The sequence below is a fragment of the Carcharodon carcharias genome, chromosome 1 (assembly GCF_017639515.1).
Source record: "Carcharodon carcharias isolate sCarCar2 chromosome 1, sCarCar2.pri, whole genome shotgun sequence".
Taxonomy (NCBI): domain Eukaryota; kingdom Metazoa; phylum Chordata; class Chondrichthyes; order Lamniformes; family Lamnidae; genus Carcharodon; species Carcharodon carcharias.
Window position 1 is genome coordinate 27,945,545 of NC_054467.1, and position 144,179 is coordinate 28,089,723.

General features: G+C 42.6%; 1 protein-coding gene across 2 annotated transcripts; it reads right to left on the minus strand.

Moving 5' to 3' along the window:
- Positions 1-28,293: 28,293 nt before the first annotated feature.
- pcdh10a (protocadherin 10a) lies at positions 28,294-92,131 on the minus strand. Of its 2 annotated transcripts, none has more exons than XM_041200437.1 (5): positions 89,553-92,131; positions 88,585-88,643; positions 88,380-88,486; positions 65,091-65,390; positions 28,294-29,980 (listed from the first exon to the last, which is right to left on the minus strand). In XM_041200437.1, the coding sequence occupies exons 1-5, from the start codon at positions 92,028-92,030 to the stop codon at positions 29,961-29,963; spliced, it is 2,964 nt and encodes a 987-aa protein (XP_041056371.1). In that variant the 5' UTR covers positions 92,031-92,131; the 3' UTR covers positions 28,294-29,960. The 2 variants fall into 2 exon arrangements, with proteins under 2 accessions (XP_041056371.1, XP_041057258.1); XM_041201324.1 differs by lacking the exon at positions 28,294-29,980 and adding an exon at positions 77,753-77,877 and having other exon boundaries at positions 65,260-65,390.
- Positions 92,132-144,179: the final 52,048 nt, after the last annotated feature.

Below are 144,179 nucleotides of genomic sequence, written 5' to 3' on the forward strand. Positions count from 1 at the left end.
GGACATGGGGGAAGCCAGCAATGGCCGCAAAGCCTCTGCCTCGCTGTGCCTGGCTGGCCTGGTCCCAACGGTAGTGGATGAAGGTCAATGCACACCTGAACAGAGTGTTTGTGACCTGCTTGACACAAGTGTGGACAGTTGATTGGGAGACACCGCAAAGATCACCCACCAACCCCTGGAAAGAGCTGGAGGCATTGAGGTTGAGGGCAAATCTGACCTTTAGAGTCACGGACATGGGGTGTCCACTCACACATTTAACTGAGATCTATGGCCCAATCATCTGACAGATAGTGTTAACTGTCACCCTTGACAATCGGAGCCTCCTTCGGCACTGCACCTCATTCATACTGAGTTAGCTGCTTCGCCACCTGTTTACACTAGCAGCAGGATAGTGGTGTCTTCTGCAACCCCTTCTGCCTTGCACTACCTCTTGGCCCTGCATCCCTTGTGCCTGTGACTGTCCTCCCGAAGGTGGCTCCCCTGGAGGCTGAATATGTACGCCTGGCCTCCTTCCCCCTTCTAGCCCTCCCTTCCTCAGAGGAGGAGGTGCCTTCAGTGGCGAGGTCATCTCCCATTTCCAGGCTCAGGGAGGCTTCCTGAAATCTGCAGGCCCCAAAACAAATCCTCACTGCAAAGTGCTGACCTGATGCTTATGAGTCCAGTCCAAGCAGCTGGTATGTGTTTTCAACTTTTCCAGCTCACACAGGCAAGTTTCAGTAACTTTTGTACAATAAGTTTAAAATCTGTAAAATCACGACCCCACTGAGCCCTTGTCTCCCGCTCGTGGATGAGGTTCATACAAATTTCTGCTACCCGCCTGCTCGTTGTGCCTGTGCAATGAGCCGAAGATCGCACGGGCGCTGTAAAATCCCCGTCAATTGGAACCTTAAGGGCCTTAAGTGGCCCGTTAATTAATGGTGGCCATGCAACGGAGATCGTTGAGGGCCCGCCCACCAAAATATCACGGTGGTGCGTGGTGACGTCAGGACACTCGCCCAATGTCACCGCGCCCCCACCCCACACACGTCAAATGGAAAATTCTGCCCTAGGTCTTTGTCCTTTTTACATTGCCCTGGGAATTCTCTGGCTTCCTCAAAGAAAGGGATCTGTTGCTGCACTTGCGTTAGGCACTAGGCAAGCAGTCTAATAGGAATAAGATGGAGGGGGTGTTTCTAGCCCTCCTGCCTTCTTTTCCTTTTCCTGCAATTAAAGGGAGACTAAAAGAAGGCTTCCTGAGCAAGCTGACAGGCACAAGGTCAAAGGAGTTGAGGGGTACTTACAGCTAGAAAAGAAATGCAAAAAGGTGGATAGATATTTGGTATGCTAAATCTTTGGAATTGGTTGTCCTTACTGTGTTCTCTCAGAACATTTAGAAGACTCCTAGCCTGACAGTTGAAGTCCAGGAGGCTTGAGACCTGCAACCATGCCTGAGTTCCTTTCCATTATTAACCAGTATAACATCCCTCCAAGGAGTAGGTTTGCCTCAGATGTGAGACTGAGGCATGCTGATGACCTGGTCCATCAATTTTGGATCCTGTGAGGCCTGGACAGGGGAAGCATACTTTGAATACATACTGCATATGAAGCACCCAGGCAAATGTAGAGAAAAGAATATTGAGCTACCCTGTATCATCAGTACTTCTGTTTCTATAAAGGACTTCGGGCCAGTTGTATGTGAATTCCATACCGCTATCAACACAGTGCCTTGCATCTTATTAGTTAAACATGATGTCAATCAGGTTAATAAAGTACTTATTAAGTTCTTCATCTCTTCATCCCCTTCTCTGGGTCAGTGAATCTTATGCATAATGACAGATATTAGTTTATGAAGGAAAGGCAATTAATGCTTTGATGCCTCTTATCAGTATCTGTAGGAAAAGTTAAGAGTTGGGGAACATAGGGTTGGGGAATACATAACCTATCATTCACGCATGTATTTGGCAACAGCCACATTGCAGTATAAGCACTTTATCCTGTGGCTGTGTGTTTGCTAAGCAGGGGAGGCTTTTGTTGCAATCTGCACCACTTGCTCTCATGTTATTACTTAAATGCTGTAATGTAAGTCTATTAGTGTCTATATTGCAAATGACGATGTGAATTTTTAAGTCCCTTGCTGCCATACTATATTGCATGAAATCATAAAAGCAAACTAAATTACTGAACATTTCTTACATACATAAAACAAAGTTAAATGAAAAGCTGCCTCTTATGTGATTATAAACCATTGAATTCTATCGCCTATGCAATTCCGATTAGCACTGTTATGTAAATTTATATCTACTGTGCCTTCCTGTTAATGAACAGTTTAACTGAATAGGCTTGCTCAAAGGACTTCGTAGCCAGATTAAATGAAAAGAACAAAGATTATATTTATAGCTGGGCTTTGTTCTATAAAATTAAAATCATTATTGGAATATGCAATGACAAGATCACATCCGTTTGTATCATAAGTTACCAATAATCTAATTTTAGCCACCTAAAAAACAAATATAAACGAAATAGATAATATTGCAAATTTATGGTTTTGTTCATCCAGAAAATGGAAAAATCAAATTTTCTGAAAGATTGACTATCAGTTTGAATATTAAGCCAACACAAAAACCTCTTGACATTGAAATTAGCAGGTATTTGCTGACAATAATATAATTTTTAATATCATTTTAAAGGTTTTTGAAAGTAAACAGTGCTGTCACAAATGTTTCCACGATGTCAAGTCGGTGGCAAAAATAAAACACAGCAATAATAAGCACCTGTAACAAAGTACTCAAGAGTTATTTTGGGGAAAGAGTAGCTGGAATTTTCTGGGTCCTTTGGGAATAGGCTGGAAGAAAAGGAATGGGAAGGCTGGAAAAATAACACAGAAAGGCATTGGGGGCAGAGCTCCAAGTCTTCCTGCTGCCATGCCATTTTACCAGCAACAGAAAAGAAGAGGAGGAGGAGACAAGGAAGCCGGCACTCAGCCAGACTCCAAACCTGTCACAAACACAGAGATAGGCATCATGGGTAACTTAGAGGCAACTGTGGTGGAGGGATCCTCACAGCAGAGTGCACCGGCCAATAGTGGGCAGTAGCCATGCCAGATGGAAGGGGCACAATTGGTGTTCCCTTGCTGGGGGGCATGGTTGCATATTAGTTCTGCTAGTCAGATGATGAACTTGCAGGTCTGAGCTTCAGAAGACAGCTGTTGGGATTGGAAAAGCAAATGCTTGGTGCAGCAGATAGATTGCCTGAAAGTTTACTGGTCATCGCCAGGAGAATGGAAGAGTCTGCCTGCTGTTTGACCCATGACTTAATTCAGAGCCTAAAACTCATCATCTTCAACATGGGCAGCGCTGGTCAATTCAATCCTGTGGCTGTGGAGGCCAACGTCATTCAGTGGCTGGTGGTTAAGGTCAAAGCTTCTAGGGCAGCTTCCATGCAATGGCAAACAGCTTCCCAACAGTTCCCCTTTAAACTGCTCCTTCGGTCTTTTGTCCACATGTATCTCTAGCTCTAAAGACAAGATTGGAAATCTAAGGGCAGTCTGGAAATGATGCTTAACCTGATAAATGGGGGATTGAAAACAAATATGGAAGCTAACACCTACAACAGAATAGAGAGGAGTGTCAGCTGAAGATAATGTATCATGTATACTGCCATTACACCAATTCTACCATTCCCTAGAGGGGATGCAGTCAGGAAAGTGATTTACCACTCTCTTACACATATACTGGTCATGTGCAAAACATCTGAAAGCAAAAACAACAGTCAGGGAATATCCCTAAAGGCCCAGGCCTGTGATTGTTGGGCCTACCTGCTGAAGAATAAGTGCAATTGGAAACTGATACAGCTGTCACTGTGAATCACAAACAGATGTATTTTCCCTTGCAGTGAAGTGCAATTCTTTCTGCACAAACATGTCAGGCACACGTCAATCAAAATGGCTAAAATACGCAACAGGCAGTCTGGAGCCCTTTCCTGGCAACAGCGACACTCAAAACCCTTGACTACCCCACAGGAAAATAAGATTAGGTCACCTTAGATCATGGTCACAAGCTCTCTAGCATGTCCTTTCATTTAACTGATTCATGAAACCTCACACATGGAGACAACCTATTCTTGTAAGAGCAGTCATAACAGATTGTCTTTGTCAACAGGAATATGAAGTATGGATGTTAAGTTCCTTGCCAGAATAAGATCTAAGGACTTTCCTTCGGTCATCATCAACAATTGAAACACAAGAGTGTGGATGATACAACATCTCCTTCAATCCCTATTCCCCACGTTGGCCTGGTGCATATTATTCACCAGAGGAGACATAACTGATAATAATGCTGAGAAACTAAGAAATTTGTCCAATGTCATGTGTTCCACATTGACTCACTGACTGAAAACTTACACCAGTGACTCATTCAAGTACAATCCTGTTTGGCTGTTGGAAATTGTTTTGCTGTTTAATCCCAAATATGTTTTACAGCGAAAAAAAAAATCAAACACATTAAAGCATTAAGGTCAACCAGATCCCAGTGGGACCATGATCCATTTAAAATTTTATCTTGCCCTGAAGATGTAATCTTGCTGAAACACGCTTTTATCCTCATTATAAGTGCAGATTAGAAAATTACATTTTAGGCTAACTTTTGTTCACTAGAGATTCTGAAAGCAAATACATTTCCAAAAGTGAAAAGGAAACTCAGTATTGCACATATCTCTGCCACGCTATGTTAACTCAACATTATTACAGTTAGGCAACTCATCCTTGAGGCTTTCCCATGCTCCGTTGATGCTCTATAATTACAAAGCTGGAAAAAGAAATCCTTTTATTGAGAGCTTCCATCTCACTGAGGAGCCTTCAATCCAACACACATCCACACACACCAAACAACCTGCTTTGAAAACTCTGCTTACATTTTGACAGCTTTGATAAATTCCACCACAACTGCCGAGACAATCCACAACATTCTAAAAAAAATGTCAATTTGAACTTACTCCAAATGTTAATGGATTCTTTTAAAAAGTCCAGGGTCTGGACACACATCTTGACCAAAAACTAATCAGTTCTTCCTTGGGCTATACTCTATCTGTGTACCACATGTCACTGAAATTCATCCATTAGTTTATAAAATATCTTTGGAGGCATGGCAATCACCTTTGGATTGCCACTCCACTCCTATTTACTTACCTTACACTGGTTACACTGGAGCTCCATGTTGCTCACCTGGACTTCTGAACCAGACCTCCTGAGAAATGTGGAGCATACCTGCCCCTGGAGTCCTTCCTTTGTAGTCTAGGGACATTGGGGGAAACCAAGACATGCTTCCTTTTTACGGCACTAGCTATCGTATTCCAGTAAGTTTAAATGTCCCTTTGTTTAAATGCCATTTTGCCAAGCTATGGAGAGAAGGTAAATGTGTAAGGTAAGTGTGTGAGGGGATAGGGTGGGTTGGGGGTGGGGGGGGTGGGGGGGGGGGGGGGGCTGCGGTGGTGGTGGGGGGTCAGTGGGTAGTTGGGGCTAGTGGGGGCTGGGGTTTAGTCGGAGGTAGGGGTGGGGGATAATTGGGGTGTAGGGGCTGGGGTGCTGATTGGGGATAGAGAGTTGGGGGTGTAGTGGGGTATAGGGGAGATGTCAGGGTTGGGGTTTGGTTAGGGATGGTAGGGGGCGTAGTCGGATCGTGGTGGGGATAGTTGGGATGGCAGGAGGATAGTCAGCAGGTGTGATCATAGTCAGATGGTGTATTGTTGGAGGGTCAGGGGGTAGTAGGATATGGGAGAGTGGGGATGTAGTCGGGGGGTCGGGAGGTAGTTGGGGGATGGAGGGTTAGTCAGTGGTGGCAGGGTAGTCAGGGGAATGGGGGCCAGTTAGGGGGATGGGAGGGTAGTCGGGAGATGGGGCCATAGTCAGGGGGGCTCAGCATGATAGACAGGGTTGTGGGGGAACAGTCAGATGGTTGCGGTTGGTTAGTCAGTTCAGGAGGGATGTAGTCAGTTGGTCGGTGGGGGGTAGTCAGGGGTTTGGGGGCGTGGTCAGTGGGGCTGGGGTGTAATCAGTGGGGTGGAGGGTAGGCAGATGATCAGAGAGGGTAGTTGAGGGTTTCGTTGGGAATTTTGCGGGTCAGTGCTATAGGTACTCAGGAGTTAGAACTGGTTTAAATTCTTCTAACATTTCCTGGGTAACTATTCTGCTAAGTGGGTCGAAACCATCTGAAGTCTCCAACTTTAAACTAGAGTTTTGGAGAATTCCAGACACAGGGGATTCCTCAACGAAAGTTGAAACTTCCCAGGTATATTTCCACATAGTAAGTGCTTGGGGACTTCGGAGGTGGTCCACCAACACACCTTGCAGTGTATCTTCGGGTTATGACTATCCGGAGACCAGACGATCTGGGCCATTGTTTATAGACAAACAGACCAGTGAGCAGGAGTGAAAACATTCCCTCCGCTAATCTTTAGTAGCAGAGGTAATGAAAGATTGTTTGATGTCTTGGCTGCATGTTTTTTGTCTTTCAAGGAAGGTTTAATATTTTCTCCACATTTATTTAAGTTTTGTCACACTTTCATTAACTAATGCTTCCATAGTTGGAAACAAGGAGACCAATGAACCACTAAGGTATTTTATTCTCCTATTTCATAATATTGAGTGAAGCATTTATTTATTGTTCAGATTTCCCAAGGAAATTCATGATGTCACAACTGATGCTATTATAGTTGTTGTTTAGCTTTTACACCTTGTCTATAATAGTGTGGCTTATCTTATAAATATTAATGACTCAAGGGGTTATTCCAACACCATTAATCATTTATTCGCGGTTTAACAACGTCTAATCATGTGAAATGAGGTTTAGCCATTACCTGTGACCACAAAACAGAAAGTGACATCCCTTACCACTGTTCACGCTCTTCATATGATAAAATTCTTGAATTTGCAGTTTTATAGTAATAATAGAGATTGTAGTTATTATCCATTGAAGAAACTATTTTACACAGCAAACGTAATTGCCACTGGGCCTTTGAGTAAATTTTCTGTTAATATTTGTTCCTCAGACAGAAGTAAAGCTTGTCTTCTGAAGTTTCCTCATTGTTTCATACAATGATGCATGAATATACGTGGAAGAATCTTCACTCCACCAATGTAGGGGCAAGTACAGTGGTTGACGGGGGCAAAAATTTGGGCCTTTGGCCGGCCTGCCGGTTTGCCAGCAGGGTCCTGCTCCCCAAGCCATTTTGCCAGAGATGGGATCAGGGTTGGAGTGGGCTACATGCAAGCAGGGTACTGAGATAAGGAAAATACCTATTAAGGCTCACTGTCAGAGGGTGATTGGAAAATTCCTGTTGGCCTACAGGCCGCCCAAAGTGTTGGGAACTCGGCCAACTGTCTGGTGGCAGCCTCCCAGCAGCAGGCCAGGGGACCAGCACTCCAAGCAGGCTTTGAGGTCGTTGCTGCCTGCCTGGTCACAGCTTTGGCTGTTGGCTGCCCTGTGGATCAGTTCCCCCTCCAAAATAATGGTCCAGCAGCCATTGCCATTTTATATTTAAACATTTTTAAAGTTGCTGAGAGGCACCTCTCTCTCTTATCTGAAGCAGCTGGCTGCTGCTTTTTCTGAGCTGGAGAACCTCCTGTTGGCCCTCTGGCTTTGAGAGCCTGCCTCTGTCCTTCATTGGATGGTGAGCCTGGTCTCTGGCCACTAATTGGCCAATTCATGGAAAATCATTGCCAAATGACTGCATCCCATAGAGTGCAGGGTTATGACCTCCATTTGACCCTAAAGTCAGAGTCCCCACCCAAAACTCCAAATCCTGCCCCACGGTTGCAACTTTGTAAAACAGGTGATAATGCATCAGCAGCCAATTTCTCCCTTTTCAAATTTCCTTTAAAGCCATTACAACTGAACTTATGTCATCTAATGTAACATCCCCACATACTTTTCAGCAAGAGTCACTGGATAGCGGTCACAAGTAGGAAATCTCCTTGGTTTAGTGACCTTATGTTGCTGAAAGAAATTGTAACATCCTGACTGTTGCCTTACCCGAAACCTGATATGAAACCATCTTGGACTAGGTGCTTCAGTGCCGTAATGGGCTGTGCATTTACTAGCTCAGCTATTTTGCTCATCCCGGTAGAGACATTTGTTTGTGTTGTGCTACTGCTGGGTGTCTTCATTGATATCATACGGACATGAGAACATAAGAAGTAGGAATAGGGGTTGACGATTCATCTGGTGTCATAAAAAGTAGGCATGACTTCACTTCCCTGAAGCTGCTGCCCTACACTGGAAGGACTCGGGAAATAGGTACACTGCACATTTCTCACCAGGCCTGGGACAGAAGTCCGGCCAAGAAATGTGCAGTTCCCAACCTGGGCAAGTGAAATGGAGCAGAGTGGCATTCCGACAGTGATTACCACTCCTCAAAAGTTCTGGGCATTCTAGAAAAGTGCAGACAGTGCATCTACCATTTTAACACGTGGACTTTAACATGTGGGCAAGTTTCCTCGCTGCCAACGGATACTTAGAATATGAACCTATGATCAAATTAGAAAGCTTTAGAGTTAGGTCTTATTCAGTATTTCATATTTACTGCTATTAGAAAAAAACAAATTCCTCTTTGGGAAACTGAATTCTGACCCCATTAAACTGGAACCAGATCCACCCTCTTTCTCTTCTTTTGTGCTATTTCTGTGCGTGTGGGAAACCTACTGTCTAAAACCAAGTGGTCATCTGCATATTACGACTCCACCTGGAGGCATTCCTAATTGGCATGGAATAAAACATGAAAAACAAAGACATGCAATGAGCAAGGATTCATTTAAATGCGGCTTATGTTCTTCACCTGAACTCAAAGGGTAAGCCTGGAAAGGACTGTGAGCAAAGGCATTGTGCAAACTTAACACTTTCATATCAAATTACACAACCACCACACCCCCATGCCGAAACTTTGCTATTTTGAAAAGAAATACGTTAATAACTCTTGCCAAATTAGAAGAAATCTGAGATCTTGAGATCCAAAATTAACATAAGAACATAAGTAATAAAAGCAAGAGTAGCCTACATGTTTCACTTGTCAGCATTAGAGGATATTTTCCACTCCTGTTTAATGGCAACAATGCAAGACATGGGCATTAAAATTGCTGGGATACAAAGAGAAAAGGTGAAACTGCACCAACATACCCCATATAAAAAAGGTGAAATTCGTAACAGTTATTGATTTGAAAAATCACTCTTTTTGCACGATAAAGCCAGTTAAAGGCTCTGTTAATGAACTTTGAGAGAAACAAAGGGATCTCGGAGGACAAATACATCAATCACTGAAAATTGCATCACAGTTTAGCAAGTAAAAAAGCAAATCAAGCACTGGGCTTTATTGCTTGAGGAATAGAATTGAAATGTAGGGAAGTTACACTAAACCTGTATTAAACATTGCTTAGACCATATTGAGAGTACTGTGTGCGTTTTTGCTCTCCATTTTATAAAAATTATATAGAGGTACGGGAGAGGGTGCAGGGAAGATTTACAAGGATGATACTAGAAAGGTGTGGCCAAGCATATCAGGAAAGGATTTAGAGGGTTGTCCTCTTGAAAAGAAGGTTGATGGGTGACCGAATTGAGGTTTTAAAAGTTATGAAAAGTTTGGACAGAGTGAATGCTGGGAGAACGTTTCCTCTTTTCAAAAAGAGCATAACTACAGGCCATCAATACAAGATAGTTCCTATGATGACCTTTGACTTGGAAGCAGTACAGGAAGGAAAACTTGTAATTTATTTAAAATGTCTGTGGAATCGGTAAATGTTTGAAAAGGGCTTTTAAGAGTTTTCACCAATTATAAAGGGGTCAATTATAATGTGCTTGGATAATATGAAATACTGGTCCATGTGATCTGACAACCCTTAACCTGGAAACAGTACCAATCGGACGGAAGTTAAGATCCGAAACCATATGGCTGGTAAACACAAAGGAGAGCTAGAGGCAGGAAGTAATCAGCGTGTAAATGCAGACACAAAGAAGTGCTGCAGCAGGACACAGTTATCAAACACCTTAGGAGAAAGCTGTGCTCTCAAAAAAAGGTTAGTTTTCTGGTTGGCAGTAAGAAGCAAAATAGAATTCCAGAAGCTCTTGCGGAACTGATGGGCTAAAATGAACTGAATCCTAAAAGCGGTGTGAATAGCTCAGGCATGTGAAAGAGCTGAGAGTTTGTGTCAGAAAACTAGATCATGTACCCGATTGGTTGGTTGACTGAAAAATAACTCTGGAAAGCTCTGCCATCAGGACCGATACAACCTGAGTCAGAAGGGTCCATAGATGTGTGTCTTGATATTAACACTCTCTGGAGACCTTGGATAAAATACAGCTGACGGTGAATGTGACTTGATGATTGAATCAATTGAGTGGGAAAGCGAGAGATCCAACATACCAGAGACTGAGTTGGAAAGATGGGGATTGCACATAGTGCCACATTTGTGCAGGGGGTGATGTGGGTGCTTATGGTTGAGAAAGCAGTATCTTTGTTCTATCAGCTACTACTTAAAGTGAAATTTACCGTTTTATTTAAACCATCATTTGCCAGTTGATTCATCTGTAATTTGCGTTGGTTCTGAATCATGTCAAAATAAAAGATATAACAAGTGGAATTTTGTTGTAATTTCTTCATTTGGGGGTCATTCAGTAAATTTGGTTATTTTGGTTTACCATTTTCCCCACAGGGATTGTAACAGTTACCAAAAAAACCTAATAGAGAATTCAGAAGAAACTTCTTTACCCAAAGAATGTTAGGAATGTGGAACCCGCTACCACAGGAGGTGGTTGAAGCAAATAGAACAGGTTCATTTTGGGGGAGACCAGGCAAGCATATGAAGGAGGAGGGAATAGATGATTACAATGGTGGATTTAGATGACAGAAGATGGGAAAAGAGAGAAAAGGCTCAAGTGGAGCATAAAAACTAGCATGAAGTGGTTGGGCTGAAGGGCCTTTTTCTGTGCTGTATATCTTATGTAATCCATTGTAAAAAGGCACCAGTTTCCATTGAAGGGATTTAAATTGACTAGCTAATGACTGGCTCATTTAGTCAGCTGAACTTATTTCAATATGGGAACAGCTAAATTCTTGGAACTGTTTTGGCTCTTTTCTGTTGCATTTTTCACATTAACTGGTTTAATGCCATGGTGGCAGTGATCAAGCTTGAAGGGAGGTCATCAGACTTTTAACCTTCACCATTTACAACTATTACTGAGCCTAGCAGCATTCAGCTTTAAGGAAATTAAACTAATGAGCAATAAACTATTGGAAAATCGTAGTGCACTCAAAGTATATTTCATTATGCCCTCATGAGAAATCGAAAAAATCAAGCCTTCGATGTTTAAATAAATGATACCAGCATCAAGAAGGCTGAGGAACTAAGCAAGAAATTAATTCAAATATAAAATGCAGAAGCAGACAATTCACGGAATTTTTAACATTTTAATTGTCATTTACTTTGAGTTTGATTCCAAAGCTTAGAGGTTACACACATCTGAGCAATTACTTGTGTCCCAATACCTGTGAATTAAAGAAATTAATCTTCTAAAATCAACTCTCCTGATTACCCATTAACCATGCAGCAGGACTAGAACTTCCCAAGTTCTAGGGAACCTAGGTTATCCTCCTGATGGAGGATTATCATGGGTCATACACAGTATGTTTGGCATGAGATGGTAACCCACATGGATGCGAGTGTTTCGGCTTGGTCCTGTGACACTGAACTTACATCGACTTATTTCAACTCTAATTTTTGGCACCTGGTCCACCTACTCACCTACGTCTGCAACTTTGCTGGCACCTTCAGCCAGTTTTTGCTCCAGTTTTTTTTTCGCTGTTTCCAACTCCTCTAGATGATGGCCACTGAATCCTTGCGCACCTCCAACCCTCACCAAATTGGACTGTTGACACTTCTTCCTTGAAAGCAGTCCAAGCAGTTCCCATCTGCCACAACTACTTTCACTTCTTCCAGATAAAACGTGTTGCTATGAAAACCTGTGTGGGCTCTAGCTATAGCTAACTATTTGTATGATGTATGACACTCCTTATTTTCATTCTAGTCAGCTCACTTCCTGATCTCTTGTTCCAGTACATTGATGACTGTGTTGATACTGTCTCCTGTTCTTGCTTTGATCTAGAGAACTTTGCTAATTTTTCTTTAAATTTGATGCCCTCCCTTAGCTTTATATGGTCAATCACTCACTCTTTCCTTCCCTTCCTGTTCTTCTCTATCTGCATCTCTAGCCACAATTTCAAAGGTGGGCCTGAGGTCCCTCCACCAGGACTGGAAATGGGTGCTGCTGCTTGCAAATCTATTCCCCAATGGAACGCAATCTCCTGTTGGCCAGTTGGTTAACTGCTGGCAGGAGGGGTGGGGGAGGGGGGGGGGGGGGGTGGTTCTGAACCAGTCCTGGAATGGAGGCAGCCAGAGAGGTGCTAGCTGTTCCCCAGATGCTGACCTGAGGTTGCCAACACTCTATGAAGATACCTGCTGCCCTGGCTGGAGCCACCACCTTGATTGAAGCCGCTGAACCCAGTCAGCCCTGCCAGTGTGAGAAGTCCTATTAGTGACTCAAGCAGACGTTCTGAAGGCCTGAGGAATGAGGCACTTGTAAGAATGACAAAAGGAAGATCCCAGGTGGTCCCACTGTTCAATGATGACTCGCTGCAGATTCCCCTCCAGGCTAACTGGGCAAGACAGAAGGCACTCTTCCCCTGGGGCAGAAGGGGAGAATTCCTCGCCTAACCAAGCAACCCAGATGAGGTCAGCAGCCATGGCGCCATCCAGAGAACCTGGCTGCAGTGCCACACGCGTATGAGTGACTTTATATATTTTGCCAAAGAGTGTACTCCACATCATGATTTCACCCCTTCCTATCTCCATAATTCTCTGCCATACAACAGTCTGAGATTTCTGCACTCCTCTAATTCTGGCGTCTTGTGCATCCCCAATTTTAATTGCTCCAATGTTTGCAGCTTTGCCTTCAGTTGCCTCGGCCCCAAACTCTGGAATACACTCTTAGCATCCTGATCTTGCTTTCTTCCTTGAGATACTCTTTAAAACCTACCTCTTTGACCAAGTTTTTGGTCATCTGATCTAATATCCCCTTTATGCGGCCGGTGTCATATTTTGTTTTATAATGCCCCTGTGAAGCACCTTGGGATGTTTCATTTTGTTATATAAATATATCTAGCTCTTCTTGTTAGTGTAGACACATTTATGTTCAAAAAAGTCTGCTGTAGATGGATTATTATGATGGCATATTTCTGGTGAGAGCTTTCAGCAGAACTGCAAGATGCTATCCTTACCAAAAACATGTGTGAGATGCAAAATAAGCAGAGATCCATCAAGATCAATCATCACCCAGTTTTACAATATGCCATGCATTCCTTTATGGAGAGTAATGTAGGCTACAATTGGTCCTGATGTGTATAACAAATGAATCAGTTGAGCATTCAGTTTAAAAGTGTAGATGAAAGCCCTCATACTGGAATCACAATTCTGGTTCTATAACCATGGATACCATGTAGCTATGAACCTGTCGTGGGAAGGGAGCAAACATGATCCTAGATTAGTAACTGGAGTTTACTTTTGATCTCCACTGCTCTCCACACAACAGGAGATGCCAATGTGAAAACATGACATCACTGCCATCTGCCTTTCACACCTGGTTTCTAAACAACAAAAATTCCATTTGCATAAAACCTATAGAATTACTCAGTGATTCCCATGGGTGATAACAGAACACAATCCATCTGGAAAGAAGCACAAATAGAGCTTAGACCAATTTGCATTCTTGGCAGTACAGCAAAACAGTAGTTGCTCTTAACCCTCATCTAAATTAACATCAGTACACCTTGCTTTTGCCACTTGTTCAGCTTCTGGAACAAAATACCATTGAAGACCATGACCTTGGAGGAGTAGGCAAGTTATTTGTCTGATAGTTCCTACTGTTCTAGTGTATATTATTGTGAGCTCCATTACATTTGGTCAATATTTTCTTCATATTATTAACACAATGGCAGAAGGGATGAGAGCTTTAATACAAAGTTTTCGACTGGATGATCTCGATGGCAGAATATACATGGACCTTCAGAGAAACAATATTTCACATAAAAGGCTATTAGTTAAGTTCAAATTTGTTGGAATCAGAGTAAATCTGGAAATGAATAAAAACCAGTTGAATGGTAACTGTTTGAGGCATTATATTGAGGTGGCAGGGGTGGTTGAGGGCATTGGGAAGTACTGAATGGGGTGCTCCAGGGGTTGTTGTTGGGAACATTGCTGTTTCTAATTTGCATCAATGAATTGCACTCAGAAGCTCAAAGCAAATTGGTGAAATTTTCAAATGATATCAAAACTAAACAGATAGCAAAATTATAGCAGATATTATCGAAATTACAGAACGAGTTGGCACAAATAGATAGAACGGTGGCATTTGGCATTTAATGCATATTTAGGAAGGAAAAGAAGGATGAGATATGCCCCATGAGAATGGTGGAAAAGATAAATACCTAGGCTCTTCTTAGGTTAGCAGTAGACAAAGTCTGGAGGATGCATTTGATTTGAGGGGCAGACATATTATTCATGTCATTAAAAAAATATGTAAAGGCTGAATGTTGGGAGTGGAAAAGCAAGTCTGTAGCAATGGTACTGTTGCATGCTGTCCTTGCAGAGAACACTGTCCTATTGGCTAAAGCTGATGACAAGTCCGTAGGCTCTCCTGTGCTATTGATGGAATAAATCAGAGTGCAGAAAGTTACATATATTTTCTGTTTACGAGTGAAGTGTCCCCATTTTTGTCTGCTGAGGCAGGCAAGTCAGTTGTTATCCTTTGGGAGATGCAGGACCAGCATTGTCACTGATGGTGGCAGGTGATATTAAGCTCTTTCTAAAACATTTGCGGAATAAAGAAGTATTGATACTGGGTATTTATGGAAGTTGTTTATCCATTCCTTGTATAAGGTTAGCTTAAAATTTGGCTTTGTCACTGGTTTTGTTACTGTGGGGGTCACTCCTAAATTATCTGTTGAAGGTGTGGATTTCTTATTCAGAATTGACTTGGCTGGAGAAAAAGTATTACCATCCCCGGTTTTCGGGAAAGCTAATGAAGCTTTTGCACTCTGATTTATTCCATCAACAGCACAGGAGAGCCTACCGACTTGTCATCAGCTTTAGCCAATAGGACAGTGTTCTCTGAAAGGACAGCGTGCAATAGTACCAATGCTACAGACTTGCTTTTCCACTTCCAACATTCAGCCTTTACATTTTTTTTTAATGACTTGGATAATGTGTCTGGCCCCTCAAATCAAATGCATCCTCCAGACTTTGTCAATTACTAACCTAAGTGCAGCCTAGGTCTTTACCTTTTCCACCATTCTCACGCGGCATGACCTCTTATTAATTATCTTGCTCTCATTCCAGTTTGGCTTGAAGGTTCCAAAGTGGGGCTGGTTAGTAAAGAACTTGAGTTATTTTATAATTGTCTGCTATTACCAAGGTTTTTCTTATTTTAGAAACATTGTGGTCTTCAAGGTGAGACCTTAATACAAAAGGGACACTACTTTTGAATTCCTCCACCAACATCATCTCCCTAAGATTACCAAAGTTCTGTTCCACCTTCACCAACCTGCACCACCTATCAAGTGCCATTCCCTTTTCACTGGCAATTTCTGTTCTCTGTCTCAAGTTTCTAATTTTTTGCCTGTAGATCTCTGGCACTAACTCGTACATGTTGAGTACAGCTGGTTTTACATCCTTGTAATCACACGAGTGCTCTGCTGAAAGAAATGAGTACACCATCAAAGCCTCCAATATCAACACAATGTCATAGCTTTGTTCACTGTTGTTTTCACCAATTCAGATTTGTAGCAATTTTCTAAAATGACATAAAGTACATCTCAAATTACACCTCACTAAATTTAGGGACTAAACAAAATTGCTTTGCAAATCAAAACTAAAGGAGTTCTCTCCAAGTCAGCCTTACTTTTCCTCATCAACTTAGGTTCATATAATGGAAACTCGTGCTCTATTTTGAGTTGTTTTCATCTCTCTCTCTCTTTTTATCTCTTTTCCTATCTCTTTCATTGTCTCTTTCCTCTCTTGTTAATATCTCTCTTCCTAAGTTAATCTTTCTTAGTTTTCCTTTTTTTTCCAATTCTGGTCAATTGTACTTGATCAGTAACAGAATGGGTCCTTTCTTCTTCAAACCCCAGATGCCTCACCAATCCTTCAGAGATCCTTCCTTCTCTTAGCTCCTGACCTTACATCCATCCACATGTGCTGTGCTATAGCCTAGAAATCATCGTTTTTCAATTTTTCAAGTCTCAGAGTCTGGTCTTCTCGCTCAACAAAGGCTGAATCTTAAAGGTACTCCTGTTGATTTCCCAATAAAATATAGTAAAAGAAAATGTGAAATTATGTTTGTTTAAATGCTGAAAAGTTCCAACATACCCTTTGTACAGTGGTTAGAATTTATGCTGCAAGAGCCCCCAACTTTGTTATGATCCCTGTGAAGTTCCATATAATAAAATATCCAAATTTATCAAATGGTCCTCAAACAAAGAAATTGCTGAACAAGGTTTTACTTTTTGTAACTTACTTTAACCCAAATCAGAATCAATGTAAATTAAACATAAATTAACAGGCAAATCACGATCTATACTGTTAATTCGTTGAGAAGCCAAATGGTGAAGTAGGAAACCAGAAGTCAATCTTCTTAATTAAAACTAGATTTATTTACAGATTGCAACATTAGACATGTTTACCTCCTCCCTAACCAACCCCAATTTCCCAGAAGACTTTCTTTATTTGTATTCAAAGTACTTAATCAATCAATACCCTCTATCTGTTGGTATGACCATAGCTGGTGTTAATTGCTGCGCAAACCAAATCCCATTGGGAACCTTGGCTGAGAAGCCACAATCTTTCTTTTCTTATATTCTGAAACCGAGAAGAAGGTGTACTGATCTCAGCAGCAAGAGGTCGGGTAACATTTTCAGGATTTTAAAAATTAAAAGTAAAATTTTATTAACGAAAATAGAGAAAACTTAAGCACATAAGATTACAATTAAACAATTAAGGTCAGTCTTACAAAACATTCCCACAAAACTCTCTACTTGGTCAAACCCACAAGTAAACACCTTCCAGGCAACACTCCTTTATAGATGTCTATTATGAAATTCAATAATATTACATAAGGCAAACTGTTGTAGCTTCAGTAGATATGTACCACATGACCTTTATCCACTTCCACTTTGTGATGGAATTCACTTCAGAATGAAACTGCTTGCTGCAGCCCAATACCTTTCTGGCTTGACTGGATGGGTGATTCAAACTGCATCCTCTCCCAGCCCAGAGCTGCAACTATCTCAACAGCTCAAATAGCTCCAGCAATTTCCAGCCATTTCTAGCTCAAAAGATATCCACAGTAACTCTCATATACCTTTTCCCCCTTTCATCTCTGTCCCATTGTCCTCACACTCCTCTTTGAAACTCAAGCCATTCCAAATATAAGATCTTTCATGTTTCCATTTTGTGTTTGCTTTGGGGTCAATAAAATATAATATCCCCACTACTGATTACCTATGGACTCCTACAAATTGAAAACATATTTCTTGCTACCTCTGACTCCCCTTTGATACACAAAGAAATTCTCGACTTATCTAAAAAGACAAATGTCAGATCTAATCTATTTACTTGTGCCTCAACTTAACACCGCTATCCTTTTTATGTTTCCAAACTCCCAGACACCTTGAGTCCTATCAGATTCTTGCCCAGCCTAATTAACTCATGCACACACAAACACAGACACCCAGCCTTCTTTACAGAATAACACAATATTCCACCCAAATATTTTTTTAAAAAATCCATTCTCACATTGTATATCCTTAACTTTAGTGGACAATTAACATGTAATTAACATGTATGAAATATGAATTAAACATAAAATTGAAGATACAATGCAGAGAGATCTCACAAACCTTCTAGGCAATCCACTCCACCCGAATGGCACTAATTTCAGCCATACAGTTCTTCCAAGCTTGGATGTTCCTCAGGAAAAATTCCAGATAAAATGATAAAAGCAAACAATTTACGCTGGATGGCAGGAAGGACTTTGTTTTTTTTTTGGGACGAATGAATAAAGATGGACCAACTGAATGGCCCTCCTCACGCATGACCTTTTTTGTGATGTTGAGAGTTCCAGTTTAAATTCCGCAAACCATCCTATGTTTTCATGTGGCTGAGGCTGCAGCGCTGTCAGTCCCCTGTGTCAGCAACTTGGAAAGAAGATGGCTGCTATCCTTAATTGGACAGCAGTTCTGCCAGCAGCCTCTTAATGGGCCACCACTGGTAAAATTGCTGCCACAGTCCCACCGTTCACCCACCTGGGCTTGGAACCATTTTGTCCCAGTGGTGGGTCCCATGGCACGACAGTAGAATTCTGAACGTAAACCCTGTTTCTCTCTCCACAGATGCAACCTGATCTGGTGAGCATTTTTAGCATTTCCTGTATTTATTAAGTGTCCAGACTTTGATCATTGGTAATGGAGAAGGTGAAAGAGGAAGTGTTGCATCCCTTGTGCTTGCATGGGAAGGTGCCGAGGGACAAGTGCAGGCATTGTGGCTGATAGAAGAGTGACCCAGGATGTCACATTGGCAATGCCCTTTCCTTGCGAGAGGGAGAGAGGGGGAGGATACATTTGTTGATGCGATTGTGCTGGAGATGATGAAAATGGCAGTGAAAGATTCTTCAAATGTGAAAGAACATTACAGCATAAAACATTAGCGTGAGAGTAGGTCATATATCCCCTCGAGCCTGGTCCACATTTCAATAAGCTCATGGCTGAACTTCATCAACTCCCCTTTCTCTCACTGTCGTAGAGAACTTGATTCCCTTAACACCTAAAAACCTATCAGATTCAGTCTTAAATATAATCATTGGCAGAGCATCCAAAGGGGTAGAGAATTCCAAAGGTTCACAAACCTCTGAGTGAAGAAATTTCTCCTCCTGTCAGGTTTAAATGGAGGATCTCTCATCCTGGGACTATAGACAAGATTTGTCAGATGGTGGGGTGCCCTCCCCACCACCCAAAGAGTTGGCAGGAAATGCCCCTCAACAATACCAGCTGTCCCACAGCCATTTAATCTTCCGCAGGGCATTAATTGGCTAAGGGGGAGACATATGCCCCATCTGGGGGTAAATCCCATCTTACAGAGCTACTGTCCAATCCGATTGGCTGGTAGCTCTGTGGTCCCAGCAGTGCCAGGTTCAAGCAGTGGTCACAGCTGGGACTACAGGCAGTTCCAGAAGAAAGGGAATTCATGGCTGCCTAATTCCAGATAAGGCCTGGTTGCTGGTAGGTCCTGGCAGGTACGCCCCAGCAAGGTGGGGCGAGGGGTGGGGGGGAGGGGGGATTTGAGAGAGTGGGGGATGGGTTAAAGTGGGGGTATGGCCTTGTGGGGAGGGCGCCTCCGCTGGTTTCCCCCCTTGCTGGGTGCCAGCTCGCCCAGTAAAACCTGTCAGGCTATCCACCTGGCCTGGGCCTCCCCCTGCCACAGATAAAATAGTTGGAGCAGGATTAGGTCCTTAAGTAGCCATTGATTGGACATACAAGGGCCTCAATAGGTTCCAGGGTGGACGAGCTAGCCAGTAAAATGGGATACAGGTTGGGGAGGGTGGGTAGGTGGCACTCAGGCCACGTGCTGCATTTTACAATATCCATTGCCTTCCTACTTGCCAGTGGGGTCTGTAAAATTCTGCCCTATTTGTAGGCCAGAATTTTTCGCTCCCCCACCAGCAGGTTTTTAGGTGGGGGGTGGGAGGGGGGTGTTGTGGGGTGGGGGGGGGGGCGTGGTGGGGTGGTGAGGGGAGGGTGTAATTGAAGGAATGGTATTCCCTCTTGGTTCTTGCGCACCCCAAACCACACAGCGGTTTTACACTGGGGCAGGCAAGGCCTTGGATGGAAAGCCCACCCTTGCCCCAATTGAAGCCCCGGCCATTTAAGGCCTGTTTTGAACCCAGCCTCAATTTTGAGGTTGGCAGACCTGGCCTGGGGGATCCCGAAAATCAATGGGCCTAGATCTCAGGTGGGAAGGCAGGGGGAAGGGGGTGGGGGACACCTCCATCAGAAGCCTCCTACTAACTGGGGGCATCTCCCCCTTAAGGTCCAGTGGTCTCTGAAGCTCTCCCTCCCAACCACCCGGCCTCCTCCCCGACATGCTCATTGCCCCCTTTGTGTCCCCCACCCCCGGCCTTCTCTACCCTCCCCCCACATTTGCGTATCCTGGAAGCTACATATATTAACACACAGTGCTCTGTTTTTTGTAGACAGAAAGAAAATGTGCACACATTGTGGCTGTTCCAGCTAAACAAAATAAGTGTCAGCCATTCTCTGACTCATTCCTCAGGGCAACACCTTGACCAATCAGAGCTAAGCTCCCTGGTTTAAATTTCAAATAATGCTTGGCAATTAACTGTCAGTTACCATCACTAGTGCATTCTCCATGGCAACACCTCTACAAATCAGCGTCCTCTTGCCAAGCAACCAGCAGCCTCTTCACATACAGTATAAATTGTTGTTTTCCCCATACATTGATATTCTTGCAAAGTGTCCTGATGAGTGCAAGACAAAAAGCTTCAACATGTCTCCTTTTTCAGCAGTACTGAAGTTCCATACTACCAAGCAACTAAGAGACTATAATTTGGGACAAAATTAATTGTCACATGGTAGGATATGAATGAAATACAAAATGGATTTGTTAAAGACAAATATTGTCTGTCAAAATGTATTGAACTCTGATGAAATAATAGAGAGCGTTGATGTGGGCAGCTTCATTGTGGTTTTATGTTTAAATGATCAAAAGGCATTTGTTAAATTGACACATAATATTAGCAAAATTGAAGACCAAGCTGAAGGGGCAATGGATTTGGAAGTGACAAAGGAACTTCCATGTGTAATCTAAGGCCACAGCCAATGGTTCTGCCACATAGTTTGCCAACTGTACAGTACATGTTAGCAGGCAGTATCCTTAAAGCAAGTAACAGAGCTCTACCGTGACAGCCTTTGACCTCGAAGCAATAACACTGAGGAAAATTTGTAATTATTTTAAAATGTTTGGGAATCTGTAAATGTTTTTATAAATGTTTGAAAATGGCTTTTAAGAGGTAGGCTCAATTGTAAAGGGGATCAATTACAATTTTTGGATAATGAGTACAGGTCCATGTGACCTGGTGACCCTTGACCTGGAAGTAGTACCCGCAAGAAGGAAGTTAAAATATAGAGGCCATGGGCAGATAGACAACGAGGAAACGGGAAAGCAGGAGAGAGAAGGCAGTCAGCAGGCCATGTCAATGAGCTGGATTCCTGAGGGGATGGAAAACACAATTAGGACTGCTGCCACTGCTTCTTTCACTTCAGGTGATTCAATGCCCAGAATCGGCTATGCCATGTGTGAAGGTAAAAATGGTTTTGGTAGATCCATGCTACCATGCCCAATGGGAGCTGACAATTGAGAAGGTTTCAGAAAGAAGTGTGCCATTTTGTAGGGGATTGCATGGACAGAACTCTGCACAATGTGAAAACTGCTGCCTGCAGAGAATTGGCTAAGTCCCTGAAGGAAAGGAATTCTGTCTGAAGAGGATCCGATTTGGGAAGAAGTTTGTGACTGAAATTAGTGTCATATAGATGGAGCGGGCTGCCGAGTAACACCATGAGAAATCTTTGTTGTATCTGCTATTCCATAGGTAATTTATTGCTCATACCAACCATGTTTTCATGATAATTTATGTTTAATTTAGGTGATGAGGTGATGGAATGTTATTTTTTATTTTTAGAAATTTTTTTCAATTTTTTGATGCAAGGTGCTGGCGGGCGGGTGAATGAAAGCCTATTCACCATGGAAACGGTATGTTTCCCAGGAGTGCATAAATAATATGGCAGGTTTGGGATGATACAGCATGAAAACCCACCATCGTGGCCAGCAGGTAAAATGTTGTTTTATCCACCCACTACCGCACTTAGTGAAAAGCTGGGAAAATTCCACCCAGTGATTCTGATTCATGTTAAAGTTACAAAAAGTGAAATACTGTTTGGTAATTTCTTCATTTGGGTATTGTTTGGTTAATTTTGTTCTTTTGGTTTATGGATCATAATGGGTATCACAACCTGCCATCTGGCTTTGAGATCTGGGAAAGCAATACCCCACAGCTTTTGACAGGTAGGTATAATAGTGCCTGTAAGTATGAGGAATGCAGCCAATTGGGCTTCACTGGCTGGTGATCCTCCAGAATGCCAAAACTTACATAGTACCATGGGATGCTTTAGAAGAATCGTCCCGTATAATGTTTAAACATAGTGCCACATATGTCTATGTAAATGGAACTGCTGTCAGATCTAACATTATAAGTAGGGATGCCTGCCTACGTTGATCATGTGCCACAAAGAGAGGTTTAGTCACCACCTCTGTATGCAAAACTAGGTGTGCGGGTATCAAAAGATGGCCTACTCATCATCTTCTCAGCACCACCCATCAGGAGATTCCCTTTGAGCAACCCATCAATGCTAGTTGCTGAAGAACAAAAGACCAATTAATGTAAATACTTGTGTGGATTTGTTGGTACCTGTGAGTGGGCACAAATATCATCTCATGTAAGCCAACCTGACTGGTGTGCCTTCATCAGCCCTATTCTTTTTGCAAAACCCTAAAAAAAAGGAAGATTTCCTTTGGGGAAATCCTTTGTAGCTAGCAATGATGCTGGACAAGAGATAATGGTCTTGGCTTTGCAGTTGTAATGAAAACAAACTGTCAGTGGTCACCATCATTACTCTGAAACTGACATAGGAACGTAGGAAATCTGAGCAGGTGTAGGCCATTTGGCCCCTCGAGCCTGTTATGCCATTAAACAAAATCAGTTCTGATCTTCTACCTCAACACTATTTTCCTGCACTATCCCAAAACCCTTGATGTCTTTACTAGAAATCTATTGATCTTTCTCTTGAACATACGCAATGCTTAAGCCTCCACAGCCCTCTGAGGTACAGAATTCCAAAGTTTCGCCACCCTCTGAGTGAAAAATTCCTCCTCATCCTAGTGCTAAATGGTCTACTCCTTACTCTGAGACTGTGTCTCTTGGTTCTAGACCCTAAGCCAGGGGAAGCATCCTTTTCTCCATCTACCCTGTCGAACCCTGCAAGAATGTTTCATGTTTCAAACAGATCACCTATCATTCTTTTAAACTCTAGAGAATGCAGGCCTGGTCTCCTCACTCTCTCTTTCTGACAGCAACTGCTGGTGTCTGTACACACACAGTATAATAGACAATATGGAAGTTGCTGTCAGGGGGTTCCTGCTCTTCCACTGGATGTGCTGTTGCAGACTTCATAGATGCAATCAGCAGAAAAGTCAGTGACTTGATAGGAAATTCAACCTTTTATGCACTATCCTCATTATGTAAAGCATTGAAAATGTTGCATCTTGTTGAATGAGGTGTACCTGAGTTTATTTCAGTGTACTAAGTAATAATTAAATTGAACAGCTTTTCTGGCTGTGAAAACTAATTTTATAAATCTGGAGTCTCATTCCCTCATTCCATGATTTTAAAAATGCACAGATTTTTAAAATAATCAAAAATATTTTAAAGAAGTTATATTTCAGCTTCTTAGTCACATGTCTAAGTCCCAATATTCAGCTAGCTGTCTGTAAAATTATTCTCAAGTTAATTTTCAGTGCTTTTTACTACTGCATTGCTGTGTGTGAGAACTCTTCAACCTGATTGGCCGCTCAGACTGCTTAATGGCTTCACTGTTCCTGGACAAGTGAAATACTCCATACCTGGAGCCAGAATGAAATTGATATTGTAATAAAGGAAATTGTTGTCATAAAACTTACTAGATCTATGTGCGCAGCTCTCTTTGAGGTCAATAGCATGCTGGTTGCGAAATCTAGGCCATGAATGTATACTTAGTATAAAGGCTGAAAAGAACCCAAACGCAGGCTGTTCTTTCAGTTGCAGGAAATGAGAGCAGAAAATAGAGCAGTGACTAAAATGGGAGGGTGTTCAGCACCATAAATCCCCACCCCATTTCCTTGAAGCTGACTGTCAAATAGTTACTAAAACTGAAAGACTGCCAGTGGAAAATCTGAGCATCTTTTCAGTACCAAAAGTAAAAGGTCTTTTTTGAGCAGGAGGAGAATCAATGTAATAGTGGAACAAAAAGTTACAGGACATTTTACAGAATAAGATCACAAAACCAAAATGACTAACAACTGAAAGGAACAGTTGCAATTGATTGCGAAAGATAGATTCCAGGGCCCAGCCTGCAATCTTCTCTCGACTTTGATTACGATCATCTAAAAAGCTGTTTCAAGGCTTGAATTGGGATCCTGTTGCTTTGGAGATAAGATTGCCAAGTAAAAAACAATCCATAAATTCTTCCATGAGGCATCTGTGTACATTTGACATATGTCAACTTATGAGCATGAAATGGGCATAGAGTTAAACATATTATTTAGAGTTGGGCTCTTATTCCCATAAAAAAAGGCAACCTGCAAAAGTATGGACAAACTTGCTTTCTTCTTTCAGAAGTTTAAACCCTGCATTTTGAAAATACAAATTGTTTCATAGCGGAATCCTATTCTGTATAACATGCTGAGATAACTAAAATTGCTTATAAATCAAACTTTTGTGCATATCAGAAAATAACCTAAGCCAGTACTGACCTTGCCAGGAGCAAACAGGCACTTGAATGGTTTCATTATACACATGTACAGAAGAATTATGCCACAGTGAAAAGATTATATTTCAGTAAAACACATAGTGTCAGCTGATTCTACTATAGTTCCATGCCAGTGTCATAATCTTGCAATTCCCCAACCCTTCCTGTCATGTGATCCAAATCACCATGGCAAGGCCTAATAATCTTAATTTCAGTAAGCAAAAAAATGTCAATAACAAAAATTGTAAATTTTAAATGTAAGCAATGAAAAACTACACAAGTTATACAATTGGAGTTGAAATAATTATAAGAACTTCAAACTGATTGAATGCATTAGATTGTATATTTGCTGTATGCTGGTGCTAGTGTAATTCAGGCCTCACTGGAGAGAGGGTGGGGAGCTGTAGGACCAAAACCTAGCTTAGCATTTTAGGTCTGAGCTAACACAATTAGAGTAGATCACACAAACTTGTAAGTCACAGTTAAGGAGTGCAAAAGGTAATTTTAACTGTAATAGAAGACTTTCACTCAGCAAGCAATCATTCTAGCAGGCCCAAGCTACGCTCAAATTGGAGAGTGTTTTGAGAAACTGTGTCGATATTTTTTCGGATACGCGGGGAAAATAACCAAAATGGTCAGCCCATTATTATGATACTTATCTCTGTTCATGGTTTACTTTGAAGCTCATGTGACCTCACTTTCAAGTTGGTTGTCGCATTGCACACCCAGAACCAAATGTTATTCTCGATCTGATAGAAATGAGATAATGCCTATCATGTTTAAATATTCACAGGAAGGCAGGTGAATTGGAGCGGGTGAATTCAATGTAAAACCAGGTACAGAGAGAAGGACCATAAGATGTAGGAGCAGTAGTAGGCTATTTGGTCTATCGAGCCTGCTCTGCCATTCAATGAGATCATGGCTGATCTGATAACCCTCAATTCCATTTTCTTGCCTCTTCCCCGTAACACTTGATTCCTTTACTGATTAAAAATCTGTCTATCTCCGCCTTGAATATACTTAGCAACCCAGCTTCTACAGCCTCCTGTGGTAAAAAATTCCACAGATTAACTACCCTTTGAGAGAAGAAATTCCTCAAATAAACAGAGGGAAAGAAAAATTGATTAAGTGTAAAAAGGTACAAAAGGAAAAATTAAAAAATGTAAAAAAAATTAAACTTCTACAGTTGTAAAATCTCCTAAAACCCTTCACAATCTGAAGAAATGAGACTCCACAATTATAATTGTTCACTTTCTGGGTAAGAGAAGTTGATTTGCAGTCATTAATAATGATCACATTGTTAAAAGGGTACTTACTCTATGTAATACTTTCTGTGCTGAGTTTAATAAGCAATTAGTGTGAAAATGCAGCAACTTCATGAAATTCACAGGGCAGTTAACCATGAGATCCATTTTCACAAAGCTAATAGTAAGGCAGTGTAAATTGGCCAACAAATTGTGGCAATTTGCAATTCACAGGGTACAGGTTGCTGGCTTATTTGCACTTTAATAATGACATACATTGTTCAGATGCAATTTTTTTAAGGAAAATCTGATGCAAATATAAATAGAGCTACTGCAGTTGTACAGATTGGAATGGATTGCAGCAATATCCTTTTTGAACCAGTGCAAAAGGTTACAGAAACCGAATTTGCATTGGATATAATTTGCACTTGAAGTTCCTCCATCCTTTGTGTTAGTTTAGTCAATCTTGGTCAAATTGCCCTGATAATACTTCTGCAGTCCGATGGAAACTCTAGGCCTTTTTGATCAATTATCAAGTACTAATCTCTCAAATACAAGACTTGATTCATATTATTTTTTATCTTCCAACATCAAAGAACTGTAGTTTAAGGAACAATTCCTGAAATGGAATAGTAACTATTCTCTTCATAATGAAAGCTGCTAACAGTAACATAAGGGTAAATACACAAAATGTGCACGAGTGTTAAACTAAACCTATCAAGGATGAGAGAAAATGTGAATGAAGCAGGGAAAATAAACAGAATATAATATAGTTTCTAACACAGTCACCCCAGCCAGGATTTCAAAGGGTCACAGGGTCAGGAGAGGCCTTTGGAGGTCACATCAGGATCCTGAAGCCTCTAAAATGGTCTTGAATTTTAAATGGGCCGCTAGGGATGCGGGGAGAGCATGGGGAAGGCACTTGCCTCCAAGTAACGGCACCTTAAGCTCCTTAAAGAGCCTGTTAAAGAACCCATTATAAAAGGAATGAGATTTTGAAATATTTTCCTGGCAAGCCCAAACACTTTTGTACACACCGGTGCACAGCTGTTGGGTTAGCTGCATGGTTCATATTACTTGCTAGGCACAATTTTTAAAATCTAATTGGTGGGTCCAATAGGCGCCAGCACAAGCACTGATCTTACCTGTCTCAAGCACAACCACTTGCAACTGTGTTCAACCTTGAGGAACTCATCTTATTGGCAAGACAGCAGCAGCCCATAATATGGCTGGGTCCTGCCTTTGCTGCTAGTGCCGGCAGGCAGCCCCAACCTCTTTGAGAGGTCCAGTGCCTCTAATTGGGCATCCTGACCAATTAGTCTCTTTGCATTTGAAAATTCCTTTGCAATCATGACATAGCTCAGTTACAGGTTCTGAAAGCAGAATTTATCCAGGGGTCAAATTCCCAACTCCGCATTGAAAACTGAGCTCCCCCAACATCACAATCCTTAATATAATCCTTCAACTTAATACAATATATTTAACACAACCCATCTAGCATCATATAATGCCATCACAGTCACCCCAAGATCAAATAATTCTTAATACAATCACTCCAACATCGTTCAATCTTTTAACACAATCATCCCTAGGTTATATAGCCCTAAATACAGCCACTGCAACATCATCCAATGTACAACTTCATCCAATCCTTAACCGGATCATTACATTGTACAATTCTTGACACAGCCGTTAAAACATCACTCCAAGATTATCCAGTCTTAATAACCATTCCAAGATTATACAATCTTAAACAGAATCACTCCAATATAATAATGCCATAGACTTAAAGAATGTTTACACATATTTGTTTATAATGTTGCTAACTCAGGAAAGTGACCTCCTTGGCTGACTCTTACCATTTTACACCCTTTGAGAATCAGTTTTTTTTAAGTGTGTTGGGCTCCTTTGTATGTTCTAACACAGTCACCCCAGCCAGGATTTCAAAGGGTCACAGGGTCAGGAGCCAGTATGAGAGGCCTTTGGAGGTCACATCAGGATCCTGATGCCTCTAAAATGATCTTGAATTTTAAATGGGCTGCTAGGGATGCAGGGAGGTGAGAATGTAAACATTTAGGACCAGAAACTTGTTAGCTCTTTAGAGAAAGCCATAACACAATGGCAAATTCATAGAACACATTTTCACAAATATATACAGATGTCAGTTCCTTAATGTCAGGTTGTTGACGCCATGGACTGCAGCCAATGGAGGAAGCAACATGTCTCTATAATTGGCAACAATTCAAAGATGCAAAAACATTGATAATTATATCAACACCAAACTGCACTTAACACAATTACTCCAGCATTAGACTAACATTATTACAGAGACATAAAAGGCGTTCACGGAACTTTTAATGAATAGCACTTTAAATCCATGATTGTAAACAATTGCATCATTATTCTGTACTGCTTGTTGAATTAACCCAAATGATTGCTGTGTAGCATTATATTTATTTCATGTTTCAAAGTTTTGCTGACTAATTTAAGCACGTATAAACTACTACAGTGTGGATAGAATAATAATGTATTACAGTTTTTATTGACGATAAACTGCTTCAACAATGTGAGAAAAATACAACATCCATTTGTTCATAATATCTTATTTTTTAAAAAAGTCAAGTTTCCCCAATTTTTCACCTTGATCTGCTGTTTTCTTTTTCAGTCTAAAAAAGTTAAATTTGGTAGCTTAAAATAAGAGTTGGTTTAAATAGTTTATCTGACCAAAAATCAAAAAAAGGAGTGATTCTGTATAATATAAAAGAGCTGACTAATAGTAGAATCTCCACTCAAAGATGTGATACGTTCTTGGGATTCGAATGGTACAATTAACCATGGGAGCCTTGCTCTGTAGATTGTTGGATATCCAATAGAACATATTAATATGTTACGGCCGTTAAATACACTACCACTTCTCAGTAGTTTTACTTCAATCATACCAGGAATTGCTAGAAACTTATATCATATTTACATATGTGGGTTTGATGGGATAACTTTATTCCTAAGAAAACATCATCTTCCCGAGTGATCGTGAAAAAAGACATCATGAGAGGGATCCATGGATTATATGAATTAAATAAAGGAAAACAATCTTTTCTGCTGTCTACCAGTGGAATTGCTGGTTCCTCTTGGGATCCAGATCAATTACTCATGTTGAGAAAATACCCAAGAAGTAGCTCAAAATGGTTTGTCTTCTTCGAGGGACAAATACCTGTTAAATGTTTGAATTTACTTTTGACTTTAAGTGTTATAGATCAGTTTTCTCAATTTCTCTTTTGGTGTGGCTTTAATCAGTCATGGAAATGAAAGAAGAGGCTATAGATAAATAGACACTTGGGATTATTGATATTGCAGGTTGCTAAATCATCCCTTTACTGGATACCATCACTTGAGAAAGAAAAAAAAGGAGTACATTTCTTTTTATTTAGAATTTTCGAAAGAGTACAGTAAACACATTTGCAAGTAACACTGTGTATAAACTACAGAACGTTGTTGAACTGAGGAGCTCTGATAACTGTGGGTCTGCGGCTCATCACTAGAAAGACCTAGTAGTGTGCGTGAAGGACACAGTCACAGTCTTGAAAACTTGTCGCAATTTGGGAACACTCCATCACAAAAAAATAGAAAAAACAGTCACATCTAAAACAGTGATATTGCATCTGTAATGCACATCTGATTGGTTTCTGTACAGTTGGCTTCTTTTGGTGCCGATCTGTGGCGGTCGGTGATTAAAGAAAAGAGCTATGAGCTCAGTAAAAGTTTTTGAGTGCTGTAAACAGGCACACACAGGTCTTGGAAGTGACCAGACTAGTCACTACCAAATGGTCTCCAAATCGCATCATTCTCAGACCTGCTGAGAGCATTCGATTCCATTATTAGCACGATTGTCTCCAATATTATAGGAATCGACTACATTATGCACAACGCGATGGCCAGGATGACGGACTGGAAAGTTGATTTTTTTTCTTTTAAGTCGTTGGCTTGTGCAAAATCATGCTGCAACAACAGAAGGGACTAGCAAATTCTCTTCCGTGCTGTGGAGAGAAACAGACAGAAGCAATAAGTTAGCCTTAGAGCTGACAATTATCAACATATCATTGCTGCCACTGCCAAAATGTATCTCACTCTTTATTAATACTCCTACGTTTATGTAATATTTGAATGTCTTGCTATTTTTCCCTCAGTCGCTGTGGCAATTTTATGTCATACCTTCGCCTACTCAGATTTAAACATTTGTTGCTGGCCTCTTCCCTTCAACCCTGCTCAAACTTCACCTATCTTAGAATTCTGCAGTCCATGTCTTCTCCGGCACAAAGTTCCACATACCCATTGCTCCTTTTCTTACCAAGCTGCATGCGCCAGAGTGAACGAACTTTCATGATCCTTATTTTCTAATTCTTCAATGATCTCCCTGCATATGTGTTCCTGTCATAACCTGTGTTCCAGTGACACCTGATGAGTGCCTGTTCACCACTCCAGCTTTGGAGGCCCATATTTCAGTCACTTCACTGTTGTACTGCACCTCCACAACTTTAAAAGTCTCCAAAAAATGTTTCTCTTTGATCTTGCCACACTATACATCCTAGCACTGACCTTTCCACTGAGTTGAGAATTCAGATGTTTATTTTCATAGGAGAACTCTATATAAATCCATAATTATTACCATTGTTATTCTCATCATTCCTTACCCTAACTAATAGTTCCTCAGTTAAGAGGACATGCAATCTACTCTTCAGCCTTTGTTCACAACTCTCTTGTACTGGCCAATAAGAGGTGTGCAAGAGCAATGAGGATTGACTTGTCCTCCAAGTGTCCTTCCCTGAAAGAAAGCATCTCCCAAAAAGTCTGACATCGGATTAGAGAATTCAGACTTTGGCAGAAATGAAATTTGGGGGCCTGTGCTGCGACATGTGATGCACCTAGTGGCACTGTGTCCACAGACCACTTTGTTATCCTTTCTCAGTGTACCAATTTCAGTAAGATACAAACATGATACATTACAGGCAAACATGAAATTGGTGAGAAACAATCAAAGCAAGGAAACATTCTGTGATATGCTTGGTGATTCTGTGAAGATAATTTACTTCAACACGAACACCCAGGTTACTTCAAATGCATTTTGAAATTCATTTATTTCCCTTTTAGTATCAGGTTACAGGGCAGCTTTTGCTAATGATTTGATGAATAACTTCAGTTTTCCATGTTGAAATTAGGATGAATTGATCTGAACAGCATTTTTTGTTTTCTTTCTGTCCCATTACATGATCTTTAAAAACATTGCAAATAATTTAAGCATGTTAGGATTCTATTTTGTTCAATGTTGGGGAAAGAAAATCTTCTTTAAAATGCATAATAAAGTATCATGTATCATGGTATTCTGATCTCATGACATTCAGATTTGCTTCAGAGCAGTAAGATCATTATGAACTACAAAATTGCTAGGCACACATAGAGATGGAAAGGCTGAATGTGCTTGATGCATGCTTAATATGTGTAGCATTCACTGAGACATAAACCTGAGAATTTACACCAATATCTGCAGTTAGTGCCAGCGAGGCAAGTAACCTGATCCAACAACAGATGCACCAAAACATTCCCATTCACTCATACAGAATTTCAATGTGCAAAAACCACAACCACTACCACCTAGAAGGACAAGGGCAGCAGATAAATGGAAACACCACCACCTGGAAGTTCCCCTCCAAGTCACTAACCATCCTGACTTGGAATTATATCGCTGTTCTTTCACTGTCACTGGGTCAAAATCCTGGAACTCCCTTCCTAACAGCACTGTGGCAGCACCTACACCACATGAACTGCATTAGTTCAAAAAGGCAGCTCACCACCACCTTCTCAAGGGAAACTAGGGATAGGCAATAAATGCTGGCCCAACCAGCGAGACCCACATCCCATAAATGAACAGAAAAAGAACTATTTCCATTCATTCAAATGCGCCAACTCATTTCCCATTGACTCCTATTATATAGAATTCCAATGAACAAAGCCACTTCCTATTAAACTTAATTAATTTTTAAAAATTCTCACCAAGTTTTATTATCCAGCCTTCTCTTTTTCTTTCCTCTCTGAAGGGAAAGGAAATTTACATGTATCATCAGAGCACCGGAAATATTGTAAAATATGGCGCATTGGAGTGTGGGGGATAGATGTTGAATTGTATGGCTGTGTAAAATGTATGATAATGTATTGCTAACCCATCTTACATTTCTCCCAAGTATTATTTCCATTGATTTCAGTGGTGATAATAATTGGGAGATGGAAAATGGGCTGTCGACTCGCTAACATTCGTGCTACCCTGTTGCGTGCAATCAAAATGACTGCCCAGGCTTCTAAAGGAACTTGCATCATTTTCCTTTCATTTGAATTAAAGAATGGAAAATTCAAAACGTTCCATTATAGGTGTGCACTCAAACTAGCCTGATCTTCTGATAATCCCTGGAAGCAAACTAAAGAAAAACGAGACCTTTCTTCGGGACATCCTCCAGCACTACTAATGTTTAAGTCTCAACTGCGACTGTCGAAGGTCATTCAACCACAAGGGCTTTCTTAGCTGAACCCAACACTTCCCTCACAGGATATCGTCACACATTTCTGGGGGAGGGATCCTCTCCCACCCCCATAATTTGGGCTGTTAGAACAAATTGTAGCATCTCTCAGCTGAGATGAGCTACCTCTCCACAGAGTCAAGATCAAAGCTGGGATCTTTAGCATATTATACTCCTTTTATTAAATATAGCCAGACCATGTAATTTTCATCACGAGTCATCAATATGTTTCACAGAAATAATTACTTCTGTGAAAAAATATATTTTTGTTCAATGTTTACTGCTTTGCTTTCAAATGATTTATTGGAATGATTGATTAATTGGGCTTTTGGTCCAAATTTGCTGATTAGATTTTTTCATTAACCATTTGTGGAAGTACAAGTCCAAACAAAACGATTTCCCCACCAACCCTCGGAAGCAAACCTGTTTCACAATGGCCCGTCCTGCATACCTAACACACCATGGAAGAAGACCTCGCACTCCGGAGCTGCCGGCCAATCTGATTTCTGCTGCTCCATCAATCCCAGTAGTTAGTGGTCACTGTTGGGGAGTTATAGGTGTGCATATAACTCACAGAAGGAAGAAGACCCGATGGATCCATTGAACTGGTCAGTATGGGGTCTTGGGCAGGGAGGGTCTTGGACAGGGAGGGTTTTAGTTGATCAGGGAGGGCTTGGGGAGGTGGGGGTTTGGGTTCAAGGCTGAGGGGAGTTAGGAAGTGTTCTGGGGAAATTAAAAATCTAAAAGAGAATACAGTAAGAATTTACTGGAAAACCCCCAAACATCTCCAGGCAGACATGGCTACTAAACATATTAAGAGTTGAAGATTACCAGATGAACATTGCACAGCCTTGAGAGCTAGACTGGAGATAAAACATGGCATAAAATTAGGTTAAGTATGCTCAACCCGCAGACAAGGGGAGGACAAATGGTTTTAGCTTAGATATGGGAAGATAAACAATGGACAAAGAGGGGGTTTTGATGAAACACAAACAGTCTTGAGTTGTAAGAACCAAGGTCCTTGTGTACGTGTTTTAATTTTGATTGGATAATATAATTATGTATACATGCTTTAGAATAATTGGTTAGCAAAATCACGTCTCTGTACTCAATAGGATAGAGTTGGCATGGAACTCCTGTGTCGGTTACCGATTGGATGTATTCAAATGTACTCAAATGTATTATGATAAGAAAAAGTACAAAAGTAGTTAAATGTAGTCAATCAGGGAGCCGGGTCTTCATTCTTAGGAATGATTGCGGCTCCCTTGCGTATGCTTGAATAAAATCAGATAAAAGGAAGCCTGAGTATCTGTGGTCGTTGCAGGATCGGAGAGTGTAACTTCTCTTCAGAAGTAAGGTGGGGTTCAATCTTAGGGGGACTGACCCTTCCCCCCCACCACTCCAGATCCGCAAAGGGCAGCACCCGCAGATCAAACGCTCTTTCCTTCCCACCCTTTGAAGAGATTATTTTTTTTAAATTGGGCGCCTCGGCTGCCCACACCAAAGGCAGAATTTTACGAGTCGACGAGTGGGGGTGGGGCCGAGCTCCTGACATCACCGCGCCCCATTTAAATTTTCAGGAAGGCGGGGGGTGCAGCAAAATCAGCTGCGCGCTCGCCGACCTCTCAATAGCCAATTGAGGCTATTGACAGATCAATTAAAATCATTAGTGGATCTGCCCATCCAATCTTAAGGTTGGTGGACAGGCCAGGAGCCCCGCCGGGAAGTAGAGAAAACATGAAACCTCACCCATGGGTGGGATGAGGTTTCATGGAGGGTTTTAAAAATTTTAATAAAGTTTTTTTGGAAATTAAGTACATGTCTCAACTCATGTGACATTGTCACATGAGGGGACATGTAAGGAAAATTTTTTTCTATTTTTAATATTTTTGAATGTCGAGGCAATCTCCCTGAGGCAGCACCTAGCCTTAGGGAGATCTGTGCACTCTTTCGTGCGCATGAACAAAAGAGTGCACTCTCAATTTTAGGTGTTACCCCCCCCCCCCTCCCCCCACCCGCACAGGGATGCATAGCACTTCCCTGTGGACATCACGCTGGGTGGGCCTTAATTGGCCCACCCACGTAAAATTGCGCCATGCCTCCGATCGGGGGTGCCGATAGGAAGCGCACCCACACGCACCCACCCATCAACTTCCCCCCCCCCCCCAATGGGGGGAAAATTCAGCCCCAAATGTTTTATGATGTGGGCAGAGTATTACCGGAGTCAATTCCCTGATTGACCCTTGATTGCCTATTTGAATATGGCGGGTGGGCTGCCGATTTTGGAGTCCACCCCCCCTCATTATTATGAGGGTGAGCTTAGGGGTGGGTGGGAAGGTAGTGGAATGGGCACCCACTCTATTTTGCATGTCCCCCCTGCCGGAAACACGCCCATGGGGGCATGTAAAATGCAACCAGTTCAAGGCAGTAGAGACAATGCTTGAGCAAGGATGACATTTCTCCCTCTCCAAATTATGGTGTGAATAAACCTGGTGAAGAACTTATTAACTTAGAAAGAAAATGGGTGGAATGGGCACTGGCCATATACATGATACTATATGATATAGTTGACACCTTCAGCTGCCTAGACCCTAAGATCTAGATTTCTTTTTGTAAACCTCTCCGACTTGCTATATCCCCTTCCTTGTTTAAAATGCTCCTTTAAATTTGTCTTTTTGACCAAGCTTTTGATCACATCTTCTAATATCTCCTTATGTAGCTCAGTATCATATTTTGTGTGATAATGCTCCTATAAAGCGCATTGGGACATTTTGTAATGTTACAGGCACTATATAAATGCATTGAATGTCATTGTTAACATTATCGGAACAGGTAGAATGAGGAAAGGGTAGCAATGGAAGGAAGAGAGGCAAATAGAAAGAGGAAAATGCCAATGAGAGATGAATGGGAAAGCAAGGGGAAGGGTACATGTGGAAAGGGAAAAAGAGATAAAAAGAAAAAAGTGAAGGAGTGGAGATAATTTTAATCTAACCTGGCCAACCGGAAACTGTCAGGAATACATCAGTTGTCCATTTCACACCCTGCCCTGATTTTACTTTGCATTGACTTCATGTAAAACAGGCAGGCTATGTATCAGTTTTTCCCCCAATTAAGTTAAAATTATCCCCAGTAGGTTAGTGAGGGACCTAAAGGGATGGAACGTTAATGGCTCGGGCATTGAGCTGTCAACCAAGAAGTCATTAGTTCAAATCCCAATATTTTGGGCTATAAAGTTTCAAATTTTGTCTATCTGCCTATTATAGGGCAGAAAGGCAGCTTATAGCTTTATGCATCATCCTCTCTATAAGAAGTTCTAAATATCATTCAACAGTTGCAGTGAATACCAGTGAGGAAATGATCAGTTTATCTATCAACTTCTTAAGGGGGAATCGTCCCAGATTTGCACTATGTTCGGTAGCGGGTGTGACAAAGGGCAGATTACCCACTGGCCGCAATGGCGGGTTTTCATGCCGTATCGTCCCATTCCTGCCTCATAAATCATGCAGTCACGGGAAACATGCCAGATTGCTGGCAGCAAACCTCCGATTGGACTGCCACGCCATTACCTCACCACTTCCTCACGCAGGGTGCCATATTTAAAATGCAGCTGTGTGCACTCTTCTCAATGCTTGCAACAAAGGACTGCTCCACTGAACATGTGGCCCCAAAAGCCAGGAAGATTGCAGCCACCCTGATTCATCCCTGGGACAATTTCTGGATGCCGTGGAAGCCCGCTGTAATGTCCTCTATCCCGGCTCTGGCCACAGCAGGCCCATCAGTCTCACGCTCCGGCTTGGGAGGCGATGGCAGAGGTGGTCAGTGCCAATGCTGCACACCAGAGGTCAGCCATCCAGTGCAGAAAACAGGGGAATGATCTCATCCGTGTCACCAGGGTAAGTCAACCAGCTCATCAATCTCAGCTCACAGGCCATCACACATTCACTGGCATCTCACTCATTGCCAGCTCAAGGGACATCGCCATCACTCTCTCACACACACCCCCACATCTCCATCTGGCCTCATCTCCACCAGAGACTGTCTTCTCATCCTGTCTATGGCTCCACTCAACACACACACACACAGACACACACACACACACCTAGCATCCTTTTCATTTGGCCTAGCATGCACCTTGTTCACACTCTCTCCATCTGTCTTTTTGCAGGGCAAGATCGCGCACAATCACTGGGAGGGGTCCCAGACCAGGGGTCGAGTGCTGGACATCAAGGTCCTCACCCCGTTTGAGAGTTGACCATTGGAGCTGGCCGGAGAGGACATTGACTGTTCCTGCGGTGACGGTAAGGTCAGCAGTGAACAGCCATGTGAGGATCCTGCACCACATCATCCCTCTCTCAATGCTACTCTAAGTCCAGTGCTCTGTAATCAACATGGCTGTCAAGCATGAATAATCTCCACTTTCTGTCCTCAGCACATTTGACATGTCGCCCTCAGTCTACCTTGAGTCCAAACCCAGCACCAAGAGCACCTCAGATGAGGACCCTAAGGACAGCACTGTTGAAGACCCACCATGCTTTTCACCCACACCCTCCACCAGTGCAGCGACACACACCTCACTAGGACCTAGATATAGAGTAGCCTTGGGATCACAATCTGCTGAGTACACCACACAATCTGTTCCACAGAAGGCAGAAGGAGGAACATCCTTGGTAGCCTGGAGGACTGCTGGAGGCAAGGAATCTGCTGAGTCCGAGACAGATGATCAGCCTCTGGACTCAGCACTCAATCAGTTGGTGGAGCTGCAAAGACAATCATGGGAACATCAGGAAGGGATGCCTGGCACACTCATCAGATTGCAAGGGACGATGGAGGAGTCTGTCTGAGGTGATAGCACTGGTGTGCTGACACACCAAGGTCAACACTGGCAGGATGGCGGCCGTCATGGAGACCTTGATCCAGCACATCGATCCTGCACTGCTGCTCGGGCTGAACTCCATTGCTGATGCCATAGTTAGCCTCCAACGTTGTCAATGTAAGAAGGATGTGGGGCAGCTCAATCTTACCCCAGCTTCACCTTTTCCTCAAGGAGTCAGCCAGGGGCTGTTAGGCACCAATAGGAAGGAGGACCTGTAGTTCGACACCTCAGGAACATCCATCCAGGTGACTCCGGGAATATCCAGCCGATCCAAATCCCCTCTTCCTGTGACTCCCGCAGTTCTAGTTTCACGGGCCGAGGAGAGTGCAGCTGGTCCACAGCACAATACCCAAAGCAGGCTGGGGCCCTCTAGGTCTCCGCTCTCCAGGGGGAGGCAATGATGTAGCATTATTGTTGCTGGACTAGTAATTCAGAGATCCAGGGTAATGCTCTGGGGACCCGGGTTCGAATCCTGCCACGGCAGATGGTAGAATTTGAATTTGATAAAAATCTGGAATTTTTAAAAAACGTTTAATGATGACCATGAAACTATTGTCAACTGTTGTAAAAAAAAAATCTGCTTAACAAATGTCCTTTAGGGAAGAAAATCTGCCATCTTTACCTGGTCTGGCCTATATGTCATTCCAGACCCACAGCAATGTGGTTGGCTCTTAAATGCCCTCTAAACAAGGGCAATTAAGGATGGGCAATAAACGTTGGCCTAGTCAGTGATGCCCACATCCCATGAATGAATAAAAAAATGATGTCTGTCAAGGTCATCACAGACAGGGCGTATCAGTCAGCAGCTGCCTCCACATTCACTATGGATGTCGGGGGAAGACTAAGACGTAACAGCAGGGTTAGGAAGGCTAAGAAGATGTAACTCTTTTAGAGTTAAAACAATTAAACTAAATTAACAAAATGCTAAGAAGATGTAACTCTTTCGAGTACAAACCCGTTTCCATCTGTTTCAGATGAAGTTACATTGTTTGCCATTGTGAGATTTGAACACTTGATAATCTTTTAAATGAAAACCAAATCAACAAAATTGGGATAAATCAGGCACAGCCCCTAATTCAGGTCAGCTGTAAAACCAAGAACAAAGTTTAAAGGAAACTTACAAACTTTAAATCAAAATGTGATTAAAGGGGTCAACAAAACACCCCAGTCCCCGCGGTGCCCACCGGGCACGGAAGGCCTACTGCGAAGATGTAATTGCACAGTCTGGGCATGGGTGTTAATCACTTGTACATAATGTTCACTATTGTAAATAAACTCCCAAGAATGTGGCCTTGCCTGTGGCTCCTTGCAGCTATGAGGGCCTCCCAAGTGTGCCTGCCTCATCTGGCCAGTGTGATAGCCTCATCGCCAGCATCCTCACCATTGAGGACCTCATCCTCATCATCCCCTTTGATGTCTTCCTCATCAGAGGAAATGTGCAGCTCTTCCATCTCCTACTCAGCCAGTTCTTTTCTCCCGTTGCTGCAGCAGGATTTATAGTGCGCAGCAGGCTACAACAATGCGCAACACCCTCTGTAGGCTGTATTGCAGTGCTCCACCAAACCTGTCAAGGCATTGGAACCTCATTTTCAAGATGCTTATCATTTGCTCCACCAAAGTCCGTGACACAGCATGAGCCTCGTTATACCATTGCTCTGCTGCAGTCTGAGGCCGCCTCACAGGTGTTATCACCACATCCTCTGTGGGTAACCTTTGTCCCTGAGGTGCCATCCCTGCAGCCTCTGTGGACCCTGGAAGATGTCAGGGATCTGAGACCTGCTAAGGATGCAGGAATTGTGGACACTCCCTGAGAATCGTACACAGAGTGTAGGAGGCGTTTGTGGTGGTCGCGCACCAGCAGAACATTCAGCAAATGGAAGCCCTTGTGGTTGACATAGTGACTGCTTGTTGCCATGGAGATCTCAGTGTCACGTGAGTGCAGTCAATGGCACCCTGCACCTGCGGAAAACCAGAGATCTGCGCAAATCCCAGCACTCTTGCTTCCTCACTTTCCTGATCCCAGTCGAAGTGTATAAAGTTCTGTGCCTGCATGAAGATGGCGTCCATGACCTCCTGGATACATTTGTGGGTGCAGGCTTGTGAGATCCCACATAGGTCACTTTGGCAGCCCTGCAAGGAATCACTGGCGTAAGAATGGAGTGCTGCAATCACTTTCATGGCAATGGCAGTAGATGTTCTCCATGTCCCTATGGTGCCAAACCCTGCAGCAAGTGGCACATATGACCAACCAGTTCCCTAGACATGCGCAGTCTTCAGCGACACTGGTTCTCAGTCAGCTGCAGGAATGACAAGCGCCATCTATAGAACTGGGTCTAGCGAAGCGCCTATGAGCGACAGTTCTCTGTGGATCTTCAGCTGCATGCGCAGCTGTCCCTGCTGCCCCTTCATCAGAAGGGAGGTGTCCTTCTTTTGCCTAGCCAGGCGCCTCCGCCACATTCTTGCTCTTTGCTCCCTTTAAGCCATGAGGCATACCACTAAATAACCAGGCTCCATGATCCTGATGTTCTCCTCCTGCAGGATCAAAGAGAGAGACATGTGGGTTGGCATATGTTTCCTAAGAACCTATCTTGGTTTAGTCTGAAGGCCTCCTCATGCATGCAGGAGAGTGCTGGCCACCACTTGGAGGGCCAGTGTATAGTGTGCTTCATGGCTGCCCGAAATCCCACCTACCTCTATCCCACTCCACTTGACCAATTGGCGACAGCTTCGTCCATTGGACTGCATGCTGTGCTCTCAGCTCAGGCGAAGGCATTCTCCTAACCCGCACTGCAAGGCTGCACTGTTAGCTACAACCATGAGGGATACTGGTCCAAACCTTAATAATGACAGTGCAAGGGGCTGTGAGTGCCTCCACCAGTGACTGCACCATGGCCACCTTTTGCAAGGGGATTCTACAATTTTCCCAGTCGGCCAATTGCTCTTCTGCCCCCTAAAACACATATTAATTTGCAGTCTGAACCTTAGGGGTGAAAATTTCTGGAGCATTTGGTGGCACTTCCATGCTTTTGTGTTGCTTGAGTGGGCAGAAGAGCTTCAGAGGCCCAATTCCAAGCATGTCAATAGAGCTGCAGCTCAATGGTCTCAACTGTGGAAGAAGGCTCACTTTTGACAAGCTTTACCAAGTGCTTGGCCATTTCCCTCACCTCCCAACCACCAACACCCCCCACCCCCCCCCGACCACCCTCCACACACCTGGCATGCGCTTGTGTACTTCCTTCAGTCTGTGCTGCCTTGCCCCCGCCACCACCCCCAGCCTCACCTGCACCGAAGCCCTTGCACCAGCACTGCACTGCAAGCCAGTCGGGAAAAAGCAGCTTGCCTGTGCACCCCCCCCTGCCCCCCCACCCACTAGGCCCCAGTGCGGTGCCTCTTTCTTGATGTCCTATGGATGATGCTTGCGAGGGCTGTGCAAAAATGTGTGCACTCACCTCTGAGTTCCCCTCGAAGTTCAGCTCGCCAGGTTCACGCTTTTTAAAGGCAGTTGTGAAGCACACCGTACTGAAGTCACGCCGACGTGGATGGTAAATTTGACAATGGGGGGATGATTCCGGTAAGTGGGGCTTATAATGAGATGCCAATGTATTGAAGTTATGGTCCTAATGTGCAGCGGTGCAAAGCGCAGCCCGCCATTGACACGTGGAGCGGATGATTGCAAACTAGTTTCATGACGGCCTTCTCACCATGACGCCTGCCGCCAATGGGACTGGACAATTCCGCCCTTAGTTACAGAATTGTACATTACATGAGGGTATCCAAACAAAAAAATGATTAAAATAATTCCAAAGGGAGCCTTCGTTCACAGAATGTGTTTGGGAAAGAAAAGGTTTAATTTCTACCGTAATGGGATTATCAGCAAGTGAAGCTATGAAATCACTCAACATGGTTGCATAATTACATTGTGTTCTGGTACTCAATTGGAAAAAGGTTTTCCTGACTTTTTACACAGATGGTGCCTCTTTTAAATCTGAAAGATGGAGCACAAACAAAGTTTGAAATCAATCATGCAGAATGGAATCAATCTATTTTTACTGCTGAGTGCACTATCTTTAATTCAGTTCGGCAGGGGAAGAGAGAAATGGGAAAACACTAGATGCTGGACACTGGAGAAGAGACTGAAAGAGCAAGTAACGATAAAGAGAGATGGTAGATCAAAAAAAGGGAAACAGGAAAAGAGAAATATTTTAACACTGAGAACTAGAGTAGGAAAACAGAGCACTAAAGATCTTGTAACATTCAGACAAAACCACTTCCACAAAATCACAAAGATAGCTTTCAATGAAGGAAGACCTCAGACTATTTAGAATCACAGAAAACACAATACAAAAGAAACTACACAGTTCATTCCACCTGTGCCAGTACTAGGTGATCAACTCCTCTCTAATAGGTCTTTGCCCTTTTTCTATTCACAAGTTCCTCTTTAAGTCCTTATTCGACTCCCCTTTAAATAATGTGTTAATAGCCATATATGTAAAAGCATTTGACTTCATTTTTCCAGAATACCAACCCTACACTCTCCTTATTGCAGCATTTAGACTCGTGTCCTGTCTCAACCATCTTCTCGATAACCTTCTGCTGTAAAAAAATACTTCCTGACATCTGTCCTAAACTTGACCTCACAACGTTGAATGAATGTCCTCTTGTCCTGCTGCCACGGTTTACCGGAAGATATTGTTTCATGTTTACATTCTCTACTCCATTAAGTATCTTAAATAGCTCTACAAGGTAACTCTGGATGTCTCTTTTTCAAATTTAGCCCAGCTAATCTAATTATTTCTCACAACTTGGGTAGACCACATTTAGAGTACTGTATGCAGTTCTGGTCACTATATTATGAAGAGGATATAGAAGCACTGGAGAGAGCGTAGAGAAGACTTACAATGATGATCCCAGAAATGCATGGGTATACATAGTAGGAAAGAACCGATAGGCTGGGTCTCTTTCTTCTTGATAAAAGAAAGTTAAGGGGTGAGTGAATAGAGGTACTTTAAAATTATGGAAGGTTTTGATAGAATCTATGCGGTGAGAATGTTTCCTCTTGTACAGAAGAACATCACTAGAGGCCACCAACATAAAATAGTCACCAAGAAGTCCAACAGGGAATTCAGAAGAAACTTCTTTAGCCAAAGAATGGTGTGAATGTGGGAACTTGCTATCACAGGGAGTAATCAAAGCAAATAGTATAGGTGCATTTAAGGGGAAGCTAGGCAAGCCCCATACCATAGTATTCTAGTCTCACTGCCTATTGCTGCCTTATACAGTTTGGGCATGATGAGGAGAGAGCCAAATATTACACCTAGATCTCTTTAATTCTATCCGCACAAACTTTACTCAGCTGCTGGAGGAACTGTATTTGACTCTACATAACTTAATTTGCCACTGATCAGCCAGAAGCAAATCTGACAGTAATTTTAAAAGTCTGTATTGTGGATAAAGTGTCTTGGTTGGTGCCAGTGCATACTGGGAAATCAAGTGCAAATTTCACATGATTTTCCATTCATTATTCAGCTGAAAAGCTAATGATTGGAGAATTATAGGCAAGTGTGAAGTGAGCTCAAATTTCCAATATATGTTGTCAGTGGACAAAGTTTCTTACTGGCAGCCCAGACTTGTAAAAGTACCCCTTCTGTCTTTTTAAGGTCTTGACTGTCTCCTCTAAGCATACAAACAAATACCAACCCAGATCGTTTATGTATTACAAGATCAGAAGGTATCCTGCAAAGGCACAAGGCCAGAATTTTTAAATTATTTTTATTAGGGTGTGGAAGTTGCTGACAAGGCCATTATATATTGCTCATCCCTAATTGACCTTGAACTGTGTGGCTTGTGAGGCACTTAAGAGTCAACAATATTGCTATAAGTTTGGAGACACATATAGAACAGGTAAGGATAGCAGATTACCTTCCCTAAAGGGCAAATTGAACCAAATGGGTTTTACAACAATCGATGATACTTTTATGGCACCATTACTGAAATTAGCTTTCAATGCCAGATTTTAAGTGAATTTATTAATTAATTAAATTAATTTTTGCAGTTCAGCCGCTATGTTAGGATTTGAACCCATGTTCTCAGGGCATAGACCTTTAAATTGCTAACATAGTAAAGTTACCACTAAACCACCATCAGCCCTTGCTTTTCCATTTGCCTGAACTCCAGTTACAACTATCCTCTGCTTTCTTTCCCTCAACCAGCTAATTATCTATACGCATGTCCTGTTCTAGACCCACTAATTTGGTTGATAAAGCAGTCTCTTATGCAGTATTTCATTATAAAAAGGCCTTTAGGAAACTTGGGTGCACTATGTCACATGTCTTTCACCATCAGTGTCAGATGTTGCCTCCTGAAAATATCTGGAAGGTTTATTGGAGCTCAACCCCTTTGGGAGCCATGTTGGCTGGCATTTATTTGGTAATTTTCATACAAGTGCACTCCATTTGTTCCTGATTATTGATTTCATTTGTTTTCTGATCATAGATATCAGGCTAATGGATGTTCAATTGCCAAGCATGAATGTTGCCATCTTCTTAAATGTTGGAGCAACAATTGTCTGCTTTCAGTCTGTTTACCTTCCCCTGCATCCCACTTGTTCAGTATCACCCTCAGTACTTTGCCAGAATATAATCCATTCATCCCAGAGAATATATTGGGTTTTCAACTCATTGAAGGTCATTTAACACTTGGCAATACTGCAATATGCACAATATTAGCTCAGCCAGCTTTTAAATACTGTTGCTGTATTTTTGTTTCCATTGTTCAAAGTCAAAATTTTGAGCCTAATAGAATCTCTGTTTCATGATCATCAAAGTCCTGAAACAGGCATATGACACAAAATGTGCTTAATTTTGGATAGTATAATGTTATTGTCATCATTTTATTAAAAAACCTTCCAGAAACAAACTATTCTTTTATTTCTATTTGTTCTTGGGATGTGGACATCATTGGCATGGCCAGCATTTATTGCCCTAATTGTATGCTTATCATATAATATTCATCCTCATGAACAACATCGCACAGTTCCTTCGGGTTTTAACTTATTTTCTCGTTTTCCATTTACCTTATGGCACTGAAAGAATGGTTGTATCTTTCCTTCTCAATTACTTTTAAATCTGCTCCAATATGTTGTCATGTATTTGGTGCAATAGTCAACTGTTTCTTCTATTATAATCTTTGTACCTCTTTATATTTCTTTCTAAATCTCTCTCTTAATTTCACAGATCATATTTTTTAGTTTACTTGTTCACTTTGTCTCATCAGTATCAAAACATTTGAACATCTCATATGCAAACATGTAAGAAAAAGAGAGTGGAGAAGTAGCCAATTTTTTTGAACAATGGCTAGAATCCAGCTTATGCTGATAATGGAAAGTGTTTTATGGATTTCTATCAATGTGCATCTAAAGATTGCATTGCCCATAAGAAGCCGTCAGTTTGGACTTAGAGTTAATAATCAGGCCTCCAAAATCTAGTGGACAATGGCTACAAGCCAAATATAATTTATGTGGATTTTCAGAAAGCAATAATAATGTTCTCTAGGCTAGGCTTTTAAAAAGAGGTGAGTTAAGGGCAAACTAGCTTGCTGTCTTGAACATTTATTTTAGATAGAATTGCATTAAAATTACACCATGGAAACAGAGCATTCAGCCCAACAAGTTTGTGTTAGTGATTTTCATCTTCACATCAACAGTGGTCCAATCCCATGTGCTTGCTCTGTTCCCATATTCCTTTATTCCCCCTTTCCTTCAACTACTTCTCTATACTGCTCTTAACAGGTCTCTGTTTCAGTCACTAATTTTGGTGGTACATTCTACAGCCTCATAACCCTCTGTGTGAAAAGGTTTCTTCTATTCTCAGTCCTAAATATCTTAGATTTTACCTTATTTCTTTGTCCCCTCATTCTAAATCCCTCAGTCACTGGAAACAGTCTGTCTCTATACACTCTATCCTATCACAAAGTAATTAAAACACAGATGCTAGTTGGTGATAATTGGAAGAAGTTCTTACTGAGGAGTAGTCATTTTTGGAGTTCCTTAAAGATCTGTAAGGAATAGTACCCAGGTATGACCTTTGTGGTAATTATTAATAATTACTACCATTTGTATAGCACATTTAAATTTGTAAAATGGCCCAAGCAACTTCATAGGAGCGTTATCATCAACAATATCTAACACTCCATTGAAAGATATCTGGACGAATCAAACAGATTAGCTAAGAAATGACAGATATGTTTTAACAAAATTATAATTACAAATGTAATAAAGAAATTTGCAAACTAACAATGGTACAGAATAAATGAGTATCCAGAACCAAATGGTGGAAAGGAATAGCATTTGCTGTGATTACAGGTCATTTACTGAAATATCCAATACTCAACGATGTATAAGTCAAATTCCATATAACTCCTTGCTAAGACTACACTGGAATGTTACAAAGAAACAATGATGCATTGGAGAGTTTAATAAACAACAAGGCAGATTGTTAAACTCTGATGCTCAACTTGTTTCTATTAGAGAAAAGAACATTGGGGGAAAAATATGATTGAGTTTAAAGTTATAAGAAATAAAGGTCATGTAGACTTGAGCAAGTTATGTAGCCCAGGCTGTGATCACACCAATAAAAAACATGTGCACACTATTAGCAAGCCTCAAATGAAACAAGAGATTAGAAGATTATTTTTCAGTAACTGAACTAGATATCTGGAATAGATACTCATAAAAAGAAGATATGACTGCATGATTAACCCCTTCAAAAGAGTTACATAGATATCTGGTTAACAATGGCATTGAAGATTATAATGATATGTATAGACTTTGTATTAAAGGTTTGGTGGAACACAATGGTCCCTTTGTTGTACTGAGTCATCTTTGGAAAGGAACAGCTCAGAGTTGAATAGTGCAAATTGTAAGAGTGGATTAATATCTTGAAGTTTGATTTGGATTACAAATGGAGCTATGAGAAATTTTAGAGTTTGATAGTCTTCCCCAAGAAACAATGGGAAGAATTTTTAACTAATGGTCCCAGCCAAAGCAGTGGGCCCTGTAGTGGGTTGGGATCTCATTCACAGATCCAACAAATTTTGTTGTGGCTCTTTAACTGAGCCACAGCATTAAGAATCCCACCCAGGCTCATGGAACAATTAGACCAGTTGACACACTGGATTTGTCAAAGGAAGTATTTCTAATTGAAGAGACACCAGCAAGGGTTACAATGTCTGCCCTGCACAAGATTGTCTGAGGCTGCAACAATCACAAGAACAGCTAGGAGATCTGGGAAGTCTGCCCCCAACCCACCAGGTCTCTCATTCGCACCTGGAGGTCCTGCTGCAGGATTGAGGGGCTGCAGTGAGGTGATCTTTCCCTAAGGACATAAAGAAGAGGCCAGCCTTTCTGGGCAATGCATGGAACAAGCCAAGGAAGTCAGCAGCTAGAGGGTCTAACACGGAGACAGTGCACCAAGAGGATCCAGGACCTCAGGAGGGTGGGAAAAGTGAGTGGCATTCCACTTGATGCCAAGCCCAGACTCAGAACATTCCCAATATTTCTTGCACAACACTCCCCAGTGCAACACACCTTGCAGCTGCACTCATTTCCCTCTCTCTAGGCACCTCTTCACATCCCCATCTAAACAGCCAACACTTTCACTCATCCTCATCCAATTGCCCTCTCACACCCATGCCTTACAGTCACCCTCTGCAAATAGAGTTCTTTCCCCACTCCACAAAAAACATTTCTAACACTCGAAACTCCTTGCAGGATAAGAGTGGGCATAACTTCAGGGAGAGGTAAAGATCTGGGTGGGGAGGGGTGGGGTGGTGGTGATGAGTTGGTCCTCTAATGATAGCCACCTTGACGATCACTGGCAATACATGCGCACATGGTCCAGTGGGAAAGAGGTCTTGTTCTCAGAGGACGCAGATGTCAGCAACAACCTGGCCTGAGTATCCTGAAGCAGTGATGCTCTGTCATGTCAAGAGAGCTGATCCTTTGCCTGTAGGCACTTTATTATGGGTCTCCCCTTATTGGAGCTGCATCTCTGTGTCCATCCCCTCTGCCCTGTGGAATGGTATGTGGCTGAGAAGGCAACTGGTGCTGTTGTTGGTGTTGCTCCTCCTGCTGCTGGTACTGTTGATGTTGGTGTTGCTGTTGCTGCTCCTTTTGTGCCTTATCAGAGATCCATGGCAGAGCTGCAAAGGCTGCTCCCATGTCATGGTGAAGGCTGGTAGCAGAAAAATGCAGCTGATGGTGAGTGAGGACCAAGGCAGGTGAACTAACTTCCAAGAATTTGGCAATCACCTGTCAAGCAGCATTTTGATAAGAAGCACTCTGAGCACCATCCTCTCACCTGGCCACAGCTAGAGATCTTTGTTTTCGCTGTTAGAAGACTTACAAGCCTGATGGTTTCACTGAGGAAGCACTCCCCAGAGTACACTCACCTCAGTGACAATAGCAAGTTGCTGGCAGCTCAGGAAATAGGTGCACTGGCTGTTAAAGCCAGAATGGTTGTTTAAAACAGTGGCTAATGACTATTCAAATGTTGTAATGGCTTACCTGATAGCTCCAAAGGGATTCCCCACTTGGTTGCGAACCTGCTCAGGTGAAACCCAAAAATGGGCAGAATGATGTCAAGATCCAAACCTGATGGAACTTGTTGGGTATTTAACTCCCTACACACACCCAACCGCAGCAACGCACCCCCACCTCACTCCCCCCACCTGACCCCCCCACTCCCTCCAACGCCCCCACCCCCCACCACCCCTCCTCTGCCCATAAAAAAATTCCCTAGGAGTGGCTGTGCATATTTCATGACATACTTCTTCTGTGGAGTGAACAGGATTAATCTGCTAAATGCCTATTTCATGTTCCATACTTTCCTTACCCATTTTGGGGGTATCTTGACTTTGGACAATAATGTGAAATGGGTGATATTAATTCAACTGTCTCCAGACTTTCATTTCAATTGAATGCCAAGATTATCTCTTTCTGTTTGTACCAGAAGCAGCACTAATTGCAATCCAAAGGAATACTGGAAGACAATTTTTAAGAAGCGGTTTGGAAAGTGATCGAGTGCTTCAGTGAATTGTAGCACAACTGTTCCTTCACCTCTGAGGCCAGACTTTAAACCTAACCTATGAGTTGATTTCTTTTGTATTTGTAGGAGTTCAACATGAAATTATTTGCCAAGCCTCAATTCAGTTGTGAATAAGACTATGCCAACTGTACAAAAATGCCCAGATTTCAAACTAAATAACCTTTCTCAGAAAGATAAGGTATGGAAGTTGAAAATTTGCATGGCTGCACTTTGGGATGCTTTTCTGAGTTTGTTGGAGCAAAATATAAGGATCTCTATTTAGGCTATAATATTTGTCAATGGAGTTCTTGGTGCAGTCATTTAATCCCTAAAGTGAACAACAATTCCATTCATTACATTAGCAGCCTTAACCCAATGACCAAAAGAAAGAGCAAGGGAGAGAAAGAGAGAGAGAGAGAGAGGGAGGGAGGGAGGGGTGGGGCTGGCGGGAGGAGGAGGTCAGGAAAGAAGGAAGGAATCATAACTACTTAGGGAGAAAATGTTGCCCTGCTGAAAATGTACAGACACTTTGTTTTATAGCTTAGCTTCCATTCTTCACAGAATCGCAGAATTTTTATAATGCAGAAGGCGGCCATTCAGCTCTCCGAATAAACAGTTCACTTGGTGCCATTCTCCTGTCCTCTCCCCATAACCCTGAACATTGTTCCTTTTCAAATAACGGTTCAATTTCCTTTTGAATGCTGCAATTGAACCTGCCTCTGCCACACCCTCAAGCAGTGCATTCTAGATTTTAACCACTCACTGCGAGAAAAAGCTCTTTCTCATATCACTTTTGCTTCCTTTGCGAATAACTTTAAATCTGTGCTCTCTTGTTCTTTATTCTTTCACAAGTGGGAACAGTTTTCCCCTATCTACTCTGTCCAGACTCCTCAGGATTTTAAATACCTCTATCAAATCTCCTCTCAGCCTTCTCTTCTCCAAGGAAAACAGTCCTAACTTCTTCAATCCATCCCATAACTTAAGTTCCTCTTTCCTGGAACCATTCTCATGAATCTTTTCTGCACTCTATCCAATGCCTTCACACCCTTCCTAAAGTGCAACGCCCAGAACTAGACACTATACTCCAGTTGAGGCTGAAATATTATCTTATACAAGTTCAACATAACATCCTTGCTCTTGTACTCTATTCTTAAACAATCTTTCATTCACAAATTTACACACCTCCAAATAAATACCTTGCTGTATTACCAATCACCAAGCCAGTGACTGACTGCACTACTATTTCCAATTTCTCCGAGCATGTACATTTCTGTGTAAGTTTGTTGGAAGATTATAGGATTGCAGGAAGATAGGAACAGGAGTTGGCCATTCAGCCCCTTGAGTCTGTTCTGCCATTCATTTTGATTGTGGCTGATCAATACATCATCTCCATTTTTCTGTTGTTGTTACAGAATCCCTTGACACCCTCACCTAATAAAAACTATCGATCTTAGTATCTCGAGCCTTTTAGCAGTGAGTGTTCAATAGTTGCACTGTCCTTTGTGTGAAAACATGCTCCCAACTTCACTCCTAAATGGCTGAGCTATAATTTTAATATTATGCCCGTTGCTCTTGATTTCTCCATAACAGGAAATAACTTTCTGTACCTACCCAATCAAATCCTTTTATCATTTTAAATAACTAAATTAGATCATCTCTGAACCTTCTAAATTCAAGGGAATATAAACAGAGGGCTGGACTTTACAGAGGGTGGACTGCTCACCCTCTCCCCTCCCCCACCCATTGCAAGAGTCGGCCGGCAGCCAACACACAGAAAAGGAACCTGCCTCGCAGCCACAATGTGCTGCCAGCAGGCTAAACAGACCAGGAGTGGGACTTCCACCCCTCAGAGAGAGGAAGTCACACCCTTGAAAGCTGCCGGCTAATCTGATTCGGGGTTCTGATATCTTGGAGGGGGGTGCCCTTGATGCGCAAAGACTACCCTTCCGCTGATGTGCTCCCCTTTCTTCCCATCTTTATATGTTTTTTTTAAAACAGACTGCCCACTCCCACCTGCCTGCCCAAACCAGTCATTTTTGGCAATAGGCAGCGTATTATAAGTGTTAATTGGTTTGTTAATGTAGTAGTTATGGTCTTATTAAGTGTGTAATGTACCTTTGCAAATAATACTTGTTCAGCAAGATCACATGATTTGTAGTAACCAATAGAAGAGTAGCTCAGACTACCTCATCAGTCAGTGTAGAGATAGAGTTGGAGTTGAAAGCACAAGTGTAGTTGCTGCTCAGTATATTGTAAATAAGCATAATTTCTCTACCCAAGAAGTGTCTGCAAATCAATTCTATCACTAGTAGTGCAACTCGGCCACCCTACAACAAACTGGTAAAGATGATAAAACAGGATTTAACCAAAGAAATCATGTTAGAAAGAAATCAGCACTGTACCTCACCCAGCGATTGTAAGGAACAAGCTCTGTTAGAATTGAGGAAGTTATCCTCTCTCAAAATGCCACAGTTTGGGAGAATTGATCCTTTTGAACCAGAAGATTGATCTCAATACCTAGAACACCTCACGTTCATTTTTCAAGCGAACAAGATTACAGCAGAAGGGAAGAGATGAGCAATCCTCTTGACTACTTATGGGAACAAAGCCTACAGTCTGATTCAAAGTTTGATGGAACCCAGTGCCCCGGATTCGAAGAATGCCAATTAAATGGTGGACCCAAGCCCTCAGTCACGATGCAGAGGTTCAGGTTTAATTCATGAAACAGAGCCCTGGGTGAGAAAATTGCATGCTGTGTGGCAAATTTAAAGCAGCTAATGGAACATTGTGAGTTTGGTATGGCTCTGAATGGCATGCTCAGAGGTTGTTTAGTGTGTGGTATGAAAGAGGATATAATTAGAAAAGATTATTGGCTTAAGTGAATCTGGATTTCAAGGAGGCACTAGAGATAGCACCGGCCATGCAATAAGAGACTCAAAAGCAATACAGGGGCGCAAAATGGCACCATCCTCCACATCGGGCGGGAAACCTCAACTGAAAGAGGCGCGAAAAAGCAGGACTCTGCTGAGAAGCAGGAAACAGTCCCCGCTAGCCAAAGAATAAAGAAAAATAACTTAAACAATCAGCCTTTTAATGATTGGCAGTTTAAAACAATCGACTGCTTCTATTGTCACAGAAATGGACATATGATGAGGCAATGCAGGGAAAGTTTCAAGCAGGTTTGTGTGCAAAAGAAGAAGCCCAATGAAATCTACAATGTAGAAGAGCCTGAAACAACAAATTCAGACATTTACTCATTGTTTAACCTGAAAGTTGGAAAGACAGAACCAATATTTGCCACAGTGAAAGTAAACCTGTTAGAATGGAAATCAACATGGGAGCTTTCACTACAGTAATTGGGGACCATACACTCAGCTATATGAATAATGGTGAACATCAGCTAATTTTAGAAGAAACAGCCGCCAAGCTAAAAACATATATGGTGAAGACATTCAAGCAAAAGGCATAAGCAGAGTAACTGTCCATTATGGAAGCCAATGGGCAGAATTACCAGTGTTAGTATTGAGAGGCAGAGGACCAAGCCTTCTAGGGAAAAATTGGCTAAGGGAAATCAACCTTGATTGACCACTGAGATTTCCAAAAGGAAGCTAGAAGCGTTTGTGTTTTGAAAAAGGACTGTGTAAGGACTCAGTAACCTAAAGAAATGCAAGCAGTCCTGAGCCAAAACCTGGAAGAACAGCAGAAGGAACTCGAAGAGACCATGCTTAATGACAGAGTTCGAGACGAGGTGAGCAACCTTCGAAGGGAAAAAAAAAACCTGTTGAAAGACCTTCACACACTACAAGATTCCCTCAGGTCAAAGTTTGTACCTCTGGAAAAGTATGAAGAGAAACAGAAAGAATTTGTCACCTCTCTGAATAAACTGAAGAATGCTTTGGCAGAGAAGACACAGCAATGCTTAATTTTTCAGCAGGCAGCAAACAAATACTAAAAAGAGGCAGAAGAGCTGAAGAATCAGCTAAATGAAGCCAAAGAAGCTTTGGAATCAAAAGTCGCAGAATTTCCCAAGAAGCAGAGAGATAATGAAATTTTGGGAGACTCAGCCACTGAACTCAGACAAGTTGAGCTTGCATCTGAGTAGTCTAGCCAACAGTGAAGCCAAAAAGAAGGCCGAGATTAAAGTCTGCCAGAAAGATGGAGGCACGTAGAAAGAAGATACAGAAATACTAATAGGGATTTAATTCTCGCAACATACGGATGCACTTTCGTACATAGGGCAGGATTTTACCGTTGGTGAGCGGGCCCTGCCCCCACTTGTCGACGTGTAAAATAACGTACGGTGACGCCGGGCGGAATTCCCAACGTCAGCGCGCCCCATTTAAAATTTTGGGAAGGCAGGAGCACAGCAAAATCAGCTGCGCGCCCGCCGACCTGTCAATGGCCAATTGAGGCCATTGACAGAGTCAATTAAGTAATTAAAGGACCTGCCCGTCCAACCTTAAGATTGGCGGGAAGGCCAAAAGCCCCGGTGGGAAGTAGAAAAAGCATGAAACCTCATCCACGGGCGAGATGAGGTTTCATGTAGGGTTTTAAAAATTTTAATAAAGTTTTTGTATAAATTATGGACATGTCCCAACTCATGTGACAGTGTCACATGAGGGGACATGTTAGGGAAATTTTGTTTTTCTATTTTTAGCTTTTTTACATTTAGAGCTGATCTCCCTGAGGCAGCACTTAGCCTCAGTGAGATGAGTGAGCTGTTTCATGCGCATGTGTGAAAGAGCGCACTCTCGATTTTGGAATTCACCACCTCCCCCCACCGCCCGCACAGGGAGCGCACAGCGCTTCTGTGCAGACATCACATTGGGTGGGCCTTAATTGGCCCGCCCACATAAAAGGGCGCCGATCGGGAGAGAGCCTGTGTGCGCCCACCCTTCAACTTCACTCCCGACAGGGGGAAGATCCTGCCCATTGGCCTGGCAATCAAATTGCAAATGCCAATGCCCTTAGTCATTTGCCTTTACAAGAAAATGATGAGCATGTCCCAGTTCCACAGGAACGTGTTTTACTGTTAATTTTCTTAGATTCCTCACCAGTATGTGCTCGACATATCTGAGATTGGACAAGCCGGGACGCAGTCCTATCTCAAGTACGAGAACAAGTGCAACGTGATTGGTCACAGGAGCCTGTATCTGATTAAATGAAACCGTACTTCAACAGAAGACATGAAATAACCAGCCAGGATGGCATCTTATTGTGGGGAGCACAAGTGACAGTCCCTCCAAGGGGAAAGGAGACATTTTTAATTGAACTACACAGTGCCTATACAGAAATTTCCCAAATGAAGACCATAGCATGCAGCTATCTATGGTGGCCTGGGATGGTGACAAAATAGAGAGTTTAGTAAAGCACTGTGGGCAATGTCAGCAACTGCAAAAGTTGCCAGTGACAGCTCCATTACGCCCATGGGTGTGGCCAGGTAGACCTTGGGTGTGGATACACATTGACTACACTGGACCTTTCCTGGAAACAATGTTTCTGCTCATTGTCACCCATTCAAAATGGTTGGATGTATATGAGGTGATGTCACCAACATCGGCCGCTACAATTGAGAAACTACATCAGAGTTTTGCCATTCACGGACTACCAGAAGTAGTAATTTCTGATAATGGCACATCATTTACAGGTGCTGACTTTCAACAGTTTATTAGCCTCAACGGTATCACTCATGTGAAACCTGCACTGTACCACCCTTCCTTAAATGGACTGGTGAAAGGGTGGTTCAAATGTTCAAGGCAGGCATGACAAAGCTATTTGGAGTTATAGGACTACCCTTCATACAACACGTATCACACCTGTGGATTTATTGTTGAAACACCGTCTCAGGACGCAATTGAGCTAAATAATGCTGGATTTAGAGGGGAATGTGGACAGGAGTCAGGGAAGCCAGGAAACCCGATTCAACTGGCATAGTCGCGAGAAGAAATTTAACAGTGGAAAGCCGGTATATGTGAAAAACTTCAGGGAAGGACCAAAGTGGTTACCGAGCAAAACATGTGCGGTGGCCAGACCTCTATATTACCATGTGCAGGTGGAAGGCCGGATCATCCGTAAACATGTGGACCATTTAAGGAAGAGAGGGACAAATCACTAAGATTTGGTTCTACCAGTGATCATGAATGAGTTTGCGTTTCCTGTTGAGAATACTCAACCCAGAACTGAAATGCCTGATGTCCCTGTAAGAGCGAGGATACAGAACTGCAAGTGCCCACCAAAGTATCTGATGTTCAGGCAACTCTGGAAAAGGATGTTCCTGATGAAGAATCTGAAGTTGTGAAGCTGTGACGTTCCACACGTACCAGGAAACCACCTGAAAGTCTGAACTTGTAAATTCCTTACCCAGTGTCAATATTATGTTGTCTTGAAAATGATGTACTTGTAAATAAAGTATGTATAGCCAAGTTAAAGGGAGAGGATTTTAGTTATTACGGTTTTATTTAGTGTGTAATATACCTTTAAGAATAATACTTGTTAGGCAAGATCACATGATCTATAGTAACCAATAGGAGAGTAGCGTGTGATACATCAGCAGTCAGTGTAGAGATAGAGTTAGAGTTGAAAGCACACATGTAGTTGCTGCTAAGTATATTGTAAGTAAACTTAGGCCAGGATTTTCCTGTCGGCGAGCAGGCCCCGCCCCCGTTCGCCGACACGTAAAATGACGCGCAGTGACACTAGGCAGAACTCCCGACGTCACCCCGCCCCATTTAAATTTTCAGGTAGGCTGGGGCGCAGCAAAATTAGCTGTGTGCCCGCCAACCTGTCAATAGCCAATTGAGGCCATTGACAGAGTCATTAATTAATGGACCTGCCCGTCCAACATTAAGTTGGTGGGCAGGCCAGGAGCCCTGGCGGGATTTAGAAAAAGCATGAAACCTCCTTCACGGTTGGGATGAGGTTTCATGTAGGTTTTTAAAAATGTAATTAAAGTTTTTTTTAAAAATTATGGACATGTACCAACTCACATGACAGTGTCACATGAGGGGACATGTCAGGGAATTTTTTTTTCTTTATATTTAATATTTTTGACAGAAGAGGCGATTTCCCTGAAGCAGCACTTAGCCACAGGGGGATTACTAGTCCAGTAACATTACCACTATGCCGCCATCTTCTTGGTGTAATTCTGATCAATTTGTACTGTATCCTTTCCAACATCAGTACAGTCTTCATGGGGTTCATTTGCCAAAACTGAATGCAGTGCTGTAGGTGGGAGTTGACCAAAGCTCTGTACAAATGAAACACTGCTTCCTTCAATTGTGTATTCTAACTTCTGGAGACAAAAGCCAACCTTTCTTAGCTTTTTTGATTAACTTTTGCGCCTGAATGCTAGCTTTTAGCAACATGTACATTTGGTTACCTACATCCCTTTGCTCCTCCACAGCCCCTAGTCTCTCATCATTAAGGAATTATTCCAATTTTGCTTGTATGTTTGTTTAAACAACAATATAGTGCATCCTTAGGCAATGGGCAGCTGTCTTGTACAATTGAGCCTCAGTGTTCGTGAAAGCACAAAGATCCTGGAGAATTTATGGTAGGGAATCAAATGGGAAGCCCTAAACTTTCCAGTAACCTCATTTCCATTTCAGCTACCTTGATCTAGCAGGTAATGGTTAACTTTGTGTTTAGATTTTTTGTTCCATACAAAGTTCAGTTTCAGACAAAAGCACTGGTCCAGTTTCTAGAGGTAGAAGAAATAATACATAAAACATTTTTTAAAACAATGAGTGAAGATTGTTTTGGATTGTTACAGAATGTTGAGATGGACCTACTGTGTTCCTGACATAAATATGTGTCTCAGGCTTAAGCACAAGTGACTTTTATAGTCATGAATATGTGATTGACAGCCTAGCTACATATTCCATAATTTTTAAATGTAGGAGTCTTCCAATCCACTGGATTTAATGGCTTCAGAATGGTTTAAGTCCAAAAACAAAGAGCATATTTTATTTTGATACTGACAAGGCTATAATACTCTATCACTACCTCAGTATAGCAATTTGACTATTCAAACACAGGTTCTACACCTGCACAACACAGGTGTAACTTGCTGTAACCTATATCCTATTTGCTTGAAAATTCTTATTCTGCAATCAGTTTTACAACTTCATCTGCCCCATTATAAATCAGACTTAATTACTCACATTGCAGAGCTAGGTGGCTGTAATCGAAGAACACTTGGTACTTTACAGAGGACATAATTCTTAACAGAGCCATTGATTTAGTCTTCTCCTCACTGAAGATAACACACCATTTGTCAGCCACTTCTTTTTTCCCCCAACATCTGCCTACAATTGTTCAATCCCCTCTTGTTTACTGATAGCAAATTATGACTCTGTGAAGGGCGGTGTCATCAGCAAAAAGCCTGTTGTGCTTGATGTCATTTCCCAGATAATTGATCAAAATAAAGATTAGAATAGGATCCTGGGGGACTCATGCACAAGTATCCTTTATGACCAGTGAGAAAGTTTGCATGCCTAGTTCAATAGTCACCAAATAAGTCAGTCACTACTCCTTCATAGGTGAACTTAACAATGCCATACTACAATCTCCATTCCTCCACATGTGCATATCACCAACCAACAACCTCCATGTTTATTCTGTATATATTATAAATTTCCATTTTTCCATGTGTCTTCAGGTATTGATAATATCTACATCTCCATCTCATTATTATACCACATATCTTCATTCTAAGCTCCGTTCTTTCATATTTGTATAGTATACTCACAAGTGCAAACACACTTCCAGTTTTATCTGAACTTTGTGCTTATCGAAGTGAAAATTACTAGTGCTGGGAAAGAGAACACTTTCCATTTCAGTTCCCCAGTTTCAACATCAAGCACTTCTAGGCTAGGGAGAGGACAACTGGAAGGAGTATAAAGCAGCCTCTACTCTGCCTCAATAGTGCATCTCGGATCCAACCTCAAGCTCAGAAGAATATCCAGGGTTATATCTTTTTTTACTTTCCCACAACAAGCACCTTAAAGGTGGCTTCTCTGAAAGTGCCTGCCAAATTAGTGCCAAGTTAGCGGCTGTTTTGTGCTGATACCCAAATGACATAGAAACTTTTACGAGGCAGCAAATGCAGGAGAACTTTTATCGCATCATTCTAATCTGATTTCAACCCAGATACCGGAAATCAAATACCAATTTCCATTGCACTGTGCAATCATCTCTCAAATATAAACTAATTTCAACTAATGCGCGCACAATCACAGTAAACGGTTTGAATGAAACTGGCTCTGTTCAATATACCAGGAAGATTCAATTTAAACAACGCTGCCCATGTCCTAACTTGTACCGAGTACCATTCACCTATAAATCCTGTCCTCTCAAACTTACATTGGATTCTAGTAAAGCAGTGGCATGATTTTAAAATCCTCATCCTTGTTTTCAAAACCCTTTCATGGCCCTAACCCTTCCTATTTCTGTAATCTTCTCTGGCCCGCGAACCCTCTGAGATAGCTACATTCCTTTAACTCAGACTTCTTGAGCATCCCTCATCTTAATTGCTGCACCATAAGTGGCCTTGCCTTCAATTGCCTAGACTGTGAGTTCTGAGATTCCCTCCCTGCATCTCTCTACCTTGCTTTCCTCATTTAAGACACACCTTAAAATTACCTTTTTGACTAAACTTTTGGTCAATGTCTCCTTATGTAGTTTCGTGTCATATTTTATTTCATAATGCTCCATGAAGCATCTTGGAATGATTTACTACATAAAAGTGCTATATAAATATAAGTCTGTTCAAAGTTTTTTGTATTTTTATTACTTCCTATTTCTGGTCCACAATTAAAAAATTGTTCTCCCCTATACAACAGCCAAACTAACATTTTTGGTGTGCTGGATTATGCTTTTTCTTATTCATTCATGGTATGTGCGTGTTGCTAGCTAGGCCAGCATTTATTGCCCATTCCTAATCGCCCTTGAGAAGGTGGTGAGCTGCCTTCTTCAACTGCTGCAGTGCCTGTGGTGTAGGTACACCCACAATGCTGTTAGAGAGGGAGTTCCAGGATCTTGACCCAGCGACAGTGAAGGATCTGCGATATATTTCCAAGTCAGGATGGTGAGTAGCTTGGAGGGGTGGTGGTGTTCCCATGTGTCTGCTGGCCTTGTCTTTCTAGATGGTAGTGGTCTTAGGTTTGGAAGGTGTTGTCTAAGGAACTTTGGTGAGTTCCTGCAGTGAGTGCAACCTGTAGATGGTACACACAGCTGCCACTGTGCATTGGTGGTGGAGGAAGTGAATGTTTGTGGATGGGGCGCCAAACAGGCTGCTTTGTCTCAAATGGTGTGAGGCTTCTTGAGTGTTGTTGGAGCTGTACTCATCCAGGCAAATGGAAAGTATTCAATCACGCTTCTGACTTGTGCCTGGTAGATGGTGGACAGGCTTTGGGGAGTCAGAAGGTGAGTTATTCACCGCAGAATTCCTAGTCTCTGACCTGCTCTTGTAGCACCGTATTTATATGGCTAGTTCAGTTCAATTTCTGGTCAATGGTAAGCCCCAGGATGTTGATAGTGGGGGATTCAGTGATGATAATGCCATTGAATGTCAAGGGGCGATGAGTAGATTCTCTCTTGTTGGAGGCGATCATTGCCTGGCATTTGTGTGGTGTGAATGTTACTTGCCACTGCTTAGCCCAAGCTTGGATATTGTCCAGGTCTTGCTATATTTGGACATGGATTGCTTCAGTATCTGAATGCTGTTGAACATTGTGCGATCATCAGCGAACATCCTTTCTGACCTCATGATGGAAGTGAAGCAGCTGAAGATGGTTGGCCCTAGGACACTACCCTGAGGATCTCCTGCAGTGATGTCCTGGAGCTGAGATGATCGAACTCCAAAAACCACAACCATCTTCTTTTCGGCTAAATATGACTCCAACCAGTGGAGAGTTTACCCCTGATTCCCATTGACTCCAGTTTTGCTAGGGCTCCTTGATGTCACGCTCGGTCAACTGCTGCCTTGGTGTCAAGGCCAGTCATTCTCACCTCGCCTCTGGAGTTCAGCTCTTCTGTCCATGTTTGAACCAAGGCTGTAATGAGGTCAGGAGCTGAGTGGACCTGGGGGAACCCAAACTGAACGTCAGTGAGCAGGTTATTGCTAAGCAAGTGCTGCTTGATAGCACTGTTGATGACCCATTCCATCATTTTGCTGATGATGGAGAGTAGACAGATGGGGCGGTAATTGTCCGGGTTGGATTTATCTTGCATTTTGTGTACAGGACATACCTGGGCAATTTTCCACATTGCCGGGTGGATGTGAGTGTTGTAGCTATACTGGAGCAGTTTGGCTAGGGGCGCGGCAAGTTCTGGAACAAAGGTTTTCTGTACTATTGCTGGAATATTGTCAGGGCCCATCACCTTTGCAGTATCCAGTGTCTTCAGCTGTTTCTTGCTATCATGTGGAGTGGATCTAATTAGCTGAACACTGGCATCCATGATGCTGGGGACCTCCAGAAGAGGCCAAGTTGGATCATCCACTCGGCACTCCTGGCAGAAGATTGTTGCAAATGCACTGATGTGCTGGGCTCCTACATCATTGAGGATGGGGATATTTGTGGAGATTCCTGCTCCAGTGAGTTGTTTAATAGTCCACCCACATTCACAATTGGATTTGACAGGGATGCAGAGCTTAGATTTAATCCATTGGTTACAGAATTGTTTAGCTCTGTCTGTCACTTGCTGCTTATACTGTTTGGCACACAAGTAGTCCTGTGTTATAGTTTCACCAGGCTGACACTTCATTTATAGGTATGCCTGGTGCTGCTCCTGGCATGCCCTCCTGCACTCTTTAATGAACCATGGTTGATCCTCTGGCTTGATGGTAATGGTAGAGTGGGGATATGCTGTGCAATGAGGTTACATATTGTCCTTGAATACAATTCTGCTGCTGCTGATGGCCCACAGTGCCTCATGGTTGCCCAGTCTTGAGTTGCTAGATCTGTTTGAAATCTATTCCATTTAGTACTGTGGTAGTGAAACAAAAAACAATGGAGGGTATCCTCAATATGAAGACCAGACTGCGTCTCCACAAGGACTGTGCAGTGGTCATTCCTACCGATACTGTCATGGATAGATGCATCTGCAACAGGCAGGTTGGTGAGGATGAGGTCAAGTATGTTTTTCCCTCTTGTTGGTTCCCTCACCACCTTCCACAGACCCAGTCTAGCAGCTATGTCATTTAATTCTTTTCCAGCTCAGTCTGTAGTGGTGCTACCGAGCCACTCTTGGTGATGGACACTGAAGTCCCCCACCCGGGGTATATTCTCAGTGCTTCCTCCATGTGCGTTCAATATGGAGGAGCACTGATTCATCAGCAGAGCAGTGGGGTGGGGAGGCAGTACATGGTAACCAGCAGGAGGTTTCCTTGCCCATGTTTGACCTGATGCAATAAGACTTCATGAAGTCAATGCATTGAGGACTCCCAGGGCAACTCCCTCCTGACTGTATACCACAGTGCCACCACCTCTGCTGGGTCTGCCTACCATTGGGACAGGGTGGTTGGTAACATTGGTATTTGGGACATTATTTTAAGGTATGATTCCGTAAGTAAAACCATGTCAGGCCACTGCTTGACTAGTCTGTGGGACAGCTCTCCCCATTTTGGCACTAGCCCCTTGATGTTAGTAAGGAGAACTTTGCAAAGTTGACAGTCATTTCCAGTGCCTAGGTCAATGCCAGGTGGTGTATCCAGTTTCATTCTTCGTTGACTTGTTTTTAACAGTTTGACACAACTGAGTGGACCATTTCAGAGGACATGTACAAGTCAATCACATCCCTGTGGGTCTGTAGTCAATTGTAGGCCAGACCAGGTAAGGACAGCAGATTTCCCTCCTAAAGGGCTTAAGTGAACCAGATAGGTTTTTATGAGAATCGACATGGCTATAATCAGACTTCCAATTCCAGATATTTTATGGAATTTAAATTCCACCATCTGCTCTGTGTGAGATTCAAACCCCGGTCTCCCAGAGCATTACCCTGGGATTACTAGTCTATCAATAATACCACTAAACCACCACCTCCCACCAAAGGCTTTTGGACAACCCAAGAAAAAAACAGCTGCGTTTTTGAAGCCAATTGAATGGACATGGTGGTGATAAATGGTTTTAAGAAATGACTAGTGATTGAAATAAGAGTGAGCACTGAGGTACAGTCGTGTTGGACTTGTAATTAATTTAAAATCATTTTGTTAAATATAAACTGTATGAGTGCTTTACAAAATGTACAATTTCAAGAGCCTCCAAAACAAAAGAAAGTCATTTTAATACTTAAATTAATTAACTTCACAGAAGAAAATATTTGCAAAATTAGAGGTCTCACAGATCTAACAGGAATATGGAACTGAAGGCTCATTAGTAAGAGACGGAGCCAAATACATAGGGGAGTACAAACATATATGATGCACCAGTAGAAACATAAAAAATAAATGCAGGTTTTCAAAAATACAACCACACATCACTCTTCAACATGTTAAACACTGCACACAGACATTTAAATGGCACAGTTGTATGCAAATTATAAAGATATAAGAGAAAATATGTTGTTCTTTAAATGGTAAATGGCAAGCATATAAATAGGCTCTAAGCAATAATGTTACTGGAAAAACTATGGTACACCTGTTTTGTTTGCTGACCAAATAATATGATATGGCAATGCAAACTTTATCAAAACACGTCAATGCATTTTTTGCATGTGATGTTTCCTGATGAAAGAATTGCCCAACTCCGACCTATGCTAATGACAGTGGAATAAATTCTTATTTGACTTTTTTCTTCATTCCTCATTATATGTGCCCATGGGACACAAAACTATGCACCAGGAGCACTGAAGATGAAAATCTATCTCAGTGCTTTCTTTAATGTGTGATTACATAGTATAATGTGCATGTTTGAAAGACAGTTATGACTTAGGCTCTACTCCAACAGGAAATGTGCAAGATAACTGAAGCCAAACTTGGCATCAATATAGGTATGAAAAAAAGAAAGACTGACATTTGTATAGAGCCTTTCACAACCACAGAACATAGCAAGATGCTTCACAGTCAATGAAGTACTTTTGAAGAGTCGTCACTGTTTTATTGTAGGAAACATAGCAGCCAATTTGCAAGCAGCAAGCTCCCACAAACAGCAATATGATAACGACCAAATAATGTCTTTCCATGATTGAGAGCTAAATATTGACCAGGACTCCAGGAATAACTCCTTTACTCTTCTTCAAAATAGATCAATGAGAAGCTTTACAGCCACCACCTCAGTTTAACATCCCATCAGAAAGACAACACCTTCGGTAGAGTAGTACTCCAACAGCATTACACTAGAGTCCAAGCCTTGACTTTTACACTCAAGCCTTGGAGTTGATTTTAAATCACAATCTTCTGAGCCACAGGTAAGAGCATTACCAACTGAGCCACAGCTGACCTGAGCATCAGATTACCTCCATGATGAAGTTTCACACCAGCTTCATCTCAAATATAATATATTTGCAACCGTTATAAAGTGAACTTTCTAAGCTTTCATTTTAAGGTTTTAAGGGTAAAATGATTCCCTGCTAGTTGACTGAACTGTCTTTCAGTTCTGTCTTTTTATTTCAGATTATTTCTCTCTTTCCTGATGGCATTGATTCCTTGATGACTATGGTTCATCAATGTGATGTGAGCACCCTGTGATACCGTGCCAAAGTAGTCATTATTTCTATCTGACGCCTAATCGGCAATATCATCTGGGTATTAGACCATGAAATGCGGCAACCCTAAACAGCTCTGCACTCTGTCAGGAATTGCTGGAAAGTGAATCAGAATGGAAGTCCTGATTTATTTCTCTTAGAGCTGTTAAGACGATTGTTGGACCTCATTGGCTGCTCAACTGAGATCTGCTCTATCTGCTTCTGATCAGACCAGGCACTGAATCTGGGACATAACTTGCTCATACAGTTCAGCCACATACTGCCTTTAAAATGGAGAGAGCTCAAATTTCAGTTTGTAATGTCAACAAACAGCCAAGGGGTCCCTCAGCTCATTATAATCTTTAACAATTTCACTAGCATTTGCTCACCAATCAGCAGGTTGTTTAAGTATACACGGCTTGAGCCTGATTTCAAAATGGTGCAGCACTGGTCGTAAAACATTGCTTCCAGTTTTCACTAAAGTGGAGCAAATTCTATGTGAAACTGTAGGACACTTGTAAAAAGCAACTTATTCATGGAATGGTCAATCATAATTAATGCTTGTAAAATTCATGATAAAAATTATTGACTTGCCCACCTTGAGTTAAAAGTGGAATTTCTCATTCTTACAACAGCTGAGAAAATGCTTTGTGCACTTGTATTAATCTCTTCCTGACTGCATAAACAAAAATAAACTATGAAGAAAACCACTAAAGCTGCAGTACAACTCCAGAGCAATGGTTTGATCTAACTATGAGGCACAGCACTCCATGAGGAGGCAGTCTCACTTCGCTCAAATTTGACAACACATAGGGCAGCATATTACAGAGGTGCGGACAGCTCCAAACACATGCGCACACACACACCACCCCACCAGAAGCAATGTCGGTGTGGAGCCGACTAACAGGATGCCAGCCCACCCTGCAGCCATAACGCGCTGCAGGCAGGCTAAATAGGCAGCCAGTGGGATTTCCACCCCTCACTGGGGAGGAAGTCCTGCCCTCGGGACCTGCTGGTCAATTGGATTGGCCAGCAGTACCAGCAGACCCAGCAGTGCCAAGAGCACATTAATGGGTGCTGCTGGGACTGCCAGCAGGCCTAAGAAAAAGGCTCTTGGATTCCGGAGCAAATCCAAGGTCTTGTGGGGAGTGGTGTGTTTTATAGAGCAAGCAGGTAGGAAGAAAAGGAGGGCACTATCTTAAGGGGTTGCCCCAATTCACAAAGGACACCCCCGGAAAGAGTACCCCTCCTTCTTGCCTGCCCTTTTAAGAAGATTTTTTGTGAAAAAACAGCCCACCTACTCCCCCCCCGACTGCCCACACCAACCAAGTTATGGCACGGGCAACATATTATTGGGGTCTATTGGCTTGTTAACAAGCTCAATTGACCCATGATTATTTATTTCAGTTTGGTGGACAGGCTGCCGATTTCAACACCCACCCGCTGCCCCCATTCCCACATTATGGGGATGGGTGGGCAGGTGGTGGGATTCTCGCCAGCCCTATTTTACGTACCTGCGCCTGCCAAAAACACGCCTGGTGGGGGCAGGTAAAATCCAGCCCATAGAGTACAGTTCCAATGCTACATCAAATCTGCTTTGAAAAGTGCCCAATGACCCTTTGCATTTCCTAAGTATGCTCCAGTGTGGACACTTCTATTCCCATTTTCAACACACTTATCAAACTTGGCATCAAATCAACTGCAGAAACCGAGGCGGATTCAAGTACCTGGTTCAACTTGATAATCAACCCTGTACAACACTTCATTAACAATGTTAACTTACTTTTTGTTTAAACTTATAGTGTTAGCATAGCCAGACTACTCAATATATTTTGATATATAATATTATTAAAGATGACTTCAATTTCCCTGCAGGAAATTATTTTTCATCTAAAGCACAAGGAAAATTTATAAGCAACAAATTTTTGAGTTGATAAATACTCACTTAAATATGGCGGCTTGTAAGGCGCACGTGTGTTGGGCAGAAGTGCATCATATTCTTTCTTTTCCAAATTAGATGGATGTGATTTTTCTTTTCCAAATGTAGAGAAGGATTTCTCCCCAGTCTGCTCTGGAGCTTCATAGACCTCGGTGTCAGGCACAGAGTCCATGCCGGGGACATGCAGATTGCTGCGGTAATCAGGACCTTGACGGCCATCTGTGGGTACAAAGGTGGGCATCCAACAACGATCCGAGTGTCCCAGTGCTTTACACTCTTCTGTGCAATTGGAAAAGAGGTCAGCGCCTACAAAAATAAACCAAAATAAACAGCATTAAATTATGATATTAGGAATGTTAACCTTCTACTGAGGGGTGCAGGATACCATTTCTATATTAGTTGAGAAGGTTCTGACAGGTCTTAGGATGCCTGCCGCTAGAGCCTCCAATATATTTGCTCTGACCCAGCACACTCATCCAGTACAAATTTATACAATTTATCTTTAATTCTGTTCTGTACATAGATAAATACCAAACAGTAAGGGCCCACAAAGTGATTTTCCCTTCAGGTCTCACCCCATGGTATCTTGAACAAAGATCATCCAGATACAGCACTATACGCAGAACTGCAGGGCCAAGGACATTTTAAAATTCAAATGAGCCTTTCCTCTGGGTAACAGCACTTATAGATTTTTCTATTGTAAATTTAAACATGCACTTTTTAAAGGGTATGTCTACCCTGCTTGATGATGCAGACAAGTAGAAAGGTCATGTTTGTGTCCTGCTCAGTTGTGATGCTGTTGGAAGAAGACTCTCACTCTGCTTCTCACTTATGCATAAAAACTGATTTGCAGTTATGTCCAGAGTGACTATGATTGTACATACTGCAGGCACCACTTGTAATACACAAACAGTGGTACAGTTCTAATTACAGATAAGGGCTCCATGTTAATACAGCTTTAAGATATATAAGGCACTAATGAACTGATGTCATGCACCAGTGAAAATGCCTCGTTAGCTTAACTGTTACAAGAGAAGCCACAAGGACTGGTGTACTACAACTTCCAAAGTCACTTTAGACAGTGACTTACTGTGTTATACTTGTGTACTATACACAGTTAGAATTTATTTTTTTGAAATTTGTAAATGATTTAATGTTTACCAGGTAATTATTATCAGTTGTAGGAATATTTTCACTTTAAACATTGAGTGCACTACTTCTATTCTACCTCAACAATGTAGCTAAACTCCTTTTTCAGAAGAGTACTAATATGATATTGTTATTATTAAGCAAGTTGCATCTCTACATCCTTGTGCCCTCTCTCACACTGTTGCCCTGGAAATGAGTACAGGAGATTGTGGGGGCTGAAACTTAACTTTTCCTGGGTGCCAAAACAGAAGTAGTGGACTGGCTGCCCATTATACAGTGCCCCCAAATTCCGTTTCTATTTTGGTATATTATGGGCAGCCAATCCCCTTTTGCTAGCTTTGTGCCAATGCCGAGGTTGAATTTCACCCATGTGGCCTCACAACTTGTAATGTTGTCTCGGTTGCCATGTTAGCTCCTCATAATGTACAGGCACCAACACTAAATGAATCCGTGATTTAAGTTGCCATTTTCTCCCAAAGTTCAATATATATAGATTTTTAAAAGTCTTTCATGGGATGTGGCCGTCACTGCCAAGGCCAGCACTGGTTGCCCATCCCTAATTGTCCTTGAACTGGGTAGCTTACTCAGCCATTTCAGAAGGCCGTTAAGAATCAAACCTCATTGCTGTGGGACTGCAGTCACATGTAGGCCAGACCAGGTAAGCATGCCAGCTTTCCTTCCCAAAAGGGCATTAGTGAGCCAGGTGGGTTTTTACAACAATTAACATTGGTTTCATGGGGCTGAATATTTACCTCAGTGTGTGGGTGCGCTCCCAATATGCATGAGTGTGAAATAGCGCGCGATGATGTTAAGCAAGAGTCCTGACCTCATCACGCACTCGCGCAATATTTTGGTTGGCGGGAGCACGCAAGAGACGGCAGCATGCCCACTGACAATTAAGAGGCCTATTAAGGCCTTTACTCAATTAATTAAATTGAAACTTTCACTGCCCGTCCAACTGTTCGGCTGGCAGGCAGGCGAAAACACCAAGCAGCCTTTGCATTTTTAATGAAACCTCATCCACGGGCGGGACAAGGTTTCGGCCAGTAAATAAGAAACCAAAAAACGTTTTTAGGACTCATTTTTAACATGTCCCTGCTCGTGCGACAAAGTCACATGAGGGGAGATGTTTTCCTTATTTTTGAAATCTTTCCTTTGAATGTTAAAATTCTTCAGCTCCCAGAGGCAGTTCTGTGCCTTCAGGGAGCTTTCACTGCGCGCTCCCCTGCGCATACGCACACTTCAGCGCTTACCCTCCTCCCTCCCCGACTCCCCCACCCGCCCCCAATCTTGGCAGCACTGAATGTTTCAGCAGACGATTCACTCTAGCTGCCCGTTGATTGGCCAGCCAACATGAAATCGCAGTCGGGGCCCAATCTTGGGCAGTGGTCGGTTTTGCAGCCATTCCCAGGCCCACCCATCGCACCCACCCGACGAGGGGAAGATCCTCCCCCTATGTTATTTCCCCATTCTATTAGAAACCATTCAGGAAACTTTATTTACGTGAGCAACAAGGTTATAGCAGACATGAAGATCATGTCGTAATTTAGATTGTGGAATCCAAGAAAATCAAGGGATGCAGAAGAAATCTATGGCATTGGTTTTGAAGAAACATGCAGTGACTGCTCTGTACTTTTCAAAAACAATTGAGCTTTCTTCCTGAAATCTTTAACAGTTTGCATATTTTTTTCTCCAATTGAACAGCAATGCACATTTTTATTGAACAAAAATTATGCCAAAGCACTCTTTCGGTCAATACTGCTAAGATCAAATCTCACTTACTGCACAGTGTAAACCACTAATATCCAAGCCATAAAGTCAAAACTCATCAGACTATTGTGAAAATTTAGGCAATTTTCATTGTAAGATTGAAGTGCCACAGTACTCAACCAGATGATAAACAACAGTGTGGCTTCAGGTCAAATTTTGACAGTCTTCAACAACGTAAATGTAAATAGGACCTTAAATCCAGGTAAACATCCCTTGCTGTTTCACAGAGGTGTGAAGAAGAAAAGGTAAATATCAAAATGAGTTATAGTTTCTAAGCTCTTTAGTGACTCAGCTGAGAAATAAAACAAGAAGCTGTGGCATAGAAACTGAAATATTACCGCTTCAATTGCTAAATTGGTTCACCTGAGCCAATATATCAGTATTACAGATGACCTCAGTACTCATTCTCCACAAAGCAGGAAAATCAGCTAGAGTTTCTGTTTACTATTCAATGATCCCTCCTGGAAAATGTGTCTGTGTATGATGACATTGGTGAAGTCAGGATTGAGCTTAGCTCCATAGTCAAATAGACTATCAACAATGTCTAGGTTCATAACTGAAGAACAACCACTTGAGTGAAGTGCCAGAGCTTAACCCAAATTAACCTTGGGCATCCTCCAATGTCTAATGAGAGCTTTCAACAAAGTTTGTTCTCTCTCCATAGTTTCTTCATCGTGCATGAGATTGGTAATTCTTCTTGGGATATTATCTCCCAGGTACTGGCAATTCTCTAGCAACTAGCCCAACTGAACATTCCCCTATGCCAATTCCTCCTCTCCTTTCCTGAGATAGTTACTCATGATGAAGTGTGGTTCAATAGGTGCCATCAGCCCTCCTTTACCTCACACAAGTGCTCATTCTCTATGAAAAATGAATATTGCATTCCATTCAACTCTAAGGCATCAGTCCTGTCTTCATCCAATGTTCACATATGTGCATGTCCCAGCAGGATATTGATCAGAAATGAAAACCATGGCCAGAAGTTTTAGGTCGGCAGGCTGGTGTGATCAGCGGGCCCGGGATAGGCTGGGGAACAGAGTGTCGACCGCAATCTTCCCTCGACCGCGATTTCACGCTAGCTGGCCAACTAACGGCCAGCCAGCATGAAGCGTGTGCTGAGAAGCTCAGCGCTGCTGGAGTGGGGGCGGGAAGAGGGTGGTCGCTGACGTCAATGCAGGAACGGGCCAGCAATGGAGAAAGAACAAACTTTGTTGATAACTCCCATTAGACATTGGAGGACCCCCAAAGTTAATTTGGGTTAAACTCTGGCACTTCACTGACAGAAAGCTCCCTGAAGGCAGAGAGCTGCCTCAGGGAGCTGAAGACCTGAAAAATCAAAAATAAAGGTTTCAGAAGTTGAAAGAAAGTGCCCATGCATCATAATCAATCACCTGAAAATTTAGCTACTGAAAATGCTGTCCACAGAAATTTATTTATATTTTATTTAATCACAGAAACGTCATCCCGCCCATGAATGAGGTTTGATGAAAAATGTAAAGTCCGCCTGGCCAGTTCGCCCATTAGCCAACTGTAAGGTTGGATGGGCAACAAAAAATTGCAGATAATTGCCCCATTAATAGGCCTAATTGCCCTCTTAATTGTCGGCAGGCGCGCTTCTGACTTTTGTGCGCACCCACCGATCGAAATATTATGCTAGTGCAGGATGACGAAAGGATGCTCACCCGATGTCACCTCACGCAATTTCACACTGGATCGGGTGGGCCAAGCTAAAAATTCAGCCCCTTGGCTGATTTTTCACCTCTTCCTAGTCCAGGAGCACTGACGCCAATTGTCGCATCTTCACAACCACTCCAGCTCAGATCAGCTAACCCATTGCTATGAAATGGATTCTGCTGTAGAGTTATGTTCTGATGGTTGGTGTATTATACACTGAGGTCTGATGTTCCGGTATTAAACCTGTGTATGGCTTAGTAACATATTGGATGTCTGTATGTAGCCATTAACTTGTACAACCCTAGCCAACGAGGTAATTTGAAATATCCCAACTCATATCATGGGTGACACCAATCAAAGCGACAGAGCAAAGCTTTAAAACTGGGACAATCTGGACCAGTGAGTGAATGCCGTATCACATGTTGCTTTACACAGTGAACTATCAAAAGAGCCACAAATTGGACTGTGAAAAAGAATTGCTCCTATAGAAAGATCAGTTTTAGCAGTTAATAAATGTGCAAGTTTCAAAAGACAGTCGGTACTCAAAGGTTAATCTGCTCTGTTTCATTTCAGTGATGTGTGCCAGTGGCAAAACACTTTGACCTCCACTGTGGATATCAATTTTCTTCAAATTTGTCTCCATCTATTTTCTTTAGAAAATAGAACACAGCACAGTAAGCTTTAAAAGTAATAGCAAACTTTATTAGTTTAACAGGTTTAAACTTGACAAAAAGGAAGGACGTGATTACCCTCATTTGTTGGGCTGGACTTCTGCTAAAGACTCATGAGAAAAATGGAACAGCTTGCTGTGAAGGGAGGAGTAAATTTGTGGGTACTTTGAAAAGATACATACTTACCTCTTGTATTGGACATGCTTATTTTTCCTTATTTGCTTTAAATGTGTATGTTACCCTCCTTATTGAGTTAATTTGGGCAGTGCATACTGTCTCAGGCACTAGGGAACATAAAATTCCCCAATACATGCTTGGCCCAGTCACCAGGAGATATGCATTAACAACCAGCTGTGATTCACCCTCTGATAACAGCTCCCTCTCAGTCACAGTGGAGCATTTGATTTTTACTTAACAAATCCTTAATTTCATAACTGCAATTTTCTTTACACAGAAGTCCTTGGTTTAAAATAAATGAATTCTCTTTCACACAAGTGCACCATTTCAATGAAAAAGAAGTGCAGTAAAAATGGTCTTATAACATTAGATGGACAAAGAGTATATTTAGAGCACCTATCCACAAGTCAGCACAGACAAAAACATAATTGATCTTGTTGAATATTACTGAAAGCATTTCTAATGAAGTCTAGGTTAAATGTTTTTGCTGGAGACTGTGCGAAGAATGAAAAAAATGAGTGGTGATTAGTTTGCAAACAAACCATCTACATTCAAATAATTGGTAGCTAGTGAACATTGTCCAGATGAGATTACAGCTTTCATCCTTTTCACTGGAATGTCCTTTTCCCAAATTCCAAAAAGTCTTCCACAAAAGATTTCAGCAGAAGAAAAGAAAGCATTTGAAAAATAAATAAGTGGAATGCTTTAATGTCAGGCCATCAAGATCACATGTCAAGTTCTTTACATAAGTGTATGCACACCTACAATTACCTTTTTCCTTAATCCTCAGACATGTGCTCCTACAGTTACTTCCTTCTTTGGTTGCCTTGTGTCTATATGATATTTTGTACGAACATTATTTCACTCAACACTCACCATACACTTTAGGTACTATACATGAAAAACATTTAACCTACTTAGGTACTTTAGAATGGAAATACCAGTTAACCTCCCATCACCTCGTGCACAGAAAAACAAGATCAAGAGGAATTTCTCAGATGGAGCAAGATTCGAAGTTGGGTGATAATTGATCCAAGACATAAAGGATATCATTTAGTTCCCATTTTCAAGTTATATATTCAGTCCTTCTTATTACACATTCCTATATATTTTACATATTATTAATGAAAATCAGCTGTGAAAACTAATCAGTCTTCAATCACACCATCCCACTGTGTTGCAGTGCCTTTACAGGGTAAGAGATGTAACAACAAGAGCAATTCCTGAATCGAGAGATTATACCGAACAGGCTGGCGATCTTTTCTCTAGAAAAGATAAAACTGAGGAGTGACCTGATACAGATGTTTAAGATTGATCATGTAGACATAGAGAGGATGTTTACACTTGTGGGTGAAACCAGAAGCAGGGGCCATAAATGTAAGATAGTCACAAGTAAATCCAATAAGGAATTCAGGAGAAACTTCTTTACTCGGAGGGTGGTTAAAATGTGAAACTCATGAAATTCACTACCAAAAGGAGTGGTTCAGATAAATAGTTTGGTACATTTAAGGGGAAATTAGCTTTACCTGGTATATCAACCCCGTTCCTTGGTGTACCTAGTATATCATTCCCCCTCCTTTGGTGCATCTGGTATATCTCCACCCTCCCCCCAGTGTACCTGTTATATTATCCCCTACCCTGGTGTACCTGGTATATCACCCCTACACGTAGTGTACCTGTTATATCATCCACTTTCCTGGTCTACCTGGTATATCTTCCCCATCCCCCCAGGGTACCAGGTACACCTCCCCTCCTCCCCCCACCGCTCCCCTCCTCCGGTTACCTGGTAACTCACCCTACCCCTGGTGTACTTGGCATAGCACACAACCTTCCCTGTTCTACCTGGTATATTAACCCCCATACCTCAGTGTATCTGGTACATCACGGCCCCTCCCCCTATGTACATGATATATCAACCCCCTTCCCCCCAATGTAACACGTATATCCATCCCCGCCCCTGTGCACTTGCTAAATTTCCCTCATGGATGAAAAGGGACAGTAGCAACATAAGTACAAAATTGGCTGAGTGACAGGAAACCGAGATTAGTGGTAAACAGTTGTTTTTCGGACCAGGGGAAGATTTATACCCAAGTTCCCCTGGGATCAGTGTTAGGACTCCTGTTCTTCCTGATATATACTAATGACTTAGACCTTGGTGTACAGGGCACAATTTCAAAATTTGCAGATGATACAAAACTTGAAATTATTGTGAACCATGGGGAGAATAGTGTAGAACTTCAAAAGTACATAGACAGGTTGGTGAAATGGGTGGACAGGTGACAGATGAAATTTAATGCAGAGAAGTGTGAAGTGATTCATTTTCATAGGACGAATTGAGAGAGACAATATAAAGAGTACAAAGCAGATGCAGGAGCGAAAGGAACCTGGGTATATTTGTGCGTAAATCATTAAAGGTAGCGGAACAGGTTGAGAGAGCAATTAATTAATTATATGGCATCCTATGCTTTATCAATAGGGGCATACAGTGCAAAAGCAAGGAAATTACGTTAAGCCTGTATAAAATACTGGTTCAGCCTTAACTGGAGTACTGCATGCAGTTCTGGGCATCACACTTTAGGAAGGGTGTGAAGGCATCAGAGAAAGAGCAGAAAAGATTCATGAGAACAGTTCCAGGAATGAGGTACTTCAGTTACATAGAAAGATTGGAAAAGTTGGGACTGTTCTCCTTGGAGAAGAGAAGGTTGAAAGGAGATTTGATAGAGAGATTTGAGATCATGAGGGGGCTGGGCAGAGTAGCTACAGATAAACTGTCCCATTGGTGGAAGGATCAAGGTTCTGTTGGGGTGAACAGCCTGAATCTGTGTTTTAAATGTTCTCTAATACTTTGTTATACATCATAAAAAGTTTACATAGGTGATTTCCAATATAAACGTGAACATAGAAATTTAAAATAGAAAAGAAACTATGCACAGACATAATATGATATCATTGACATGTTATCGATTTAACTGAATCTTCACCATCTCTTTCAAATGCTTTATATTGGAAGTTCTTAACCAAACTTCTTCCTTTATCAAAATTTAATCCAGCTGAAGTGAAAAAGGAGAATATCTGTGCATGCAGTAGCCTTCCTAGTAAGCGGAACTTGCTCTCAAGTTACAGCTGCCTAAATTCAAAAATATTGCGATTCAAAATTAACAGCTTTTACCATTTGTTACATCATTGCAGAAATTACATAAACTCACCATAAAAATGCAATTGAATACAAATGGGTAAAACAAATCTGACCTTACTTTTCATGAAACAGCAATGCTAGGATGTAACCTTTTCAGTTATAGGATGGTAATTTTATTATTTAAATATGATTGGCAAGGTATGTATTGACATCTGATTTCATTTTGCTTTAAGTGTTCCAGATTCTTGAACATTAAGCCCACACATACTAGGCAGTGAAATCTTTAAAAGATTTGAAGAGGAATTCTTACATTGAGCTTTCAGTGCATTCACTGTTTGATGGCCACAGCATTAACTGCTACTTGATGTCTGCAATACCCTTTGGAAATAATACATAGCACTGTAATTCCTAAAGGAACTAACACCATCTAGTCATTTGGTAGTACAGAACTTGAGTATTGCTGAAAAGAGAGACATTTGAAGCTTTCCGTCTTGCCTCATCAGGACACTTCAAGAGTGAATTTAATTTAAAGGGAGAAAATTTATACTGCATGTGAAGAGAGTGCTGATTGGTTGACAAGTGGACTCTGATTGGCAGAGGCATTGCCATGGAGAATGCACCAGTGATGGTGACTAATAGTTAACTGTCAAGCATTTTTTGAAATTTAAACCAGGCAGCTTGACTCTGATTGGTCAAGGTATTACCCTGAGGAATGTATTCACTTATTTTGTTTAGCTGAAAGAGGTGCATTGTGTCTATATGTTCTTTCTGTCTGCAAAGAACAGGGCCCTGTGTATATGTAGCTTCCAGTACATGTAAAAGCACCACACTGCAAGCTTGACTGACAATCTTAAATTGGTTATCAGCATAATTCTTAGCACACTGAGGATTATTTAGCAAACATTATCTAATCGTAGAATCACATCTAATGTTGGCCACTGTGTTGAGTTTTGCAAGCACAGGCTGGTTGAGTACAGCCTGTAACTTGCCCATTCCAAACAGCAGCTGGGACATGCTCTTTGATATGATCTGCCAGCCTTTGGGATGTGAAGCCTACATACCTAGCATCACACTGGCATTGAAATTCATATGCCACATTACTCAGTTGTATGATAGGCAGAACGTCTTTTAGGCTTGATGGCAGCATCCTGTTAGTGGTGAATACCACTCATGTTGCTGCTGCATAGAACCAACGTGAAACAGTTGCTCAAACTTTTGAGATACCTTGCCCTTCCAGTGTAATCTGAGGTAGAATGGGCACTTTTTAGATCCAGAAGTGATGGCCTTAGGCCCATTCATGAGTTTGTGTGATATACAGCGTGAAATGATCTGATCAGGGTAGGCATTATCCTGCAGGATACCTCTGATGAGCCCTATTTCAGCATCAACCTTGCATGGTAAGCAAATGGCTTGGGCCTTATTTACAAGGTTGTCGATGAGACCAATCTTATACTGTGTGGAACTGTAAGAATCCCAACGTGTATTTTGACCAGTGAAGGTAGGCTTGCGGTAGACCATGGTAGAAACCCCCTGGCAGATTTCTCAACTAGTACGTCAAGGAAGGAGAGTTAATTTTCTGCTCCATTTCAAAGGTGAATTTGAGCGCAAGATGGAGTCCATTAGGACATGTAAGGAAATTATTACATACAGCTGTGGATTTAAACGTATCATCCACATACGGAAAATATGCGAGGGGTAGGAGGTTAGGTGTCGGTCCATCAAAGACATGTTTCTCATGGAATCCAACAAAGATTCAAGAACTGGGCCTAGAGGGGAACCAATGGCAATGCCATGTATTTGGACATACATGGTGTCATTAAAACAGAACTCAACTGCGCGAGTTGCTGAGTTCATAAATTCAGTGAATACTGATTTGAGCAATGGTGGCGGGTCTAGATCCGCAAGATATAGTGCTGTAGCGCTAATATCTATGGCTCCTTAAGAATTACACTGACAATCAATTTAAGATTGTCAGCCAGGCTTGCAATGTGGCTCATTTGCATGTACTGCAAGCTACATATATTAATACCCAGGGCCCTGCTCTTTGCAGACAGAAAGAACATGTACGTAATGCACCTCTTTCAGCTAAACAAAATAAGTGACAGCCATTTTCTGACTTATTCCTCAGGGCAATGGCTTGACCAATTAGGGGCAGGCTGCCTGGTTTAAATTTCAAACAATGCTTGGCAGTTAACTGTCAGTCACTGGTGCATTCTCCTTGGCAGCACTTCTACCAATCAGAGTCCACTTACCAACCAATCAGCACTATCTTCACATACAGTATAAATTGTTGTTTCCCCCTTATAATGCTATTCTTGCGGAGTGTTCTGATGAGTGTAACAGCATCTAGTTACAGAAATTGTATAGCACCAAAACTTCATTTTAATACTCCAAAGAAATTCTCCAAATTTTGAATACTATTAAAATAGGAGTTAATTCATTCCTGTGTTGGCTTTCAAGTATATTTTAGCAATGTAATTAACACTGTTCGTTATCCATACTGTAACTAATTACGAATTCTCTTTTATTTTACTTTAACAAAGGCAGTTTTTTTTTTAAGTTGATAAATCAAATACTTGTTTTTGTTGCCATTGGGAAGTTCAAGCAACGGATCTTGGTGAATCTTGGAGCAGCTCACTCAGAAAAGTCCACCAAAATGGCACCTTTCAAGAGATGGAGCAATCTGGGCATTGTTAGCAATACTATTTTTTCCTCAGTTTGTAGTTGAATTTTAAAAAGGAATGGGTGATGCAAAGTGTTATTAACTTCTGATAACTTGATTCAAATCCAGACCAGACCCATAAGGTGAAACTCTCCGTTGTCTGTTGCCCTGTGTAAAATAACTTTAAGCAGTTTCAAACAGCTCCAATGGGGCACAGACCCACAGAAGAAAACTGCCCTAACTTGGCAAATTTGCTTACAGAAATGCAGAAAATGATAACAAAATGCCTTTTCAGAATTGGGGCTAAAGTGTACTGTTGATGTAAAACGGAGGAAGTTTTAGTTTGCATCTAACTATATTGAACTTAATTTTGGAATACCCGATAAAATGCCCAACATTGAAGTGTTCCATTCTCAAGTACAAACATTGCTTGCTTTGATGAAGCCAAATACTCACAAAAAATAATGTTAATTCCCTGGTTACAAAGTTTTTAAATTTGCTGCCCAATGTGCAACTGAACCACGCAGACTAAGCAGGTGCCAGGATTGATTCCTGGTCAATGCTGACCATAATAATCCCATCTAAAATAGCAAAATTGGTGGCCCAATTGGCCTCAGGAAAGCTGAGCTAAGAAATAACTAGGGTGCCTTTATTTGATTGCTATCCTGTGACTGTTGTGAGGTATATTTGTGTGGAACTTGGATGAAGATATAATCAAGCCCAGCTGTGATTTCTCCAATGTTTCAATAGTTTCCTGGTATCAATAAATGAAGCTCACACAAAGAATTGCCAGTGTGATGAGGTACCAGATGACAGCTAGCATCTGTACAACACCATAGCAAATGCCGATCAATGGGCAGTGATGAGAAATTCAGAAGTTGACAAACAAAAAGATAAAAAGGATGAAGAAAGAAGCAATTGGTGGCAAATGATGTCACCGCCTCACTGATGATATTGTTCGATATGATTACGGTTACAAACCGAATTGTAAGGTGACAATGTTCTTTTAGAGTTTTATCTTACATGCTGGCAATAGGATTGCCCCGTCAAAGCTTCTCCTGTAATCTCATACTTAAGTTAATAAGTTCTATTGGGTTTTTTTTTCCCACGTAAAATTTGACCTTAAGAGGGCTCCATTGTAAAATGGTAAGCAACCTTTCATCTTAAGTTGGGTGATCCTGTCCTTTAAAGACACCGAGGACAATTGAGGCAGCTCAAGCAGTTTCATATTTCATTCCCAACCAGAATTACACATGTTCCAAGTCCCAGGGCTGCCTGTCACTCAAAATCAGTTGCCTCAGTTGGTTGAACTTCATCAGTTCTCGACCAGACCCCTAGAGGAAGTGCTATGTGGAAGTAAAGGGTTCCATTCCCGGGGAGGGAGTATGGAGGGAGGGGAAAGAGAGAGAAGTGTCATTGTCCAACGCACCCTGCTCAAATCGCACCTCCTGCCAGCCGCTCACAGAGCTGCATTGACGGCAGTCGTGGAGAAGTCTGCATCCTGGACCGTCCTGCTCTCCCCCAGCTGGAGGAGGATGCACCTCGGTGAACGGCCTGCAAGGGGAGAAAGACAGGAAAAAATGGAAAGAACATTTTAAATAACTGGGGGCACCTTATTCGTGGGAGCACTTTACATGTTAAAATCACGGTGGAATTCACTAATCAATGTCCATTAATGTGCATAACAATGGAACACTGACATACAAAGAAAATGTCAGTCTTGAAGCTCACCGTCAAGGCACTTTTAAAAAATATATTGAACAGTTGAGAAGATTATCAATCAACTTAATTATTTTTCTGATTACTTTTGCACATTTCTAATTTGTTTTCAAATATTTAGATTTACAAGGTCCCTGCTGATGACATCATTGATGGAACTTTACAAGGGGAACTACCCTATCTCCTGCTATAAGGACATGCAGTTGTGATTAAATATGCTGATGCTATTCAACTGTTTGATACCATAGGAAAATAATATTATGCAAAGAGAGCGATAAGGATTAAGCAGCCCATTTAAGATACTTCTGTGCATTTTTGCAAATACCAGAATCTTGATCAGTTCAGGCTTTTCAGTGCAAACTGCCAACTTACAAAATGGCAGCAAACAAGTGTAGAAGCAAAAAACATCCATGTGCACATCTTTCCTACCATTTTCGCTGACCCACTGTACATTTTACATTCGTGGCAGAAGCTAAACTGAGGCAGATTTCCAGTATTTCAGGTCTGAGGAAATGCAGCTTACTAAAATTATGAGTCACATCTGCTTAAGAACCAGTATGATGCCCTGAAGCACTCCAACCACTCGTGGAAAATTAAATAAATGTAACAACAAAGATATTTGGAGTTTAAAAATATGAGGCCAGTATCTCCTCAAAAGCAGTCCTACCATTGCTTATCAGTACTTGCCATTCAGAGATATTCCAAAAAAATGATTTGAAATTGAACAGGGAGTCTCCATTTTCAGAAATGAAATTTTCTAAGAAGATTCAATTACCTACAAAAGGTTTGCCTTAAAACAAATGTGATCACATCTCGGGTGTTCATAAAATTGATCCACTTTGTCTGTCAAATTGCGAGTTAGTACAAGCATAGGAAATGAACAGATGTATGTAATATAATTTCATACCAGCTCAAATGGCCCTGTCGCCAACCTACCAGTGTTTGTGCTACTGAAGCGCCTAGAGCCATGTAATTAAAGCTTGCTCTCTATTTACAACCTGCCTCTTCTCTCCCGTGGGACTTCTACTGAGGAGATTTATCAAGCACAATAAAAACTAAAGTCCGTGCCTACAAAGCAGGTAAAACACTTACTCCTCTTACAGGCTTGTTTCAGATATCACAGTCAAGTCACCAAAAAAAGTGTGATGGCACTGAGAAAAAGCATTGTCACAGAAATTAAGCCATGAAAACTGAGCCTCACCACCATATGGTTAATGAGCATAAGGCAAAAAAAAACAGGGGATGACAGCAGGCAATTCTGCACAAATCTAAGAGTTTTCTGTTACTGGGCTGTGCCCTCTCAATGATGAATTTTACACTTTTCGTGTGACTTATAAGTTGTTTATCAAGCAGAGAGATAAGGGTTAAATATCTGTGTGACAGAAAGAGAATTGGCTAGGGAAATAGCTGGGGTATACACTGCAAGGAAAGGGCTGAAAGAGATACTGTGTAGCTTTGTGAGTACTATATTTCATAAAATGTGATCACAAGGTTAAGTGTTTTACACAAAATTTATCATCCAGGGTATATTAGACAGAATGTTTTTATAATATCTATAACAAGCGATGCCAAGTCCACAACAATTCAATGAGGATAATTTCTGTAAGCATTTAAAATGTCAAAAGTCACCAATCAATGAATAATTGTTGAACTCCAGGAGACTGTCAGAGAATAATTCTGCTCTTGGAGAAACATTTACCTAAGATGACCCAATTAGAAACAATTTGTGGGATATTTTGGTGATAGCATAATGTTGCTTAATTTGGACCATTTTGCCCTGAGAGTCAACTGTCCTGTTACAAATGGCTCCTCACATGTGCAGAGAAAAAACAATTCCTCTGATCCTATATTCAGCCACTCTGCATATCCCGCTGTGCATTTTACTTCAATACAGGTGAATGGCAAGTCAATGGGCAGAATTTTGCCTTTGGCATGTGGAATTGGCAGGGGCGGTCAGCACCATCTGCAATTGACAGCACACCGCACTTCCCAGTGTGATACGCGAGCAGCAATGCTGAGCACTGCCAGTGCAGGCAAGGGGAAGAGGATGAGCAGGCCTAGCGTACACTTCACCTGTACACGCAGAAGAGTGCTCAATAATCTCCCTGTGGCATGGAGCTGCCTCAGGGAGATGAAGAATATATTGAAAAAATTATTAAACAGCAGAAAAATTAATAAAACATGTCCCCTCATGTGACTCTGTCACATGAGCAGGGACATGTTTTTAATTAAAAATTAAAGTTTATATCTCATTTGCATTTGCTTTTGGAAACCTCATCCTGCCTGTGGATGAGGTTTCCAAAAAAATGCAAAGGCTGCTTGGCCTTTTCACCTGCCCATCAACTGTTAGGTTGAAAAGGGCAGTGAAAATTTCAGGACAATTGATAACTTAATGGCCTCAATAGGCCTCTTAATAATTGGTGGCCATGGTGCCAGCTGTGGCATGTGCCCATCGCATGAGCTATGGCATGACAATGTGTTGCCGTCAGCACGTTTGGCTGACATCAACGCACATCATTTCATGCTCAGTCGGGTTGGGTGCACACCCGCTGAGCTAAAAATACTGCCCAATGACTGCTCTTTGTTTATGGCAAAAAGTATGTAAAGTACCTGGCAAGAGGCAATCTAATGGTAGGTCTATGAATCCTAGTAAATTCCTCATCAGCTGCCTAGTAATTTAATAGGAGAGCAACAAGATCTATCCTGAAAGCATTTTGGCTTCTGGAAAGTATTTGGTAGGGAGTCAATCCTGTTTGATCCAAAGAATGCAGCTTGAAGTAACATTGTATAATGGGTTCATAATAAGCTTCACGATAATGTTTGAACACTGTATATTCAGAATCCAAATCAGCTCGGGGTAGAATTTTTGGGTTGGTGGGCGGCCGCGATCAGCGGGCGCAGGAGCGGCCGGGAACAAGCCGCCACCCACAATTGGCCCCCAACCGCAATTTCACGCTGGCTGGCCAATTAACGGCCAGCCAGCGTGAAAGGCGCACTGAATGGCTGGGGTAGGGGTGGGAATAGAGCGAGTGCTGAAGTCAGCACGGGCAGGGGGGAGTGCAGAAGGAAAGCTCCCTGAAGGCAGAAAGCTGCCTCAGGGAGCTGGAGAATTTAAAACCAATAAGCACAGAATTTAAAATCTGGAAAAATTGTAAACGCATCCGAATGAGTCACGTGTGCATGGACATTATAAAAATTCTGTGCTTAGACATTTTTTTATAGTTAATTACGGAAACCTCATCCCGCCTTTGGATGAGGTTTCCTGAAATTTGCAACGGCAGCCTGGCCACTTCACTCACCCTGTCTTGTCTGCCTGCCAACCGTAAGGTTGGATGCGCAATGAAAAATCCCTGTTAATTGGTACTTTAATGGCCTTAATAGGCCTCTTAGTTGTGGGTGGGAGCACTGCCAGCTCTCACATGCACCCGCCGACCAAAATATCGTGTGAGTGCACGATGATCTAGGGACGTTCGCCCGACGTCATTGCATGCTCCTTCACGCTCAAGCATGTCGGGCGTGCACCTGCACGCCAAATGGAAAATTCTGCCCTCAAAGTTTGTAGGAAAATGTATTGTTCTTACAGTGGACTTATCTATTGCATCATTCTTTCTGTAACTAAGACACATAACTTCCATGACCTCATATGCATCGTATAATTTGGTCACCTGACAGATCAACATGATATTTAATTACTGTTTGACGAAATTCTATGCAGCCAAAATTATTAATCTCTTTTAAAAGCCCTCCCCTTTCTTATTTAGTTTTGTACATTTATAGCTTTATAAGGAAAGCTTTTTTCTAATGCAATCAGCATACCAATCAAATTCAAAGAGAGATCCAGTATGGCATCATTAGCTCAGCAAGATGGATTGGCCGATTAGAACATTATTTAGCTACATGGAATGGACTGGTATGATATTATCAATTTAGCAATAATGAATGAGATTGTGGCACAATTTGTCTCAGCAAGCAGACAGGATTCACTGTACACTGCCACTAGAGCAGCTTTCTTGTATTCAAAGCATATTTGTCCACTAAGCTTACCATATGTAACTAAGTGCCTCCACTGCAGAAGAATAGAAAAATGAAGGCAGGAGAAAAAGGAAAACTATGATCAAAAAGAATGAAGACAAAAACAAAGCAACAAAGTGGTAAGGGATTAACAATGCGATGGCTGTGTTGGTACTGAAATTGTTATACAAAACCTGCTTTCATTGTTACTAAACTCCCCTGGCTATTGTAACTATTGGAGGCCTGTTTTTAGTCAAGGGATGTGTGTTCAGTCAAAGAAATAAGGTACAGTGCTTTAATGAGAAATAAATAGGCATATAAATCTACACCCCAGCAACATGGATCTTTTAAAATCAATTGAAATTATAATGGTTTCATATATTAAAATTAAGAAAGCAATTCAAATTATGAAATATATTCTTAAGGAAGTTAGCCAACTCTTTGAGATTATTTTACTTTATTTCACACATTTGTAATGACTATTGATAATTATTTAGAGGAAACTAATTTGAAGTCAGAAGTGTGCCAAATAATGCACAGAGTAGAATTTTATATGTCAAGCTCTTTGCACTGATTCATTATTGAATATTTTACACAAGATCCATTTCTTATAAATTACTATTATAAAACACCTCGCTGACTGCTGTTTGCTAATCTGTGCCATCATCACCTGTCAGCATATTAAAGTCACTAAATTCTGCACGAATGTATTACAGTACAACTCTGTGTCACAGGACAGACAACAACTCTCCGTGACGGGTGATCCCCACAGAATAAAGCTATTATATCTTTAAGAAAAACTTAAATAAACTCATGAAATCAGTCAACATGCAGTGCAGATGGGACACACAATGGGATTAGATGGTTTATGGAAAAATAAATCACAAGTGTTTAGGGTTTACTCGTCCTTTGGGTTCTTGAGGCAAATACCTGACATCACTGGATGATTTTCTTTTCACTTTTAGGCATTTCGTCCATTCTATGTCCTCTGCATAAGCCAACTGTTAAAAATATCAAATCTCGGTGGTTGGCCAACTTAAGGTAAAAGCTGACAATTTTTTTTTTTTCATTCGCTGTTACAATCAGTACCAGAAACACAATTTAAAGCATTTCCCGTTCTAAGGAACGGTGTGGGTAATTGATTTAATTTGTGTGGAGAAACACTGCTCGGTTCTGTTTGACACGGAGGCAGATGCTATTGACGTGTGCTTGTTACTGCATGTTCTATTGGCAGCGCTTGTCTATGTAAATACAAAAGTGTTTTCTTACATGCAGTGGGAGCCTAGTGTGTTTTTCACTGACAACTCGATTGACATGGGCTTTATTGGTGGCAAACCGTGAGGGAAAGTCCTGCCAATATCTAGGGAGCTATAAGCCATGTTAAAAAAAACAGTAGTAAAGTGTTGTATCAGACATGTTTAACTGGACACCGCCCCTTTACAGCTTTTACATGTTCCAACTCGCGTGGCATTCGCTTCAGCCGTTTCAATTTGACTCGAGAGTGTCCGACAATTTAGCAGGCAGCAACGACACTGGTGCCACCACGAGAAAAGCAACGGATACCAAATACATATCGGCATTGCACAACTCTCAAATCTAATCCAGCCCATGGCAAACTGTTAGCAAATAGAGTGTTTACTTTGGTCAGCATGGCCTGGCACTTTTGCAGTTGTTCAGTGAGGGAGGAGCTGGATCAATGGCAATAAGACCGCCCTGAAGTCCCGAAGTTAAATAAAAACTGGCACTTGGAATGCAACTCTGGTCTTCAACCAGCTCCTTTCACCTGATGGGCGTTGCGCCAGTTCACATTCTCCAGGAGATACAAGTGTGAGTGAACGGTTAAATAACGCGGCGAGGGAGGAAGGCGATGGTTATTATCTCTGCATTTCATCTCTCTTCAAAATTACTTTATATATATATGTATGCTAAATTAAAGAAGCTCGTGCGATGCAAATGCAAAGGCTTCGATCACAGTCCTCCATCAGTAATTGCTATGCAGAAGTCTGAGAGCAAATTACTGATCAGTGAGCTGTTGCAGACTGCGGACGTGAACTGGAAACGGGATCACGAGGACCAGTTATTTTTTTGGACAAAGATCATCGGTGTGTAGGTTCTCCGCGGCTCCGATTGGTGAATCGCTTGCCGCTTGATTCTGATTTTATTTCGGTGTTGTTCAAACAGTACGGAACATTTCAACATCGGGTTTGATGTTTAAAATGCAATCACACGAGCATGATGACATTCACTAAAACTGTTCCAAGTTGGCCAATGTTTACACTACAAAAGCCCTGCTGCTAGTCCATCGCTGGGGTTCAACCTTTTTTTTACAATCCCGGTCTCTTTGTAAGGCTGGCAAATGTCCACTCTGTGCTAAAATAAACAAACACTTGTTTTTTTGTTCTGAACTCGCAGCGGGGCGCAGGTCCTTGGGGGCTGCCTGTTCTACCGAGTCATGAGCATTGAGACGATACGACTTGTGAGGAGGCGTGTGTGCAGCTTTGAATGAGGTTCCACTGCCTATTTCCACAACCCATTAAGTTAGTCACTGTTGTGATAATCACCCTCGACCATTTCCCTAGATTTAACAAGTGACATCTTTCTGGTTTAATATTCATACCTCATGCACCACCTTAAAACATTTCTTGCTATTCATACCAATTCAAGTTAGAGCGTTCAGACTGGCTGCCATACATCTTCCCCCCTGTTTTCAGGTCAAAGCTGATGTGATTCACTTTCTACTTATCCCCTGAGACTTGCATCCTGGTGTTTTTGCAATATTTAAGTTAACAATCCTTTCAAGTATCTGGCTTCAATTTAAACCTATATATGCTTTCTACTTGTCAGGATGGTCCTTACTCGATTCAAGTGCTTTAGAATAAAGCAGCAATGCTTTCAATGATGAAGTTTTGAAACCCACCGAAATACGTTAATGAAAAAGGAGCAAAGATGAGCCACGTCTGGAGGGTTAAACGTGTCCTCAGCGTTTCTTCCTCCAGGGATATAGAGCTTTGGAGGTTTACGCTTCCATTATACTCCATACTACACCTGATGTCTCTATCTCCATGATTTTCCCCTGCATTTTATTCAGGCAACGTCAGAACTCAGTCAGCACTGAGGGAAGGATGGCATTATAAGTGCCATGCGAAAACACATGTATCAATTTACCTTCCATTTTAAGTTAACATCTTTAAAAGCTATCCAATGACTTGCCAATGTATGAGATACACAGGAAACATTGAGATTTTTGATGCCATCTGTATTCTGCTGATACTATATTCCACCGCACATTGAAACAAAACTGCTTCTTAGACCAGCAATTCGTGAATTTCGACAAAGAGTATAAATCTTGGGAAGTCCAACGTCAGCATTTGCATGCATATATTCGTTATTGACAAGAATATGTAGCAATACTTTGTTGACGGTTTCTCCAAGAACATTTGCTGATTCTGATGTATTGTATGGCATTACTTTTGAGGGGTACGAGCCTATTTTTACACCCCCCACCCCCTCTGTCTCACAAGATCAAGCACATTCTGACCACTTGGGTGGGTGGATGAATTGCACCCAAATGTAACTTTCCACTCAGTGCCAGGGAGAGTTTGGCCAATTTTGAACCTTTCTTCCTGCACTGTGGCTGAAGTCCGTGGCTCAATGGTATGAAAGGATCAAACGTGCATTCCTTTGTTACGGTTGCAAACCTGTGCTTGGAACATGCTAAACCAGCTTGAGCAATTCCAGAACCTCCTTAAATAGGAGATGGACTCTCGACTACTAGGTACAACGCTGTATTGTCAAGGAGCTGACTGGTCAAGGGCTTGTGCTGGATTATCTGCATGTTCTTTGTTTTCCATAAAGTGAGGGATGTTATTGTTGGGGAATTCTCCTTTTCCATGTTGTCACATATTGACAGTGTCATGTCCTCACATGGCAATTGTCCCAGGAATGTTTTCCACGCAATGTGAGCCTTCCCAGCATCAGAGGTTATAGCCCCGTTCATTCTTTTTCTTACATGAGCCATTTTTGAGGGTTTCTAATGTGCGTCTGTCTAAGTATTCGGGTTTAGTTATTTTACACGACAGGCCCAATCTTACTGGGGGCTCAGCTTAGACCACCCAAATGAATTTGACTTGCTCTCTAGTTATATTCCACTTTGGATTGGTTCTCAATTATCGCACAGACTAACTTCTGGTATGTTGCAGGAACCTACCTGAATTATGAGTAATGATGTAACTCAGCTTTGGTCTCTCCCCTCCCGCCCATTCGCCCACCATTAGCGCCTGGGCCTTCTGCTGGTTAGGCTCCAATTCTCTCGAATCTCTCTCGAAACCCCTCTGCCTCACTGCCTCCTATTCTTCTTCTGAGAGACCCCTTCCTTTTTAAAGCCCATTTCTTTGACAAAGCCTCACTTCTCCCTCCTAATTCCTCCGTATTTGCTTGGGCGCTCATTTTGCATCGGTCTCTTCCACGCTGCAATGCAAATACAAACGGTTGTTGTCATTCGGCGAAGGTTTGGCGCCAACATGAATGCAAGCTAACGCGCCTGAAATAATTCGGGTGGCTGTCCTCGTCCTTATTTTTCTGTGAGGCAATCCCATATAACAATACTAGGAATCAATGTAAGTTGAGGGACAAGGGCCGTTAATGATACTTTGTGGAAGTATTTTTTTCAATCCTATCAGACAAACGCACTAACACCAACAGGAGGGGCTGCAATATCTCAAACACATTGCATTAAACTAGGTGGAAATTTGGTGCCAAAGTAACAGCTTATCTAAGCGTACGAGGGAAGATAATGTGCAACCGCTGACGGAGCAGTGTTACAGGCAAACTCGCTACATAGTACCGGATATACTGGTACAACACCATCCCCGGTACCGTTTACATCGGTTGTCTAGTTTGAGGGATGCTGTTGTAAATCTGTGAGTTCAACATTGCACGGAATATAATGCGATTAAATATTTACACAGATAAGCCATTTTTTTTAAAAAAGCACACTTGGAGTTATTAAGAGATCTATATGCACGATCCTAAACTGCTTCATGGTAAAATAAAACAATTTACTAGTCCCTCAATCCGGTTGCAACCAATGTTGATCTGATATCCAGAATTACTTGTTAATCAAACGAATCCACTGGCAGCAGTTCAAGATTGTTCAATCAATGGCGTGCGGTTCACTGACCAAGTTCAGTGACATTGTACGTGTCCTTATTTTGTTGCTAGTTTTACAGTTACTTCAAACTGGCTAAGAGACATTCCATAGATTTGGGAGGTTTGTTATCCTGAACAATAGTTCCCACTTCTGAAATGTGATGCAAAGGCCCTGCCGAGTCTGATAAGTTTTGCATTACTGCCATCTTCTGTGATGTGGGTGTATTTAATAACCCTCCATTTTGAAGGAAAGCAGCAGGATGGTGTACGAAACAGGCATTTCTAATAAAAGCGAGCCTTAAAGATTCAATCCGAAGGGTTTGGGAAATTTGTAAATCAGGGGTTGAGAACTTTATGAAGCAGTAACACGCGAAACTAGTCAATCCCACCCTCCAGTAAAAGATGACTTGGGACGTTTAGCAAAGACCAGTGCTTTGTGTCCTTTCGAATTCCCTAACCCTGCCACTATCACTCTTTCCAAATTCCATCACGTCCAGCAAGAAGCGGGGAATGATGGAGACGAATGCAAGTCCTGGAGGACTCATTTCAGATTGCATATTCATTAACGGCGGAAAAATAAAGAGGCCATTGAGCGGCCGTTAGTGACAGACGTGTTTTCCATAATGAGCAGTAGTCGTCGGGTTGGATAAAAGCAACCCAGGAAACCAAAAAAGAGAGAGGGAAATTAGACTGAGAATAGTTTCTTCTAGGACAGCTTGTACTCAGTATCTATTACAAAGAAACAGGATTTGGTGCGACGCGATGAGCAGTAAATAACAACATGCCCACTTCCTCCATTTCGCTCAACAGCACAGCGCACAATTCTTGCAAAGTCCGTGACTCAACCGTAATATGCATGAAACACACACCAAGGGTGAAATTCGAGAGCCACTGTGTTAACTACACGTTAGTCTTAATTCAATACCCACATCAGCATGCTGTGCTGACATGGCCATTCATTCATTCATACATAAGAGCAGTTTGGTGAATGAGTGAGAAACCCCAGCACAGGCAGAGGAGCCTGAATTCAACACTGCAGCTCTCTGCTGAAATAAAACAGGAAGCTGGGGGAGCTCGCTTGCTATGCTTTCTGTTAAACGCTCTGCAACATGCCGTGTATCACCTCTCCCCACAGACAGGATGGAGAGAACGTTGAAAAAGCCACTCAGCACACTTACCAGAGTTGTGAGCTCGGTTGGTGGCATCGTGGTCACTATCCCCTTGTTCGCTGTCCCCGTGGCCACTGTCCTTCGAGCTCACTATATCCGCTTCCTGGAAAGCAGAACTGGAAGGCAAAAAAAAAAAACAGCGGCCAACGTTAGCGCCCGATATCAAATCCAAATGGGACAGTAGTGAAATCAGGCTGGCTTTCCAGCTGCCTACCTGTTAACTCGACGGGGTCTGTCCACAAGAAAACTGAGTTCGGTCCGCTGGTGTTTTGTCTGGAAAGGAGTAAAACGTCAAGTCAATAATCGTTACTTATGAGGAAAGCAATGTGAAGCGACTGCGCTGTTAGTATCGTTAACAAGCGGAAAGATTCCGGCTAACGCACGCAGTTTTACTTGAAGGCATCACTGTGTTGAGGAAATTTAATTATTGTCCTAATATGACATTGGACCTCGTAATGACTGTAAAGTTATAGAATTGAGGGATAGTTCAAAGCTCCAATTGGCAAAGGATCAAGACACTGAATAACATTTTAAAGACACAAGGTAGTTTTGTTTTTGCAGGACAGATAGTGGGACCCTAGCAGATTTGTTTCTGCTAAGAATGTTTAGTGAATTCTCAGGTCGCGTTACCCTTACACCTCTTCATTTGACCGCAGTACGTCTGAGAATCTCGAAAGATTGAAGGCTGCTGGAGCTCTGAAGGCTGTCACAGTGCAGCGGGGTGTAAACTGCTGTCTGTGCTGACATAGTTAATGGGCAATAACCAAAGTGCCAGCCTGTGCTTCCTGGTGAAGTGGTAAACCGTTTCTTTTCACGCAGAGACCGAGGGACTTTCGTTTTACTCTCCGGTCCGTGCTGCAAATGAGAGATTATTGAATCAAGTCACAACGGTCAATTGGCGCTGTTTGCCGGCACTGGCAGCATTTCAGAATGATGGTAAGCCGCCCTTGCTCTAAAGGCAATAGCTGGGGACCATCCAAAAGCAGCCTCCAGCGGATTTCAAATGGGAGAGAGCAGAGAATGCTGAGTTAATAGACCTAAATATGTGAGGCGGAGAAAGTGAAGATGGCATTCAAAGTATGTAGGAGATGTGTAGGGACAAACTGTGCTGGGTAAAATTAGAGAAAACCTGTGAGTAAGGAAGGAGACAGGATAGGTCTGGGCGCAGTTGCAGTATCTTACCTCGTTTGACAATATACTCCCATTGGAAATGATGTCAGGCTGCTGGTCCGTGTACCCAGTGATGATGGCGCCACAGGGATTGTGGTCAGCGTCCGTACTCCGGGCTGGGCTACAAGGTTTCAAGAACATGAGATCCGTTTTGGCCGATTCCGGGGTCAGGCACACCTGGTAACAGTAATTCTGGCTGTGGTGCCCAAAGGTCCCTTCCTCCACCGAGACCTGAGCCGCGTTGGTGTTGCTGGTCTGCACCAGCATGATGTCCGATTTGCTGAGCTTCTTCTTCCTGTTCCTCGCCTGCCTACAACAGGCGCAGCACTCGCCGGCCAGGCAACTGTAGATGTTCAGCTTCTTGTCCTTCTGGCACCGGATGGCCAACCCAATCATGGCCAGGAGGAAGACGAAGGACACCGAGCCCAGGGCGATGATCAGGATGAGGGTCAAATCCAGCGAGTTGTCCTTGGGATTCCCGGCCCGGTTGCCCCGCTCCCCCTGGCGATCCACGGCGCTGTCCACGGCCAGCACAAGGATGGTGGCGGTGGCGGACAGGGGAGGTTGGCCATGGTCCCTCACCTCAATCAGGAGCTCGTATGGGGCGCTGGGGTCCTTCTTGGTGCTGGGCAAGCGCCTGGCTGTCTTGAGCTCCCCACTCCTCCAGTCCATCCTGAAGAGCCCCAGTTCATTGCCCTTGGCGATGTAGAAAGTGAGGCGGGCGTTATCCCCGTCATCCGCGTCCACCGCCACTAACCTGGCCACCAGGTAGCCCGGCTCGGCCGAGCGGGGCACAATTTCTTTGGCGCTGCCGTTCCTGGCCACGGGCGACACGATGGACGGCGCGTTGTCGTTTTCGTCCACGATGATGATGTTGATGGTGGTGTTGCTGCTCAGGGGAGGACTCCCCGAGTCCTTAGCCTGAACCGTGAAGCTGAACTCTTTAAGCTGCTCGTAATCGAAAGAGCGCAAGGCGTACAGGTAGCCATTCTCCGAGTTTATGGAGACATAGGTGAAAACGGACATCCCCTGAATATCACACTCCAATATGGAGTAAGAGATATAGGCATTCTGCCCTACATCGGGGTCCACAGCAGTCACGGCGTAAATATAAGCCCCGGGAACGTTGTTCTCAGTTACATGCACATCGTAGGAAGGCTGCGAGAAGCTGGGTGCATTGTCGTTCTCATCAGCCACTTGCACCTTGATGGACTTGCTGGAGGCCAGAGGGGGTGAGCCCCTGTCCTTGGCCATGATGGTGATGGTGTAGGAGTCGGTGAGCTCCCGGTCCAGCGGCCCGTCCGTCACGATGGTGTAGTAATTCTTAAAGGACGATTTAAGTTTGAAGGGGACCTGACCCAGGATCTCGCACTGCAGCTGCCCGTTCTCAGCCGAGTCGCGGTCGGTGACACTCAGGAGGGCCACCACGGTGCCCGGGGCTGCGCTCTCGTTCACCGAGTCGGACACGGTGCTGAAGCTGATCTCCGGGGCGTTGTCGTTCACGTCGGTAACTTTGACCAGCACTTTGCAGTGAGCCGGCACCGCGTTGGGCCCCAGATCTTTCGCCTGCACATAGATCTGGTGCAGGCTGCTCTCCTCGTAGTCGATCGCCCCCTTCACCTCGACCCAGCCGGTCCTGGGCTCGATGCTGAACAGCTCCTTGACCCGGGGCGAGACGTGGTTGCTGAACGAGTAGACCACCTCGCCGTTCTTGCCCTGGTCTCGGTCGGTGGCGTTCAGCTGGATGAGCAGGGTGCCCAGGGGCGCGTTCTCCGGCAGGCTCACCGTGTAGACGGACTGCTCGAAGACCGGCACGTTATCGTTGGAGTCCAGGACCCTGATGGTGAGCAGAGCCGTGCCCGTCCGCTGAGGGAGCCCCCCATCCACCGCCGTCAGCACATACCGGTGCACCGCCTGCTGCTCCCGGTCCAGGGCTTTCTCCAGCACCAGCTCGGCGAACTTGTTGCCGTCTCCTTGGGTCTGCACGTCCAGCTGGAAGTAACTGTTGGGGGTGATCTCGTAGGTGCGGAGCGAGTTGCTGCCCACGTCCGGGTCGAAGGCGCTCTCCAGCGGCAGGCGGGTGCCGGCGGACGCGCTCTCGGAGATCTCCACCGTCAGGTCGGACTCCGGGAAGCTGGGCGGGTTGTCGTTGATGTCCACGATCTCGATCTCGACGCGGAAAAGTTCCAGGGGGTTCTCCAGGAAGACCTCGAGGTGCAGCAGGCAGCTCGGGCTCTGGCGGCAGATCTGCTCCCGGTCGATCTTCTCGTTGACGAACAGCACCCCGTTCTCCAGGTTCACCTCCAGGTACGGCGAGCGGGAGCTCGCCACCGTCTGGAAGCGGCGGGCCGCCAGCTTCGTCACGTCCAAGCCCAAATCCTCGGCGATATTCCCCACGAAGGTCCCATGTTCCTGCTCCTCGGGCACCGAGTAGCGGATCTGGCAGGCAACGCGATCGACCAGCATGCAAACCAGGAAAAAGAAGATCATCTCCACAGCGCGCGAACAACCTCTCGCCCTCTCGGAAGTTCAAGCGGTCGCTTTAATTCTCTTTTTTTTTAAATTAGAAAAAAAAAAATCATTGACCTCGCACCCTCTCCTGCTTTGAATTTTTCATCACATTTGTCCGCAGGAGCCAGTTACGTGAAGCAACCACATCGCACACCCGAAGCTGAACAACTTCTGGCTTCTCTTTACTGAGTGAACGGCTCCTTTGATCCCTCACTGTTCAGCAGTGGCCTGGATGAAGAGATTCCCGGGGGTTTTAGCTTCGCATCAACCCCTCTGACATAGCGGCCGGTCATATCTTCGATGTCAACAACGACAGTTGAGGCGAGAGTTTCCCATCAGACACTTTTTGTTTTTGGAGCTCTCCTCCCTAACCTGGGTGTCCCTGGGTCTTTTTTTTTTTGTTGTTGTTTAAAACCTCTCTTTCCTTTCTCTGCAACACAACCCCCCCCCCCCCCACCCCCCCACCACCACCACCACCACCTTCTTCCCTCAGCACTCCCAGCCTGCCACTCTTGAGCTTTCACTTCTGCCCCCCACCCCCCGCTTTCCCCGTTGCAGTGACCGGTTCCTGTGCACTTCCCTCTGCTGACAGATTGCAGCTCGCTGGGCTCCAGCGCTCTGCTTTTGCGTTGCGCCCTCTTCGCGCCAGCCAATGGGAGCCCCGGAAGCCTGGAGCCGCGCTCCGATTGGCTGGCGGCGGGGCACCGAGCGGCAGTGCGTCAGGCCCAGGCCGGCCAATCAGCGGGCAGAGCGGGCGGGTCCGCTCCCCTTCCCCTTGGCCGCGCAGTTAACGTGCCAGTCTCTCGACTTGCCCAGAGTTAGTGGGCTGCACTAGTATAGGTGCCCATACTAATCAGACCATATCACAGCACATCTCCACACGAAGGGACATTCTCGCTGCTATGATTTTAACCCCCACCCCGCCTCTCTCTGCGCCAAATGTACTTCTTGGTGTGCAGGCTGTGTGTGTGTTTCTTCTCCACAGCAACCCCTGTATGATGCACTGAAATAAAATCCCACGCGCATACAGACGAGTGTTAAACACATGATCAAAAGAAATCGGCAACAGTTATTTTACTGGGGGAGGAGGCGTCCAGAATTTTTGGCAAATCTCCCGCCAGCCCAGATTGCTATTTAGCACCCAATAATATCAATATATAGCTGTGCACAAGCAGAAAGCGACACATCACTTTCCATGACAACATTTTATGTAACGGCAGTCGTTTACCCAAACGCATCCTTCAGGGTTGTTGGTTTGTTTGAATGGACGGTAAACCCCGAGTGATATTTTCAGGAATCCCCCACCTCCACGCCCCCACTTAGCCTCTGTGCCTCGTTGACACGTACTACATGTGGTAGGGGCGTCACGAACGGGCAGTCTCTGTTTAACCGGGTGATGCTGCTGGTGTTAGCAACGAACTCGTACGAACACAGCGGAGATGAGCAAAGGCTCTGTGCGCTGCTCGCAGTTCTACACAGTCGGTTTTCTTATCTGGAGGGAGGCGGGCTGCATCTTCCACAGTCTTGTGTCGCGCCTCGACTATTTAATGAGTTGGGATGTTAGGATTGAGGAGGGTTTAACAGTGACACCGAAAATCCACACAATAAAATGTTCGCTCCGAGAAACCAAGGTAGGATATTCCGAAGACATTTGCCAGCTTGCAGTCAGCAATTCACTTCGCAACCAGATTCGTGCCCTGGAGCTTCTGGTGGAATGAAAGCTTTTTTTTTGCCTCATATTGAGCAAGTCTGAATAATAGCCAAACCGTCAAGTGCAATGCGACTTGGAGCAAGCATCCGAAATTACGCTCGGCGTTGGGGCTTGCACGGTCGGAGATGTAAAATGCTCCCAGCCTATCCACATGTCAGCAGGGGAGACGTGAGCTTGTCTGGAATGTGACGGCTGTCTCCGGGAGTCAGATAGCGTGAGGGTTAAATACCAGCAAAGGGCGAGAAATGGGGTTCCTTTCTGAGAAAGCCCGGGTAGCGCTTTGCACGCAACGATTAATATAATATAAATACGTAAAATTAAGTAATGATGCTTTCTCCGGGCTGTGCATTGATTTTGCCGAGAGCATAATAAGCTCTTTCTGGTCGTTCGTCTTATTTCTGCAGCAGATAGAGACCGATTTCTGCGGATTTTTAATCGCAGGTCCGGTGGCGACTGGGGGTGGGGTGCGTGGGGAAGGGCTCCGTAGGCGCAAAAAAAGCTAATTTAATTTCAGTCTCGCATATGAGATGCAGAGAGCTCGGACAGTTTATAAAAGAATGGTTTGATCAATAAAAAGTAGATTATGGTCTATCAGAATATTAATGTATCCATCTAATCAATACGTGCTCCATGGCTCCTTTTACAGACACAGTCGGAAATAGAGTCTGAACATCTTGATCCGAAAATTAATCTTCCTTTCTTGTGTGTGAATATACATAAAGGCAACTGCAATAGCTCTTTAGCTGACATTCTTTTTGAATGAATATATACTAATTGACCTTTATTCTTCGAGTACATCAAAACCCCTCCCATAATGAGTTCTTGTCAACTGCCTTTTATAGAATTAGCTGAAATCATTCATTGGAAAAGATAGTGCTGGAATCAGCATGTCCTCACTGGGGTAGAGACACACGGTGAAATCTCTGCATGTGGCTCAATCTGCTGGGTATTCATGCCTCCTATCTGCGACTTAAATAATAGCACATACTTTTCTGTAGATGTGTGAAATGTAGGACTGTGGAGAGACACGCAGACATATCCGTGCATAATTTGGGTTAACTTTCCACAATGACCTAAATAGTGGACATCCACATGACATACTGCCAAAACTGAAAATCCACACTGATGCTCGCAATTCAGACTTAGTTTGTGAGCAAAATCGATGAAGTTTGTTACTAGTAACAGACTCTGGTGGTGCCAAGCTTGGAGCTTCCCCTCCTTTGTGCATTAGCTACATGCTACAACTGGCGTGTTCAGAATCAAAATAATGCACAAGGGAAAGAGTGTTGTCAGGAGCAGTGCTTATATTCAGACGGCTCTTTTCAGAACCTTCCAGCTGATGTTTGCAACTGGACACTGCCACTGGAACATTACAAAAGAATCGTGGCAAGAATTCTGAGGATCTTCCCTTGCCACTTGAGGAGAAATTGTGGCCTATTATGGATCTATATTGGTTCTCTAAATCTGATTACCAAATTGTGTTAAATGGTTCATTCATTCACCCTTTCTCTATGGAGGCATTCATTTGATCAAATTCTGCGGCCAAAATTTTCTGATCTTGCAAAGTTCTTGCAATATCACAGATCTTGACCCACAGCATGCATCAAAAGTCTATTCCCACAGAGAGGCATCAGGTAGGTGCTGGCAGTATTTATGAGAGGTGAATGATTGAGGAGTGCAGTGGATGATTTTTGTGAGAAAGTGTGCTATTCACGAGTTGGCACCATTTCTTGGATTCTGATATCAAAAACGTGACTGCAAATTTCCAGTATCCCTGCTAATGGTTCACAGAAAACCATCTGTTAAAAACAAATGTATGTGTTTCCCTTTGAATCAATTTTTGTGCTCTTTTGGTGTAAAGCTATAGGATTTCTTGCAGCTCAATGTGAAGGAATAGAAAAATAGTGTACTGTCATCAAGAATATTCAAATTTGGTTTGGACTTCTGGGAGCTGGTCTCAAATCTATCACAGAGAGATAAGATGCACATTCTTGAATTTACAAATCCTGAATTGAATAACTAAAACTTGGACAACTTGCTCCAAATTCTAAGTGGACATTAGTACATAGCACAGAATTGATCACAGGACACTAATTATCATTAAATGACCTTCTAACTCAAACATGCATACAAGAGGTCTACTATGGGAAACAGAAATACTTACTCCACACTTGGCAGTTTAATATATGGTATGATTCTACATACAGTCCACCTTTTATGGGGTATATGGAGAATGGTTATGCTGCTGCATCCTTCAGCAAAAATAATAATAACTTGAGTGTAGAAACAATAATTTGTAATACTTAGAAAGACAGGTCATAACAGCAATTTGGAGGGAGGGAGTGAATGGAAGAAAGGAAGATGGGGAGGGACTGAAGGCAGCAACCAACACAGTGTTATTTAGAGGGGATGGGAGGCACAAAAAAAAAACAGAGACAGATGAATGACAGGTAGCAGGTAATGAAGAAAACAAGAGACGGTTTTGAAGACAATGGCATGATGAAGATCTGGAATAAATTTATCGTGAAAATTGTATTTTCCATGCTATAAGTTCTGTAATATGCAAAATAAAAAGCCACAGAACAGACACAACTGCAAACCATCAAGAACAAATAACCAATTCAAAGAAAAAAAGTCATAATCTTGACAGAATGAACACATGGTCGAAATATACTCATCATTGAGTTTCCTGGTAATCCAATGAAAGCACACCTTGTGATCAATGCACAGCAATCATTAATCCTTTAGTGTGAACTCCACTGCCCATCAATAATATGAAGCAGCAAGTAGTTGCTGTCAACACTGATAGTGACTGTCTGAAAACAATGAACTGAAGAAATATAATACTCCCCGCATATATGTATTATATATATATATAATATATATATATAATATATATATATACACATACAACAATATGGAGTGATTTATAGGTAATAAACTAATCAAGGGTTCAGGTGATCACTATAGACTGGTTGGCCTTCATGCAAACAATTTGGTTAGGTTACTGCATTATGGTCATTCCCACATATCCATTATTATTTATAATCTACCATGTAATTCCATAGATCTGACATTATGCAGGTTAAAAAAATCAAAATCAGTAAAACTGAAGAGCTAATGGTTCCCTAATACTGCAGCTACCATAATTCAATCCTCTGGCCATTATCACATTGATGTGGACTTAGAACCACTTTGCGTCAATGTGAAAATAGCAATACTAATTTTCCTACAAATCATGGTATTCAAGTTGAATACTATATGGGAATCTTTCAAAGTTAAATAGAAGATTTCAAAGCTACTTTTAAATATCTCTATCTTTTGGGAATAATTAAGACTATAGAACCTGAAGTCTGAAAAGAGGGCAGTTGGAATTCATACATAATAAAAAAAATCTGGAAAGGGATTAAATCCAATGTTCTAACCAAGAGGTTAGGAAACATTCAAACACAGCTCAAGTTTTGTTTTCATATTATGTCTATTAACATGTATATACTAGTAATATGTTGGTGAAAAATAAAGCTAATAACAGTTCAATAACTATCATGTTATATACTGGATGTCTTCAGGTCTTGTGTACCATCAATTTTCTTTTAACAAACTGTACAAGAAGTCAACAGCCCTGATACCAGCAGCAAGGAAGGCAAAAGATTTTTTAATCACAGAATTATTGAGTGTCAGCTGACTTTTTTTTCAATAGTTTTTAAATTTTCAAAAAGTCCAAGTTTATCCACAATTTGCAAGATACCTGGGAAAGTGCTTTCAATAGTTCTGTCATAATTGTGACAGGATAGAAGAAAAATCCTGTCATCTAATAGGTGGTCCTTTTTCAGATTTAACCTCCAAGCTTCATCTTCAGCATATGGTCTCTTGTCAGTAAAGTAATTGGTCATTACTCCTCTGAACATTCTTCATTTTCTAACCTCCTGAACTCGACAGTCTTGCATGTATTCCTCAGCCCTCACTGCAGTCAAATCAAGACACATTTCCTACTTATATTCATGCTTTGTCCAGAACTTGGGTAATGTGTTAACTGTGTTGGTCCCTCAGTCACTTTTCATCCTTCAATCTTTTAAACATGAGCTTGGCTTCACATGAAAGCTTGGCTTCACATGAAAGCTTGAGTACCCAATCTTCTCTCCTTTAAAAAAAAACCTTGGTAGGTGTGGTGCACCACAGATCTTGGTCTATCACTTTGGTAGCACAATAATAAATGACTGGCTGAGCCTTTAAGGCTATCTCATGAACTGTGCATCAATTGCTTAGACCTCATCCTTATGTCATATGCTGTCACCTGAACCAATTAATTCAGATACAGTATTGAGACTCACCATCATTTCCTATTGCCTATCTCTTTATTGCCCTTCTTGATATGTAGAGACTTTGGTGTTTTTGTACTTTGTATATAGTTTTCCATGTAAATTTGCAGTAGAGATGTCATAAAAGAATGCCATGGCTTTCAGCAAGCTTCAGGCTAAGGTTCTGAAATTCCTGAACAAATTGTTTACACAAAAGCAAAGATAAACTATTAAGAGCCATACATTGCACGCGTTACACTGTTACATGTTAACGGAGAGTGAATTAAAAATAGAGCATACTCTTGGAGATTTCCATGATCAGTATATTTCAATAAGTCTCCTTGTATGATTTATTATGTCATCTAAATTAGGGTGCACTATTCAATTCACATCCAAAATTGTATATTGTACAGTTTATCTATTTTGACATTTGACATTACCGTAATAATAGATTCTAATAGTAATATAAAGCTACAGTTACAGTACCATTTTCAGGTCGATGCCAAGTGGCCTCAGTTGCTCAATGGCGCAAAAGTGGTACTTTATCTCCCGCTTTAAATGAAATTGCACATTTTTTTCTCAATATTTATATGCAATGTGGCTCATGTTATCGGGGAAGGGACACTCGAGCTGTTTTAACATTAGGAAAAACTGGCGACAGCGGAAGCAAAGCTCATTTGTCACTGACCTCCCTTCAACCTCGACGGATGCGTACAGCTAGTGATATTTGGGCAAAGGCATATCACGATTCACAGTTATTGGCTCTGACGTTGGTATTTCAGCTTAATTGCGGTCGAAAACTTGAATCGCAGAACCGTTCCTTTATCTGCGAGGAGCTTGCAAATGGCCATGTGCGTTATTTGTAATAAAGTTCAACCATCCTGGAACTGTACACTTAAGGGTATTCTATGCTTGAGGTAAACCCCTGATGGTTGCGAGAAGCGCTTTTTAAAAATCTATTGTTTCCCAATATCGCTTCTACTGGGCCTTACGTAGGCGCCTAGTGCAACATAGCAAGCACAATAACAAGTCATCAGCTACCGAACTGTTACATACTTCAACCTGTTCTTGTTCACTGATTTGTACTATTGAACGAATCCGTCGAAACACATTTTGATCGTAGGTTATACTGAATGTTTGGAATTCACAGGTAAACTATCACAAAGTGGTGGGATTGCGAAACTCTAAACAAAAGACACGTCACTTTTACCAACCTTAATATATATATTTAAAAAAGTGAGATACGATCTCTTCACAGATACAGACGGTCCTTCAGATTTCAGTGATCACACTTAACACTACATGTTGAAATTAGCTTGGCAAACGCACCCAGCATTATGTATAGAAGGTGAAACTGACATTGCCATTAACAATAACAGATTGCATTTATGCAGCGTTTTGGGTAAAACGCCTCAAGGCCTTCAAAGAAGGTAATGAAACAAAATTTAGCACTCAGTCAAATCAGGAGATGGTTAAAATGCTGTCCTAAATTGGGTTGTAAAGGAGGTGGAGCCGTTTAGAGAGGCAATTTCCAGGGCCCGGGCAACTGAAGGCACAGCCAACAGTAGAATAATGAAAAACGGGGACATGTAAACAGTTGCCAACTGGGGTTAAATGTATTCCTGAAGATTCCATAACATGGTTTGTGCCTACGCTCCAGCCATTCATCGACCAATACACCCCTCATTGTCGCGCGCTACTTTCCCAGGTTAACTGAAAAGCGAAAAGATTCAATACACAATTGGATGATGCTGTCAGCCAAACGACCTCCCACCCCCTCCATTTTCAATATTTTTACATCTGATAAAGAAAAATGTTGACAGAATTTTTTTTTAAAAAAAACACCATCTTTTTAAATGTCCCGATGTTTTTTTTTCTCCAGGGTTGCACACGACAGTGTCCTGGAGATTGATTTTTCAATTCCTGGAGGCTCCCGGCCAATCCTGGAGGGTTGGCAGCCCTAACCTGAGGCCAGAATGAGGCGAGTGCAGAGATCTCAGAGGGTTGTGGAGCTGGGGGAAATTACAGAGATATGAAGGGTAAAATACTGCAGATGCTGGAAATCTGAAACAAAAGCAGAAAATGCTGGAAATGCTCAGCAGGGTGGGCAGCTTCTGTGGAGAGAGAAACAGAGTTCAGAAATTTTAGCTCTGTTTCTTTCTTCACGGATGCTGCCAGACCTGCTGAGTATTTCCAGCATTTTCTGTTTTTACCAATGGGGGCTTTAAAATAGTATTTGAACAAAGCTGCCTCTCAAATTGCTCTAACATCAAAAAATGTACTGTAATAAATATTTCACTGAGGAATTATGTTAAGTATCAGTAAAGGGTGGTGTACAGCAGCATGCCTTCCGCTGAAATTCCTTGCAAATCTCTAGGTACTTAAAATGTGTTAAACAGCAAAACTGAGATGATTTATTACTTTGCTTTTTAACAACGATCGTCACTGTCCTGGGCGAGATAAGAAAGTGGCTGTTGTCACTTTTAAATGGTGGCGTTCCACTCTGTCCCAAGAAATCAATCAAGCTGTGTTAAGCAGCATCTCCCAAAGGATACCACATGTCTTCTCATTAAATCCGTGAGAAGTGCACTGTTATTGGACACATGTTATTGCGGCACAGGTTAGAGTTCTGTCAGAGGTTGCTTACAAAGGACAAACAACTTGGTCTCAGTTTTAAGACATCACAGGAACCGGTTTAGCTGAGGGGCTTAAAACGATCCGACACTTTCCAAACTTAATCGATGCCAAGCCTGCCCCGCGGGGCACTGAAATGGGCCCTAACAGATTAAGTATACTGCCATTGCAGTTTCGATGCCATCTTGGGGAATTAAGACTATTTACTCCACGTTCGTGTTCCCATCTGACTCCAAAACACAACAGTTTGAACTTCCCCTCGGGAGCAATCAATTTAATTTGACACTCTGCGAGGAATAATTCCAATTCAGTGCCAGTCAGGCTGGTCTGTCTGCACGCTTTACATTAGGCAATGCTTTTTACGACGTCCGGAGGAAGTGTGTGATCGCACCAGCACATGCGAAGCAGGAGCAGAAGCGCTGACAAGTACCCCACCTGGGTGGGGTACATTTCAGCCGAGGTTCGCCGCTCTTCCACCGTAACTTCGACGAAAGAGCCGCGAAAAGACAGCGTAACCTGTGGCGAAGCTCTCAATTCTAGCCCGAAAATTTAAGCTTCTAGTTTCTGACAACCCATAGCAACAAGCTCACTCTAATCGCTAACCCGGACTCAAAACCTATTGACAGGGCTGTTTGCTGATTTTAGGGGTTTGTTCTAATCTAAACCTAAATTACTTTGGTAACTCTAACATCACCCCAGAGACAAGGATGTCCCTTTCCCACTAATACTAATCCTTGTCCCTTTTTAGGAGAGCAATAGTATACAGCACAGTAACAGCAGTGTGTTCCATCTACAAGATGCACTGCAGGAATTCACCAAGGCTGCTTAGGCAGCACCTTCCAAACCCACGACCTCTGCCATTTAGAAGGACAAGGGAAGCAGATAGATGGGAACACCACCTCCTGAAAGTTCCCCTCCAAGTCACTGACCATCCTGACTTGGAAATATAAGCTGTTCCTTCACTGTCGCTGGGTCAAGATTCTAGAACTCCCTTCCTAGCAGCATTGTGGGTGTACCTACACCACGGGCACTGCAGCGGTTAAAGAAGGCAGCTCATCGCCACCTTCTCAAGGGCAATTAGGGACTGGGCACTAAATGCTGGCCTAGCCAGCGAAGCCCACATCACATGAATGAATAAAAAAAAAATTGTTGAGTTTCTGACTTGAGGGGCTGCTGTGTTTCGTCAGCTGGAGAGGGGCTGGTGGAGAGATGTGACGTAATTCAGCACAAATCTGGACGGTTACATGGATGGTTCTTAATGGGGTGGCCCCTGGAACCTCTTGGTAAACAGTGACCGACAGTAGGGGCTGCTTGGAAACAAGCCGTGCGTGCACCGTCTAGTTACAGGCGCCTGTACCAACTATAGCAGCACCTTGTATTAACTTGGCATCGATGATGCAATAAATAACGCAATTTGTTTCCCAACTTAGTGCGTGAATAATGGTGGTTGGTCCAGGAACGGAGAGATTGCGAGCAGCAATCAAAAGCTGGGTCCGGGAGATAGATTTTGAGGTTTGAGAGAAGGAGCGAGCGAGAGAGATGCAGAGGTGAGGGTTAGAAAGGGCGTTCCAAACAAATGAGTTCGGGTTAGCTGAACGCTCTGCCACTAGTGCAGGGTCGAATGGCTGAGTGGAGGCTGCACAGGCGGATGGAATAAAGAGGGAAATGTAGAGTTCTTGTAGAACATTTCGGGGGGGGGGGGGGTGGGGGCAAGGCTGTGGAGGGATTAATGGAGGAGGACAGGCAATTTGAACGAAATACTCTGTTGAGTGAGATACCTGTGAAAATCGACGAGGAAATGAATGGAATGCCAGGGAGAATTAATGGAGGACGGTGGGCGCGTACCCAACCATTTTAATGAAAGTAGTTAAAGAGGTTACCTGTTAATTCCAATTCCAACCCTTCTCCTAACAACACAGCTTCCCAGCTTCCCTACACCCAGAATGACCAGCTGCCATTGCTGCTGACGCTTGTCCCGACTAATGCTCCAGACTATTAAGTGAGGTTCCAATTGAGGCGACAACGATGGAAATTCCCTTCTGTGAACTGGATGAAAACTGTGGTAAAATCTCGACACAATTAATTGGGCGACACATTTAAACTCGGGGGGGTGGCTGGGGAAGCTTTTGGCAAATCAAAGGTACTGACCTATAGATCGAAATCGAGAGTAATCAGATAATAGATCAGACCATAGATATGGCAATGGTAGAAAGTTGATTCCCATGTTTCAACTCTGGCAGAGCAAGACAAGCGGGAAAGCTGAGCCGCCGGTGCTGGTAACTCTTTCGAGTACCAATACATTTCCCTCTGTTCCTCTTCAGATGAAGTTACATTGTTTCATAGTTTGCCATTGTGAGATTTGAACTCTTGATCTTAGGGTTACAAACCCAGTACCATAACCACTTGGCCATTTAGGCCTCCGGTGCTGGTAACCTGGATCCAGGCACAGGTCCCTGTAAATGCTGCTGGGATGCGGACCAGCTGCACAATGTTCCACACTCGCACGCACACTACGGAGCAGCCATTGGCAAGCCACCTGGGATGCGGCCGAATGGTTAAAACAGAAATAACAATAAACAAAATGCACCATTCATCATTCACTAAGTGTAATGCGCCGTTTAAATGAAGGAGCAAAGGGACGCAAGGTCAAAACCCGCCCAGCAAATTCGATCGCCGTTTATTCGCAGAGGGCACATCAGCTCTTATCTCGTAGGGGCTCTGCCAGAGAATTTCTCCCCTCCTCCTTACACAGAAACATTCCCACCCATTACCCTGTGGCGTATTCCCCTGCTATAATAGGTCATTCACCAATACAACAACAGCTTGCATTTATATAGCGCCTTTAACAGCGCAAAACGTCCCAAGGCGCTGTGTAGGAGAGTGATCAGATTTAAAAAATGACCGTTGAAGAGGATCCCAGAAAAGGTGTAGGTTTGTGGTTCAACGTTATTTTCTTGATTGATTCACTTTCATTACTTCTTAAACTGTACACTTTCTCAGCAAAACGGCTCTTTCACGAAAACAACTGGGTTGAATGCCAAAACCAACCTGAAGAATTATTCACTGGAGTGGCGACTTTAGAATCTACTCGCTGGCGGGTCCAGCGAGACGTTTGGCCGATTTCTTCAACCAACCGTTTCCCCCTCAGCACTATCCCCCCGCTTAAGAAGTTTAGCTTTTCCCCATTTAATTGGGCAGCAGCCAGCTCAAGGGCACCGCGTAGTTTGTTCCTAGTTAGGTCAACGCTTCCCATGCCTGTCCTGTACCTGAGTACCACGTCTGCACTAGTTTCTAGGTGAACTTTGCGGGCACATCCTCAAACCACCGGAGTCGTATGAATTAATTTACTATAATTTTATTTTTAAAGACTTTAGCTCTAAGAAAATTAATAACCAATATTAGCGGAGGGTAAAAAACTGAAATAAATAATGTGACCAGGATGGTAAGGAACAATTCCAAGACGCCAGCTCAAGAGCCGTGAAAACAAGAGATATTGAGATCAAAGCATAGACAATGATTTTGGTTAATAGTTGTCCATCCAGTTAGGTTTGCATCAAACTCAAAGGGGATTATTTAAACTGGTGGAAATTTCATATAGAGTTGTAAATGTTTTTCAAACAGATCAAAAAAATCAAAGTGTCTACATTCACCTAGAACCCACAATTCTACATTCACCTAGAAATCCGAGTGTCTACCTTCACCTTGAATGCCCAGTGTCCAGTTTCACCTAGAACGCCCAGTGTCTACTTTCACTTTGAACCCCCAGTGCCTAATTTCATCTAGAACCTCATTCATCCATCAAGACAGTGAAACCTTGCTGAGATAACCAACTTCTGATAACATTAATCCTGCTAAAAGACATTGCTATTTTACTAACGTATGTTACTCCTTGCTTGGGATTGGAATAAGCACATGTTTTATTAAAACAAACTGTTCATTTCATTTTTGTGTTCTCACTGCTTTCCTTAAAGGCACAGACTGAAGATTTTGGAGGGTAGACTTTGGCTCTGAGCTAGCACTCTCACCTCTGACAGGAGTCTGAAGATCCTGGATTCATAAGAACATAAGGAATAGGAGGGGTAGGCCAGATGGATGCTCCTGCCCTCCTCCACCATTCAATAAGATCATGGTTGCTCTGATTGTGACTTTATCTCAACTTCTCTGTATGCCCCCCCATAACCTTTGACTCTCTTGTCAGTCAAAAATCTAACTTAATTTTGAAAATATTAATTGGTCCAGCCTCCATGGCTCTCGGGATAGTGAATTCTGAAGATGTATTTCTTCACATCTCCACCTTAAATGGGAGACATCTCCTCCAGAGTATTGAGCACACAAGGATCATGCTTCTAATGAAATGCTGAAGGAGTACTGGACTGTTGGAGATGCCAACTTTCAGATGAAACATTAAACTGAGGCCATGCATGGTATCTCAAGTGAATGCAAATCATCTCATGACCAAAAGCAACAGGAATTTCTTCCCATTGGTGTGGCCAATATTGATCCCTCAATCAAAATTGCTAAGACAGATTAGACCAAATTTTGTGGTCAGAATTACACTAAATGTGTCTGTTTTCGCCACCACATTTCAATGCAAATGACAGCAAGTTCAAGAGTGTGCAAATGCACAGAATAGCACAGATATCCAGAAATGGCTGTCTGTAACTCTGTGCTCCTCCAGAGGGTGCAGTGTTGAGGTTCCCTCCATCACCCCGCCCCCCCCACCGCCCACCCCCACCCCCACCCCCACAGCACCCACAAGGTGCAATCCTTTAGCAGTCAAGGATTGATGAAAACATCCACTTTTAGGTTATTATCTCACTGTAAGATCTTGAAAGGTGTAGGTGTAACTGCATATGAACAATGTACTAACTTCATAATTACTGTTAATCACTTTCATGAGCCCTGAAAAGCCAATTTTCTATTTGTGGAATGTCAAATGCCTCTATTATGGTAAAAAGTTCTACATATTTAAAAATAATAATTTTAAAATTTTATTTATAATATTTAGCTTCTATCTTAATCCATAATCAAATTAATTTATTTTGCTACCTGTAAATGTAAATTAAATTGAAGGTATTCAGTGCTTTTAACTTTCTGCTTTGCTATTCGTGAGATTACTTCAAAGTGATTGGCTGCTTACCCTCTTTGCTGATATCACTGCTGCTGGATACCTGGAGTTCCCCTTGACTTTTTGTGAGATTTAAAATGTGAAGGGGAAAGTCTACTCCAAAGAAATGGATAAATCTTAGTGGGCAGCTTTCTTCAAAATCACAACTGAGTGCCATTGTTTTTCAGCTGACTATAAAATCTACATTATCATAGTTCTGTTTGTGGGACCTTACTGCACACAGATTGGTGATTGTATTTCTGACATTGCAACAATGACTACACCTTCGAAGTATTTAATTATCTATAAAGCAATTTGGGACATCAATGAAAGTTTTATGTAAATGGAGTTATTTCCTTTGTCATTCAATCTTTCAGAGAGCATGGAAGTTGCTTTGGAAATAATTAACATTCCCAACAGTGAGCAACAGTGTAGGCAGACTAGTGGATTATGGGATAGCATAGCCCAGCCCTATCAGGGTTCCCTATGAAGACTACACAATTGTATTTTTCAGCAGCCAGTTGCTGGTGAATGAGTTCCAGTCGTTCCTAGTTGATTTTGCCCTTCTAAATCCTATTGATTCTGAGACCAAGTGCAGTGCCTTCACAATCGATTGGCCAATTGTTCAGGCAATAGCTCAAATGTAATTTTTCATCCTTGTGCTCACATCCCTCCAAGGCTTTGTCCCTTCTTATCACTGTAACCTTCTTCAGTCCTACAACTCTGATATTTTTGCACTCCATCAATTGTGTTACCCCAATTTCGAACTCTCAGGCATTGGCAGCTGTACCTTCAGATGGCTAGCCAGTGAATTCTGAAGTTCCTTCACTATTGATCTCTTTTCCTTAAAACTGACCATTTTGACCAAGTAGTTTGTTGACAATCCTGAAATCTGTTGATGTGACTCAATGGTGAATTTTGTTTGACAACTCTCCTGTGAAAGCACGTTGGGAAACTATAAAATGCACTGAAAGTTGAAGCACAAGGTTGTTGTTCTTCAATATAAACTCAAGGAACATCTTTATTTTGCTTTATTTTGGCACTTTACAGCCTTCCGGATTCAACAGTGTATTCAACAATTTCAGATCCTAGCCAATGATTCCATTTTATTTTCAGAAAGCCACTGCTGCTAATGATTCTCCTTGATTCTGCTTTTGTAAATCTTCAACACATCTAGGCCCATCTTTTTGCTTCTTCTCTGGTTCCTATCCCCTTTTGCTTTGTACCATCATCCTCTTAATCACTGCTGCCTCTTACCCTTTCACAGGACTTCTCTTCTGTTCGTTCCTGCCCACAAGCTGCTTTCCCTGACTCTGCACTTGCTTAACACTTCCATTTTGCAGTTTGGATGAAAAGCCATCAACCTGAAAGGTTAACCCTGTGGGCGGAATTTTCCGAGCCCGCTGACGGCAGGCGTGATAGGTGGCATGCATGGAAAATATGGCGTGACCTGCTTCAGGACAGCATGAAAGCAGGTTGTGATCGTCTGCTCAGCCCGCTGATGGTGGATCATGTTTCCCACCATCGGTCAGCGGGGAACTAATTGTAATACATCAGCGCATAGTTAAAAGGCCATCCCGCCAGGCTCTTGGAACCCTGCCGTATCGTCCGTCCACATCAGCGGGAAAGCCGCTGATGTGTTTCACAATGTGAAAGCAGGTGATGTGCACTTGGGGGAACTGAGGTGAGTAAGCAGCAGCGTTCTCCACGGCTCGCCTGTTGTTTACAGGCCTCAGCGGCACAGAGGGGTGCGCGGGGGCAACTGATGCCTGGCCCCAGAGATGACTGCTGAAGGTGGAGGGTGGGGGGTGGCGATGTCCAGGGGCAAGTGCTGGCCAGCCTCAGAGGCGACCATTGTTGGTGGGTGGGATAGGGGGAGGTCAAGTGCTGCCCTGGTGGTGCAACCCACACACAGGCAATCGAGGTGGGGGTGCTGGGTAAGCGAGAGAATTGGTCATGCATTAGGGACATCTAATATAAACTGACCATGCCTCTGAAACTGAGACAGATCAGGTGCAGCCACAGTGATATGTTTGGGGTCAGGTTCCTACTCTGTCCACCCATGCAAGCATCGCGGAGGCACCAAAGGACCACCAAGTGGTCCATACCTTACCCATCCCAAGCATCCCCCAAGCACAGACTTCGAATCCACCACCGCTTCATTGGAGCGCGGAGCAGTTGGACTGCACATGTTGTACAATCTCCTCGCCAATGCTGGCCATGTAGCAGGCACTGCTGGAGGTGCTCACAGCCCCTTGTAATCTCAGCCTCCCGGTTTGGACCAGTGTCCCCCATGTCGTGGGTAGACAGGGCAGCCATGCTGCGCACTCATCTCTGGCCATTTGAGGGATGGCCAGCCCTCTCCAGGAAGTGTTAAGGGCCGTTTAAACAGGGCCAAGAAAGGTGCTAAGTATAGCCATGATAACCATGTCTCCCTCTCTTTCATGCTGCAGGAGGACCATGTCAGGATCATGGATCCTAGTGACCTAGCTGTATGCCTGTTGGCCTACAGAGACCATATAAGACAGGAGAGCGACTGAGGCACCTGGCTGCGCAAAGGCAGGAGCAGCAACCTAATGAAGAAGGGGCAGCAGGGGCTCCCGTACATGCTGCCCAGGAGCAACAGTGAGCCGTGGCTGGTCGGTGCATGGCAACACCCAGGGTCTATAGACACCACCTGCCGTTCCTGCAGACAACTGAGAACCAGTGTTGCCAATGACTGTGCACGTCTAGGGACCAGGTAGCTCACATCTGTCACTTACTACAGGACATGGCGCCAAGGGACATGGAGGACATCCAGTGCCAGTGGCTGTGAAGTGACTGCAGCACTCAACTTCAATGCCAGTGGCTCCTTTCAGGACTCCACAGGTGACCTCCACAATCTGCCACCCACAAATGCATCCATGAGGTCATAGATGCCATCTTCTCCATGGCACACAATTTTGTGCATTCCGCCCAGGACAGGGACAGCCAGGATGCAAGGGCCATTGGATTTGCCCTAATTTCAGGATTCCCACCGGTGCAGGGTGCAATTGACTGCACTCATGTGGTGCTCAGGTCTCCGTCGTTACACTCAGTGGACTTCATCAACCACAAGGGCTTCCACTCACTGAGCATGCAGCTGGTATGTGACCACCAGAACTTTATCATGCAGGTATGTGCACAGTTTCCAGGGACTGTGCATGATGCCTACATCCTGAATCACTCGCAGATCCCTGCAGTCTACCAGGGTCACAGAGGCTGCAGTGTTGGCTCATTGTGGACAAGGGCTACCCGCAGAGACCGTGGCTGATTACAACTGTGCGGTGGTCCCAGACTGCAGCAGTGACACTATAATGAGGCTCATGCTGCAGCTCACAACTTGGTGGAGCAGCCCACTGGGATATTGAAGATATGGCTCCGGTGGCTGGACCGGTCTGGTGGAGCCCTGTGATACAGTCTGCAGAGGGTGTTACACATCATCAGTGTTGGCTGTGCTCTTTACACCCTGGCACTGCAACAGGGAGAGGAGCTGACTGAGGAGGAGTTGGAGGAGTTGCACATCTTCTCCAATGAGGAGAACACGGATGGGAATGAGGGTGATCGGGTCCTCGATGATGACAATGATGGGGATGAGGCTCTCACACTGGGTAGATGAGGTGGGTGTGCTCAGGAGGCCCTCATAGCTGCCAATTTGTGGAGGATAATGATGACATGCAGTGAGGTGTCCCCATAAACCCTCACATCACGTTTGTAAATGTTTGACTCCAGCCTGGCTTAACTCAGTGCCAATACCCTCTGAGAGAATGATTCTGTCATGGAAATGTAGTGGTGGCCCTGATAGGGAAGATTATGACAACATGCAGTGAGGACACTCCATAGATCTTCACAAAGTCTCTGAGAATGTCTAACTCCTGTCTGGCTGAGAGCAGCTCGCTTGTGCTCCATGATCAGGGCCATCTCAGAGACGCAGCCATGAAATTTTAGATGCATCTGATGCTGTGTCTGCCTTCAGCACCTCAGACCTTCAGGGGCTGATGCACAGCATCACTGGTCACAGATGCTGAAGAGATGAGGGCCAACACATCTTAAAGATGCTGAGAGCACACAGACAGAATGAGAGAACTCTGTGGTGCATGCTCACTACATTCTGGCAGCAATGACCAGCACGTTGAGGTGCAGATATCAGTAATGTTGACAGGGAGTGTGAGGCTGGACCTTCACTGTGGTCTGAAGGCTGCACAGAGCACAGGGGAGAGACCCTGGACTGAGACACCTGCCTTTTATCTTGTACAGAAAGGTTTCATACCTGAGTGACAAGAACACTGCTCATCAGGACAAGGAGCCATAGGCAGGGAGACATTCTGAGGAGTTTATTGACAATAGTGAACAGCATGTACAAGTGATCAACACCCATGCCCAGGCTGTGCAACTACTATTACCTAATTTTCCTAACCCTGCCGCTGAGTCTTGGTGCTCTCTAGACTTCCACAGCAGAGGTGGAGGCAGCCTGCTGACTGCAACACCCTGTTTGTGATGACTTTAGCGGGCGTCCTCTGGAGAGCCAAAACTTGGTGGGCCCCAGCCTGCTTTCGAAGTCTTGCTGTGTGGCAGTCGCACCCTCCTCGGCCTGTGAAATTGGAGCCGTGGAGGTCACAGGAAGAGGGGATTCAGATGGGTCGGTCACTCCCAGAGTCACCTGGGTAGATGGCCGTGGAGTGTGCACCTGCTGATCTTCCTTGCTGTGGGTGCCCAAGGCTGACTCAGCTAGGCCCCTGGCTGATTGTGAGTGGGAGGGGTAGCTGGAGTGAGATCGAGCTGCCCAGCACCCCTCTCACATTCACACTGTTGGAGGTCAACTATGGCATCAGTGATGGAGTTAAGTCCACACAGCAGTGCAGAGTGACATCCTGGACCAAGTTCTCCATGGTGGCTGCTATCCTGCCAGTGTTGACTTCAGTGCACTGCAATGCCAGTGCTATCACCTCAGCCTGAAGACAGATGGACAGACTCATCCATCATGCCTTGCAATCTGAGGAGTGCAGCAGATATCCATTCCTGTTACCTATCTTGCTTTGCAGCTCCAGCAACTGTGACGTGACCGAGTCCAGAGGCTCATCATCTGACTCATCATCAACGTTCTGGCCTCCAGCTGTACTCCAAGTACCAGGGACCTGGGAAGTCCCTGCCTCCACCTGCTGTGGATCAGAAAGTGCAATATGCTCACCAGATTATGATCCCAAGGCTACTTCAAAGCTAGGTCCTACTGAGGGACCTAACAGAGTGTCTCTGCGCTGATGCGGATGAGCATTGTGACAGGCCTTCAGGGAGGGTGCCTTAAGATTCCTCTTCAGGGGTTTCTTTGGGGCTTGATTGGAGGCCCTGGATCATAGACTCTGTCAGCTATTTGGCAGGTGTGCCTGTGAAAGCAAGGAGAGATAATTAGTCCTTGGCAGTGACCTGTGAAAGAGGACACATCACTCATGGCATGGCTGTCTGATGGAAGGCGCACTGCTGGATCTTCAATTGACAGAGCACCACCAATCTTACCGTCAGCACAGGACCAGTCCCGGTCATCGCTTGCCAGCTGGATGGCTCTGTTTTCGAATTCTGTCAGGACTTTGATCTCCGGCATCCCTTCACCTGTCTGCGACCTTTCCCTCCTGTTGTGAGCCAGTTTGTCCTGCATGGATGGAGATGGGGAGAGTGTATCAAGATGCCTGCCGGGCCACAGATAAGAATGCCTGGCCTGTGTTGGTGGTGAGTGGTCCCAAGGATGGGATGAGGACAATGACGGTGTGTGTAAGAGAGTGAATGGTGATGTCCCTTGCACTGGCAGCGAGTGAGGTCCTGTGGATGTGTGATGGGTTTGTGAGTGTGTGAGTTGGGAGTGATGAAAAGAGTGACTTACCCTGACAGAGTGGTGATCACTCATCCTTTTGCTGCACTGGGTGGCTGTCCTCCTCTGCAGCACAATTGCACTGACCAACGTGGCCACTGCCTCCCAAGCAGTGCTACCCACCCTGCGGCCAGAGCAGGGGTAGAGCAAATCCCCTCAGGCCTTCACAGCATCCAGCAGTCACTCAAGGGACCCATCATTGAAGCAGGGGGCTACAGTCTTTTGACCTGTGCTGGCCATGTCCCCCGGGCAGCGGTGGTGAGCTGGCGGCAATGAGCGCTTTGCTGGCAGCTGCCTTCTGAAGATGGCGGCCAGCATGATGAAACAGCAGGGTGATGGCGAGTGGGCAAATGAGAGCTTGCTTGCCATGGAAACGGCACCTTTCCCGGGAAATAATGAGGCAGACTCGGGAAGATACCGTGCGAAAACCCGTCAATTTCGTCAGCGGATAGGGCTCTATTTTACTTGGCCGCTATCGCACTTAGTGCAAATCTGGGAAAATTGCGCCCTGTTTATTCCTTAACAGATGCCGCTTGACCTGCTGAGTATTTATGGTTCTGTCGAAGGGTCATGAGGACACGAAACGTCAACTCTTTTCTTCTCCGCCGATGCTGCCAGACCTGCTGAGTTTTTCCAGGTAATTGTTATTTTTCTGGATTTCCAGCATCCGCAGTTTTTTGTTTTTGAGTATTTATGGTTGTTTTGTTTTCAGATGTTCTGCCTTCCCATTTATTTTTTTTCCCGGCTATATCTGTCCTTGTTCTTCTGCTGAGCAACGCGCTCCTGCTGAATTCAATACTGAGCAGAGACAGAATTTGAGAGTTTATGGCTCAGTCCCACACCAGGCAGTGTAACTGCGCACCGAGCCACTGGGATTCGCTTCCCACAGTGAGAAGGATGATTGACATGCACAGCGCTGGCGATGTGAGTTCATTGTGCAATGAAAATTGCAGTTAAGTGGAGGGACATTTTATGCTTTGATCAGGAATTTTCATTAATGGGAATGAATTGCAAGTTCTTTGGACGGGCTGGAACCTGTGCTGGGCTCATCTGTGATTCTTTCAGGCCTTCCTTTCCTCTCCACTGTATCTCCTTCAGACCGTCCGAGTATTTAGAATTGGCTGAATCAGACTGCTTTCCGAGTGAACTGAAGTAGAAATTCTATCTTTTCTTTAACCCTGAGTCTCACTTGTACTCAGCCTCGCTCGATTTCCGACTGCTCAGTGGAAGTGCCCAACATTTGGTTGATTTAACCCTGTAACTCCCGAAGCGGGGGCTCATTCTGCGGTTGAATGTGCCGCATTGCTCCCTAGCGTGAATTTTCCATGGAGTTGTATCGAACCAAAAGTGCTCCACAGGGAAAAATCCCACTGCCTGGTGTGTTTGGAGAAGGGGTGAATCTATGGGGAAGGGACAATACAGTTACTTTTACCACCGCATTCATTTCTAAATTGTGTTAAAAAGAAACTCAAATAACTAGCGGATTAACTGTCTTGAGCAGCCCAGCTCCCGCATGACCGAAGTGATGGCACAAATGGGTTGGGTTTCAAAGGAGTAACATTGACTCAGTTTAGTATCTTGCAAATCCTCAAGGTCTAGTGCGCCCTCAAACTGATTTAAAAGTGGGAGCTGCTCAAAATATATCCCTACAAGGGAGCTAGAACAGAACAGACAAATGTACCATTTTTAAATATTTTCATCAAGTGAGCAATTAGATTCTCTTTGCATTGATTCAAGTCCAAGAATCTTGGCCAAATTTCAAATCCAACTCAGTAAGTCAGCAGCAAATGATTGTTTCTTTAACTGCATTTTCAAAGGGGTGGAGATGCGTTCCGATTGTGTACGGCCGCCCCGAAAAGACTGAACCCCAACATTCAATGGTCCAAATAAATTCAGATTAATCTGAAGAAGGGTTATACAGGCTCGAAACGTTAACTCTGTTTCTCACTCCCCAGCATGCCAGATTTACTGTGCTTTTTCCAGCACTGTCTGTTTTTTTTATTTCAGATTTTCAGCATCCGCAGTATTTTGCTTTTATCGGATTAATTGCGTGCCCGAGCCTGAAAAAACCAGCAGGAGTAACTCCGGGATGTACTGTTTAGTATAGAATCCTTTTAATCCGGCTCGATGGCTTTGTACTGTCTCCAATCTACGATGTAAATAAATGGGGAGCACGAGAGAGACCAGGATTGTGTCAGAGCGAGAAACCCAGAGTGGTCTGTTCCTATTAAGAAATCCGCCTGTTTTATCACATGCACTTATAACATTGCGATATACATATTAAAAAAAAATATGCTCTAGATAAGGTAGATGGACTACAGTCGGCATTTTTGGGATCGAAATAACGAGGTTGTATCCATTTACTCAGGATCTCACGAGCCGGCCATCAGAGAGGAAAAATCTATTAATTGCGTTTGATTTATATCGACTGAGTCGTGGTTACAAAGCAAATGTTTCACCAGGGAAGTATTGGTCAAATGAAAACTGCTCTGGAGTGCAATCTAACGAAAAGGCTACTGACTACAGAATGGCCCCAGCTAGAGTTATTCCATACACAAAATCTGCAAAATGCCTCCCCCCCCACTCGTCACCACCACCACCACCACCTCCTCATTGCTGCTAAAGTCATAATCTGTGTTTCTGCACGTTTACTTAGGTACACAGGCTATAATTGTCTCGGGTGACCTCTCAGACTGAGGAATGGTGTACAGGTTGTAAATCAGTTTTCATGTTCGGGTCTCCCACTTGCCCTCAAGACAAAGCTCCCAGTATAATAACAAATGTTGCACTGGAAGAATAATCGCAATAGCTGTAACATCTAGGCGCTCCACATGTATCAGCGTAAAAGGAAAGAAATATACTGTCTATAAAATGTGTTCTGGAAATGTATTTATTGTTGCATCCAAAGCTAAAATCTTCACCGTCACTTTAAATGCCATAAAACAGGTGCGTTTCTAAGTAGCGATAGGATAATACGGTTTCTCTTTCTCTCTTGATATCCTCATCTGTTTTCTCTTTCCCATTTGTTTAAATTTGAAATCAGAGATAGAATAAAAATATGCAGTATATGAAATAGATCTGTCGTCTACACTTTCACCACTGGAGATTTATTGGGATTTAATGAGGATTTAGCCACAGTGAGCATGTTTGCTATGATTTATAAAAAAAAAGGAATGGATTCATTTGTTCTTAGAATAATGTGTCCTGATTCTTCATATTTGACCAATGCACTTGAAACCACAATGTAGGGTGATGCATCAGTCTCTCTTCAGATGCCATGCACTAAGAAGGCTTTGGCGCCCATGGACTTGCATATGTTGGTCCATGTGTATGCTTGGCAAGGTACTGCAGTAGTTTTCCATTGCATTCTGCAGGTTCAGTCTGGCCATGAGACTCTTCCGCTCTTATCACCTACCATAGCTGTATTGGAAGGATTTTCCGGTTGTTAAGCAACCTGTTTGGCCATGTTATGAGTGCATCTTCTATGATCATCAAGTTGTGGAGTGGGACTTGAACCCTGGGCTTCTGGCTCAGGTAAGGATGCTACCACTGCACCATAACATGCCCTCAGATGATATATCAGAAAGCACAAAACAAGCGCACTGTCTGTAGAAGTTGAGCACATTTAGTTCAGATAAATGAAGATACATAATACTATAATTCCTTGACTGGTGGCATAAAATCATTAGTAAATCACTCTCTGGAATGAGCATATTATTATCGCTAGGCACAGGGGAATATGGTCTTGGACGGCAGCCTTCCAGCCACCCTGGAACATTTTAAAGAGAAGTAATTTCTTATGGTTTTGTTCAATTATTATTACACTTTAAATAAGATAATTAAGGTAAATATAACTCAAAAGTTGTTGGAGTGATTTTCTCTTTTAAATGTTAGGTAATTTTTGTACCTATAGCTACCACTGGCAAAATAAAACAATGTTCTGACCTTCTGAGAAAAATGTTGTAGCTTTCCTAGCATTCTTTCAGAGATTCCCTGAGTATATGCCCCTTATTGTTAATTCGCCTACTAGTGCAAACAAATTTTCATTACTTATCCTCTCAAAACTTGTTCATAATTGTAAAAACCTCTATTCACTCCACCTTAATTTTCACTCCTCTAGATACCCTTAAGTAAATGGAGAGAGCTTTGCTTTGACCCACTCAAATTTAATGTTTAGAGAGCACAGCTGAGAATGCTCAGCCCATTTAAATCATATCTGGGTGAGTTCAAAAAGTGCCCAGGTAAACCAAGGGATATTCTGAACACCTATCAAATCAGGTTTGATGTTACATTTAAATTATACATCATGTGGTGTGAAATCTAAGTGGTACAAGACCGTCCTGTCAGTTGTATCACACTGCTCCCCTACAGAATCAAGTTGAGCACTGAATCTGGAGCTAAGTTGTTGCCTTAAACCACATGACGTTCACAAAAAACCTTGCATTTATATCGCACCTTTAGCGCATAAAATATCCCTGCATGCTTCACAGCAGCATTGCCAGACTAGTTTAATACTAGAACACATCAGGAGATTTAGTATAGGTGACTGAAAGTTTGGCCGAAGAGGTATGTTTTGAGGAGTGTTTAAAAGGGGCAGTGGGAGAGGTAGAAATGCCGAGAAGGTTAGGGAGGGAATTCCAGAACTTAGGTCCTAGGCAACTGAAGATGTGACCACCAATGGTGGAGCAAAAATAATCTGGAATCCTAAAATACCAGAGTTCTTAGAGGGCTGTAGGGTGGAGCAAGGTCAAGCTGAAGCACTAAAGTTGCAATATAAACTTACTATGAGATGTGTTGGGATTTGAACTCTATATTAAACCCCAGAGTAAGAACATTCTTGTCAGGGAATAGCCTTATTGGCAAAAAGGACAATCACTAATTTAGAATGCAACCTAACAAGGTTTATTTATCAACACAGTTTAATACTTAACATTCCTCTAGTCAAGGCATGATACACTGTCTTACCAGTGGATCCCCAGACTTCTGGGGTCTTCTCTTTTTGATTCTTGGGACCTCTGGGGCCTTCTCTTCTTGGTCCCTTTGACCTAGTCTTTTAACTGATGAAGTGTTAAGGATTCTACCTTAGACAACTTAATTCTAATATACATACAGAAACCCCCTTGCAGCTTTAAGACTTCTAATTTCCCAGTCTATTTATTTTACAGCCATTTTCTGAATGCTTTCACTCCCTCTCTGTCTACAGTTGCTGCTGAAGGCCGCTTTCACTTTCACCTTTAAGCAACTATCTCTAATCCTAATACTGAATTATAATACTGATCTAACACTGATACCTCATACTCCTAATAGCAAATCCCAAACCTTTAATTACCTCTGGGTTTCTTGTGGCAAACCCCGAACCTATATGACAATTATCTTAGCCACTACTGAGTTTCTTATGGTAAACCCCTAACATCTATCTGGACTCCAAATCTTGCCTATTGACTTGTACAATAACTAACTCCCAAATCTCTCCCGGCAAGAGCCCCCTTTTAACAAGTTTCCTAAGGCTAATGCTTCCCCCGGCAAATGCAAAGACCCCAGTGCTGCTCCCCTATTTTTATAGCCTTTTTTTCAGGCAGCTTTTGCAGCGTTCAGCATAAGTCTGAGCACCTGTGAAATATAATTAATAACTTTTCTCAACTATTTGTAACTCCTGGCCCATGGGAAGAAAGCTTGTGGCCTCCCTTCAACAACAAGCCTCAGCTCATACCCTCTATTTAAAAATCTTGACCAATGGAAGAAGTACTTACGGCTCCCATGCAACAAAATAACATTGACTTGTACCCTTTCCTTACAATTCTAGCCCTCAGGCCATTCTTCTAGCCAATCGGTATCCCAGTTTTGGCTTCTATTTGCTGCCAATGCTGGACTTCACTGGAGCCTGGATGCAACATGCAGCCCAACTACAACTCCATTTCAATTCTGTATTTGTTTTCTCCTTTAAGCTACATTAAAGTATTTTACACTTAAAGAGATGCCAACTTAAAGATTTCTTACCAACATTCTAATAATGCATGCAAATTAAGACTTTCCATTACTAAACTTATGTACAGTACAATTTGATAACTTAAGCCTTATTAATTATACAAATGTGTCAATGAAGTGAAATTTAGCAGATGAGTTAAGCTTAAATTTAGACAAGAACTATATACTGATGTGATTGTTTCATTTCAGTCTTTGCTCACTGATAGTGTTCGTATCGCTATCTCAGAAGTTTGTGGGTTCAAGCCCTACTCTGGGACTTGAGTAAATAACCTAGGCTAATACATCGGTGTAGTACTGAAGTGGCTTTTGCATTGCAGCCGGTACTGACTTGCAGATAGATATTAAATGGAAATCCTGTCTTCATGCTCAGCCAGAAATAAAAGACCCTATGGCACTGTCAAAAAACAGCTGAGTGCTGGTCAACATTTATCCTTCAGCCAATTCAAAAAAAAAACAATTCAGCTGGTCACATCATATTGCTATCAGTGAGATCTTGCCACACGTAAATTTTCTGATATGTTCCAACAGAAAAAAAAGTGATATATAAACAGAAAATGCTGGAAAAACTCAGCAGGCCTGACAGCATCTCTGGAGAGAGAAACAGAGTTAATGTTTTGAGTCTGTATGACCCTTCTTCAGACCCTTCTCCAGATGGGTCGTACAGACTCAAAACATTAACTCTGTTTCTCTCTCCAGAGGCGCTGTCAAGCATGCTGAGTTTTTCAGCATTTTCTGTTTTTATTTCAGATTTCCAGCATCCACAGTATTTTGCTTTTATTTATATATATAAAAAGTGATGTCCCTTCAAAAATAATTATTTGGCTGTGAAGAGCTATGTGATATCCCGAGAATGTGGAAGGTGCTTCATAATTACTCCTTTAATGGTAATGCTTTGGTGATGTCATTGTGAGCTTTATTTCCTTCAGAAACAGTTCTCTATGTTTGATAGTATGCTATGATCTATATGAAACATTAAAAAAAAGTCTTTGGACATAAAGTCAAGTGTAGTTCATTAATACAATGCAGATTGGGTGCTTGTTTGCATGTGACTTTGTAATAACTATAGTCCAGTTCTGATAATTTAGTTATTTTTGTATTGAGAAGTCCAATTTGAATAAGTCAATATAAACAACAATAGAAAATGGGAATAAAAATTGAACGAGCTTAAAATTTGACCCAAGAAACATTGAATTAAGAATAAATTGTAGACAAAGCTCACACATACAAAATCTGCCCTTGTAGCATAAACAGAATACTGCATCAACAATAGGAGCCTGCATAACAATGTAAGTGATTGTAAGTTCTTCTGTAATATTGAAAAGAAGCTCAAATTAGTGGTACTTCATATCAGCTGCAATATAACAGAAACTGCTCCAAATATAACATTTTATACGTTAATTTTAAAGTTAAAATTACTTTGCTCAACTATCTTCTAAGGCTTCAATGTGCATTACAAACCAAAAGGACAGCTGAATTGTGTGCAGAGTGATATGTGTTTAAAAGTATTGCCAATCTTGTTCCTGTATGAAATAGTTTCAGGTGTGTGACAGTACATCTTGTGCCACCAATGCAATTGGTGAGAGACTTCTTCCAATAGGCAGTCACCTATCAGTTAAAGTTACCCCAGCTCACTGTGTGGAGGTGTATTATTAAAAATGTTCAGGTCCTAGTGGAACCCCCAGGAACTTTATCAGCTATTATTTCAATGTTACATAACAGAACCACAAATCCTGCCTATACTCTCCCTACATTTTTTGGATGTGTGTACCAAGCTCTGACTGCAAATTGAGGCTTGCTCATGCATCAGAGTGTACATGTACTGAGCTCCTTTGGCACTAAGTTCAGTTTGAGGTATATTATAACCTAGGGGTGCATTCTGAGCACCTAGCTACAGGTGCTGACCTGACAAACAGTATATACATATTCCAGTTTTTCGTGATTTAAGAATGGCGTGGAGCAGGCATTAACCTAGTGCCTCTGACTCAAAGCAGCTTCCATATCATACACATTTTTTAAACCAGTAGACGCAGTATTATTGCATCATTAAACTGGACATTTTCATGGAGCTCATTAAACACTGAATAACCATGGTGCTCATTGACAGCATCTGCTCATTAGTAACAAGATTAAGGATGTTGTTTCCTAATGTGCTGACATCTAGTTAATGAGACTTTCATAACACCCCAAATTTTTTCATGTGAGTGGTATAATTTAAACCAACTTGCTTCAAGATGTCTGAACCAGAATGAGTTTCAGTTAATAAATATTGAAAAACTATTACTAATTGAATTTGTACTGAATTCTAATCTTGTTGTCTTTTATATTATTGTTAAAGTGGTTTATCTTTTTAGAAGAATTTCTTATACTCTTTTCATACTATTAAGCATGGTAAAAACATATTTTAGACATGTTTTGTTTAACATATTGAACTTCATGTGTTATCTGCAACTTCATCTTTCACAAGAATGTTTTGCCTTACATTCATTGCAGCACTATAATTAGAGTTCAAGCCTTGGATATATTGCAGACCTCATCATTTATAAGGTTGTATTCTTCATGAGGTCAATATGCTTGTATGCAATAACTATTCTCCTGCAGCATTTGGTATATATAACACTTCCTTTCTGCAACCAGATTATTTTATGACACTGGTTATGTTATAGATGCTGGCTTAAGACCTGTCCTAGATTGCATGCTAACAACACCTTGCACAGTAGCAAAGGTATTTTAATATTTTAAACATCTATGTACCTGCACAGTTCCTCTTCCTGGTTAATGTTACAAGAGTAAGGCTGGTGTATCTGTTTACTCCTAATTTTAAAAAGATTTGGAAATAAATAACTAAGTCCCCAAGAGTTTCACTGGGCCTTTTTACTACAGTGGAACTGGGACACCCCCAAGGTGCTTGAACACCTAGAAGAGATGGTCATATAACTCTCCCTTTCGTGTACTCAGGAATTAGGCTCCAAAATCATACAGCCACTTTTACACTAATGTGCATTCAAAGCCATTTTATATCAATATGAAATTTAACAGTATAACTGAAACCAAGGAGCTTGTGACCTTGTGTTTCAGAAGATCATAAGATTAATAGAGATTATGAAAGTCATTCAGTCTACATTAATTTGTCCATCAGAGAGATCTTAATGCCTCACCCCAACAGTACCATCTAATTATTTCTTAAATTACTCTATGGTTTTTGCTTCCATTACTCTATGTTTTAGTTTACTCAACAGATTAGTCATACTTAGTGTGAAAAACAATTCCCTGATATGCATCCTAATACTATTTTTAACTAGTTTGAACCTATGTGGCAATGTTCTACACCCACAGTTTAATTTAAAGTGATATTCTGAGTTAACTTTTTAAAAATATCCCTACAACCTTATATCCTTTACAAATTCACCTCTCACATGCTTCTGTTCTGTGGGACCAGCTTCTTTTATGTCTAGTTATATTACAGATGTCAATCTGCAGTCGTTCATCATAGCTTAGACTATTGACATTAGGGATCAGCTTGAATGTCTCTTTTGTTTCTTGGCAACCAGGAATCAACACAGTATTCAAGGTGCAATCTAACCTAAACACTATAAATTTTGATCACTGTCTTCACCAATGTGTATTTTGTTATTTTGTCTATGTAGTTCAACATCCTATTGGCTTTGTTGTTTGCTTCTCTGCAGCTATTAAGGCTCTTAGGTCTCTTTCAGCTTCATGCTTAGCTATTTTGATATTGTTAATAGAAGTTGCATGTTATATTTTTTTCCTTTGTGTAGCATTTTACAATTGTCTGCATTAAATTTCATCTGCTATTATGCTGCCCACTTGCATATTTTGTCAAATTAATTCTGTAATTTCTCTACTGTTCCTTCCAAATCAATTTCTCCTTTTACTTTGGTTGTATCTCAAAATGTGACTACTTGCAATTCAGTTTCTGAATCCAGGTCATTTAGGAAAATTAGAATATCCCTAATAAAATTAGATTCAGCACTGAACCCTGAATTGTTCTGTTCAGTATTTACTCTGAGTCTGACTTAATGTGTATACATTCTTACTGATATCTCAGCCTTTTTCTTATCCAATTCCATATTTGCCATGAATTCCCACAGTTTTAAGTTTAATTAATGACCTTTTATGTAGAACATTATCAAATGCCTTTTGAAAGTCAAAGTGTACTCCATCATAGGGCTTGTATAGAGCATCTGGATTTTCACTTTGATTAAGAAGTTGATATAGTTGATCAGGCAGAATCTCTTCTGAATCAATGTTGACTGTAGTTTATATACTGTTGTTCCCCACATGATTCTTGATTTTATTCCTAATAATCGTTTCCATTGTTGCACATAGAATGGAAGTCTGTAGTTGCCTGAGGCTGTTTTATCATCCCTTTGAGATATGGGCACCCCAAAGCCTGTGTCCAATATACTGTGGCCCACCTCCAGTGCCCATTGACTCCATAGCAATTATTGCCAGTGCATTAGAAATTTATTTCCTGGGCTCTCTGGAATGTAGGGTGAAACCATCTACAGACAAGGATTTATTTATTTTGAACTCTTTGAGCCTTTTGAGGACTTCCATCTTATTTATGGCAATGTTCTTGGGGATAATTTACATTTATGCAAAATGAACAAAATCAGATTGGTCACCTGTTAAACGCCCACTCTTTGTTACTTTCCCTTGATTTTAATACAATCAGGCAAGATATAACGGACCCAAATCTCCCTGTCGCTTGCTATTTTAACACTCCACCCTGCTCTCTTGCCCACATGTCTGTCTTTGGCTTGCTGCATTGTTCCAGTGAAGCCCAACGCAAACTGGAGGAACAACACCTCATCTTCCGACTAGGCACTTTACAGCCTTCCGGACTGAATATTGAATTCAACAACTTTAGGTCCTGAACTCCCTCCCCCATCCCCACCCCCTTTCTGTTTCTTCCCCCTTCCTTTTGTTTTTTCCAATAAATTATATAGATTTTTCTTTTCCCACCTATTTCCATTATTTTTAAATATTTTTAAATCTTTTATGCTCCCCCCACCCCCACTAGAGCTATACCTTAATTCCCCAACCATCCATTCTTAATTAGCACATTCGTTTAGATATATATCACCAACTTCAACACCTATGTGTTCTTTTGTTCTGTTGTGTGACATCTTTTGATGATCTGCTTCTATTACTGCTTGCTTGTCCCTACAACCACACCCCTCCCCTCCACTTCTCTTCCCCCATCCCCCCCCCCCCCCCACACACACACACACACACCTTAAACCAGCTTATATTTCACCCCTTCCTTGGATTCATCTAGTTCTGTTGAAGGGTCATGAGGACTCGAAACGTCAACTCTTTTCTTCTCCGCCGATGCTGCCAGACCTGCTGAGTTTTTCCAGGTAATTCTGTTTTTGTTTTGGATTTCCAGCATCCGCAGTTTTTGTTTTTATCTAAGATATAATGGCTACTGATCCAACATGACTCATTTTCCACCATTGCTATGAGTTAATATGACCCAGTTGATTTTACTTGTCATACCTTTGGGGAGGATATGTAGCCTCATGTCATTCCTTGTGAGTGCATGAAGGAGGCAGTCATTGAATATTTAATATGAGCGTCAGTTTTGATCCTATTTGTATCTTCTATGATTTAACCCTTTCCTCCCACTGCCTTCCAGGTGTGGTAGTGGAATATCCTTCGCTTTAGCTCTTTTTCCACGTCTTTCTGCTCCTAGGATCATCCTTTTAATGGGTTTCTCCAGTTTTTCTTCACTTTAATCTCAGTGTGAGCATTCTCCTTTCTCCTACAGCTCTTTATCTCATTTGTAATTTGTTGATCCACTGAGGTTTACATTAGTTTAGTAGGAGCTTTTATATTCGGTGTACGCATATTCAACATTTATACCTTCAAAGGTAGTCCACTGTTGTTAAAAAAACTCTCCCAATCCGAAATGTTCAGCTGTTCCCTCGCTTAATTAAATTGAAGCTCCTTTACAGTTATATTTAAATGGCCCCTGTTTTGAGGCATTTTAATTCCCAGATCGTACTACACTTCATTCTATTTTCTCTCCTCTCCAGAGGGTGCTGTCGTTTTCATTAAGTACATATGAGACCCTCCGCCCCACCCCAACGCCCCCATCAATACCAGAAGCGACGCGCATCTGGTAGATTCATCGACTCCTTGGGTCATAGAAGATGGCCAAATATTACGGTGACCAAATTCTGACTCTAAACCGCTTAGGATTTCCCATGTTTGGATGTGGAAATAGTTTGTGGCCTGAGTGTTCGTGTAAATGTGAATGTGAGCAAACATTTGTGCACGAGTATGCCAGAGTCTGGGGAAGTGTGCGAATGTTGCTTCTGTTGTATCTCGCTCGTTGCTGCACCGCTTTCCAGCGACCCATCTGTACTCCATTCTATTCTCGTTTCGGATGTGGTAATAGCTGCCGTTAGACAGCTGGAGGTGCTTGCAGTCTTTTAACACCCTTAAACTGCGATTGAAAGCTTGGGCGCTTGGTGCGCCAGAGCTGTTTCATCTTTCGCGTGATTTGTAAAAGTATATGCAGCGCTCCTTCAATGTCTTCCTTGTGCAAATAGCCCCACTCGCAACGGGACAATCCAACGATCAGAAAAACCCATTTGCCTCCTCTTTTGGGGGAATAATTTTACCCCTTTTTGAGGGGTGACTCAAATATCACTACTGTTCAAAAGTCAGGGAAGACTTGTTCACGCCTTCCAAAGCGGAGTAAGCGCCACAGTTCAGTCCTGTGTTTAACAATTCGATGTGGATCCTCTTGAACTTAAGCGGAATACCTGGTAGCGACTAACGCAGTGAGGAAATGGCCTCAGATGATGCTTCCTCCTACCTCCCCCGGACCATGACCCCACCACTGAACATCAAGCCATTGTTTCCAGGACTGTTACTGACCTCATCTCCTCTGGAGATCTTCCTTCCACAGCTTCCAACCTCATAGTCTCCCAAACTCGGACAGCCCGCTCCTACCTCCTACCCAAAATCCACAAACAGGATGGGACAGATTGATCGTGTCAGCCTGTTCCTGCCCCACGGAACTCATTTCTTGCTATCTTGACTCCATTCTCTCTCCCCTTGTCCAGTCTCTTCTCAACTACATCCGTGATTCCTCTGACACCCTACATCATATGAACAATTTCCAGTTCCCTGGCCCCAACCGCCTCCTTTTCACCATGGAGTTCCAATCCCTTTACACCTCCACCCCCCACTGGGATGGTCTGATGGCTCTCTTCTTCCTCAAACAGAGGCCCAAACAATCTCCATCCACCACTACTCTCCTCCGTCTGGCTGAACTTGTTCTCACACTGAACAATTTCTCCTTAAACACCTCTCACTTCTTCCAAATAAAAGGTGTGGCTATGGGTACCAGCATGGGCCCCTGTTATGCCTGTCTCTTTATGGGGTATGTGGAACATTCCTTGTTCCAGTCCTAATCCGGCCTCCTCCCACAACTCTTCCTCCGGTACATTGATGATTGATTTGGTGCCGCTTCATGCTCTCATCTGGACCTGGAAAAATTTTATTAATTTTGCTTCCAATTTCCACTCCTCCAGCATTTTCACATGGTCCATCTTTGACACTTCCCTTCCCTTCCTTGACCTCCCTGTCTCAATTTCTGGTGATAGACTGTCCACCAATATCCATTACAAGCCTACCGACTCCCACAGCTACCTCGACTACAGCTCCTCACACCCCACTTCCTGTAAGGAGTCCATCCCATTCTCTCAGTTCCTTCGCCTCCGTTGCATCTGTTCTGATGATGCCACTTTCCAAAACTGTTCCTCTGATATGTCTTCCTTCTTCCTTGACCGAGGTTTTCCACCCACGGTGATTGACAGGGCCCTCAACCATGTCCGGCCCATCTGCCACACATCTGCCCTCACACCTTCCTCTCCCTCCTCCCTCTCCCTCCCAGAACCATGATAGGGTCCCCCTTGTCCTCACTTATCACCCCACCAGCCTCCGCATTCAAAGGATCATCCTCTGCCATTTCTGCCAACTCCAGCATGATGCCACCACAAAACACATCTTCCCTTCACCCCCCCAGCGGCATTCTGCATGGATCATTCCCTCAGGGACATCCTAGTCCACTCCTCCATCACCCCCTACACCTCAACCCCCTCCCACGGCACCTTCCCATGCAACCGTAGAAGGTGCAACACCTGCCCCTTTACTTCTCCTCTCCTCACAGCATTTCACTTGCACTTCCCTCAATTTAATCTACTACATTTGTTGCTCCCAATGCAGTTTCCTCTACATTGGAGAGACCAAACGCAGACTGGGTGACTGCTTTGCGGAACACCTTTGGTCTGTCCACAAGCATGACCCAGACCTCCCTGTCGCTTGTCATTTCAACATTCCACCCTGCTCTTATGCCCACATGTCTGTCCTTGGCCTGCTGCATTGTTCCAGTGAAGCTCAACGCAAACTGGAGGAACAGCACTTCATCTTCCGACTAGGAATTTTACAGCCTTCCGGACTGAATATTGAGTTCAACAATTTTAAATCATGAACTCTCTCCTCCATCCCCACCCGCTTTCCGATCCCCCTTTTTTCCAATAATTTATATAAAATGTATTTCCATCCATTGTTTTATCTCTATCTTTTAGCCTATTTCAATCCCTTCCCCGCATCCCACCCCCACCATGGCTATCTGTACCTTTATTATCACATTCCTTAGATAATATCGCCAGCTTCAACACCTCTTTGTCCTTTTGTCTATGACATCTTTTGGTTATCTCCACCTATCACTGGCTCTCTATCCAGCTCTACCTGTCCCACACCCCCTTAAGCCAGCTTATATTTCCACCTCTTTTCTATTTTTCCTTAGTTCTGTTGAAGAGTCATACAGACTTGAAACGTTAACTGTGTTCCTCTCTGCAGATGCTGCCAGACCTGCTGAGTTTTTCCAGGTATTTTTGTTTTTGTTTTGGATTTCCAGCATCCGCAGATTTTTGCTTTTATCAGATGATACTTGCTTGGTTCATTTGATCAAAGGATCTAAATGCCTCCTCCTCCTGTTGTTCATTCCCTTTATCTTCTGTCGTCAGCGCATTTACAGGGGAGGAGGGTGGAGGGAGCTCTGGATATTCAAATTGAAGAGGGCACTTTGCAAATTAAACAACAGCAGTATGAAACAAATCATTGGCCAAGTATTTTTTTCTCTCTCTCAAGTAAGGCATCCACTGACAATAATACTCTGCTGGTCGCTGTTCCCCTGCAACAGTTGACTTTGGCAGCTTGCTTATATACCGCCTGGGAATGGTGGCGCATCTTGTAATCCTTGGAAAGTCAGGTGCCTGGGGACAAAATGAATATGACATTACAAGACATCAGGCACCCCAAAGCGGCTAGGAGATGGCAGCTTTAGCTGAGAAAATAGTACCTTGGAAATGAAACAATTGACCCAAAGGGTATATTTATACCTTCAATGGTACAAAACAAGATGATGGGCACTGCCTTTTAAACATGAAAGAGTTATTATGCATCAGTTCTATACAAAGTAGGATGCTTGCATCTTGTGAAGCGCATTGGGAACAGAGTTGCCAACTCTCCAGGATTGGCCTGGAGTCTCCAGGGCTTGAATATCAATCTCCAGGACACAGTTGTGTGCAACCCTGGAGAAAAATCATTGGGAAATTAAAGAGATTTTTTTTTGTCATTTTCTTTGAACATTTCTCTTTACTATATTTAAAAATATTGAAAATGGGAAAAAGGCTGTTTGGCTGGCAGTCAAGCATCATCCAATTGGGGTAAGGAATGTTTTTGCTTTCCCACTGGTAGGAAGGCAGAGCGTCACAAAGATGGAAGCATCATCCAATTGGGGTAAGGAATGTTTTTGCTTTCCCACTGGTAGGAAGGCAGAGCGTCACAAAGATGGATGCGTTGGTCAACTAATGGCTGGAGCATGGGGGCAAGTCATGTGATACAACCTCCAGGAATACATTTATTTACAGTTGCCAACCTAGTTGGGAAGAAAGTAATATACTGACTTCCACGTGTGTGCTTCTACTTTAAAATATATTCATGAGTCAAGGAAACCCAATAGATCATGAGCTATGTGATACAGACCTTCCACAAAAGCAAACACTTTTTCTGGTCAGTATCCATGGAGGTTCTTGGTATTTGGTACTTGGAATTTTCATTGGAGGTGCACAATGAGTGCAGTCGATGGTCACATTAATTCAAAAAGTTCAACAGATTTTCCTCAAATGCGTCCTTAGAGGGTCTGGAGATTTAGGTTTGTGGAAGATTGTTCCTTGTCCTTAACTGTCCTTGAGAAAAAGGAATTAGCAATTGGAGCCCATTAGGAGCTGTTGGTTATGAACTCTTCAAGCTCCATCATATTTGGGCTTCATGTACTGCTTAGAAATACTTAATTGTCCATTCCAAATTTTATTGAGGCATGTCAACCTGTGGACCTTCCTTCAGTTCTGAAGACTGTGCCGGCCTAGAGACATTGACCAACTGGCAGAAATAGAATCGCGAGTGTTTGTTTGTAACAAAGCGAGCTGCCCGGTATTGAACTTTCTCAAGGAAGGTGACTTTTAAGCAAGCGACTAGGCCGTACTCAAGGTCTGATCTGACTAGTACATCATTTCCTTTAATGTAATTGAAGAATGATGGAAGACCTGGTCCCATGAACTCAAGCATTTTGGATGCCTTAGAGACTGCTTGTTGACTTTGTACATTCCACTTTAAATTATTTTTGATGTGGATTCCTATGTAACGACATTCTTTAGTAACTTCAAGGAGGGAAAACATGCACTGTGTAGTTGGGTACTGATGGACATCGAGTATTGCTGACTCACATGAAGTTACATTTCTCTATGTTGAATTCCATTCCCCATATATTGGCCCATTTGACAAGATTATTTAGTTCTTCCTGGGGGCTAACCTCATATGCTGCTTCAATAATGGTCCCGCAGACTAGGTGTCCCAACTCATCTAGTGTAACTTTGGCGGAAGAGCAGTGGAAAGATGGGCAGATGGTATCAATGCAGTTTATGCATTTTTTCCCCCCAGAATTTCCATGGCACTTCCAACAGTTTCATCGACTGATCTGGTAAACCTCAGTGGAAATTTGCTTACAGTGAATCCTGTTTTACCATACCTCAGTTTAATTTTTAACTCTTAAACTTGAAAAGAAATACTAAAGTTTGGAATACGTCAAGAAGAATGAACAGTTTGGATTGACCAGAGCCGGATGCACTACACCATTGGAGGGTGTGTGAATGGTGGAGAAATGGATTGTAGATAATTATGCATTTAAGCAAGAACTCTATTTAAATAGCAACAGATAACCTGAGCATCCAGTAAGACCCTGGTGTATTTTCCATATATTCCTTGATTCATGCGGTTTTAATTTTGTGTTTTTAGTTTGAGATTATTCGGCATGAGACGGAAGGAAGTTTGGAATGTTTTAGTAAAGTGATTTTCTTATAGTCCTGCATGAACTCTTTTCTGATCCCACTCTGGTCTGTTCCATATCTCCGTCCATTCCAGGAAGCCTTTGTGCCACTAAATTCTTGCACTCTAACATTCTCTCTCTTTTTTCTATCTCCCTGTATCTTCAAAACAACTTTTTTAACCATGCAGCCAGCCAGGTCACACCAAATTTCCCCTGTAATTTCTGTCACCACCTCTCCTGTAAACCACCTCTGGACAATTGATCATAACACTTCTTATGAACACTAGTAGTTGTTATGGTAATTGTGTGAGCTCCTTTTGTGGTGAAATAGGAAATATAAGCTTAGTGTGCAGCGCCAGCATATTGAACTGGAAATTGCAGGACACTGAATAGCAAGTTGTGGTCTCATTATCGTTCACCCAAAATAATGGTGTAGACTTAGTTTTTGCAATGCATAGAAAATACTGGATACCCCTCAATAAATCACAACATGGTGATTCAGTCTCAGCATGCAGGCAATACACTATTCAGTGAAAGAAAAATCAATGTTTGAATTCGTCCTTTCGGAGCTGACATTGGATTACCTTCTTGTATTCACTGCAATCAATCTGATGATATACCTTTCAGCTTTATATGTGGAATTTTTTGAGTAAATTTCTTCTTTTTTCTCTTCTTATGATGTTGGCCAGCTTCTTTCAACCCTATAGCTTTTCAGTTCCCTTTGTATGAGACACGTGGAATCACAAATTTTATAAAATAGCATCAACCAGGTCAGAAACGCCATCAGCTTCCATGAAGATTTCATCAACTTTGTTTCCAATTTCCACCTTTTCCCACCTTCACATGGTCCATCTCTGGCTCTTCCTACCCATTTTTGGTCCCCATTTCTGGGGATTGACTATTAACAAATATTCCGTGTAAGCTCACTGACACATGACAGCTTCCTTGACTACTTTTTCTCACACCCTGCTTCCTGTAAGGACTCCATTCCATTCTCCTAGTTTCTTCACATTTGCTCTGATGATGCTGTATTCCCCTTGTCCTCACTTTCCACCCCACCAGAATTCATATTCAGCAGATCATCCTCTGCCATTTCCAGCACCTCAAGTATGTTGCCACCACCAAACACGTCTTCCCGACCTTTCCCCTCCCCTTTCAGCATTCCGAAGGGAAAGTTCCCTCTGCCGCACCCTGGTCTGCTCCTCAATCACCCCTCAATCTCCCAGGTCATTCTCACAGCACTTTTCCTTGAGAGTGCAGGATATGCCCTTTCACCTCCAATGTCCCAGAACTCCTTCCAGGTGAAACAGTGATTTATGTGTGCTTCTTTCAATTTGGTGTGCTGTATTCAGTGCTCACACGGCAGCACAATGAAAAGTGCTCTGTTCTACACTGGGGAGACCACCCGTAGATTGGGTGACCACTTTGCAGACCACTTCCTTTCAATCCTCAAGCATGGCCCTAAGCTTCCGGTTACTTGTCATTTTAATTCTTCACTTTGCTCTCACAATGACCTTACAGCCCTTGGCCTCCTGCAGTGTTCCAATGAAGCTCAATGTAAGCTTGAGAAATAGCACCTCTCCTCTTGATTAGGGACTCTACAGCCTTCTGAACTCGACAGCAATTTTAGGCCATAACCTCTGCCCCATTCTTTTCCTTTTATCTTTGCACGTTTTAGTTTTAATTTATTTTCCTCTTATTTTTGCTTTGAGGCAGCAGCTGCTCATCATTCTGCCATTCACACCTCCCCTAGACACATCTTTTGTTTCTTCACTCCTTTTAGCCTTGCGTCACTAACCCGTTTGCCACTTAATCCCTCCTGCCTTCCAGACCTTCCCTTTTGCTCTTTTTATCACCCCCGCCCTCTTTCATTGCTTAAACAAAATTACATTTTCAACTTTTCCCAGTTCTGGTGGAAAGGGACAATGACCTGACACATTAACTCAGTTTCTCTCTGCACAGATGATACCTAACCTGCCGTGTCTTTCCAGCATATGCTGTTTTTCTTTTAGATTTGCTGCACCCACAGTATTTTGCATTTTCAGAAATATCATTCCCTTGTTATTGTGGATGATAAAGAACAAAATATTTTGTATCCTCTGTCGATCACCAATTCACACAATGTAACCCTTGCCAGAGTTCTGTCCAAAACCTAGGCCTATTTTATAACATCATAACCAACAACCGCTTATCCCCTGTCACATTCTCCAACAAGATACAACTATTCTTGCTCAATATTCGTTTTCATGTTATTTGACATCCAGGATAGTGACAGAGCTACTAAAATAAAAGATGTAATGCAACCTTTGATTATATTCATAATGTCCAATTAAGATAATAGGTAGTTTCACTTTTCATTTGGTAACTGATGGTTTTGATGTTAAAAAGTCTTTTTTTTCCCCCTCTATGTATTATACAACATCAGCGACAAAGGTGAATCATTAGAGATAGGGTGTAAGGAGATAATGCATGATGCAGACGTAATCCTGGTTTAAGTTTATAATTCCAAGTACCATTTCCAACCACTCGCCTTGTGCTGTATTACCAACTAAAACGGAATGCAAATTAGGGAAGGAGAGTACTTCTTTGGAAATTAATTTACCAGACATGGATGGAGGTTGTAATATTGATACCATGTATGATTCTGAAGGGGCAATGACACTACAATTTTAGTGTAGTTTAGGTTAGACATATATGTGAGATGTTAAGATCCAAATTGATATCGAAGCAAAGCAAAGTGAGGACCCCCCGCCCTGTGGGGATCCTCAGTTCTTCTTGTGAGCTAACTGAATCCCGACTGCATTTACAACTAAGAACTGTGCTTCCATCTCACAGTTGTAGTCTAAATGGGTCCTATGGCAGTCTTAGGCACATACATATCACTTTCCAGCCATAGCTGTCCAATCCATCGCCTCTGTCAGTACTGCTGTTAAGTTTATTACATTTAAGCACAAAAAAGCCCGTCGGGAAACAAAATGTAACAGTTAGAGGGATGGGAGACGACCGAGCAATGATAAAAATTACTTGTAGACGATGCATACTCATGCTGCACGGTTTATTGCTTGTAGCACTGCACACTGCAAGCAAGCCACCTAGCAGCATGAGAAGATAATCGGACTTAAAAGGTAGGAACAAAATGCATGTTTTTCGAATCTGCCGGATTCCAACAGGTGCTTGCCAGCGATGTGTTTTCCTGTGTCTGTGCATCTAATCCTGCCAACTGTAAACAGTGGAATGCACAGTGTTCACGGCAGTGTGATTTAACTGGAGAACCCTCGTGCCAGCTCTTAATAGTACTGTACGTGACAGAAGCCCCCAGTCTCCGGGTCAAAGCCGCGGCCCGTTTGATGAGAAAGAGCAGCCTTGAGAGTCGTATCGCAAAAAATAGAGTTGGCTGGATTTTCAGGCCTTTCGACTGAAACCTTAGAATGGACATCTGATTGGAAATGTCAATTATAATGTAAAGGTTTTATGTAACGAATAGTTACGTAAAGGCCGCTTATCAAGCAAAAGTCACTGCGTTCAGCAAAATGTAAATCGAAGGAAAACTGGCACGTATGAAGATTAAAATAGGCATCAAAAACCTTCACGCACAGGGGATGCACAAGTCTTTCCAATCATGATTGATAGGGCTGCAAAGCAAAAAAAATACCCAGACAGGGTGCATCAGAAATGGATCAATAGCGCCACCTAGTGTTGTCAAAAGGAACTGGTGGCTAGTAAACTCGTTAGAACTCGAATATTATAGTTTCAGATCGATTATGGGAAGGGTTTCCATCAGACCCCACCCCTTTCCCCAAGGTTAAAATGCTTAAAAAAGAAAAATCATTTTTTTTAAGAGTTCTGTACAAGCCTTTGCAATGCACAGTCCTGTTCAGTACCGCCTCGAAGTGTTCGCTTATTCCCTGATCGGCGGGTCTCACTCGGTGGATGGAACGGGCTTCCTTGCCCACACGGTCCAGGTGCCTGCTGGCGGTGCAGTAAATGAAGAAGAAATAAAGCCCACGCACTGATCAGGGAAACTCTGTATTTGCACCAGCCAGAGATTTGACTGGCGCCCTTGTTTAGTTACAAGCGCTGCAGTGCACTGAGCCGGCTGTCTCACCAGCTGCAGAATATCCCTAATGCATGGGAAAGGCGCTGGAAAACACTGGGTGTTTAAGGTACGGAGAGAATTTACAGCATTAAAGGTAGGGGGGGGGGGGGGGGGGGCGGAGTTCCATTGCTGTTAAAATAGATCAGGTGTGGTCACTGACTGCACGTAAGCGCTAAACACCAAGTGCCATCCAAATCAGGACATCTCTACCCGGGGCGGGGGGTGTTGTTTGGCAAAACGCTTCTGCTTCCCGACGTTGCAAAACCATCGCAATGTACAGGCTGAAGCCGGTCACCGCACTGCCGGGTTATTGCTGTTCTGGCTGTTTGGTAGTCAGTCCCAGTGCAGAGTGGACCACAGCTCAGCCCCTCCTTCCCCTGCACCATTACACAGCCGGTGCCAATGTCCTTCTTAGGGCCAATTCTGCGATTGTCACCAACCGTCTCTCTCTACTGAACCAGGCATCAGCTGAATCCCCCCACCCCCCAGCCCACTGCCCCTTCTCCCCTCCTCCTCCTCCTTCTCAGCCGGCAAAGGGTGCAGCCCCGCCTCTCGCCCCCTTCAGGCCGCAAGGGGCCGGGGAATATGGGCTTCGACAGCCCAGGAACACGTTGGAGCGGCGGGTGGTAAACATCAGCCTGAATTGAGTCATTCACACCGCATCCCTGGTCTCCAAGCAGTCATTTTGCCCATTTGTTTCTGATGCCTCAAAGACTGATTGCACTGTTAACAGTTCGAAAATGAAAGCTGCGTGGCTGAAGCCAGGGTATCTTGCAGTCAACTTCATTATTCTTCTGCAGCGGCCAATGGGCCCTAGGACATTGTTGGGCTGACTTTTCCTTTGATCCACACATGTTACAGGACCGCTATTCGCTGGCTTGATATCATCAATGGTAATCTTGCCCTGTTGAGAGCCTTGCTACCTGGTAGAAACAGGAGGCTCTCTCCAACACTCCCCTCATTCCCATTGGGAACAGACAAACCTTCTTCCCCGGCAAACATGGCTGTGGTGACCTGCCTGGTGCATGAGCGCATGGGCAACTGGCTTATCCAACAAGTATCACTAGTAGTGGCTCGAAAAAATATCCAGTAGCAAAGAACGTGCTGGATATTGCTTGCAGGTCAGGCATCAGGCTACAACACAACTCAATGCTGAAGTGTAGACAGCGAAGCAGATCTATTCCAACATACTCCAGTAACTGTCCCTGGGCTGTACAGCAGAAAACGCTGTCTCAGATCTTGAAAAAACTCATTCTCTTGCAGAATCAGGCATTCAGCACATAGTGCTCTGAGGCCTCTTCCCCTGATTCTGTAAGCTTCACACACTGCTGAAGAGAGGCAGCAGCATGATCACAGCACTGGCCCTTTAGTCAGTCAGACTACTACAATGGTGCAAAACCCGCAACCCTAAACCATACACTTCTTCTGGATGTTGCTTTCGAGAACTCTCTCACACCTTTTCGAATGTCAGTTGTGTCTGAGTGGTAGTACTATCACCTCTAAGTCAGAAGGTTATGGATTCAAGTGACTTAAGTACAACATCTAGGCTGAGAGACTACTGTACTATCAGAGGTGCTGTCTTCGATGCTAAACTTGAGGCCATACCTTCCCACTTGGGCGAATATGAATGGTTTCATAGTATTACTTTGGAGAAGAGAGAGTTCTTCTCAGTGTCATGATCAATATTTATCCTTCAGCCAACATTATTAAAAACCAGATTATTTGGTGAGCATGACATGATTGTTTGTGGGACCTTGCTCTCTATTGCCATAATGTTTTTTCATTAAAATGGCGACTACACTTAGTTGGCTGTAAAGCACTTTGAGACATGCTAAGATTGTAAAAGACACTATATAAATGCATGTATTTCTTTTTTTAAAAAATCCCCTGACAGCCTTTCTGCAGGATTTTGGCCTAGGATCCAGTTCTCTTATGAATGACGTATTCTAAATAGCCATCCTCTGGAGCCTATTCTGAGTGTGATAGCACCTTAGCCTTAGTGGCCAATACTTTTTAAACCTGTGAATAGTGACAGATGACACATTTGTTCAACTTACAGATCATGCTAATTTATTATACATAGTTGCAAAACTACTCATGCTTTTTAATTCTGCAGTAAATCTTGATTGCCCATCATCCCTGTGTTTCTCAACCCATATTGGTTCCCTATTCCTCAATGCTTTTAAATGAAATTCCAGGTTATCATCTTTTATCCTTTTATGGCCTCATACTATCTCTGAAATCTCCTCCAGTTCTTATCCGTTCTGGACACCCTAGTCCTCTAGATCAAGCTTCTTCTGCACCTGCACCTCTCTCCCCTAATCCACCATGCCTTCTGTTTCCTGTACACATATTAAGTGAGTCACTTTGGGGGTTTTTTTTCATGTTAAAGACATAGCTGTTGCACAATCTTAACAAGGCAGGAATTTATCCCTGACCATAAACATTGCACAGAAAAATGGATTCTAATTTCCAGTTTCTACTTTTTAGCAAATTATTGACAAGTAGCTAAAAGTAACTACACTAATAAGCAAGTTATTTGAAAGGTAAAGTGAGAATTTAATTAACATGTATCTGACTTTGAAATTTAAAAGATCCTATTTTTCCCACATTGCTCTTCACCTTCGTCTATTCCTTCCCATTTCAGTCCTTCAACTTCATGTTGCATATAGATTTTGAAGCTTGCCAGTTATTAGTTCATCCTCTTGGGTGCAACTGTTTCTGTTTCTAGAATAAACTATTAACACGCGCCACACATTAAATCTGCAACACTTTCTGCTGGTTAACAATTTCATATAGAACCTGCTTTGACTTGTGCCAATCATAACAGAAAAGATACTTCCTCCACAGAAATGTTATAGTTGCATCATCCAATTCAATATGCATGTTTGTCATAATGTACTAATGTAACACAATGACAAAGAAAGGCTGTTGCTCCATACAACAATGCTAGCACATTTCTTCAGTATTAACTCAAGATTTGTCTGTGCACATTAATATGCAACACATGCATCTTTTGCTGTAAATTCTGTCATATTAATTAGACTAGTTGAATAATATTGGATTTATTCAGATGCTATTGGTGAAGCCTGGTCCAAATGAAGCCGATGCAGTAGGCTATGTAACTTATCAAAATATGCAATAAGATTTAATTTAATTGTTACTAACCCCTGCCCCAATGCACACAAAGGCTCAATAATATTTTTAGTTCATTGGAAAAAAATACTTTCTTCCATGTTAAATCTAGGTCAGAATTTGGGAATAACATTAACATTTTTCCAGGTCTGCATTGTAATCTGGACTCATGGAGCTTGACAATATAGATATCATATTCAGTACCGTTTACATGCGAGTGTGCTGTAAAAGCCTCCCAAATTTCCCTGATGGAAATGTTTATCAAAAAGCGGTAGCATTTTTATTCATATATTGGGAAATACAATTTATAGTATTTACAAATGTTCATGCTTCCCTCTGGGTTTGTAGAGATTGATAGAAATCTTGGCTGAAGCACTGAATGGAGCTCAGCAGGTTCCTTGATAACCATATGCACTTTTTTCTGTCGCCCCCTATCAGGAGAAGCATTTTTTGCAGTTAATTTTACAGCTAATTCATCTCATTTAAAGAAAAAGCCTCTTGTCCTCTCTTGAAGTCTCTGAAAGATGTGTCATAGGCAATGAAAATCCCCTGTTTGTATATGCAAATTATGGCTTCGTGGTAGTATTCTTGTCTCTGAGTCAGAAAGTTGTAGGTTCAAAATCCACTCTGGAGAGCTAACCATAAAATCTAGGCTGATATTCCGATATAGTACCGGCTGTCTTCCCTCTCAGATAGTTGTCTAAGATAACATGGTGCTATTTTGCAGAAGATCAGGAGATTGTTCTTTGGTGTCCCAGCCAATATTTATCCCTCAACCAGCATCGCTAGCATAGATTATCTGGTTATTATCTTACTGTCGATTGTTGGACCTGCAAATTGGCTGCCATAATTTCTACATTACAGCAGTCACTATACTTCAGTGACTGTAAAGTGCTTCAGGATGGCTTGAGCTCATTAAATAAGCTATATAAATGCAAGCTTTTTTTCCTTGTTCAGTTGTAAGACAAATGGTAAATAACCATATTAAGACCTTACAGCTGAGACTGCGCACTTTCTTGCAGATTTTCATGAAAAGTGATCACAAGCAGAACCTCTGGTCAATTTTCTTCTTCTTAATCCAGGAACAAGGAAGTCAAGTTGCAGTAGGCGCCTCGCTGGCATCAACCAATTCACACAAATCCGGAATTGAATGTGGGGCTTTCTTGCTTAAAACACTCTGTATTGCTTAGTAACAGATCACGTGATGCATTTAACTGCTATGCCATCAGAGGGTCAGAAGCTCAAATGCTTTTTCTTTTACCTTCATCTGTTGTCAGAGATCCTTCCAGTAACAGCTTTTGCAGCAATGTTGAAGTGAATTTCCACTTGCACGATTTCTTTTAATAAGGTACTGTAATTTTGAGTTGCACTTCATATCTTCTCCATAATTGCAACGACAACATACATTTATAGAGTCATGGAATGGTTACAGTGCAGAAGGAGACCCCATTCAGCCCAACATGCCCATGCCAGCTCTCTTCAAGAGCGACTCTGCCAGTTCCACACTCCCACCCTTTCTCCATAGCCCTGCAAATTCTCTCTCTTCAGGTCCTTATCCTATTCCCTTTCAAAAGCCACGATTGAATATGCCTCCATGGCACTCTCAGACATGCATCCCAGATCTTAACCACTTGCTCTCTATAAAAGACTTGATGCATCATTGTGTTATTGCTGCTTATACCAATCACCCTAAATTGCTGTCCTCTGGTTCCCAACCCTTTGGCCAATGGGAACAGTTTCTCCTCTGTCTAGACACCTGACGATTTTGAACACCTGTATAAAAATCACCTCTTAACCTTCTCTTTAAAGAAATTAACACCAGCTTCCACAAGCTATCCACCTAACTCAAGTATCTCATCACTAGAATCCTTCTTGTAAATTCTTTTAGCACCATCTCTAAAAACTTCACACCCTTCCTAAAGTGTTGTGCTGAGAATTGTACACAATACACCAGTTGAGGCCGAGCCAGAGTTTTATAAAGACTCATCATAACTTCCTTACTTTTGTACTCTATGCCCCTGTTTATAAAGCCCAGTATTCCACATGTATTTTAATCACTTTACCAACCTGCCCTGCCACCTTCAACAATCTGTGCAGATATACACCCAGGTCTCTCTTTTCCTGCACCCACTTTAGAATTGTTCCCTTTGTTTTATATTGCCCCTTCTCATTCTTCCTACCAAAATCCATCACTTCACATTTCTCAGCATTAAATTTTATCTGCCATGTGTCCACCTCTTTCAACAGCCTGGCCTTGCCCTCTTGAAATCTAGTACTATCCTCCTCACAGTTCACAATACTTCTAGGTAGTGTGCTGTCTGCAAATTTTGAAATTGTGCCCTGTACGCCCAAGCCTAGGTTATTAATTAATTAATGAAGGAAAGCAGCGATCCTAGTACCAATCGTTGGGGAACTCCACTGTATATTTTCCTCCAATCTGAAGAACAACCATTCACCGCTACTCTGTACTTCCTGCTACCCGGCCAATTTTGTATTCATACTGCCACCGTCCCTTTTATTCCATGGTCTTCAACTTTGCTGGCATGCTTATCATGTGGCACTTTATCAAATGCCTTTTAGAAGTCCTTGTACACAACATCAACTACATTACCCTCATTAACCCTTTCTGTTAGCTCATTAAGTAAACACACTTTGCCTTGAATAAACCATGTTGGCTTTCCTTAATTAATCCTTAGTTTTCGAAGTGACAGTTAACTTTGTCCTGGATTATTGTCTCTCAAAGCTTTCCCATCACCAAGGTTAAACTGGCTGGCTGGCCAGTAGTTACTTGGCTTATCACTATAGTCTTTTTTGAACAAGGGTGTAACATTTTCAATTCTCCAGTTCTCTAGCACCATCCCCATATGTAAGGAGAATTGGAAGATTATGATGTTTCCAATTTCCACACTTAGGTCCCTCAAATACAACCCGTTTGGTCCTGGTGACTTTTCAACTTTATGTACAGCCAACTCTCCTGGTACCTCTTTATCAATTGTTAACCCATCCAGTATCTCAGTTGCCTCCTCTTTCACTATTACTTTGTCAGTATCTTCTTCCTTGATAATGACAAATGCAAACTACCCATTTAGTGCCTCAGACATGTCGTTTGTCTTCATGCATATATTCCTTTTTTGGTCCCAAATTGGACTCACTGCTCCTTTTACTACTGTTTTACCAACTGTATGCCTATAGAAGATTTTGGATTCCCTTTTATGTTAGCTGACAGTCTCTTCTCATACTCGCTTTTTCTTATTTTCCTTTTCACTCCTCATTTGAACTTTCTATAATCAGCTTGGTTCTCACTGGTGTTATAAATGTTTTTCTGCTTCATCTTATTCTCTATCTCTTTTGTCATCAGGGACTTCTGGATATGATTGCTTTACCTGTTCCCGTCATGAGAATCTATCTTGAATGTACCCAAACCATAGCCTTTTAAGAGGCAGCCCATTGTTCTGTTATAGCCTTGCCTGTCACGCTTTAATTCCAATTTACCTGGGACAGATCTGTTCTCACCCTGCTGAAATTGGCCCTCCTCCAATTTAGTATTTTTCTCTGGATTGCTCATTGTCCTTTTCCTTAGGTAATCTAAACCTTATGATAATATGATCTCTGTTCCCTAAATGTCTTCCTACTGACACTTGATCCACATGACCCACCATTCTCCAGAACCAGCAATGCATTCTTCCTTGCTGGGCTGTATGTTTACTTATCAAGAAACTTCTGAACACATTTCAGAGACTCTTTCCCCTCTCAGTCCTTTAAACCATTACTATCCCAGCCTATATTAGGATAATTAAAGTGTTGCATTATAACTATAGTTTTGCACCTTTGTGCACCTTTAACATAGAAAACACTTCAAAGCTCTTTGGCAGAGTCTGGGGCAGAAAACAAATAAATAAATGGATAAAAGGGATAAGCCATGGAACACCCAGCCAATTTGGGCCAATTAGATGGGTTGACCAGAAGCTTGGTAAAAGGACAACTTTTGTAAAGGATTTTATTTGTGGAGGGAGAAATAGAAGATTAAAGAATTTCAGGGAATAAATAACTGAGGGCAGAGCCGAGGCAGCTGAAGGCTTCATGAATGAAGGGTACATGGAGGCACAAAAAGTAGCAAGGACTGAAGTGAGGGGGAGGGGGAGGGGATGGTGGGCATCATGCACTATCATTTTCACACATACACTGGGGTGAGACAGTGGAGCGATTTGAAAAGTGCAATAAGGTTTTTAAGTTGAATCTGTTGAATGTAGATCAGAAAATACAAGGGTAATGAGCAGGTGTGACAGGATAAATGCAGCTGCTTTTTACATAAGTTGAAGTTTATGGAGAATGAGGGGCCAACAAGGAGGTCATCAAGTCTAGTCTAAAAGGTGACAAAAGCACTCCTAGAAGTAACGTTGCTAGTGTAGATCCAAAGGCAGGTGATGTTTTGGAGGTGAACCATAACAACGAAGACTCTCAACTTCCTAGAATACTGCAAAATAAATGGTGTAATTTATGCTTAAGCCTGACAGTTTAGAATTGATAACCACTAAATGCAGCTGCTGTGCTTACACATACAGGTGAATTTGCATTTATACTCTTAAAATCCGTATGGTAGATAAAGAAAATATATAGCACTATACGTAAAATTACAATTTTCAAAAGCCCTATATTAATACACTATATGAGTTCACGGGACTATTAGAGAAAATGTGATTTTATACTTAATCTCTCATGAATAAGACAAAACAACCTCTTTTATACTTTCCAATAGATGCTGCAATTTTTTTCTGGCTGCAATTAAATCACCTTGAATTTGATGTTGCCTTTAAAATCCTTTTACCGTTTTAAATAATAAAGCAAATGTACCGGCATATGAAAACATATGTTAGATTGTCAGCCAGCCTGTGCTATGCTTTAATTATCTTCAATGTCTTAATATAGCATGTATATTGTCATGGTTTTGGATTCCTTTTCACCATTCAAAGATCTCACGATAGTGTACATGTGATTATATTAGTGAACATGTGATTATAAGTGTGATTCCTTTCATTTTCTGTTCCTGTAAATGGTATCAAGCAAGAAATTAACAATAATTTGAACCCACAATACTGGATTAAGCATAGGCTTGTGTTATGCTTTTATACTTGGGGCAGAAATTTGCACTGAGTGGGTGGGTGCGCACCCGACAAGGTAAAATTCCTGGCCTTGGAATTGACGGAAATTTTGAACCAAACTAGAATGTCAGGAGTATATTTTAATTTGCTGAAATTTGCAGTATTAGAGCAGTTACTGCCTCAAAATAGGGCCCCTTTAATGTCAGTGATTGGCTGGTGGATATTTTGCAGGGAACACAGAACACTAGCCTCCTTCAGACAGCAGGGCCCTTTAAGTATGCAAATCCAGGTTTTATCATGTGCAACAAACCACAATTGCCATTTTAAAATAGAACTGGTAAGAGTTGACTCCCTGTGTTCTCCAAGCCGTTTTACTGGCTGCAGAACCAAAGAGACCCTAAGAAGGTAAATTTTAGATGATTCATTAAGGCCAGGAGGAGAAGCAGTGCTTCTCCAGGCCCTGCCAAAAACCCTGGGCTCCTGCTGACCTGGGCTCCTTCCCAGGATTTGATCACAATGCAATGCATACACCACTGCCCCCCCAACCCACCTTCACAGAAGACTGATCTCGTTGCCATCCCAGTGGCTTCCGAGCTGCCTGATATTGAGTCAGCTTGAACCCAGAAAGCTACATCATCAAGCCGGTTTGGCAACTGGATCTTTGCAGTTCCACTGAAATATATTTATTTATTTAACAAATGCAAGTCCCCGAAGCCCAACGATAGCCTCCTCATTTGCTGAGTTTAAGGAGGTTAGACTGCTACTTAGTCTGTAGAGGGTACACTCCTCAGTAATGTCCAGCACTGTTTCAGTCTTTATATATATGTCTGTATATAAGGGATTTGTACTGAGGCCCCAGCGGTGGAGCTTGGCTCCACAGGGGCCCTGACTTGTCTTGAACTTGTTTAGCAAGGACTGTCACCATGGCAGTTCATTCACCATTTGAGGTTTGTCACAAGGGAATTGTTAATGACTTCCCTTGTTTCCCATTCCTTGATCCAAAGGATCTCTGCCGGTAGATCTTGCTCAGGCAGGGTTCTTCATATGGGGCGCTGAGATGGAAGGTTGGCAGTAGGTAGATTGAATGCGACATCATGGAGTGGTCAGCGAGGTGCAGGCCGAATGATGTCAACCAGCTTGTGAGTTTGTGTCAGTTGGCAGATGTGTGGCAGAGTGATGTTTGCGAGGACAGCAAGCCAGGGGAGGGGTATTGAGGGGGTGTTGAGCAGTTATGGTGTGCATTGTTATATTCAATTGAGTGTTAACAAGATGTGTGTCTGATGACCTTTGCCAGACAGGTGCAAAGTACTCTGCATTGGAGTATGATTAGGCAAGTGCTGAGGTCTAGAGTGTTGTGGCAGCAGCACCCCACGTAGATGCAGCAAGTTTGGTTTGTAGGTTGTTTCTGGTTTTGGCCTTTGCAGCTGTTTTATCCAAATGTTCATGGAGGGACAGAGTCCTATCTAGATCACTCCCAAGTATGTTGGGTTCGGATCATGCTTTAGTCTCTGGCCATGCATGTAAATATGCTATTCATTTCTGGCACTGGCATTGTTGAGGTAGAATACACTGGATATGGTTTTAGAGGGATTTAACCTGACACCTGCAGAGCTCTGAGATGCAGAGGGATGTGGGTGCCTTAATGTATGAATCGCAAAGGTCAATATGCAGGTACAGCAAGTAATTAGAAAAGCTAATAGAATATTATTGGTTATTGCGAGAGGAATTGAATACAAAAGTAGAGAGGTTATGCTTCAGTTATACAGGACATTGGTGAGATCATGTCCAGAGTATTATGTACAGTATTGGTCTTTTGTTTAAGGAAGGGTGTAAATGCATTGGAAGCAGGTCAGAGAAGGTTTACTTGACTAATACCTGGAATGGACACGTTGTCTTGTGAGGAAAGGTTAGACAGGCTAGGCTTGTATCAGCGGGAATTTAGAAGATTAAGAGGCAACTTGATTGAAACATATAAGATCCTGTGGGGTCTTGACAGGGTGAATGTGGAAAGGATGTTTCCTCATGTGGGAGAATCAAGGGGTATGAAGAGAAAGCAGGAATGTGGCGTTGAGATAGAGGATCAGCCATGATCATATTGAATGATGGAGCAGGCTCGCAGGGCCAAATGGCCTATTACTGCTCCTAGTTTCTATGTTAATCTAGAACTAAGAGTTACTGTTTAAAAATAAGATGTCACCCATTTAAGACTGAGATGAGGAGAATTTTTTTCCCTGAGGGCCATGGGTCTTTGGAAGTCTCTTTCGCAAAAGGTGGCGGAAGCAGAGTCTTTGAATATTTTTAAGGCAAAGCTAGGTAGATTCTTGATAAGCAAGGGGGTGAAAGGTTATCAGGGGTAGATAGGAATGTGGAGTTGAGGTTACAGTCAGGTCAGCCGTGATCTTATTGAATGGCGGAGCAGGCTCAAGGGGCCTAGTGGCCTACTCCTGCCCTAACTCGTATGTTCGTATGTATCTTCATATGTTTGTATGCTCATATATAAGCACAATCTGTTGACATTTGAAGAAGCACAGCTGAAGTAAAAAAACAAACAAAAATACCATGGAATAACAGTTTGCACATCGACATATTAGCCAGTCCTCCTCTGCACACATTCAGATAAATTGCATTTCAGTCTGACATTGAGCAATGATGAACTCATAGAAACAATTATAGTTTCTCTGCTGCAGACGACCCATGAGCAGTGCTATGGGACACTGGGACCCTCAATAACTAATGGATGTAATCAATAATTGCCTT

Bases quoted from the DNA above. Each gene is read 5' to 3' on its own strand.
- pcdh10a (XM_041200437.1), bottom strand. From the start codon at position 92,030: ATGATCTTCTTTTTCCTGGTTTGCATGCTGGTCGATCGCGTTGCCTGC. The intron at 88,644-89,552 runs GTAAGATACTGC...ACTCCTTTCCAG, and splicing joins GGAGTATATTGTCAAACGAG to ACAAAACACCAGCGGACCGA. The intron at 29,981-65,090 runs GTGAGTATTTAT...TTCTCTCCACAG, and splicing joins TTACAAGCCGCCATATTTAA to CACGGAAGAGAATTTGCTAG.